Raw genomic sequence first — 144,179 nt, 5'->3', positions numbered from 1 at the left:
GACAACACGAGGTGAGGCGAGGCAGAAAGGGGGAGAAAGGGGGGAAGAACCTGCCCATGCACCCCACACACCCTTACCTAACGGTTGCACCTGCCATCCACGCAGAACAGCCTCGTGGCGGCAGCTCCTACAATCCTAGCCACCGTGCCCTTCTGTTTATGGCAGCCGCAAAAAGAGCGGAAGGCCCAGCGACGCACCTCATGCCCTCCTTACCGAATGGTGTGATGGTTGCAGCAGGCCAATCCACTGTCCAAGAAGCAGTTGCTTCACAGGTGTTGCTCAGGCCACTTTTGCAGTTGCATTTTGCAGCCACAAAAGCAGCAGGAGGCCAAGCGATTCGCCTCATGCATCACTTGGACTCCTGCCGCTTTTGCGGCTGCAAAAGCGGCCATCCTTGCTGGAGACAGCAGCCTGTGTGGCTCCCGCAAAGCAGCTGCTTCATGGATGGTGGGATGGCCGGCTGCAACCATCACACCATTAGGTAAGGAGGGTGTGAGGTGCGTCACTGGGTCTACAGCTCTTTTTGCAGCTGCCATTAACAGAAGAAGGGGCGCAGTGGCTAGGGTTGTTGGAGTGGCCGCCACAAGGCTGTTCCGTGTGGATGGCAGGTGCAACCATTAGGTAAGGGCATGTGGGGTGCGTGGGGCAAGTTCCTTCCCCTTTCCCCCCCCCCCTCCAGCCTCACCTCCTCACCTCGTGTTGGCTGCACAGCAAGCAACCAGAGGAAATGGCGGGGACCGGCTGCACAGGCACTTAAATAGGGCTTATTTTGGGGGTAGGGCTTATTTTAGCACATATGCTCAAAAGCATATTTTGGGGGAGTTCTTATTTTCGTGGAAACATGGTTTCCCTGAAACCATGGAATTAATAAGACTTCCTAAACTCTGGAAAGCTGTTATATAGAGAATCCTGAACACAATCCCATCAGGTTCTATCTCTATTTGTGAATATTCTCAAGTTAAATTGTTGTGTCTTGTCCGCTCTCACTGCAGCCGGGGTCTGCTTATCTGCTCCCGAACACGGAGGAATGTATGCCTCCCGGCCCCAGTTCTGGCTCCATGCCCAGACAAGCTGCAGAGGAGGGGGCACCTCCCGGTCCCAGCCCTGGCTCCATGCCCAAGCAGGCTGCAGAGGAGGGAGCATCCCCCGGCCCCAGCCCTGGCTCCATGCCCAGGCAAACGGAGCAGCTAGACCCCTCCCCCTCCTCCACAGCATGTGAGCCTGAGGAAAGTTTACTTCCAACAACAGCTGATTGGAGTGACCCTCGCATCAGAAGATTGGATAGGCGGAGGCAACAGAAGGAAGGGAGGGGCAGGCCTGGATAAGTGCTGAGTCATGGAGCCACACCCCATGGCCTATATAAAGGATCTGCTTTCTGGCAGTCTCTGAGTCAGGCAAAGTCGAACTTATCTTGCTGAAGTCACTTACTGGTCTCCTGCCTGCTCTGAGGACTTTGCTAGGACTTTGGGCAGAGCTGCAGAGGCAAGCCTGATTCGGATTTCCCTGACCCGGCCGTCAGCGGAGGAGTGGGACACGACATCAATATTCCTTTTCTGAAGAAACATTTCCTTTGTTCTGAGCCTCTGTTCAATCCAGGTCACCCAAGGGTTTAGGTGGACGTGCATATTAAAGAAATCTTCTATTTCCTGTCATTTTATAAACTTTTATCTTTTTTTGTTTTATCTCCACTGCCTTTCACCTCCCATTTTTGACTTGTTTCTCTTGTCCCTTTTTAAAGACCATCTGTAGCTTTCTGCTGTTTAGAAATAGAGAGTCCGAAGTTACCAATAGTTTCTGGTTTCCAACATATTTCATCACCGGAAGAATTTCAGAGATCCCTTTTGCTGAAAAACAAATTAAGCTATAAAGTGAATTACCTGTCAAGCCTTAAAAATCTCTTTGCTTTGGCAACTGTTCAAAATTAAGTAGCGAGGCTTCTCGGGAGGTGGGAGGCACTTGAAATTCCTTGTCGTTTTCTGTGTGCAAAAGGTTGCTAGCATTACCTCTATTTTATGTGCCTTCCAATGGATAAGTCAGGAAAAGTGTCAGTGAAAGTATGAATCAACCCTTCTGGAGAATGCTCCTGACCTCACCGAGTTTAATGGGGACATTTATTTGTTTCCTTTTTCCTACAAAGAACATCTCCCAGGCTTACAGTGCTATTGTCATCACTCCCCAAAGACTCTTAAAAATGTCACCAGAAAGGACCATTACATCATCAGAGCAGAAGTCGTAGTTTTCCATGTTACTCCCTGATGTTATCCTCCAAAGGGTGTCAGCCTGTCTGTGTGCACATAGATCAAAATGCAAAAAAGTTCATTACAAATGCTTAGGTTCAAATAACTCTAATGGTATTTGGGGGGGAAAAAACTTTTTTTGCCAGTCCCCTTTAGACTCAACAGTTTTTCTCTGTCCCTCCCTCCCTCCCTCCCTCCCTCCCTCCCTCCCAGCAACTAAAACTTTTTTATTCCTCCCCACCCCACCCACCAGAAACCTCTGTAGGGGAGTCAATGCTACCATTGAACAGATGGTAGGGGGCAGGGAGAAGTTAGGATTCGGGCGATGGAATTTTATGTACTGATAGAGTTTATAGTTTAGAATTAAACTATAATTATATTATTCTATATAAATATAGAATTATATAATTAAACTATAATTATATAATTCTATATAAATATAGAATTATATTTATAGTTCAGAATTAAAATAAGGGGTCCTTGGTTGCTTTTTTGCAGATGTTTCACTACCCAAACTAGGTAACATCATCAGTGCTTCTATGTGCCATGTTACTTGGAGACCAGAGGGTGGACCTTATGCCTCTGCCAGTCCAGCCAGCACCTCTATTTAGAAGGGGACAGTCCTGTCCTTTACCTTAGGAAATGTTGGCTCAATCCTCCTGGGGGGGCTCCTTATAGAATCAACCTTGTGAACTCTCAAGTTTCCTCTTTCCACTATGTATTCACAATTGACAGTGATTAATATGCATATATGTGTGTGTGTGTGTGTGTAAATATGTATGTATATATGTATGTATGTATGCATGTATGTGTATATATGTGTGTGTGTGTGTGTACAATATAAATACCGTATTTTTCAGACGATAAGATCCTCCTGACTATAAAATGAACTTAGCTTTTTGGATGAAAACAAGAAAAAAAAATCTGCCTCTGCCTCCCAGCAATTTGCCTCCTTGCAGCAAACAGCAAACAGCCTGGTCAGCTTCAGCACAGCCTGATTTAGCACCAGCAGCTGATGGGTGGTTGGATCGGCCTTCCAGAATACCAATGATCAGCTGTTCCAGGCTGCGGGGATCACAGCCTATATACACTTCACGACCGTCTCCAGGAGAGCTTTTTATCAGGTTCGCCTGATCTGCCAGTTGCGCCCCTTTCTTGACTGGGATTCCTTATGCACAGTCACTCATGCTCTTGTTACCTCTTGCCTGGACTATTGCAATGCTCTCTACATGGGGCTCCCCTTGAGGAGCACCCAGAGGCTTCAGCTAGTCCAGAATGCAGCTGCGTGGGTGATAGAGGGAGCTGGTCGGAGCTCCCATATAACACCAATCCTGCGCAGACTGCACTGGCTGCCTGTGGTCTTCCGGGTGCACTTCAAGGTGTTGGTTACCACCTTTAAAGCGCTCTATGGCTTAGGACCAGGTTACTTACGGGACCGCCTACTGCCACCGTTTGCCTCCCACCAACCCGTGCGCTGTCACAGAGAGGGACTCCTTAGGGTGCCGTCAGCCAAGCAATGTTGGCTGGCGGCCCCCAGGGGAAGGGCCTTCTCTGTGGGGGCTCCTACCCTATGGAACGAGCTTCCCTCTGGACTTCGCCAACTTCCGGACCTTCGGACCTTTCGCCGCGAGCTTAAGACCTATTTATTTACCCATGCAGGACTGGCATAGAACTTTTTAGTTGTTTTTAGGGTTTTAAATTTTTAAATTAGGTTTTTGGATTTTAAAGGTATTTAAATTCGGGCTAAATTTAATAAGTTTTTTAATTAATATTTTATTGTATGTATTTGATTGCTGTTTTTATTTTGCCTGTTCACCGCCCTGAGTCCTTCAGGAGAAGAGCGGTATACAAATTAAAATATTGTTATTGTTATTGTTATTGTTATTATTATCACTGTATCCGTGCTATCCATTTTTTGCCTTTGTGCATCCTGTTTTTGGCCTCCACGTACCCCATTTTTGGCCTCCACACATCCCGTTTTTGCCACTGAATGGGACACACAGAGGCCAAAAATGAAGCACACACAAGCCGAAAATGGGGTACACGGAGGCGGTGATAGGTGATGGTGATCCCCACAGCATTGAGCAGCTGATCGTCAGTATTCCAGGAGGCCAATCCAACTGCCAATCAGCTGCTCGTGCTAAATCAGGACATGCTGAAGCTGACCAGCTGTTTGCTGTTTGCTGCAAGGAGGCAAATTGCTGGGAGGCAGAAGCCGAAGGGAGGGGGCCAGTGGGTGGGCGTGGCTTTGGCAACATTTACTCTATAAGACATACAGACATTTCCACCCATTTTATGGGGAGGGAGAGTGTCTTATAGTCTGAAAAATACGGTATGTGTATATGTACACACACACACATATACACACATATACTTTTTTTGAAATCGAGCAACAGAACTTCATTTTTAATGTGTGCCAGTGATCTCACAGTAGCAAATGACAATAAAGCTTATCTATCTTTACCTTATCGTAACATTTATGCACAGCTGGTTGATGTTCTTCATTTTTTATCCTAAGTTTTAATATGGCTGTACTTCAAACTGAGCTAAATAGCCTGGCCTTCTTTTCCTGCTTATTTAGTCCTGCAGAAATTTAGAAGTAGGCCACAGTTCTCTGTTTTATACTAATGTAACTGCCTCCCACAGATAGGGCTTAAGTCACACAGGGAGAAGAAGGTTCAGGGGTGGGGGAGGGAGAGGAGATCTATACTGGATCACATAAGAAAAAGCTTCTTAAGAGTAAATGGCACTAAATGCTAGGTTGCCAACCTGGCTCACCTTCACCTATGCCGGTGTTGGCAAACCTTTTCAGCAATGAGTGCCAAAACAGAAGTGTGTGCACCTGTTACTGAAAACTGGAAGAGCAGATGATCTGGTTTCTGACACACATGCGTGCGTGAAGAACAGCTGTCAGGTGTGCATGTGCTGACTCCACCTGACCTTTCGGGGGTCCTCATGCCTTACTTCCTGCCGCCAGCCTCCTCTCCTGGTCCCCATCTGTGTAGCAGGACATTCCGATTCCACATTCCCAGACAGAGAGAGAAAGTTGGGCGGGGAATGCCACCTCCCTCCACTGGAAAGCCAGAGCCCCTTTCCATTCTCAGAGGGAAGGGAAGTCAACATTCCTGGGGCTCAGATTGGGGGACCAGCAGGTGGGAGAGCTTTGCCCCAAATCTGGCTGGGATGAAGCACCCCCCTCCAGCCCACCACCAATAACAAGCCAGTGCAGCCCGCCACTCCCACCACTTCTGCCAAGGGAGCATGACCACTTCCCAGCCCCCATGCCTCTTTCCTTGGCACCAGACAGACTTCCTCCCATGCAGATTCAAGTCCTGTGCAGCTCCACCGCCCCAGAAGCACTGCAGCAGGGCAAGGGGCAGGAGCAACCAGCTGGCCCCTGCAGCCACTCCCCCACTGGTAAGCCAGGCCCTCAGTGGTGTCTCCATGCATGAGGAGGTCCTCCTCCTCCTGGGTGGTCCAGCATCCCGGCATCGCCTCCTGGTGGCTGCAGGAACTGGTGAGGCAGCTGGCTGCCCAACCCACAAATGCAGCCACGCTGCCCAGTGTGCCCGAGCCAACCAGGCACTCTGGGCTGCAGACATGCATCGGTGCCGCAGGCTCAGGGAGGGAGCGAGGGAGGGAAGCCCCGGCCTGCCCATCCTGGCCAGCAGCTCTGCTCCCCTTGCTCTTCTGGGTTCCAGCGTGCCAGCCAGTTGGTCTTCATATGCACAGGAGTGCCAGAAACACATGCATGTGCTGGGAAGACAATCTTCTGGTTTCCGGCACGCACCAGCTGGTCTTTGCACATTCTTCTCTGGAAAACCAGAGTTGCCGATGCTCTTCTCTGGAAGACCAGGTGGTTGTCGACTGCTCTTCCGGTTTCTGGCATTCCTGCGCATGTGAAGACCAACTGGCTGGTGCGCCAGAACCCAGAAGTATAACAGGTGATGGCTCGCATGCCCGGAGAAATTGTTCTGCGTGCCACTTCCAGCACCCATGCCATAGGTTCACCATCATGGATCTATGCCATAGCATATAAATATAGTGTAACATTAAGTTTAATTAAAGCCTGTCTTGGATCTTCTTGATTGTTGCTTCTTCCTTGTTTGTATTCTATATAGTGGTTGGATGGTGTATTGGTCAGAGTGCCACCTTTAATGCAGGGGACCGAGGTTCGAATTCCTGCTGGTTCCTATATCATCAATATGGGTCCTTGGGCAAAACATTCCCTAACACTTCACTTGCCTAGTTCATAATATGAGAATTATATGAACTAGAAGAGTCATAATGCCTTGGATGTCATTCAGTATAACAAGAATTGTGCCAAATGTTGGGGAACCAGGACAACTGGCGATAAGTCTACTGGAACAAACCAAATTGCCTGAATGAGCCAATAACAGTCAGAGAAGAAGCTGAACTCAATCCATCACTTTTGGAGATCCCAGGTGAAATTCACCGATGAGATGAAATTGAAAGAGGGTGCAATCTGAAATGGGAGGAAAGGCTGCTGCGCTCCAAAACCTTATGAAAAGTATAGTAATTTTGATTTTAATAAACCTTACAGTGTGTATACTAAACAGAGGCTTACTATTCTTTTAGACAGAAAGATATCTTGAACTGGAAAAACAGGGTAAAGTTATAAAATATATTGCAGTTTTACCTTTAAACATTTAGAGCAGGGGTATCAAACTCAAGGCCTGCAGGCTGAATCTGCCCCATGGGGTGCTTAGATCAGTTAAAGATTGGCCCGAAGTGCCTCTGCCAGTGAAAAAGGAGCTCAGGAGGAGGGGGCACTTGCCCTCCACTGCCTAGGGCTCTGGACAGCCTGAGCTGCTGTCCGGAGATCCTCTGTGTGGCCTGAGAGGGACAGCAAGGCTCCTCTGAAGGACAAGAGTTTGGCACTCTCCCTGGTCTCACCTTCCTCTGCTGGAGACAATGGATCCTTCAACCCTGCCGGGACCACCATAGGTACCCCTGACACGAGTGATGTCGAGCTGGCCACACCCACCCTGGCCACACACACACACACACACACACACTGAGGTCAATCACAACTCTGATGTGGCCCTCAATGAAATCGAGTTTGACACCCCTGATTTAGAATAATGAAGTGGGGTAGGGACCATCAGACTTTTGACTATATAATTGAAGTTGGATAACTTGTTGATGGGAATCCTTGGGAATTTGGTATAAAAAAAGATTGAGCCCTTTAAAGAATCCCTTTTGGTAACATTTTCTGTTCAGAAATCCTGGCTGCAGTCATATAATTTCATTTTCATAAATCTTTATCTGGAGGAAATACCTAAGTTATAAACTGGCTTGTGAACATATAATTACTTTGCCATTGAGAACAGTATTCCTTTGACTTTCACAGGAGAAAAAGTCTTTGAACCAGAAGAGTTTAGATTCATATTACATCTTTCCCCTTTCCAAATTAATTCATAATTTACTGGCAGTATCTGAAAACACGAACCATTAGCAGAACATAATGATGTGCCGCTTATTCAAGAATATTCTGAAATTAGCATTATCATAGGTGGTTGAAACATTAAAATACTGCATGGCTCTGAATACATTCTGTTTCATAAATCTCACCGCTGGTAAAGAATTCAGTAACTCCTGCAGGAAAATGTAAGCACAATTTCCAAGATTTTGCTTTTTAAAGTAAGTTTCTAGACGTCAGGGCAAACCTACTTGGAGTGACCTTCGTAGAAGGATAAATTATGTCTTTCTTTCTCAAAGAGGAAAATGGGAGGGAAGGATGAGGTGGCAATGGGATAATGCTCAGCCAAAGTTTATGGGATCTGATTATCAGCATTAGATTCACTGGCATATTCCGGACACGCACATTTTAAAAAGAGACCTTGGAATGCATTCATAAATATATTAGCTGGCTTTTGAGCTGTTATCTAGCCATCTTCAGATGGTACGTGTATATTGGTACGTGTATTACTGAGCAATCCTCAGAGACGGATACCAACTTTTATGTTGGTGGTATATTCGCTGAGTGCCATCTGAAATAGATGGAAACTTGCAGCAATGTATGGAAGTTTGGCCTCAAGCCACAGGCTATATACAGAGATACGAATGCCAGGACTTCTATTCCTATTGTAAACAAAGAATATACTATTAAATAGAAAGATAGACTGGCCACATATTCATTTGGAGTGTGATTTGCGCTTTGGAACAAAGCCCATGTTGACTCTGACCATATCAGAAGCTCTGTGCTTCAGTATGGGCTCCATCGGGTCATTGACTGGGATAGCAGAAATGGATAGAATGGCTTTGTTTTTCAACAAAATGGATTGCAACTGACAGAATACAGGAAAATTCCATATCAGGGGTATGGGGATTGGCTGGTGTTTTTTTTGGTGCAGGGCGGGTGGTACAAGGGCTTGGATGCTAGGTTTGGTGGGGCAGGATATAGAAACTTGCCTGCCACTTTCTGATTGAGGAACAGAATTAGATAACATGTCATCACTTGTGGTAGGAGAAATCCCATCACATTTCAGACATGGTGCTGAGAGCAAAAGATTGATTCATCTGGATCCTATCCATGAGGATGGGAAGACAGTTATAAGCTTGGGAGAATACTAAGAGAAATGATTGGGATTGTGGCAACCTAGAGAAACCTAGAGGGACACAGTGGCTCGATGGCTAAGACGCTGAGCTTGTCGATCGAAAGGTCGGCAGTTCAGCGGTTCGAATCCCTAGTGCTGGGTAACAGGGTGAGCTCCCGTTACTTGTCACAGCTTCTGCCAACCTAGCAGTTTGAAAGCACATAAAAGAATGCAAGTAGAAAAATAGGGAACACCTTTGGTGGGAAGGTAACAGCGTTCTGTGTGCCTTTGGCGTTTAGTCATGCCAGCCACATGACTATAGGTGCCATGTAGGACAGTGTTTCACAACTTGGCAGCTTTAAGATGTGTGGACTTCAAGTCTCAGAATTCCTTAGCCAGCTGTTGTGGTCCGCCAGCAGCCTATGGACCTGGCAGCAGAGTCAGACAGTGAGGAGGCTGGGGAGGACAATGGGCCAGACCTGGAATCAGGGGAAGCCCCAGATGAGGGCTCTGCATCATAGGCAGAGATGGGGCCAAGGCCACCTGGGAGTGATGCGCAGACTCCAGAGCCTCCAGAGGCAGACAGCAAAGAGGCAGAGGAACAGGAGGAGCCTGTTCCTAGTGCACACATGAGAAGAGCTGCCAGAAGGCAAGAGTAGCTGAAACAAAAAGGACAACTCAGGAGTAAGGCCAGAAGATGATTGGCCCCTCCCATAAGGCTTAAAAGAGCAGCAATGAGCCATTGGGTTCTTTGTAGGAAAGCAATGTTGATTCCGTTGCTTCTTGTCAGCGTGTCTTGAACTTTGTGAGGGGTTTGCCAAGAAAAGCCTTTGGCAGTTTTGGCAGTTTGGTGATAAGGCCAAAGGACTGTTTATGAAGAATTTGTTTTGGACTAAGCTGGGAATGAATTAATTCTCAGCTGTTCTAATAAAATAAGTTTGTTCAGGACTGAATTGTGTTTGGTAATCACTACTTGGGCCTTGGTCACAACATCAGCATGACGGGTGATGGCACACTGGGTGCTACTTTCTCTGTTCTGCAGAGGTTCTTGGGGAAAAATTGAGAACTATCGCTGGATGGATCAGGCATTCATTTAGCCAGGGGACTTGATCTTTTATTACTTCCTCCCCTCTCAGTATTTGGATTCTGTACTGAATGGAGCAATGGAAACGGAGAAGCCTTTTTTACAGGTACAAGCAAGTGTAGGAAGACATGAGCCATTCACAAAGAAAGCTATGTCATTCAATGCAGGTTGCTTAATAAGGATTCCCTTTGCTCGCATATTTTGCCCAATGGAAATTCCTAGCATGGAGAGAGTTGTATTTTATTGTGAGAGTCGGGGGGGGGGGCTTCAGAAATTGCTATAGGAACTCCACCTCAGGGTTAAGTCATCTAGGCTCCCTACATTTGAGAGTAGGTCTTAAAAGTTTTGGAATATTGTTGCTGGGGGTGCATTTCTGATGAACATCAAAGGGATGACTTGATTATTTTTAGCAGAAATCTTTTAAGGTTAAGAAGTATTCCCAGCAGGGTTGAAATCCAGTAGGTTCTGACAGGTTTTGGAGAACCGGAAGCGGAAATTTTGAGCAGTTCGAAGAACCGGCAAATGCCACCTCTGGCTGGCCCCAGAGTGGGGTGGGAATGGAGATTTTGCAGTATCCTTCCCTTGCCACGCCCATCAAGCCATGCCCACAGAACCGGTATTAAAAAAATTCGATTTCACCACTGATTCATAGGGAATCACTTCAATACTGTTAAAAGAAAGCTATTCTTCATGAAGCGATCAGAAACTAAGCCTGACTCAAAGCAGAATTATCACTTCTGATAGACTGAAAATGTAACTACAGAATGGATTCAATGTAATATTATGTGGTCTGTAGGGATCCAGGGAAGGACTAATGTCAGTGCCAAAGCCCAGATAGCTTGAAATGGGTTTGGACTGGATGGTGTTTGTGATGTGGGATGACAGAAGATGAGAAGCAGCAACTGTTTTTTCTTCTTTTCTGGTAAAAGGGAAATGAAGAACTCCATCTTCAAGATATATTTGATTCTTCTGAGGAACATCTCAAGGAAATGAGGATGCTTCAGCAAATGCACACAAAAGATACCTTTCAAACATTATTTCTACTACCTATAGGAATACTGACATTGTATCTATGCCTGCAGAGCAGTGGTGAAATCCAAATTATTTTACTACCGGTTCTGTGGCTTGGTGGGTGGTGTGGCTTGGTGTGGTGTGGCTTGGTGGGTGTTGCTTGGTGGGCGTGGCAGGGGAAGGATACTGCAAAATCCCCATTCTCTTCCACTCCTGGGGGAAGGATATTGTAAAATTCCCATTCTCACCCCACTCTGGGGCCATCCAGAGGTGGTATTTGCCGGTTCTCCGTACTGCTCAAAATTTCCGCTACCAGTTCTCCAGAACCTGTCAGAACCTGCTGGATTTCACCCCTGCTGCAGAGTTTCTTTCAGGTGCGGGATGGGATAGAAATGTCCTTCTGTCAACAAAGCAGCACTTTTATTGCACCCACTGGCTTCTTAGCTGGGCTTTGGCTGGCATTAAGACTGCCTTGTCATTTTTGTTTTTGGATCCCCGGTGTACAGACTATGAGAAAGTAAGCTTTGTAAGAAAGGAAGAAAAAACACCCCAAAAACGCATGCCACAAAATCCTGCAAATCCATTACTCAGACTTAATATTTATTACAGTACTGGCATATGCAACATGAAACATATTATTTATTAAATGAAAATGTTTAACTCACACGGAGTAATTTAAAATGTGTTTCTTCCAGAGTAATGGTGCCATCTGGTGGTACAAGAGGAATTTTTAACCTGCCTTTAGATTTGTTACTACAGTAATGTATTCAACTTTTTAAAATGGACATAAGAAAAAATAGTCAGGAAACTAGGAAGAGAATACCTATCCACCCTGATTACAGTTTTCATCCAAGGGCTCAGAAGGAGCTGGCAGAAGTGATTTTGGACCGCTGAATGTAATCTCTCAAAGCTGCTGTTGCATGGAGGAACTACCACAAGTGTTGTGTCTTGTCCGCTCTCACCGCAGCCAGGGTCTGCTTATCTGCTCCCGAACACGGAGGAATGTATGCCTCCCGGCCCCAGTCCTGGCTCCATGCCCAGACAAGCTGCAGAGGAGGGGGCACCTCCCGGTCCCAGCCCTGGCTCCATGCCCAAGCAGGCTGCAGAGGAGGGAGCATCCCCCGGCCCCAGCCCTGGCTCCATGCCCAGGCAAACGGAGCAGCTAGACCCCTCCCCCTCCTCCACAGCATGTGAGCCTGAGGAAAGTTTACTTCCAACAGCTGATTGGAGTGACCCTCGCATCAGAAGATTGGATAGGCGGAGGCAACAGAAGGAAGGGAGGGGCAGGCCTGGATAAGTGCTGAGTCATGGAGCCACACCCCATGGCCTATATAAAGGATCTGCTTTCTGGCAGTCTCTGAGTCAGGCAAAGTCTAACTTATCTTGCTGAAGTCACTTTCTGGTCTCCTGCCTGCTCTGAGGACTTTGCTAGGACTTTGGGCAGAGCTGCAGAGGCAAGCCTGATTCGGATTTCCCTGACCCGGCCGTCAGCAGAGGAGTGGGACACGACAACAAGACTGGAAAAGAGCTAATGTGAATCCAAGCTACAAAAAGGGGGAAAAATGAATCCAGGAAAGTATAGGCTAATCAGCGTGACATCAATACCTGGGAAAACCTTGGAAAAGATAATACATCAGTGTATTTGTGAGGGACAGCATCAAAATCACAAGAAGTGATAATACGGTGCTGCTCTGTACTGCACTAGTGAGGCCACACTTGGAATACTGCGTCCAATTCTGATCACTACAATACAAAAAAATATGACACCCTAGAAAGTGTGCAGAGGAGAGCGACAAAGTTGATAAGAGGTCTGGATCCTAAATGATGAAATGTTAAAAGAATTAGGTAGGTATGTCTAGCCTATTGAAGCTAAGGATTAGGGGTGACACAAGAGCTACCTCTCAGTACTTGAGGGGAGGGGAACTCACTGAGATGAGGAAATGGTTATCCAAAGCACCTGAGCTGAGGTCATGAAGTAATGGGTAAAAGATAATTAAAGAAAGATCCAACCTAGAACTAAGGAGAAATTTCCTGACAGTGAAAACAATTAATTTTTAATTCGGCCATTATTGAATAGGTATTTTAAATTGATTTTTTAACTTTGTATACTTATTGCTTTTTATCTTGGCTGTACACCGCCCTGAGTCCTTCGGGAGAAGGGCGGTATAAAAGTTTAATTAATAAATAAATAAATAAAATAAATAAATCACTGGAATACACAGAGTCCGGTTTCAAAACCCATCACTACCGGTTTGCTCGTGGGCATGCATGTGCACGATGCTTCTGCACATGCTCAGAAGCATCTGGGCACATGGGCGGAGCCTCCCACCACTGCTGCTACCAGTTCACCCGATCTGGGACGAACCGGTAGCAACCCACCACTGATGGAATAGCTTGTTTTCTGGGGTTATGGGTATTCCATTGCTGGAGGTTTTCAAAAAAGGAACTGGACAACCATTTGCCCAGGATTATACAAGATCTCCTGCAGGAGGTTGGACTAGAAGATCTCAAAGGTCCCTTTCAGCCCTATGATTCTATGACTTCTAAGATTAATTGCACGATATAATTTTAAATTCGTCTGTCACATTCCATTCCATTGCATTCACATGTACTATGAACTATACGATTCTTTCATTTGCAGTATCATTTGAAATGTTTATTTCTGCATTGGGCTTCATTAAAAAGTCAAAGGCTTTGGTATGGGTAAACTAAGGGTATTCCCAGGTTCCCTTATAAAGAAAAGGAACCATGAATCATTATGGTGGATCAAGGACCTTTGATCATATTATGATCAAAGTATCAAAGACCATCAGTATTGATCTTTCCGGAACCATTCTTGTTCTTGGCATTGTAACTGATTATTTCATTTTATGTGAGCCCCATATTTTCTAACAGCTGCAATTTTATTTTTTCTGATGGAGAATGAGGGCCCGGGCCATTCTAGAAAAAAGCAGGTAGCAGCAGAGAAATCATAGCAACTCGAGAGAGCAGTTCTTATGACAAGTACAATCCAATGAAGAATTGAGTGGAATTCATAATGGTAATGAAATACCCCCTTCTGATGTCCATACAGTGTCCAGAAAAAAATTCTGGTGGAACAGGTGGGTAGTGGGTCTACCTATAAGCAGTTTGCTGCCACTCACATTGTTTGATTGCAAAACAAGACTGTGTGCTAAATCAGATGATTTTGGCTCCCAGACAAATGGCCAGGGAAGCAAATGTTCAATCTTAGCACAGAGCTAATCCATCCTCTTTCAAGAGCATTAGGAAATGAGGACTTTCAGTAAGAACTGTCCAGTTGAATATTGGTTTCCAGATTTGTGTAAGTGCTTGTCAAATAGCCTTAGTGATACTTTGACTAGATAAAGCAAACCTATAGCATGTAATTCCATTAGCAGTTCTTGTCTTGTTTTCCGTTCCAAGAAGTCAAAGTCTTGGGCATGGTCCAAGACTGATTTGAAAAAGAAAACCCAATTAAATGTGCGCCTTTAATTTTAAAACTAGATGTTTTGCTTCCAGTATCATAGGCCGTAATTTCTTATTTTGGTGTTACTTATCAACACCCAGTTCCTCACAGGCAGGGTCTCTGAGAAAATAATTTCCATTTAAAAAAAAAACAAACAGAAGCTGGAATAGTTTATGGAGGAACCAGTCTTTCAAGGACATTTCCTTTCCGAGTGCAGAATGCAAGCTCAGAGCAGGGGAAATAAATAAAAGCTTAATCCTTTGCATTCCCAGCTGGGAATTTCTTTTCTTTTCTCAGCTTTGAAAGCAAAGCTAAGGGAAACTCAGAAGAGGTCTAAAAAAGAAAACATTTCACTCTGATCTACAAAGGAAGTTATGCCCTGTCTCTTTCTCTCTCTTTTAGGAGCTTCAGATGAGGCTTAAATGTATTGCTGGCCCTCCTTTAAATTATTCTGCACATATGTTTTTGCAAAGATCTCTAGTATTTGAACCCATATCAGTTCCAAACATTAGAAAATGAAGTCTTGGGGAGGGCCTCAGCAAGGAGTACTAAAGGTTCTGCTGCCTTATTGGTTTAAGTCAGTCTTACCATGAAGATCAGACAAGAAACATGACCAGATGAGCTAATTCTACTTTATTGTAAAGCTACTGTCAGCTTTTCATTAATAGAACCTTGCAAGTCTGAAAGAGCAATTCTTCTGCTGTCTTCTTTACAGCCTAAGAAGATAGGGAGGGTCTCTTCTGATCCTCTCGCCCCATCCACTATCCAGCTATGGGTTATGCTGCCTCTTATCTGATTGTCCCCTAAGCAGTGTTTCTTGACCTATTTTCCCAAGGTTTTTCCTATGTACCACTATATAAGTCCGCACAAGTGTATGTGATAAGAATATTAATTGACCCTATCTATGGAAACATTGTAAGATGTTGGAATTGGCAAGATATATTTCCCTGTCCAAACGGCACCTGCAGATTCCTACCTATCATTTAGTTGAGGCTGGGTGGGGCATGGAATCTACAGGCTGCTGATACGTTTTTGTGGGTTGAGTCCAGGGCTGAAATCCAACAGGTTCTAACTGGTTCTGGAGAACCGGTAGTGGGAATTTTGAGAACTGGCAAATACCACCTCTGGCTGGCCCCAGAGTGGGGTGGGAATGGAGATTTTGCAGTATCCTTCCCCTGGAGTGGGGTGGGAATGGAGATTTTGCAGTATCCTTCCCCTGGAGTGGAGTGGGAATGAAGATTTTGCAGTATCCTTCCCCTGGAGTGGGGTTGGAATGGAGATTTTGCAGTATCCTTCCGCTGCCATGCCCACCAAACCACACCACGCCCACCAAGCCATGCTCACAAAACTGGTAGTAAAAAAAATTGGATTTTACCACTGGTTGAATCACTCATTTGCACAGAGTTGGACAAGTGAGGAGATTCAGGCAAGTCTCACAATATGATCTAGGATTTCTTTGAACTTAAGAGATGGAGAAGGCAGATTGAAAGTTCTGTGCTACAAGGTTCACCATTTGCAATGTGGACTCAACTAGGTTCCTTCAGTTAGCCAGGAAGGATAAGTGCGACTTGATTGGAGAAGTGTTTAATGTCTTTTTGTGGGTGGGTAAAATACTGCCTTCCTTGATAGATGCCTGATGTACCTTCTCTTGAAGAAAGATTATCTTGATCTTGTCATGTTCTATCAACTTTTTTTTATAGAGAAGGTTGTACAGAAGGTTCTGGTTTTGATCTATTTTATTTGAGGGTGTGGAAATATATTTTTGGGGTATTGTGATGGTTTTATCATTGATGGTTTTATTTTGTAAATTATCCAAAATCCATATAAGTGGGTTGGGAAAATATTTTGTAAATAAATAAAATAAATAGTTGGAGAAAGAACAATCTATTTTAATATACAGTAAATCTGGTATTTTGTTGGGTGATGCCAGATTCCTTATTTTTCCTTAATTAAATTATTATTTAAGAAATCAAAATCTGATAAGGCAGAGAGTCTGTTAGGCACAATGAGAGTTGTCTGATGGTGTATTGTCCCTATATGTGCTATGTTGTTTACCTTTATCTTGAAGTCTTGAAATGTGGCCAAGGGAGATTACCTTAGATCACAACAGCCTATTGCCCATCTAGTCCAGTAGCATCTTTCCCAAAGAGCAGCAATTCTCTGGGATTTCACACCAAGGAGGTTCTTTCTGATCATTTTACCAATTGAGGATGTCAAGTTCAGTATAGATTCAGCATACTTAACTTCTATAGAAGAAAACCTGAGAAGCTATAGAAAAAGATACAGTAAGAACCATCGTGGAGATAAGCAGGGAAAAAAAATCGGCAATATTTCAAAGAGAAGAAGGTCCAAGTAACTTTTAAACAAAGCTGCATTGTTAGCCAAGAGAAGATGGAAAGTGGAAGTGAAGCTACTGAACAATGCCAAGCAAAGACAAATTCAATGTCCACAAATAGAAAAAGTAATGAGAAAATGAAAATGAAGCATGTTTTTTTTAAATTTGAATTTATATCCCGCCCTTCTCCGAAGACTCAGGGCGGCTTACAATGTGTTAAGCAATAACACATTTTGGAGATCAAAGAATTGAGAAATTCTTTGAAATCAAAGAATCAACATTGAGCGCTAACGTAGGAAACCCAAAGAGTAATCATGGACAAAATTGAATATAGTGAATAAGGTTGAAGAAAAATGGAAGGAAGATCTAGTTCTTTACAAACACAATTACAGCAGTATTTGCAGAAAGGGGATATATTCATGAGCCAATTCTACAGAAAGTGAGGTGTGAGAAATGATGGACAAGTTGTCCTACAGAAAAGTACTGAGCAGATGAACTTCCTATGATTGAAGGCTTCAAGAAAAGAGGATCTTAAAGAGCTAGCAGTTCTGCTAATGTAGCTTAAAGTTAGGAAAAAGATTGATGTGCATTTTAGCCAAAGAAAGGAGAAGCAAAAGAACGTGCAATTTGCTGGGCATTGCCCTAAAGCTTTATTTAAAATCTTACAAAGAAGAATAAAGCCACACATTGGAGAAAGTAATGTCAAATAAACAGGCAACTTTTAGAAGAGGCAAAGGGACAGATAGGAGATAGATATCAGAGAAACGTAACATAGATAATGGGGACAGCAAGATAATCTAAGAATAAACTTTATCTTTGCTTTACAGATTCTGGCAAGGCTTTAGACCTGTAAGATCATGCCAGAATGAGAAATATAGGAAGATTAATGGATGTGTCAAGCTATCTGATTAAATGTTAGAAGAAGCTTTACACTGAACAAGAACTACTGTTAAGAATTAAGTTTGGAGAACTAGCAGGGCCATTGGGCTAGGTGGCTGACATAATGCAAGAAAATCTCCCTTGCCTGAATTTCAAGATATGTATATAGGAAAAGATAAAGGCAAAAATCCTATTTTCCCTATCTGCATAGAGCAGGGCTGTCAAACCTACGGCCCGGATGCGTCACACACGCTGGCCACGCCCCCACCCAGATTAGCAAAGGGGAAAAAAGATACATCGCGTGGCACTACCATGACGACACGAGTTTGACACCCCTGGTATACAGTGAATTTGAGAACCAGATCTGAAAGACAAACTGGGACCCTAGTGCAAGACTGAAAGATTTCCAATTTGACATATACAGACTACACAACTTTATTCCACAGATGTAAAGAAGCTGCAGACAAGTGATGGGAGCTGGTGGTGGAGAGAAAAAATGACTACTGAAGTCTGCTTGGCAAGTTGCGGAAAGTAGGAGGAAAAGAGAATGGATGAAGTGGATCAATAGGGATCAAAGACATTTCAGAATAGATTATGAGAGAACTATGGGCTATTATTGGAAATAGATTGAGATGGTAGGCACTTGCTTATATAATCAGCAGAAACTAAGCTGTGCCTGGAAGTTCTATTTCTGGAGGTACAGGAGGAAAATTCATCTAGACAGCATACTAAAAAGCTGAGATGTCACCCTGCCAGCAAAAGTGCATATAGTCAAGGCTATGGTTTTCCCAGTTGCAATGTATGGCTGTGAAAGTTGGACCATAAGGAAGGATGAGTGCCAAAGAATTGAGGCGTTTGAACTATGGTGCTGGAGAAGACTCCTGCGAGTCCCTTGGCTTGCAAGGCGATCAAACTGGACAGTCCTAGAGGAGAACAAACCTTACTTCTCTTTAGAAGGCCAGATCCTGAAGATGAAACTCAAATACTTTGGCCACCTAATGAGGAAGGAAGGACTCACTGGAGAAGAGCCTAATGCTGGGAACAATTGAGGGCAAAAGAAGAAGGGGATGGCAGAGAATGAGGTGGCTGGATGTAGTCAGTGAAGCAGTCAGTGTGAGCTTAAATGGACTCTGGGGGATGGCAGAGGACAGGAAGGCCTGGAGGAATGTTGTCCATGGGGTCGCGATGCGTCGGACATGACTTTGCGACTAATAACAGGAGGAAAATTGTGGGTTTTATTTTCTTGGCCTGCATTATATCATCATTTAAGAATTAGTTTAATATTTTACCGTTGCTGAAGGAAAAAGATGGCTATAGAATCTTAATGATGGAATCAACTTTCCAAGTCTTCATCCCAACACCAACTCCATTGATAGAGTTCTTGCCAACTCTTGAAAAGCACAGAGTCTTTTTACACAAGAATTGCAGCCTTTGGAAGGTAGTGTGTTACTTGAAAACAGCTATTGGAAAGAAACAGGTGGATGGAAAAGGAAACTCCTGTAAGATTTCCCAATAGGGTGGGATACCTCTGACTACCATAATCAAATCAACAATGGGATCCAGGAGGAAATCTGATCTCTTAAATGGATTACTAGAAGGCAGTGTCCATTGGTCAAACTCTGCATTTTACATCACGCTACTCATTTCCCAGTTTCAGGAGAGTCTCTATTAATCCTTGTTTGTGATATCAGTTAATATTGGGCCTTTTTCTATAGCTGAGAGAGTCAATGGATTAGACCTAGATGGTGAAAGATTTTAGAATAGAATAGAATAGAATAGAATTTTATTGGCCAAGTGTGATTGGACACACAAGGAATTTGTCTTGGTGCATATGCTCTCAGTGTACATAAAAGAAAAGATACGTTCATCAAGGTACAACATTTACAACACAATTGATGATCAATATATCAATATAAATCATAAGGATTGCCAGCAACAAGTTATAGTCATACAGTCATAAGTGGAAAGAGATTGGTGATGGGAACTATGAAACGATTAATAGTAGTGCAGATTCAGTAAATAGTCTGACAGTGTTGATGGAATTATTTGTTTAGCAGAGTGATGGCCTTCGGGAAAAAACTGTTCTTGTGTCTAGTTGTTCTGGTGTGCAGTGCTCTATAGCGTCGTTTTGAGGGTAGGAGTTGAAACAGTTTATGTCCAGGATGCGAGGGATCTGCAAATATTTTCACGGCCCTCTTCTTGATTCGTGCAGTATACAGGTCCTCAATGGAAGGCAGGTTGGTAGCAATTATTTTTTCTGCAGTTCTAATTATCCTCTGAAGTCTGTGTTTTTCTTGTTGGGTTGCAGAACCGAACCAGACAGTTATAGAGGTGCAAATGACAGACTCAATAATTCCTCTGTAGAATTGGATCAGCAGCTCCTTGGGCAGTTTGAGCTTACTGAGTTGGCAGAAAGAACATTCTTTGTTGTCCTTTTTAATGATGTTTTGATGTTAGCTGTCCATTTGAGATCTTGCGATATGATAGAACCCAGAAATTTGAAGGTTTCTACTGTTGATACTGTGTTGTCAAGTATTGTGAGAGGTGGAAGTATGGAAGGGTTTCTCCTAAAGTCTACCACCATTTCTACGGTTTTGAGTGTGTTCAGTTCCAGATTGTTTTGGTTGCACCACAAGGCTAGTCGTTCGACCTCTCATCTATATGCGGATTCGTCATTGTCTCGAATGAGACCAATCACTGTTGTGTCATCTGCGAACTTCAGTAGCTTAACAGATGGATCATTGGAGATGCAGTCATTGGTATACAGAGAGAAGTGGGGAGAGCACACAGCTTTGGGGGGCCCCTGTGCTAATTGTACAGGTATTTGATGTGATCTTGCTTAGCTTCACCTGCTGCTTCCTGTTTGTTAGGAAGCTTGTGATCCACTTACAAGTCTGTTCCGGTACCTGTAGCTGGTTTAGCTTAGTTAGAAGAATGTCTGGAATGATGGTATTGAATGCTGAACTAAAGTCTACAAAAAGGACCCTTGCATAGGTCTTTGGAGACTCAAGATGTTGTAGGATGTAGTGCAGAGCCATATTAACAGCATCATCTGTTGATCTATTTGCTCAGTATGCAAATTGCAAGGGGTCTAACAGCGGATCTGTGATGGTTTTCAGGTAGGAAAGCACTAGCCTTTCAAAGGTTTTCATGACTACAGATGTTAAACAACTGGTCTGTAGTCATTCAGTTCCTTGATGGTGGGCTTCTTTGGCACTGGGATGATGGTAGAGCGTTTGAAGCAAGAAGGAACATAACACATCTCTAGTGGTTTATTGAAAATATGGGTGAAGATGGGGGCCAATTGGTCAGCACAGACTTTTAAGCAAGAAGGAGTTATCTTGTCTTAGATTCCAAGCCAGATTTTGAGAAGATTTGCTTGCTGATTTTTATTACTGCTTCCTTTAAAACGTTGTACAATCTACATTTTGCTTGTTTGATCCTGCCATTTCTTCAAGTAGAGTATATAACCATTGCTCAATTTTGTACAGTACTAATTATCTTATTATTATAGAAATGGATGATTCTGGAAGCAGAAATATGGTCATTTTCAGTTCCGTTTTCTCGTTAATCCCACCAACCTTCCCACACCTCTTTCCCCTATTTGTATCATGATCTACCTTATAATTGTCAGAAATTAGATCCTAGCAGATCCCTTGACATATTTTACCCTTTAATTTCCTGAACTCAACGTGCATGTCGTATTTTTATTTATTTATTTATTTATTATTTTAATTTATATACCGCCCTTCTCCCGAAGGACTCAGGGCGGTTTACAGCCTAGTAAAAACAAAGATCACAAAAATTAAAAAACATTATTAAAAAACTAATTCAATTAGGCCAAGGAAGACTAAAACTCGAGTAAAACCCCTATTAAAACTAAATTAAGACTAAAGTATTTACTGCTGAATTATATTTTCTGAATGCATTTGTCTCCAGAGACTAAGCTATATCAGGGATAGGCCAAACAATTTAGTCAGCCTACTGTCTACTATGGTAGCTGCCATTTCTGCTGCAAATTAGAACTATGCCACACTTAGCCATTGGCCCAGAAGTATGATCGACCCAGCAGAACTAATTAGGATTGGGAGTTCCATAGTGAATTGTCAAATCACGGTACTGTGCTTTTAGTAAATTATGTTTTGTGTATATATTATTTTTTTAAAACAGGTTGATAAAGCATCGGTCCTCTGCTGCCTCCCCCTCCCCACCCCAGTAAAACGATGATTGTTCAAAGCCACTTCACTCTCATTTTGATAAGAAGCTATAACATGATGGCTTCCTCTAACAAGAAAGCCTCCAGAATGCCCTGAAACTCAGAGAAAATATTTTGGAGAATTCTGGAGATTCCAAAGGAGTGAGTTCAGAAGACAGGAAGCTAATGGGTAACAAAGGCATTTTATGAGTTCCTGCCCTACAGTCCTTATTCTACTATAGACTGAGTATCTATACAGTTACCTTTAATTAAGCACATTCAGTGCAATACTGGGAGGCATCAAAACAAATCATGCTCCATCCATTGCTGCCGTTTAGGTTTTTGATTGTCTACTCTGTCCCTGCTGTTTTGTGTCATTCTCCCAGTCCATAACACTCAGACTTCCACTAACATGCTATTTTTTTTCCTTTCACAGTTTTGAAAAGTCACCCCCAAAGTTATTCTGCCTTCCTGTACTTCTAAATGTGCATCTACCTCCTTTCTGTGCAGAACTGGTGCTGTTCTGGCCAAATAATCTTTTTTCTGTGTGCTTATATTTGCTAAACTGCTTAGGATTGCAATTTTTAGCCACAATTCCTCAACTATAAAATGGGAAATATATTGACTTCCTTCTCAGGGTTGAGAAGATAAACAATTACAATACACATTGTATGGAAAACCATCAGATTGTAATTAGATACAATACTGAGAAGTTATATTGATTCCTTTTAAATTAATTCTGCTTAGGACAGCTGAATAAAAATGCTGCAAACTGTAAAGCATCGTTATTAAAGTTGTAGATACCTCTGGAGTTTTATAATAGTGAGGCAGCTCTAATATTTAAAACTAGGAAAATTAGAATAAATTTAATCGCTTCAGGTATTTTTTTTATACATTCATCTTGCTAGTTGCCTCTCAATTTTCTTCTTAATCTCATAATGCTTTCCAAGTCCTAGTGACTTCTCTAATGCCTCAGGGCATCTCACAACAAACAGATTTCTTCCTAAAGTTGTTTGGCCAGCAACCTGGAGGCATATTTAAAATAATCTGTGAGCACCTTCACAAAATGGCTTGCATTGTGAGAGTATCCATCCTCCAGAAGGAAAACTAGTGAAGCTAAGATTAAAGTAGTTGGTCCATAAATCAAAGCTGAGTTCAAAAATAAAACTACTCTTTTAAACTCATAATTCTCTTAAGTGGGAAAAAAAAACATTCTCCGTTGGACTTCAAATGACTGACCTTGCCCGGTTTTCACATAAGTGATAAGTTATCAAAAGAATGAATCATTTAGGAGTACATACGTAAAGTATCAGGCATTCACTGTGTGTCCTTTGAGGACACAGAAAACTGTATAACAGGGACAAAAGAATCTAGATAAGCCATACTATTTTCTACTGAATATGTTAATTTCATAAAAAAGCACAATAAATTGCAGATAACTCCAATTGTAATTTGAAATGGGAAAGCCAATACAGAAGTTCGTTTTCTTCACACCATAAAACAAGAAGTCAAAACACACAAGGGTAGCATTATTTTGTCCTACTTGTCTATGTTTGCAGTCAAGAATGAATATCGGCTGTGCCCCACCCCCCCTTTTTTTTTGAAACATTAAGAAACTGAAGTGGTTTCTTAATCACTCAAGATTCAACTGGATCAGGCAGTCCAGTTTAGGTGTGTTTTTCTGCAATGAAACAATGGGCAAGTGGACATCTGCCATTTATCTGAACAAGTCATGAGAATGCCTAACCTGGCAGAACAAATGTAACATGCCATTAAGGCAGGATGATAGGACAGGAAACTATCAAGAAGAACTATGTGAGAACATTCCCATCTTCCTAGAATGGTCCAATCATGATGACAGTTTACTGGAAGGCAAGTCTGTTGGTAGCATGTTCCTCTCAGGTCTATTGCGTTTATTTATTAAGAAAATTTCTCTATGAAGAAAAACAATCAAATGTAAAAAAAAAATTCAAATGTTTATTAGGACATACAGTTATTATGTCTGTCAGTCTACACACAAGTTTGCTACTAAAAATAAAGTGTCTACGATTCACAAAACAAAAACCAAAAAAGATCCACACTTTTTGAGTGCCAAGCCTAATGTATAAATAAGTGACTCGTTCCTTTTCATATCAAAATTCACATTAAAAAATTGCCAGCTCCCATCCCACCCCCACTTCTACCTAAAAAGCCATGATGAATGTAAAAATTTAAATACACACACAATCTTGTCAAGGGAGAAAGGGAAGGGAGAAATAGGCGAAGATCCTATTAAGAGCCTTAGGATTGGCATTTGCGGCATTTGATCATACAATTTATGTACTCATTCCCAAAGGTGCAAATATTGCCAGTAGATTAATACTGCTTTACTTCAGCTGCAAGAAATTATATAAGTGTATATACATATATATGTGTGTGTATGTGTGTGTGTGTGTATGTATGTATGTATGTATGTATGTATGTATATGTGTGTGTGTGTATAACTGAACAGCACTGAGAAGGCTTCAATCCGCAGTCTAAAACTCCTCACGTCACTCTCCTGAACTCACTGGTGGAGTTGAGAGAGAGGTCACTGGAGTTTTAATTTACTTCATACTGCCTGTACTGTCCAAAATGTCTTTTTTAATGAAAAAAAGACTAAACATTTAAGTGTTGAATACTCCAGCATAAAAAAAAATCAAGATTGCTATAGATTACATGAATGTAAATGCCCTATCTGACATGCCCAAAGCATTACCCCCCACATACTGGAGCACTGCTCTAGCCCAACACAGTCCTCCATATTGGCATTGGTTGAACTCCAGGCCTCTACATGATTTTGGTCAGTATTCTTAACCAATCTCCATTCGCTGCAAAATGATGAGGCCAAGGAGACATACATACTACTTTTGTCCTTCTGTTTAATTTTCTCATTTCAATACGAGCAATACTGACTTTTGTTTCACTAGTCTCTCTGTCTCTGTGTCTGACTGTCTGTCTGTCTCTCTTCACCCTCTTCTTGTGTTCCTTCCCTTGAGATTCTCAGCCCCAAACATTCAACTCAGATTCCCAGATTCTGCCTTTTTGTAATACAGAGGCAGATTCTGAAAGCAGTTTCCAGTGGAACGCTCTGGCAGCCCCGTAAACCAAGCAGCTCACAGAAATCAGCATGGGATATTATAAATACATTTTGGCCAGCATTCTGAGAATTACACTTGCTCACAACAAGAAAAAGGAGAAGACTCCGTCTGCTGAGCCCTGGAATAGGTATTTTTGCACCAGTCTTTGCTAGTTCAATTCTGGATGCCTCCTCTTAGATCTTGTGTTATCACCTCTTCCTGTTCTTCAGCCAATCCTTCCGAGGCAGTTGTTACCTGACTGGCTTCACTGGAAGATGCATTGTCCAAAGTGTTGTAATCTTCCTTGACATCAACAGAGTCCTGCCCTATGACAGCTTGTCCATCGCCCACAGGCTCAACTCCATTCCCTTCCTGGTGTTGAATATTGGGGGCTCCAGTAGCTTCTTGCTGAACAGTATGTTGCTCTGCTCCAAGATTTACTTGTGGCACTGGCTCTGGTCCAAGCCCAGGGGGCTGAGTTGTGTTTTTAAGTTGGCAATGGCACAAGGGACAGGTTTCTTGCACATACAGCCATTTCTTAAGGCAGCCCGCATGAAAAAAATGACCGCAGGGTGTGATGATAGCTGATTTCATGTCCTGAAAGGAAGAGGCACCATTATGACATTAGTAATTAACCACAAATACATTTCCCATGTCTAATATTCCCATTTCCCATGTCTAATATTTATCATTACATCTAGCCTCTGTTGACATTTTTATTTGTCATTATTTACACATAGCCTGACTTCGTCATTTGGTGCAATCTGTATATATTGGATTTTAACTCCCGTTATTTTCAGTCACCAATGGGAATTGAAATTCAGTAAATTTGGAGGGCACCATGCTGAGACTGATTATTTTATATTCTCTGCCTGAGTAAAATGTAATATCAAAAAACATGAAGCTTAACATTCCGTTCTGGGTAGGCAAAAGGTCAATGTACTAACAGTTGCAGTCTACATTGGTAAAGTTATCAAGATGCTGCAATTCTATGCAGAAAGGGCACAAAATGAAATTGTAGGTATATCTTATTTGGCTTCTTAAATTTACATCCAGTCAAAAGCAAAACATGGTTCATCCTACTTCTAGATCCCTTCACAGATAAAGATGGAATGAAGAATCTTATATTGGGTCCAATCTGTGCTCCATCAAGCTGATTTCAGTTCTCCACAAACTGATTCTATTACTCAAAAGTAGGGTCTATAGTTACACGTGCCTTGCTGGGTGTTCCAGAATTTTTCTACATGCATCGTGAGGAGAACCACTACTGTCATCTAGAGCTAGAGGAAAGAGAGAGATCACTACTGTAATGTGCTGAACTTCTGAGGCCATTTCAAGAATCTTCAGAATGCAAAACACTGTAAGATCATCCTTATTTATCCTTCAACTGCACATCAAATTGTTGCTTTGGGTTGCATCTGCAACCAAAACCTGAAGTGCTGCTGTTGCAGAAGTGCAGTATGAATCTTCCTCCAAAAGGAAGATTTGTGAGATCTTTGTGATCTCACAAAGCTGCAGGAATAATCATGACCCAGATTTTAAACTTTTTATTTAGCCAGGTTCTATGGTCTGTTGCCTAAAATTCTTTGGAAACACCATGAAGCCTGGATTCCCAAACACTCAAACACAACTATTGCTATCCACTTGTGACTTGGATTTGTTTTCTTTAGAATTCCAGTTAGAAAATACCAACACATTTTGCTTCTGAAGAACCAGAATGCTGGTATTCAAAACCAATCCAAAGCTATAAAGAGTTTTCTAAAAGGAAAAAACTAAGTGATAACCAGAACGTGTGAGGAATTTAAAGCATGCTACAGAAGTGCTACCTCTGTGCTTATTTTAGTTCCATTGCACAGATTGCTTAAATGGCACAATCTAATGGAGATAATTGGCCTTTTAATTTCTGGTCAACTTGGTCTCTCAAGAGGGCAGGAATAGGCCTGATTGGATGGATTCTGCGACTGTTATTGCCAAGAGAGGTAGCAATTAATAAGATTATATAGCAAATATATAAACAAACAAATAACCCATCATAAATGACAGACTTCAATTATAGGAGGCTATGGAAAAAAGGTGATGCTGGGACCCATCTATCAACATCTAATTTCTAGGTAAGTATCCTATAACTCGTTTCAATTGCCAGTATCTAAGTGAAGTTACTATTTTTTAAATATCATATATTATATTGTTAGATTTACACCCCACTTTTGCCTTCCTCTTTTCCTGGGAGCTTAAGATAAATATTGCATTAGCTCCTCCTATTTCTCCCTCTATTACCACTCTGCTTGAGCTGAGAGAAAGAGTGATGGATTCAAAATCAGTGTGGTGGTGTTTCCAAAGAAAATTTCAGCCCATTACACAACAGTAGTCTTTAAATCAATACGGTTACTCAGCTGCCATGGTGGAGCAGTGGTTAAGAGTGCAATGCTGCAGGTACTTCTGCTGTCTGCCTGCAATTTGGCAGTTCAAAATTCACCAGGGTCAAGGTTGACTCAGCCTTCCATCCTTCCGACGTGGGTAAAACGAGGAGCCAAAATTGTTGGGTACTCTATAAACCACTTAGAGAGGGCTGTAAAGCACTGTAAAGCGCTATATAAGTCTAAGTGCTGTTGCTATTGCTACTTCTCTGTAAAATGAAAGATGTGGACACCACCTCAGCAGCAGGCTTTTCTTTATTTTTTTATGCCAAGAGGTGACAAGGCTGGCTCAGTTAGCACTTTATGGGGCAGCTGAGCTGTAGTTTGCAAGCAATGCACTTCTCTGCTCCTTAAACTTTGCAGGTAACAAGGTGATGGTTGTGTGGCATATGGAAATGTAGGGTCCCTATGCATATAATTGTCCACCTTTTCCTTTCCTTTCCTGGTTCAGCAGCTGGAGAAGCTGATCCTACATTCTGGCACGCAACCTGCTTCTGCCTGTCACACAGCTCTGTCCCTTCCCATTTCTGTCAGCAGACAATTTCCCAGCTCGGCTCATTTAGAATTTAATCAAACCTGAAGCTTCAGCCTTTTTATAAAATACCACAAGGAGGAGCCAGAACTGCTGAAGTTCGGCTTAATCACTGCATTTACCTGATAGCAGATGGCACAGATATCGTTATGCTGTTCCAACTGGTCTTTGGTGGCAGTGGGCAGCGATTTGATCTTATTGACAGCATCTCTGCGGAGAAGAAAGCTTTTCCATCCCAACTGAGCCCGAAGCCACACATTATAGTACGAATGAATAAAAATGATCATCGAGCCCATCACAGTCCATTCTCCAAAGATAGTCTCTGATACGCCATAGGCCACAACACAAAGAGCCACGAGAAACTCCAGCAGCCGATAGGTGCCATTCACGTAGTAAATAACATCATCCATGTTTTCTACCGGCTCTTTTCTGAACTCTTCCACCATAAATAAGACATAAATGAAAAGAGTCCCCAGGACCTGAAGGAGGAAAGAAACAGAGCTTTTGATTAAAGCAGGCAAGTCACAAGGTTGCAGCTTTTCAGCATTAGCCTATATAGTTTTTATAAATTACTAATGTTATAAATCAGCTGCTGTTATTGCCAAATGCTAAATGAAATCTTGCTTAAGAAAGTTCAAATCTGGGGCTTGCAAGTATGCTTGTGAAAAAAAGAGTGAGAGAAAGATTGTGTGCAGGGGGTTGAGAGCTGCTCTACCCCTGCATAAAACAGACTTCTGATCACATGCTCAACACATGCTCTGATCACACGCCTGAGATAGCGAGGGGGGGGCTGTAAGTTTAATAAACAAACAAATATTGCAGTTGAAATGCAAATGCTTCCATGTTTCGACACCCACATTTTAGACAGTGTTTATATCTCCTTGGCAATGGATATTTTATATACTGATATAAATTTATTATGACATAGTTTAGCAATCTCTACAAAATAAGCCAATGTGTTGTGTTTGGCCAGGAACAGAAAGGGCTGTAAGCAAGAAGGTGCAACATTTATTAGCTCAAAAGCTGTAACAGGGTTTGTCTAGAATAGGAGTGTCAAACTCAAGGCCCAGGGGCTGGATCTGGCCCGTGAGGTGCTTAGATAGGCCTGCCCTAGAAACAGCAAAGGACTGGCCCACAGTGCTTCTGCCAGTGAAAATGGAGCTCGGGAGGGCCATGTGTGGTCCTCCCAGGCTCCATTTGCAGCTGTGATGGCCTCCTGCCGCCCTCTGCCAGTGAAAAATGAAGCTCGGGGGTCGTCACAGCTGCAAATGGAGCCTGGGAGGACTGGCAGGAGGCCAGCGCAGTTGAAAATGGAGCTCTGGAACCTGTTTTCGCTCGCAGATCATTTGGGCCACCACAGACGCTCCCTATACAAGTGATGTCAAGCTGGCCACGGCCACCCCGGCCCCCAAAGTCAAACACAATCCTGATGCGGCCCTCAATGAAATCAAGTTTGACACCTCTGGTCTACAATGTCAAGGGCCATACTCCAAAAATGGGGAAGACTTGGGCACAAGCCAATGAGAACTCTTAAGGAGTTCTAAGGACAAAAAGGATGCCTTAAGAACCATAAAGCTTATGAGGCCCATTTTGCCCTTTCAAAATCCTCAAAGATCCCTCCAATATAAAAAAAAGTTTATTGGTCTTACTCATTCAAAAGGAAAAAGGAAAACTATTGTTGTAGATTTATATCATCCATCCATCCATCCATCCATCCATCCATCCATCATCCATCCATCCATCCATCCATCCATCCATCCATCCATCCATCCATCCATCCATCTATCTATCTATCTATCTATCTATCTATCTATCTATCTATCTATCTATCTATCTATCTATCTATCAGATAAGAGTAAAAAATAATCTATCTATCTATCTATCTATCTATCTATCTATCTATCTATCTATCTATCTATCTATCTATCTATCTATCTATCTATCAGATAAGAGTAAAAAATAATTGGATGCCACATTGTCAATATAGGCAATCGTTGGGCTGCATATTTTGCACATCTCCTTTAAGAGAAGAGCTGGAAAATGATCCTTTACTTATTGCCATTCTGCTTTTTCCAACAGCTTGCCCAATGCTGCGCCTGACTGGCTCTCTATTGATCACAGGAATAAAGAGGCCCTTACAACTTACCTGGAGAGAAGTGAGAATGCTGCTAGAAATGATGATCAACAGCCAAAAGTCCATGTGGAAAAACTGACAGATCATGTAGGCCATGTAAGCCGGGAAAACCAGCAAGAACAAACACAGACTCACGGCACGAAAATGCTTCCAAAGGCTCCTATAAAAAGAAATTTCCCTTTAGAGCTGCACAGACTTTAATACAATCACAGAAATGACTGGCTAGATTGCATGGGAGCCCGTGATATGGTTTTATTTATTTATATCCCGCCTTTATTTTATTTTATTTTACAAATAACTCAAGGTGGTGAACATATCCAATGCACCTTCTTCCACCTATTTCCCTGCAGTAACAACCTTGTGAGGTGGGTTGGGCTGAAACAGAGTGAATGGCTCGAAGTCACCCAGCTGGCTTTCATGACTAAGGTGGGACTTGAACTCATAGTGTCCCACTTTCAAACATGGTGCCTTTCTTCCTTTATCCTGAAAGTATGTAAGTAGCATTCAGCTGTGCCTCATAATTCCCTTTGGATACAGCTTAACAATTTGGTGACTCTATCTGGAGGAATCTGGAAGATACCTGAACCATGGGCCTTTGACAGAGAATATTATATTGCAACAAAAACATTCCTTTAGAAATGCATTTATGCTGACATGGTCCAATTGTCAGTTTATTTGCAGAGTACAATTTCTTACAACCCCGCTGTCTTAAATTAAATCGCCACTCAATGGAACTGAACAGAATTTTCTGAGGATATATGCCCATTCAACCCTCAATAATACTTCCTGATTTGGCTACTATTAGCTTTCTGCCCCAGAACGTCCAGATTTGTATTTGTCCCAGCTCATACAGATGAAAACAAATATATGTCTTCCACAAAACCTTTCAGATCTGCTCAACAGGCATGGCTTTAACATCATGGATAGTTTATTCCTGACCTCCCTTTTAACTGACAACAACCAAAACGTCCAATTTGCCTGATACGGATTTCTTGAAACATAATACTTGCATGCTATTTTGTAATCTTAAACTGCTCACATAACCAGCATTGCCTCAAATAGATTTGTTGGAATTTCTGACTCGGTCTTGATTTCTAAAAAAATATATATTAAAAACTAAAAACTAATGCTCAGCATCGTCAGCAGAGCAGGTAAAAGATGTGACAGGACAGCAAAAATAACAAAAGCCTGCCACCGAGACTACCCCAGGTTAAACTCTGTTTAACACAGTTCAGAGGCCATCCAGTTATTTCACTTGAATGATGTGTGGCATGCTTTGCCTTGGTTGAGCACAGAGAAGCATGGCTGACTAGCCTGACTGACTGCTTTTCTATTTTTCTATTAAAAAAAAAAAGTGAGGTTCTCACTTTTGGGGAGAGCAAAGTGCGGACAGCACATTATTGCTGTCTGTAGAAATGAATGTGGAAGGAACAGAAGACAAAACTGCTTTTACAAAACTTTGTGTAAACACACAGGACCGACATGCATATTCATGCTGTCTTTGCATATATCCTCTTCTATTGGAATGGTATTTTTTGGAATGCAAACTGCATTGGAATTCTAACTGCATTATCGTATTACACTTGGGATGGCCGAAGTTATACAATCATCTGGCTTCCTTCCACATGCGTGTGGATGAAGGAAATCAAGTCCCAAAGTAATAGAATAAGACAAATTGCCTCGAAGAGTAGGTGGTAGGGAATGCAAACACAGACCGCAAAATTAACACCAACAGCTTAGCTCCTTTTATCTACCCACGAGCTTCAACAAATGAAACGCCGAACATTTTGTGATACAATTTGAATGTGGTCAGCCTTCCATTTCATAGGATCAATCATTATTATGCAACGGCAGAATCACATTGTCATTGCTTCTTACTTCATGACCCAATTCAATTGATCTAAGCTAATTACATGCTTCTGCAAAGCTCATCTCTGTGTTATGAGGGCCTGAATACTGTACTATCAATCATTCATGGTAATTTCAAGATGTAAGATTCAGAGCTGAATATTTAAGTACATTAATCCACTATATTTCCCCCACTCCCCCCGATCTTCTTCCCACTATCTGTTTTGAAACCGGCTGATCAAAATTCCCATGGGACAGCATCAACATGCAGAATTAAGCCAGCTACTCTCCTGTAGCTCTGCTGTCCTCGTTTCCCTTTGCTAAAAAATTTAATGACAACATGGTGCAAGCAACAGATGCCGCTAACAGGTGACCTCCAGCATTATAGGCCCACTGGATAAAAATAAACCTCCTCTTTTATATACAGTCCTTTCTGGCTATGCTGGAGAGGAAAAGTGAAGTGGAGAGGAAACGTAAAAGAGGAAAAATAGCACTAACCCAATTTTAGAACCAATTTCTGATAAAAGCACAATTCTTTTACTCTATCCAGTCACTCGCCATCCTTCCCTGGATTTTATATGCATCCCATGTATTCTTCTTGCTACTGGATCAGTTTGTTCCACCTTCACTGTGGAGCCTGAGAATTCTTTCCGTACAACACACATAAGGCCAGAAGAGAGACTGCCCAACTTATCTGCACACCATTGTATCTCATCTCTGCAGATGCAAAGAACAGAAATCAGCCAGGTAGTGGCTGAGCTTTCAAAGGCTCATAGGCTCAGCTGCTTCCTTCTCCCTTCACTATATAGCACATAGTAAGGCATGGCTTGTCTTAACCTGGATTTATTTTAAAGTCATACTGGCCTTGACCTACATGAATCTAAGACATGAACCACACCTTGTGGAACATACATGTTGTACAACGTGTTAAACCATATGATCCATATTATCCCCTATCAAAATGGGCTCCCCCTATCAGACAGCAGTTTGTCCACATCAGTTAAGCTATGGTTTGCGCTTGCTCTGTAAACTATAGCAGAGAAAAAAAATGTAGCTTGTCTTTTGAATTGTCCCAAAACAGTGCATGAAGGAAAAGTATGTGAGCCTCAGAATTCTGGAAGCCTAGCCTTTTGTTGTGCTAAATTATCAGCCCTGAATCAAGACATAAAATATTTACATCCAGAACAAGAACAATCAAATGATGGCTGCCTATATTGAATGCTATTGACTTACTTATCTCTTGAAGCTCCCAGAGCCAAGACAATGGGGTCTGCGATCTCCAGCATGGACTGCAGGATGGATGCCACCACAATGAAGAGAATAATACTGAGCAGGAAGGCCCGATGCACCACTTGTAACTCAATGAGTCCAGTCTGCACAGCCAGGATCAAAAGTGTGACTCCTTCTGTCATCCCCCTTTGTGGAATATATTTTTAAAGGCAATGAAAAAAGATCAAAAACAAAACTGTAGTTCTCTGTGGTCTGAGGCAGTTTTAAAAGCACACGACTACAACTGTCTTCCTAAGCCTTCTGATGTGGCCAAATATCTCCCTTATCAGATGATCCCAGCCAAAAGATTTTTGCTCAACAACTCTCAGAGGGAGATTTTATCTTGACTTTAAGCTATTTGTGAATTTGCTGGATAGACAGGCAAAGCACCATCCTTCAATGTTAGCCGTTCATCAATAACTCAAATGAATAAATGTTGCCTGTCCCTGCATCCCTAAACTACAGCTCTCTGATCTATAGATCAGTAATCTATGGTGAGTTTGTACAGTTGTGTGTCATATAAATATACTTTATCTTGTATTGTTTGAATACATTTCACATTTGCTGCACATTTCTGAACATTATCCACATAATTTAAATATGGCAAGAAATAATGTACATATTACAGTAATTATAACGACAATGATATGAACCAGGATGGTTTTGTTCATGCCATCTCCACTTGAAATCGTCCCAAATCACTTTTGATTTCTTCCATCTTTGGCTCATTTTCAAGTCCAAATTCTCTATAGATTAATAAGTTTTTCTAGAGCAGAGTTCCCCAACCTTTCAGGGTTGGCAGCCCAGAGGGGGAGAGGGGTAGGTACTTTTACATGCATATGCACTAGCGTGAATGGGGCTGTGAGTGCTCATGTAGCGCTCGCGGCAACACTAGCGTGTGTGTGTGTGTGTGCAATGCTTACAGCGACACTTGAGCGAATGGGGATGCACATGCACAAGTGCACGCACTGGCCAGCCAGTCATGCAGCCTGGTCGCTAAGAGGCCACGGACCGGTAATCTGCCACACCCCACAGGTTGGGGACCCCGTTCTAGAGGACACCTGACTAATGTTTGCTATTCTATGTTTTCTGGTGAAAGGAAAAAGCTTCATCTGTTGCTGAATACACCTGAAAACAGTTTTTTAGGTTGAAATAAAGAGAAATGGTGATAGAAAGAAGTTTACAAGTCCGTGTTTCTCAACCTTGGTGACTTCTAACCTTCTGACTAGGGCATTCTGAGAGTTGAAGTCCACATAACCTTAAAGCTGCTAATGCTGAGAAACACTGCTATAGGTTCTGAAAATTGCAGTGTTATTAACATGTTTTGATACACACTGTGAAGCTAAGAAACTGGAGGAATAATGCAAAGAATGCTGTACGTCAAGTATTTAGTATTTATTAAATTTCTATACCGCCCTTCTCCCGAAGGACTCAGGGTGTCCTGAGGGTGTCCTCAAGCAAATGCCAATTCCACCTGAGGTAGCAAAGATGCTGTTCTTTAGAAAGTAAGGTCAGAAGAAGAGGATTCAGTGACCCTTCTAGTCCATCTTGAGTCCAGAGATTCCAAACGATTTAAAGAAGCCTTCCCCAATCCAGCAGTATAAGCATACGGGTGGGACAAAAGGAGAGTTGTACTTCTATTAATAAACAGTAAGCTTCTTAGAAAATATATATTGCACCTAAATAGTATCTGAAGGTATTTGGGGGGTGTTTGTTTTAAAGAGATTACACTGTGCAATATGTCTAATTTGCTTTGGGATAATAAACATGGAGTAAGCCCTTAAAGGGTTAGAGGCACTCTTATTTGGGCACATACCGATTCATCGCTGGATCATTCATGAATGCCCGATAGCCTTGCAGGTAAAACTTGCAGAGTGTTAGAACGCCAAGTGCCACAAAAGAGACAGTGAACACCAATCCCAGCAAGGAGTAAGGAGTGCTACAGCATTCTGCAATGCTACGGAAAAGAGCATACAGCAACATTAGAATCCATAAAGTTCTTAACACAAAGGAGAACCAGGTGTACTACATGCTGTTGGATAAGATGCATTCAAAGAGAAGACCATGTGCGGAAGAGAAGTTTAATGAAAAAAATCGTTGTTTGGTCACTCCAAAATGTATTCTGTTTTCTTCAACAATACTTCAATTCAGAATTATTTCTAAAGATGCAAAATTCAACAGATGAAATTTCTAGCATCATTTCCTGCTTAGCCAAGCATTTAAAACAAGTAGATAATAGTTGTCAGGCAAACTATATAATGGATATAGTTCCTAGAACTATTCAATAGGTATTTTTTCTATACAATTACAGGATTTTTGGGGGCCAAGGATCACCTTCTATAAACTACATATGACTATAAGGGAAGAAATTAGATTGTCACATAAAGTCTAAATCTCTTTTTGATGGGTGACACCCCCCTCCCGATAATCAGAATCATCAACAGAATAAATTCTGGTATTCAAACTATTTCATCTGGCTTATTATAATAAAAGCAAACTGAGTATCTTCAGGGGAGGAAATTCATGGGAATCACGCCTATTTCTTTTCCAGCATTTCATTTCATTTCTATGTTGCTCACTAACACTTTATTCAATTACACTAAGAATTTTGAGGACAGTCTTTAAAAAGAGCAATTTTTCAAATCCTCTAATCGTGAAGATTGGTTTATCTAATATACTTTCTAGAGAGAGCTCAGAACACACAAAATTGTATAATGTATGGTCCTAAGGGACTGTAATGCTGAGATCAAATAAATTAGAGTACAAAATAAACTCTTCCATTGGGAAAGATTACACCTAAACTGAGCAGTTCCTAGGTTGAAAAAATACCAAAGCCACCCATTTATTGTCATTTTGGCTCCTAAACCCCCCCTCCACTTCTCACAACCCTGTTTTCTGATAAACATTTTATTTTATGAGGAAATAAATATTACAAAAGACCATCACAATTCTTTGATCTAGAAACAATACAAGGAGTTGGGGAGGGAGGGAGAGAGAGAGAGAGAAAGACAGAGAGAGAAACAGATGCTTGTGAGGTGAATGTGGTTATCTGTAAGTGCTTCATCTCATTTGTAGAACAGCGCTTTCATCCCTTTCAGATAGATTAACTAAAGCCAAGAGTTGACAATTGCTAATTACCTTGTTAGGAACAGAAAGAGAAGCCTCTCCCTAGAGGCTGGCTGATCCCGAGTGCTGAAATAGGAGTAGATCTGGAGAGCAAACAGTAGAAGCCAGAAGACCATGAAGAGAACAGGGACCACCAGCTGGTTCCATAGAGTCATCCCCAGGGCCAGCAAACCATAAACTTCTACTATCTGGAAGAGAAGATATGGATTTCTTATTCAGTTAGAATGCTTACCTCAAATGAATGAATGTTTGCAATGAGATAGCTTTCCCTACCCACTATCTTCCACATCTACAATCCTTTGCCATCTGGCTTTAGTTCATGAGTGGTGTACAGCACAAGTGTTATCTGAATGGTATATGAGCATTATTGAATAGTATTGAGTTAGATAAATGGTATATAACACATGTACAAGGCATTCGGTTGGAATTTGTATATATTCATTGAATTTATGCCCTGCCCAGCAATCAAGACAGTTTACCATTATAAAGTATAAATCAAAACAAAATTAACAGTTAAAATTGGAACAAAAATAATCTAGTCATTAAAAATAATTAATAACTAGATGCTTAGCAAACACTCCCAAGAACTGAAAGCAAATGGTTCAGTTTAGGGAGTGCATTCCATAGCTTTGCAGCCATGGAGGAGAAACTAATCAAGGAGGGAACCAACCTAGAACTAAGGAAAAATTGCCTGGCAGTTAGAACAATTAATCAGTGGAACAACTTGTCTCCACAAGTTGTGGTTGCTCCATCACTGGAAGATTTTAAAAAGAGATTGGACCACCATTTGTTTGAAATGGGATCAGGGTTCCTGCTTGAGCAGGTGGTTGGACGAGAAGACCTCCAAGATCCTTTCCAACTCTGTTATTCTGTATTATATTTTATAGTCCAGTTCCTGACAGTGGGAGCAGAAGGTCCAATCCTCATTGCCCTGAAACACAACCATCCTAAATTTTGTCCATTGACAACTAGTGGCCACTGCAAATCTTTCAGTGCCAGCATCACACGATTAATGTACCTTCCACCAGTCAGCAACTTGGCTACTGCTGAGCTACGTACCAACTAACATTTTATTTATTTGCCAAATTTATATCGCCCTTTAAGTAGTCAAAATTACCAGAAAATACGGATTCTTTTAGCTGCTGACAAGATTTTAGGAGATTAGAAGACAGGAAATTGCAGAGCTTGTTGTCATTAGCATTAGTCATGAGCTGAGGTATTCCCCTCTGAATGACCTCTGTCACCATTTTCAGCATCATAAAAGACAAGACCAACAACCTCTGTGGGATATCATAGGTCAAAGACCTTCAATAGCTCCCAGATCTATTTTGTTGACATGTACTGAGATGAAGGACCATAGCAGTACATCCAAGGCCTAACTCACTAGATGACTTAGAACATACAGGATCACAAGCTCCCAAGAAATTCAAGAGGATCAGTAAGGTTGCACAGCCTACCAATTTCTGGTGATGGGTTATCTATCAAGGAGGTCAAAGGAATCTTAGTACCAAGTAAACTAAATCACAACTGAAACGGTTCCAGAAAATCAGTTTCATCTCACTACATGCATAGTGAGAGTCAGTGTGGTCTGGTAATTAATGCACCAGGCTAGAGACCAGGAGACTATGAGTTCAAATCCACCTTAGGCATGAAAACCTGGATACCTTTGGGCCAGTCACTCTCTCTCAAGTCAATCCACCTCACAGGGTTATTGCTGTGGGGTGGGGAGGAGGAGGAAGGTGCATTGGATATGTTCACCATTTTGGATTATTTATAAAAATAATAAAGGCAAGATAAAAATAAATAAAAATGAATTAGAAGCCAAAGCATGCACACAGACTTACACCGACTATTTTTTGCTACATTTCTGCTGACAAATCATATAACTCAAGTTTAAAAGAAGCCGGTGACGTAAATATGAATCACTACACCCCCTCCCCACTCTTTTATGTTATATTGCTGCTACTGCTCTTTAATTCACAGTTCATAGTGCAGACACCAATGCGTGCATGACAATTCTGTTTATTATTAAGACCCATGTGATGACTTGGCACCTCACAGCTCTAAATAAAGTGCAACTCTCACCTAGCTGCAGCAGAGACATGTTTTATTATACTGCCTCTTCTACGGAGATATTAGTCAGGAACATTGCCCCTCTTTTTGTAGATTTCCCAGAATATAGGATTTATTTTGGTATTTAACTACTGCTGGCAAACCAATACCATCTCACATCTCCTGCCTCTAAGATCAGAAGCCAAATTCTGATCCAACAAGAGAAACATTCCGCCTCTTTTGTTTTGTTTTTCCTTGTTGGCTTTTAAAGAATAACATTTTTTTCCTTTCTTTCCTTTTTCCCCCCTTTCTGCATTTCGGACAGCAAATTGAATGAAATGAAATGAAAATGAAGCTTTCCTAAAGGACAGCATGTCCAGGCAGACACTGCTGGGGATTGATTTTTCTCAAAGGAAGAATCACTGCAGAGGATTAATGTGGGATAGAAAAGCAAACAAGGGGAAAAGTGAAGTGTGAGCCCAATGACTAATTGAGCTGGGGAGGAGATGCTTTCCCCTAAAATCTGTGTGGCTTCCAGTTTAATTACAGCAATGCTGAGCACACAAGAGTCTGCTTGGCTCCTAGAAAATCCTCTGGGAGCAGGCATTGTGGCTCTAGCACTTGAACATCCAACATCCAAAAATGACTAAAAAGCATTCGGTTGCTATTGCTATTTGATTACAGTTTGGGGTAAGGATTTTTTGAGGAGGGAATTTAAAATGGAAAGTTTTCTTTCTAAAATTCACAGAATTCTACCAATGCTCTAGCTCAGGGGTGTCCAAACTTGGCCCCTTGAAGAGTGGTGGACTTCATCTCCCAGACTTCCCCAGCCAGCATGAGCTAGAAATATAAGCAAGTTGCTGGCTCAGGAATTCTGGGAGTTGAAGTCCATCACTCTTCAAGGGGCCAAGTTTGGACATCCCTGCTCTAGCTAATCCTGCCCCGGGCCGTTTTTTAAAAATAGTGTGGAAGATATTTGTAGCGTCTTTTCCTTGAGACTTCCTGACAAAGGGACAGCTTAAGAAATCCAGGACGCTTATCAAAGAGAACAGCAAGGAATGCAATTTGCGTCCAGAAATGGGCTAAGCTTTGTAACTAGTTCTGCCTTTACTTTTCCCTCCACCAAGAAATGTGGTTTTCGAACTGACATGCCCTGGAGAGGTACCTGCAAAACGAAATTGACTCTGCTGCACATTTTCATCTACTGATGGCCCTTTCAAGTTCAAGCTGAACCAACTTTTGTGTAAGATGAGTCAATTGTCAGGCTGGCTTTGTGTAATAAAAACCTTCAATTTCAGTAGGAAGTTTTAGATATTTTTTTTAAGCATCAGAAAGCATGCACTTTCTTTTTTTAGGAGAAATAAGATTGTGATTACAATGTGCTATGAACAAAAGTTGCTATTCCTAACTAGTGATTATGCAAGATTAGAATCTTAACACAAAATCACTGAGCTATAATTATATTAGATTGCTTATCAATTGCTTGAAATGCAATTGGGGGGCAATTAACTCTGTGGCAATTATGTTACTTTATATAATACTCTTCCTTTGTTCTGTTCTGCACTATACACTGTTATTTTCAAACACTGTTTTATTTTTTATTAGCACCTCTCCTACAAAAACTGCAGGACATGAGTATTTTCTAAATAGCTTAAATATTCTGAGTAATTTACAAAAGAAGTTGGTAAAATGATAGTATGATCCTCAAGTGTAACACAGTTGGCATTTCTCAATGGCTGCAAAGTTCCCTCCCTAGGGAACGCTGTCTTTTTTGGGGTTCTGGAAATCAGCTATTTTCGGGGATGGGATGGAGAAAGTATGCCACATACTTTACCTTCAGATCTTCATAAGAAAGGCGAAAAAATGAAATAGATCCAATTTACAGATGCAATAACTATTTTGTAAAATGCTGACGTAAGTTGCCTTCGTGCCCTAACTGGCTGTGCATGCGACAATGAGGACATAATCAGATAGCTTCTTAATCAAAGGATGACACTTAAGGAACAAACTCTAAGGAGGCAATGACATACACAGAAAAGGAAAACAAGAAATCTGTATACAGAAAACCCTTGGATGTTGTTTCTTCTCTTAGGCTATTTGGAAGAATTCCAGTGGAGCTGCTTCTTATTAAGGATCCTGTCCTGTGGGCAGCCCAGTCTGCATGCACAGAAGTTGGAAAAAGTTGCCCACAGAATGAAAAGCATACATCAATGCCCCAATTAAGTGGCATCTAATTCTTACACAGCATGGTGGTTTTGGTTAGGATTCAGGTAATTTATATACATCCTCACGGTACCCATAGCAGATCTAGCTATAGTCGTTCAGTTTGTCCTTAAAAGATCTGTAAGGGAGACTTTCCAACTTTTATGTCAGCAGAGAGAGAAAATGGATGCACAGGCAAACCAAGAACTCATATTCCAATTTTTCTTTTATGCAGTTTCCTTAGCTTCAAGCGACACAGATGAATTGTTTTGGTTAACAATTGTAGATCCAGCCTCACATCTCCATCCAGCCAATTATTTGGGACTAGTTGCCAAATTGTGGCCAAACCTAACTCAGAAGATTTCTAATGTGAATAAAAGGAAAGATGGACCACCATAAATGTCCCTTTGAGCTTCACAGAAAGGGAAATACGCTGCAGCTTCATATTACTTTATGCAAAAAAAATATTAAAAACGCAAAATAAAACACTCCTATTCTTCCATCCTTCCACCAGTGTTACTGGTTCCCAATGTAGCACTAGTTACATGTTTAACACCCCATTAATTGGTATTAATTGTCCTTTAGGTCAGCCTTTTTCTTTTCTAGAGATGATAGGAATTTTAGTTGCAAAGATTCTAGGGGCACCTGGCTTGCATGGGCTGTTCTTCATGGAATAAACTAGCCAGTTGAAACAACTTTTATAACTGCTGCCCACTGAATTTTCCCTAAGCGACATAGGAAGAAAATGGAATTACAAGATTGCTATTTTAAAAGAGAGCAGACCATCTTGTTAATTAACAAGCTGATGGTTATTTATATGTCTTCAATTCTACAGCTGCATTTGAGATTGCAACAGCATAATTAGCAATTTCAGTGGTTCATTAACTTCACAATTTAAGGAGTCATAGTATTTTTTAATCCAAAGGATTTATTACAAACACACAAGAGGCAATGTTTAGAAAAGAGAAAGACTATCCTGATTTAGCATCCTGGAATGGTGTCAAAATGTACTGATTGTAGATGAGATTTTACAGGATAAATCAACAAATGTCAGGAGGGGAGTAAAGTTTGGTCTAGTGGTTAGGGAACAAAGCTAGAAACCAGGAAACTAAGTTCTAGTCCCAATTTAAGCACCAATGATGGGTGGATGATTGTGGACCAATCATTCTCTTAACTCATTGAGTTGTTGTAGGGAAAATAGAAAGAGGAAGGAGTATTACATACGTTTGCCACCTTGAGTTATTTATAAAACTAATAAAGATGTGATTAAAAAATCTTTTAAAAAGAGTTGCAGGCACTTATATTACTTTAGAACAGTCCAATCTAAAATCCATAACACTTTGCTCATGATTTAATAACAAATTATACCAATAAATAAGGCTTAGTAGAGAGCTTGATACTGGATGTAGCTGCAATGCATTTGCCAAATGATTATTAACCCTTTTAGACCTGTCTCACACTCATATTTCATCACTTAAAAAAACAAAATCAAAACATGAAAAATTTTAATTTATTCCAAAATATTTCCATTCTTCTGCATCAGTAATTGTTTTCACACATTCAGCTATAAACCAGTGTTGAAAGTCTAATGAGAAATCAAGAGATTTATTAAATAATATTCAAAATATACGTAACTGGCAGCAATAAGTAAAAAATCCTGCTTTAAAATGTCTTACACTATCCATGGACAAGACAGAATTTTCTAACATTTTTTCTTTAAAATTCCCAGCTACCCATTGAATAATATTACCAAGGTTCTTTTTCACTCATTACCTAAAATGTCATATGAAATAAAGGTAATCCTCAACTTTCAACCATTCATTTAGTAACCATTTGAAGTTACAATGGCACTGACAGAAATGACTTACAACTGGTCCTCTACTTATGACTGTAGCAGCAGCCCCACAGTCATGTGATCAAACTTTGGGTGCCTGGCATGTATTTATCACCATTGCAACAATTTGGTGTCATGTGATCACCATTTGCAATCTTTCCAGCTGGCTTCTGATAAGCAAAGTCCAAGGGGGGGTGGGGGAAGAGTTGGATTTGCTTAACAACCATGACTTACTTAACAACTGCAGTGATTCACTTAACAACAGTCATGAATCACAAAAATGGTAAAATTTTTGCTACCCATTTGCTAACCACCTTGCTTAGCAATGAAAATTCCAGTCCCAATTTTGGTCATAAACTGAGGACAACCTATATTTATCTTGTATCCACAGAAGACAAATGAGTAATTTGCACTGGCCAGTTTCCCCCCCCCCCAAATATTTATCATCAGTACTGTTTATAGAATAGCTCTTACCTGGACAAGTTCTCTATAGGCAGACTTTGCTAAATTGTATGGCACCAAAAGATTCGACGCCAGGAAATAGAGGACTTCTAAGCCAGTGAACACCATTGCAAATTTGTTGATGATGACAATAGTTTCCAAAGGAACTAAGCAGAGCCGGGCCAGCAGAGGGAGCATGTGAGCAGAAAAAAGCCAGATCTGCTTGGTTTTCATGACACAAGAACAAAGGGTACAGACCACCAGCTGACCTGCAAAAGATTAAGAACACTAAGCAGTTAAATCCTGTCACTTTATTTAAGGAAAAAAAAAAGTGGGGAAAAAAGTTTCTCATTATAACTTTTTTTCCTCTCTATTTCTGAAAATCCCAACCACATCTTTATTTTGATTGCCCCTCTCATTTAGCAATGACATGTAACTGGTATGAGTAATTTTATGGGTTTGGCCATTCATTTTTTGAAAAGGGGAATATCATTTATATATCCTTGAAGAAGGCAATGGCAAACTGTCTTCTTACTCTTGCTGCGAAAATTACATGGCACTTCTGTGAAATCACCAGGAATCAAGTTTGACTCAAAGGAGACTTCCTTTTATGCCACTGAAATAAAGGTCTCATACGTATTTTTAAAAACCATGCAAGTTTCTATTTTATAAAATAATCATGGGAAAACATGCAGCTGTCAGTTGACTCTTTACCGCCCAATTTCAATAGCCCAATCTCAGAAACAGGGAATTCACTTTCAGATTTTCAAAAGATGCATATAAATATTAAAAAATGAACTAAATTAAAAAAACAAATCTTGACAATGAAACATAAACCTATATGTGCCTTTTTTTTAAAAAAAATAGTAATATTTAAGCTCTGTTCCTTTTGAATTAATGTGGTCCAAAAATTTGAAGACAATTAGTCCCTCATACACTTGGCTTGGCTCATCATTTGTAACAACTTGTGGAAAAACAGTGTTGCAATATTGCAAAAGTTGAGATGAAAAAGACCAGACTGAAACAATGTATCTACTACTCATGCATTTATGTAGAGTATTTCAAATAAAATCTTCAATAACTTCCAAGATCATGGTGGGTATACCGCAGAAGAGAATGTGAACATTGTCTTGAAAATTACATGATGAAGTTGCAAGTACCCTGCATTCTTGATAAATTTCATACTACAACCCATAATTGCTAAGGACCCCTTATACTGCACTAGTAACTCTTGCTCTAAGATGTGATACTTAGGAGTAGTGAAAAGTACACTTGAGATCCAAATTGCCTAATATAGTATAAAACAACCATTGTTTTTTTTTCTTTTAAAATATGTATATTTCCTTACCAGTCATTGGCTGCATATTAGCTCTTCAGCAAGTTTTGACCATCAAAGAAACTTTTTAACCGATGATTCAGTTTGACTTCATCTTTCCAGTGTTTAAGAGTAGCAAATGACATGCTTGCAAAAAATGCAGTGAGGCTTAATAACAGACACACACCCTTCTTAGGGCAGGTTCAAACTTAACCATATTCGTTCAGTAATCAAGGTTATTAAAACAAAGACAATTCTGCCTTTACCAGTGCAAAAATCAGGTTATTTGCAACCATAATTTCCATGTAATAATCTTGAATTTAAATAAAATCAATTTTGAATATTGATAATGGACTTCCCTGATGAAAATGTAAATGCTTGCTTCTGATATCTAAAGCAAAAGTTGATCCTGTAAGGTAGTTAAGACATCAGGCTAGAAACTGGGAGACCATGAGTTCAAGTCCCACCTTAGCCATAAAAGCCATCTGGATGATCTTGGACTAATTGCTGTCTCTCACCTCAACCCACCTTACAAGGTTGTTGATGTGATGAGAACAGGAGTAATAGATATGTTCACTGCTTTGAATTGTTTATAAAAAATAATAAAGGTGGGATATAATTAAATAAATGAATTGATGAACAAGACCAGCTGTTATGTAGACAAAGAGTTGAAATTCTGTAAATACAGTAATACAAAAAGCCAAACATGAAAACCAAGCCAGTATTTGGTACTTTCATCAATGAACAAGTCTTATGATAATGTTATCACCTCTGTTACTTCAGTTTTTATCTTACACTGTATTTGGTAATGAACTTATTTATATCATTCTTTTATATTGCTGTTAAATTTACATTCTGCTTTCTTTCCAGCAGCTCAAGGCAATGTACAGTATACGGCAAGCCTTCCTCCAATGTATCTCAGCAACTTCCCTTTCAGGTAATTTGAGACAGAGTGTGTATGCTAAAAGTCACTTTTAGTGAGTGGTGGGTATGTTTCTACTTTAGGGATGGACAAACTGGTTCATGTACAGAAGAGCCGTAGATGGTTTAGATGATTCATACCTGAACCGAAGGAAGGTCTGAATATGGAATGAAATGAAACTGCTTTGTTCCAACCAAAATGAGGTTGTTCCAAAGAGAAGTGCAGAGGAGGAAAAGACCAGGAGGATCGGTGAGACTGGTAACAGTTGGGAGAAGATCTGGGAAGATCAAGTGGGTGAGTGGCTCATAGAGATATCACAACAGGATGGGCTAAGGAGAAGAGAGCGGTTAAGACATTGAAGCCTTTCCCTAACTGCCCTATAAAATCTCACAGATCAGATTGGCAAAACTTCTGGAGTTTAATAAATTCAATAACTTGTTTGTTTTGGATTCAAAACAAAACACACTTTCTCTTTCAGGCATACTTATAACTGACTTGAAATTGGGCTTTCCCAGATCCAATCATAACTTTGACTAGCTGTAACCTTAACTACTATATCACAGTGTTTCTCTCGTTCAATCGTTGCTCAAGCTTTCAGTATTCTGAGGAAAACTGTATGCAAATGGAGAATTTGTGCATCTTTTCGATGAAGTGTTTGGTTTTATAAATGGAGAAAGAACATGTAGCACTTTGAGTACTATTCCAGAATTATGAACTGGTACAATAGCCAGAGGCACAAAGTTTTGGCGAACATGTGTCTATAATGTGGCTGCAATTGTTTTGGAAATGATCTAGAGAAATAATTCTATTATGAGCACAGTACCTTTCTATTAAGCACGAACAAAGCTGCAGCTCCTTTGAGGCATTGAATTGCTGAAGCCAACTATGCTTAAAGCAAAGTCTGAAAAAGGGGGCTGCTTTAGTAAAAAACAGAGAATACTATCTGCTTACGCATAAGTCACGTCCAAAGTACTTACTTCAAACTATTTCTGAACCATGCACAATCCCATTATATATTCAAAACAGTTGAAAATTGAAAGCTCATTGAAAGTAGCTGCATGGATTGAAATGGTTACTACATCGGCTTACTCATAAACATCTATCATCTTATTAAATATTATATTGGTTGTTGAATTAGAAGTCAGCTTCTATACTGGCTGCCTCCATTCTGACAAATCTCCCAGTTAGCTTATTAATCTTATTCAATGTATCTCTGGATTCTGGATAACTTTCAAGTACCCAACCCCCATTTCACAGTGAGATAAGTAATAATTAAAATGCATTTTTAAATTCTCTATTCTTCTCCGGCATTAATTGTACAAGTTATGATTAATTTCACAATCATGAGATGTGCTTGGGCTCATAATGCTAAAAAGGTTAAAAATCAATGGGCTTTAAAGAAAGACTATAGCTTAACAATTCAGGATGGGAATGAACAGTGCGATTGTGCCTGGATGCTAAGCGTATACTTTTGTGTTGTAATTTCTTCCCTTCTGGTCTCCTATTAGAACCTGATAGATTCCATCATTTTGGGATTTCTCCTACTTCCTTTTCAAAACTTATTACTTTACATACAAAATTTCTTGGAAATCCCAAGAAATTTAACAAAACACTATAGATTCTTTCTTCTGAATATTACTGATGTTTTACAACAAATGTAACAAGTTAAATCAGGGCTGTCAAACTCACGGGCCACGGGCCGGATGCGTCACATGCTGGCCACGGCCACACCCGGTTTAGCGAAGGGGGAAAAAGTTGCGATACATCATGTGACGATGCGTGTTTGACACCCCTGCCCTAAATGGAATTTTGCAGTGGGATCAGGATCTTTAATAAATCTTCCATCATATTCACGCTGTTCTTAAATTGGGAGAGGAAGTTGCACACCATACTGTCCTGTGATCTGGTTCCTACTTTCCCTGTGCCTTCCCCATCTCTTTCTTTTTCTAGTGTTTCTTCCAAGCAGAGAGGCTCTGTCTGGTTATCTATATACCGTATTTTTTGGAGTATAAGACACACCATTTCCCCCCCCCAAAAGAGGGTGAAAATCTGGGTGCGTTTTATACTCCGAATGTACCCCCCCGCCCGATTCTCAAACTGAGGTTTCAGAGGCTGAAAAAAGCATCAGAAACAGAGATTCAGAAAAAAAGCCTCAAATGGAGCTTAACAGAGCTTCAGAAAAAAAGCCCCAAACAGAACTTCAGAGGCTTTTTTTCTGAAGCTCTGTTTCAGAGGCTTTCAGAGGCAGAAAAAAGCAAAAAAAAGCAAGGCACAGAGCTCACAACCAAGGAACCTGTTGCTATAATTCATGTCTGGGAGCAGCTGATTGGGGGTATTCCAGGAGGCCAATCCACCTGCCAATCAGCTTTTTTCTTATTTTCCTACCCAAAAACTAAGGTGCGTCTTATACTCTGGTCGTCTTATACTCCAAAAAATACAGTATTATATCCGGGGGGGGGGGGGATTAGTTTCTAAACTAGCAGAGGGACTAAAAAAAATAAAAAAAAATGTACATGTCTTCATCGAAATTAAATATAGGAATACTCCCAAAAGAATTAACAACTGTAAAATATGGACTGGCAGGATATATGAAAGATAGAAGAGACATCAATATTTTAAAGTTGCAATAAACTCGTGTTTCTTCCTCTCTTTGAACAAATAAATCATGCTTATAATGAATGGCAGAAAATTAGCCCAAAAGGGAAGATGGAAAAGTGGTCCATAGAACAAACTTTTTCCAAAACCATTATCCATTCATCAACACAAAATAAATGAAAAACCAAGACTAGGTCACACACCATAGTTTCAGTAAGCAAGCTGTTTAGATTTCATTATTAAAAGGCAAACTGATTTCCTGTCAGACCAGCTGTAATCTTTCTATGGGTGACATATCTTTTGAGCTACAGGGCTGGAATGTTTTTCACTTCGAAAGAATCTATCAATCTTTTACTGTAAATCTTAAAAACAAAACCAGACAAAATCACAAAGCCATCATGAAAACCAAAAGCCCATCCTTCTTCAAGCTTGAGTACTGTATCAAGTTCCTAAATCAGTAAATTGGTTGACTCATTTTCTTTGTTGATAGTTGGGAAGCTCTGCTTCCATCCTCTGTGTTGATCAAAGAGGACTGGACAGCTGTTGTGAGAACAGTTGTTTAGATGTTGGGATTCCACAGTCTGGACATCTGGTATCCCAGAAAGAAGCAATCTGAGAGCTCTGTGAAAGAATCTCTCATGGCAGCTTGCAGTACATTTACGAAGCTCTGTTTAGATCAAATACGTTAAACACCATTTGATGCAATGTAAAACTGGATTCAGTTCATATGCTTCCCAGCATCTTTTCACATATAGGTGGTTTAGGTTTTAAAGAAGCCATTAAACCATAAACGTTGAATTTGAATTGAAGGAATTATGGCTTCTTTAAAAAAAAACAAAAAACCAGCAAATCAAAGCTTGAGTTGATCTTATTTACTGAACTATCTACTCTGCAGAATTCTTCACACGCGGTCGCAAAAGAAGGAAAATAGGACAACCGTAGATTTGTGCAGGTACTTTTTGTACAATGGGAAATAATAGTTTTCCAATGTCTTAAGTGGATCTTGGTGCCAACACGGTAGACTACTATTCTGAATTATACAGGTAATCCTCGACTTACAACAGTTCATTTAGTGACTGTTCAAAGTTACAACGGCATTGAAAATAGTGATTTATGACAGTTTTTCACACTTATGACCATTGCAGCATCCTCATGGTCACGTGATTTACATTCAGATGTTTGACAACTGACCTCACGTTTATGTCCTGGAGCCATGTCATCGACTTTTGCGACCTTCTGACAAGCAAAGTCAATGGGGAAGCCAGATTCACATAACCAGCCACGTTACTAATTTAAGAACTGCAGTGATTCACTTAACAAATATGGCGAGGAAAGTCATAAAATGGGGCAAAACTCACTTAACAAATTTTTCACTTAACAACCTAAGTTTTGGGCTCAATTGTGGTCGTAAGTTGAGGAAAGGCACCCTCCTTTTTTGTTTAATTCAAAGAATTAAAAAGATAAGTATATTATTGCTGAAGTGACACAATGCTAATTAAGACCTATTTTCATACCCTAGCCTAGTATATGAGAATAGGAATTGTTATTAATATTGTTTTTCTACTGTTATAAAGGATCACATGGAGGCACAAGGCATGCAACAACATGACATAAAATGTTATTGGATTACTCAGAGGATGTTACTGGTGGCGTAAGATCTATTTTATTAATTGCAATCCTGAGCAAATCTTGCTATTCTATAGAAGGCAATGATGTTTGATGTACTCACCGATTAAAGCTGTCACAAAACGATTCATGGAAAGAGGCTCTAAGTACATTGGCCCTTCGTAACCGGATTCTAGCTCACTTCTTACATAATCCCTAAAAGAAAATGAGCTACATTAAAGAACTTTTAACATGAAGCGATATTTGCAAAATGGGGGTAGTTTAAGACCAGAATCATGTAAAATACAAAGTTATGGCATTTAACCATGATTTATTCAATACACCCTGATCAGCTTGTTAAATTATCAATCATAATATATTAAACCAATGTCACAAAGCGTAATGGTTTAGTGCAATGTGAAAGCCCAGTCTAACATTTAAACATTACTTTTTTTAAAAAAAAACAGCTGCCTATTCCATATGGTTCTCACTGGTGACCAATCTTGATGATGTATATTTATTGATTTTATTAGGCGACAAAAAAGCTCTAAGAGAAATTTAGCTATCAATCTCTCTCCCCACTAATATATGCTTTCCCAAGAAAGATCATGCTCTTATCTCCCCCTCCCTGGTAACTCAGCCTTGTTATTAAACAGACATGACTGAATTATTCCAAGTATTCATTAATTAATTTGAATTTCATGCCTGAAGTTACCAAACCTCCCTAACAATGTTTGCTTTGTGAAACCTTCCTTTGGATACAAAGCAATTGACAAAAGGCCAAAATTTTGGCATACCACAAAATCTCTGCTAGATAGATGACCTTGCCTGTATTTGAGAGATAAAAGGACCAATCTTTTGCCAAAGGTATAAAAAGATAAGCATTCCAGCTTATCCGAGAGTCATCAGTTGTCAAGGTTCATAGTAGCTCTATTGCTGAAATAGGCCCATACTGTTCTGATCTTTAAAGATAATCCCTTAACTATTGCATCAGTTGCAATTTCTTTCTAAGTTTATATTGATTCATTTCATTTAGATCATGGGTGTCAAACTCGATTTCATTGAGGGTTGCATCAGGGTAATGTTTGACCTTGGGGGGGGGACAGGGGGGGCATGTCACTCGTGCCCGAGTTTTTATCCGTATCCGTTTTTATAACTGGAATGAATAAAATGGTTCTTCCTAGAAGAAGTGAGATATATTGAAAGATGCAGCAGATATAACTCAAAGAAAACAGTAACTTGATATAATTGCATCTTACCTTCCCCTGACTTATAACAAATTCTACTATACTGTCATTGCAAATTAGCTGGGAACAGAAAATAAAAATGCAATTTTGGCCAAAAAAAAAAAAGGCAAGGGGAGAAATACAACTTCCAGTTCTTACAGCTTATACAGTGGATAACTAAGTCCCAAAATGCCTATGGCAGGGGTGTCAAACTCGATTTCATTGAGGGCCACATCAGGGTTATATTTTATCTTGGGGTGTGTCGGGGGTGTGTGTCGGGGAGGCATGGTTAGTGGGGGCGTGGCCAGCTCAACATCACTCATGTTTAGGGCACTTGTGGTGGCCCGAGCGCTCTGCTAGAGAAAACGGGCTCCCGAGCTCCGTTTTCGGCTATGACTGCCTCCTGCAGAAGGCTGCATGCGGACCTTCTGAATTCCATTTTCGCTGGCAGAGGCACCGGGGGCCAGTTCTTCACTGTTTCTATGGCGTTCCTACGGGCCAGATCTAAGCACCAAGCGGGCCAGATTCGGCCCCTGGCCCTTGAGTTTGACAGCTCTGGTTTAGATAGATACAGATAAATGTTATACATACACCAGACCAGCCACATAACTGACCTCTGCCCATCCCAAATTACACACCTACTTATTCCTTCTTTGCTTGCCCCAATCTTTCCTTTTGTTCCTTCCTTTATTAAAGCTACAATTTCTCTATAGTACCTTAAAGGCATAAAAAGATATAGGTAGGTGTTTTTTTTTAGCGACCACAATTTGGAGCGGCAACTTAATTGTTAAGCATAGTGGTCACTGAATGAAACTATGACTCTGCTTACAATCTTATTTCAGCTTCTCTTTCCTTCATGGATCTGCAAAAGTCATAACTGGAAGGATTGCTCACAAATTTACTTTTTCATCACTCAACAGTTGCTTAAGCATAGCAATTACCAGAAGAGGACTTCCTATAAACACAACAAAACCTAAGCAGTTGTATACCTATCTCCTTGAACTAGATTATGTTCACTTGGATAATTGTACTCTCTTAGGTTATCAGCTGATAAACACTTATTTTTTTTAAAAAAAACAATGAGATCTGTTCATTAAAGAAATTCAATCCAAAACAATAAAACGTAATACAGTACAAGTAGTCCTCAGTTAATAAATAATCTGTTCAAAATAGCAAGGGCATTGAACAAGTGGTACTTCTAACCGGTCCTTGAAGTTCCAGCCATCGTACCTCCGCCGTACCATCAGTCACATGGTTGCAGTTCAGGCACTTGGGTGGGTGACTGGATCACATCTACAAGAATTGCAGCATCCCAGTCATGCGATCATTAGTCACAACTTTCCCTGCTGACTTCTCACATGCCAGGTCAATGGCAAAGCCAGCTGGAAAGATTGCAAATTGCTTCACTGCTTTTTCTCCAGAGGAGCCCTGCTATGGGGTACAGGTAGTCTTCAGCTTATAACAATTCATTTAGTGACCCTTTCGAAGTTACAACGGCACTGAAAAGAGTGACTTATGGCCGGTTTTTCATACTGATGACCGTTGCAGCAAACCCCCTTGGTCACATGATCAAAATTTGGCCACTTGGTAGCTGACTCATATTTATAACAGTTGCAGTGTCCCGGGGTCATGCGATCCCCTTTTGCGACCTTCTGACAAGCGATGTCAGTGGGGAAGCCAGATTCACTTAACAACTGTGTTACTAACTTAACAACTGCAGTGATTCATTTAACAACTGTGGCAAGAAAGATCATAAAATGGGGCATAACTTGCTGAACAAGTATCTCACTTAGCTGAAACATTTTTGGGGGGCTCTATTGCGGGTCGTAAGTCAAGGACTATTTGCATGAGATCTCAGAGATCTTGTAGTCCATAGCCTTACATGCACTGTAGTCCTCCCTCCCTAGCCTGCATGCACTTGGGTGGCACAGCAGCAATCCTTGTCTTGTTCCATAGTATTCATCTGCCCTCCAGCCTGCTTGCAAGCAAGCTATGCTGGACTTGCAACTTCCAGCCACCTTATCTCATGGACTTCGCTTGTGGGAAGCCAGCAGGAGGTTGCAAGTCATAGTCATGTGTGGGCCTCGCTTCACAAACTGCAACTTTCATTTAATAATGGCAACAGGGACTGTCAGGATCGCGATCATTAAGCAATGTGGCCTTGGGACGTCACACTACGCAACTGCATTGCTTAGCAATTAAAGTCTAGTCCAATTATTGTTGTTAACCGAGGACTGTCTCCGCTACTGGCAATCACAACTGAGCCCGGAGTGTCCGCTAAGCAAGACAGTTGTTAAGTGAGCCACTGCAGGCCTTAAGTTAGGAACATGTTGTTATCTGGATCTGGCTTCCTCATTGACTTTGCTCGTCAAAAGGTTGCAAAAGGTGACCGCATGACCCCAAGACAATGTCATAAATTGTCTTAATGTCATAAATAAATACCAGTAGTCCAGCGTCCAAATTTAGAACACATGATCATGGAGATTTTGCAATGGCTGTAAATGTGAAAAATGGTCATCGGTCATGTTTTTTCCATGCCATTGTAATTTTGAACGTTCACTAAATGAATGGTTGTAAGTTGAAGACACATTTGCAAAACACAGCTGAGTTACTGTCTTTATTACAAAAAATTCACATATCTGTCTGCTCAGTTTCCCTGCTCCAAAAGTTATTGTAAGAATAAGTAAGTGTTTCCAAAGATGAATTCCAGAAACCATAAAGCATATTGTAAAATTATTGTTCAAATTATGGATGAGACTTTTTTCTTAATAGGTATGTTAAGAGAGAGCTGCTTAAGAGAGCTGCTCTATTATATGAACTGACACTTGTGCTTTATCTGTTTTTATAACTGAAAGAACATGGTTGTTCCTAGAAGAAGCGAGATATATTAAAAGGTGCAGCAGATATAACTCAAAGAAAAAAAAACCTTGATATAGTTGCATCTTATCTTCCCCTGAAGTATAACAGATTCTACTACACTGCCATTGCAAATTAGCTGGCAACAGAAAATAAAAATTCAATTGTGGGAAGAAGAAAAAAAAAAGGTGAGGGGAGAATACAACTTCCAGTTCTTACAGCTTACACAGTGGATAACTAAGTCTCAAAATGCCTATGGCAGGGGTGTCAAACTCGATTTCATTGAGGGTTGTATTTTACCTCAGGGGGTCGGGTGGCCAGGGTAGGCGTGGCCAGTTCAACATCACTCGTGTTGAGGGCACTTGTGGTGGCCCAAGCACTCTGCCAGCGAAAACAGGCTCCCAAACTTCATTTTCGGCTGTGACGGCTTCCTGCAACCCTCTACCAGCAAAAACGAACCTCAGGAGAGCTACTGCAGCCCTTGCGAGATCCATTTTCAGCTGCGACGGACTCCTGCAGCCCCCTGCAGGAGCTCCATTTTCTCTGGCAGAGGTGCCATGGGCTGGTCCTTTGTTGTTTCCAGGGCGGCCCTGCAGGCCAGATCTAAGCACCCCACAGGCTGGACCTTGAGTTTGACACTCCTGGCTTAGGAAGATTCTCAGTCATCCAGGTCATGGTTGTCCCAAAGGTGCTTTCTCAAGAGGCAAATGGACCTTCTGGTTTTTCTCTGAAGACGTTTCACTTCTCATCCAAGAGGCTTCTTCAGCTCTGGCTGGATGGTGGGGAATGGAAGGATTTATACTCCTTGCAGATAGCTGGTCATTTGCATTCTTTTAGAGAGTTGTTGAGGCAACCTGGAAGTTTATCTGTGTCATCAGGTTCTTAGCCAACACAACATATATGCACACTTCAAATCCAAGAATACACTAAGGCAGAAACTTGTCTGCCCCAAGGGTACACCCAGAAACAAACTGAGCAATGTGGTTGGTATATGCAATACAGTTCAGTGAGCCACGTGCAGATCTGTACATTGGAAAACAAAACCACCACTTCATAAACACATGGCATAACATTGGAGAACAAGATTCAGCAGTCTATCTATATTTAAAAGACAAAGTCCACTCTTTTGAAGATAGCAAAGTCCACATTCTGGACAGAGAGGACCGTTGGTTTGAAAGAGAGGTCAAAGAGTCCATCTATGTCAAAACTGAACAGCCCTCTCTCAACAGAGGGAAAGGGATATGACATCATCTGTATCTCCAGTCTACAACACAGTCCTTTCAACAGTTCCAAGAAGGCTCCACACCCATTTGCACTTTTCAGGTGACCCTGAAGACACAGATAAACCTCCAGATGACTTCAACTACGCTCTAAAAGAATGCAAATGACCAGCTGTCTGGAAGGAATATAAATCCTCCCATTCCCCATCATCCAACCAGAGCTGAAGAAGCTTCTTGGATGAGAAGTAAAAAGAAAAACCAGAAAGTCCAGTTGACTCTGAACAAAGCACCTTTGGGATGAAGGCTCAAAACTTCCCCTCTACTGCCAATCAGTTACACACAATTCAATGGCCTTTTTGCTGCTGAAGCGGCTTAATCTTTTCCATGCCACTTCCCCTCCTTTCCCTCCTATTAGCTCCAGGAAGTTGTATTAGGCTGGCAAGGAAAGTACTGTATACATTTCCCCCATTACTCGGTAACTCCCTCTCCTGTAATAATAATATTACAGTTTTCTGCACTCTTTTTCTTGAGCAAAAAGTGAAGAAAAAAAATGAACAGTGTGATTCAGCTCTCATTCCTAGTGAAAGAAAGTGAAGTTCATAACCCTGGCAGGGAAGGATTATAACTGCTAATGCAAACAAGAGACAGCATAGTCATTCATAAAGCTGAAGTGAGAGACTAGTCCATTATTTGCTGTTAAGCTGAGAGACACAACAGTAATTTACAATTTGTAAATGAGGGCATGCATTGCTGCTGTGCTTTATAGAGTGGCCACTAAAAATCGGTGGGGGGGGGGAAATAAAAATATTGTCCAAGAAAATATTTTTCCCAATTTACATATATGCTTAAGTTAATCTAGAACCATGATGGTGAACCTATGGCACGCATGCCCATAGTGGCAGGCGGAAGCCATGTTGCCTGGCACGGGCAGCGTTGCCTGTTCCTCTTCTGGGTTTCAGGATAGATTCCAAAGACAGCTTTCCTTCCCGATTCCAAAGAAAAGTGTTTTTGGGCAGCAGACCATTTCAAAAATGGAGTGTGCAGAGGCAAAAAAAGTACATCGTCTTTAAGGTGGCAGATCTGGCCAGAAGGAAAGAGAAGGTGAGTCTGCTGAGAAGGAGGACGAAGGCGTGCGGCTCTGCAATGTGCAATAGGAAGGAAAGCATTTTCAGGCGGCAGTGCTGTGATCCCCTCCCCAAATACAAAACGGTTCCCGGTTCCCCGCTGCACATTGCAGGGGAACTGGCCTCCGCCTGAAACGCGGCTCTGAGAATTGCTGGCCAACGGGAATCTGGCCAACGGGCAATGGTGGCTGGAAAGGAGGGACGTTTCATTTTAGGGGCTCCCACTCAGCTCTTGTGCGTGGAGAGGGCTTAGGCGATGGCGGCTCCTCACATTTATGGGGAGTGAAGTCATCGCGGCCACTGTCTGTCCTGACCTACCCGCTGGGCGACCAGAGGGGTGATCAGCCATGAACCGTGGGACCTGCCTTGTTTGCCAGACAGATTTCCCACCCTCAGACCATCCTGAAGAGGTTTGTCCCGCAGGCTGTGCTCCAACCCTCCCCACAGAGCATGTGAGGGGTCTCTTTGGGGGAAAGCGAGTAGTCCCTGCGGATCGCAGGAGCACCCTGATAAGTTTTCTGGAAAAGAATTTCTCAGTACCAGTAATCAATGCCCTCTTTCCCCAGCTGAGTCTCTGAGGCATCTCTCGCTTGCAGAAGGAGGAGGAGGGTGGCGTAAAGCAGTGCCACCTTAAATCAAAACCTCTGAGTAACTGGGAAAGAAAGCCACGCTTCCTACAAAATAGAAAGGTACCGTAATCCAGGCCAAAGAAGGAAGAAAGCCAGGCTTTCAATGTTTATGGCTATAGGTAGGAAGATGGTGGCATCTTGGGAGCGGAGCCTTCGGTGCCAAGTCCCTCTTCTACCCCCATGAAAATCATCCCCCATCCCATTCATTCCAGTTAAATGTGCGTAGAGTGATAGGTGATCCATTGTTTTAAATGGATAAAAAGATCTGTGCTGCTCATTATCAAAATTGAGTGGAAGTAAGGACGTGGCTCATCTTGATGCTGGTAGACAGAGGCAGAATTCTTTTTTTCTTGTTTTCCTCCCTCAAAATTAAGGTGCGTCTTATACTCTGAAAACTACGGTAGCCTGCAATACTGCATTCTAACCACAGCATAGCTCATGCATAGGTATTCTTATGATTTGTTTTAAAATTGGCTATTCTACCACTTCCTTCATTTAAAAGAAGTATTTTACCCCTTTGGCTACACTAGAGAACTACAGTATGAAAGACAGCTGATGATATTCTGTTATTACCTAGAACTGCTTTTGGAAAAATTCAGAAAACTTTACATAAACTGTACTGAGTGCTAACCTTCTGTAGTAGAATCTTTTGCTTAGCTGATCAAAAATACATCAGATAACCATTAAATTACCGTTCGCAATCAGTCAATGGAAACCTGTCATGCCTATTCTGACACAGTTAGCTTTTAATCCCCTTCTGAATACAATTTAAGAGAATGGTGCTTACTTTTAAAGGCCACGTGATGTGGAACTTCAAATACTATCTCCCAGACACCAAGGCAATCTTTACATATCTTCAGTTGAGAGCCTCTGCCTCCTTAAATTAAGGAAAAGGACCCCTCCAAGGCCACTGTTTTATATCTACCACAGGGTTTCCCAGTTTAAGCAAAGTTTTTAGTCCCTTTCCAAATCATCAGTGGCAGATCTTCAATGACTACAGCCCCCCACTGTCCACAACCAGATCAGTAAATGAGATTGGGAATGAGCACATCAACAGATCAACAAACCAATAAATTCTTGTTGATTCTTATACAAGGCTCACTGGTCTTATTTTTACTTTCACTTATTTTATTTTTAGAGTGCTTTAATGGAACATGTAATCCTACTATTTTATCAGTCTTATTTATAATATTGTACTTTATTTGTGATAACCAACACTTTAACCACTATTTATTTATTTATTTATTTTATTAGATTTTTATACCGCCCTTCTCCCGAGGGACTATGGTGTAACAACCAACCAGGGAGTAACAATACTGAATTATTTGGATATTTAATTATGCTTGGGGTTATTTCTTGTTTAGCATAAAGCAATGTGTGTATACATGAGCCACTATATCTCAAACAAAGAGTAATTTTAGAAGCATTTAAAGCTTCATCTATGCATCTTTTTGTTAATGCAGGGGGAAAAAATCTCTGCAAATTAACAAAGATACATTGTACTCATTGTGGTCAAAAGGATCTATAGCTCCAAAGTGGAATGCTCAGAAGGTTTTAAAAAGGTAATTCACTTTCAAATAACAATTGCAACAGTAATACGCATGAATTTTCAGTAGAGTAGAAGCTAGACTATAATTAAAAATTAGCCAATAATTGGACTTCTGTTAAGAAACACTTGGACACTTCCTGTGACTCTGCTGGTCGTTGAGGACGGCCTTTTTAGACCACCAGCCCTGGATCGCATAGAGCCGCTAAGTCGGCGAAAATCAGCTGTCTAGCGGCTTGGAAACCTTTCCCTCGGGTGAAGAGGGAAAGGTGAGCGATCGGGTGGAGGAAGAGCTCCCCCAAAAGTACCAGGAATGATTCTGGAGGCTTGAAGGGGAGAGCTCCCTTGGGAACCCGAAGAGCTCCGGATCCAGGATGCTTCTGTCTTTTTTGGCAGAACAAAACACCGCAACCACATCTGCGATCAATATTGAGTTTAAATGGATTTTTGACTTAACCAGACAGAGCAATGTCAGGAGGCAAGGTAGATGTAAGTACTAGACCTCAACCCCGTGTGTGGATTCCGTTTGAGAAGAAAGGAAATGGCATCTGAGTATAATGGGTGTAAAAGTGAAAGTCAAAGAGGTGTTTATTAACACTGTTACAGTTTATAACTTTGCTTAAACCTGCTGGATTTACGCTCATATGGAGAAACTATAAAGTGAAAGCTGGAAGGATTATACAACTGACCTACTTTATCTTAAATACTGTGTTTATGGAAAGTCTTTGACTTTGTTTCAAATTATAAAATTAAAGTAAGATGGCTTCTGTACAAATACAGCCTGCTGTCTTCAAGGAAGTTGGAGCGCCGTTAGTTCAACTATATGAATTACAAGAGGAGCTGAAGGAATTTCTGAAGGCTCAAATTTCTGTTCGGGATAAAAAAAATTAAGGAAATTGAAGAGAAAATATTGAAAATTAAAGACTTTATTGCAGCTGAGGACAAAGAGATAAGAGAAGTAGTGCTGGCAGCATTTAAGACTTTGGTTGAATACACAAAACAATTGGGTGAAAAAGTAGAAGAGATGGATCAAGTTAATTCAAGCTTAAAAAGCAAAATAGAGGAGTTTCAGACCAAGGTGGAGAATATAAAGCAGTTGGATGATAGAGTTGAAGAAATTAATCAAGTTAATTTGGACTTAAAAAATAAAATAGAGGTGCTCCAGATCAAGGCGGAGAGAACAGAAGAAGAGCGGGTTCTACTGCAATACAGAGTTATGGAATTTGCATTGAGAGTAAGAGGTTTGAAAGAAAATAAACGAGAGGACTTAAAAAAGATTTTTGCAGAGGCTTTTGCATAGCTGATTGGACAGAAACCAGTGGACTTTGAAATCAAAATTGAAAAAAATTACCGTGTTAATTCATGGGTTGCAAAGCAGAGACATTTGCGAAGAGATGTAATAATTTATTTTACATCTAGGAAGATTAGGAATGAAATTTCACAAGTTTCTTATAAACATAAAATTCAAATATTGGGAGAAGAGGTATTGGTATTGAAAGAAATTCCTCCTAAAATGTTAAGAAATGGAAAAGAATATGCTTTTTTGGTGGATCAGCTTAGAAGTCTCCAGATACAGTACTGATGGAATGTACCAGCTGGATTAACAGTAAACTATAAGGGAGAGAGATATTGTCTTAATACAGTTTTTAAAGCAAGAGATTTTTATACTAACGTATTGAAGGTTGGAAGTTTGCCATTGTTAGAAGTTAAGATGAAAGGAGAGGTGGGAATGCTAAAAAAAGGGGGGAAAGGAAGCAAAGCAAATACAATCTAAAATTGAGGCTGTAAATTTGGGAGAAGAAACACAGAAAGCTGTAGGGAAGGATCAAAGTATGATTGTAACTATTAAACGTAAACAGCAAGGCGTAAAGAAGTAATATTTTCAAATGAAGGGACTTTCCTTTCATGGGATAAGGTAAATTATAAGCGCTATTTCTGAATATAAAAAGTAGAAAGAAGTTATTGATTGTATGATAAATGGGGTGTAAATTGTTTAGAAAGTTATAGTATGGGGAACATGGGGAAGAATATGAGGTAAATGTTAAATTTATATAAGGAAATATTATGTTTATTATTATGTATGATGGATATATAAATATGCCATAGATCCGCCATCACAGATATAAACTATTCCATCCATCAATCTGTAAGCTTATCTGGAAACAAGATCTTTGAGCACTGACATTGGACTATTGCAATGTACTATACATGGGGCTGCCCTTGATGACTATTCAGAAGCTGCTGTGGTATAGGCAGTAATGGAAGTGCCTTGGCAGGCTTGTGTGTCACTATTCCTCTATTAGTTGTACTGGGGTTTCCAGCTGCAGTTTAAGGTGCTGGTTACTACCTTCCTGGCATAGAGCTAGGTTTTGCAAAATGAATACCTATCTCTTATTGTTTCTGCCCATCTAGTAAGATCAGGCAGAGTTGATGTGCTGTGTGTCTTGTACTATGAAGTATGGGTGGGCTGGTAGGGACCGCTGCAGAGCATGAATGGGCAGGTGCAGATGCTACAAAGTATGAGATCCAGAACAGTTATTTTCTTTGATTCTTTAGTCTCAACTATCTAATACTAAACTTTTTAACAGCAGACTTTGCAGTCTTTAAAATAATCATCCATATGGCTGACTTCTAAAGTAATACATATAAACAATTACTAGTACAGAAATGGTACCTTTCCAGTCCTCTATTCCATATTTTGTAGGTGCACTGAACTACATCGTTAGAGAAAACTGGAGATCAGGCTGGTATTTAAACTTATTGCAATTTTCTGTGAATTTGGACCTGAACTATGACTCTGTGGGATTTTGGGCGGGTTTGGAATGAAGAATTGGCAATTTTGATCTTGATGGCGGGCATGAAATAGGCTGACTGTGATGACAAGTTCACTGGGTACCTTAAATGTCACAAAGTACCAGATTACCACTAATCACTTCTGTAAATCCATGGAGATTCTCAATCATCCAGATCATGGTTATCCCAAAGGTGCTTTTCAAAAGGCAACTGGACTTTATTGGTTTTTTTTCTATTGAAAATGTTTTGCTTCTCATCCAAGAACTTGAATGGAAAAAGATTCTTGGATGAGAAGCGAAATATTTTCAAGAAAAAACCCAAGAAAACCCAGTTGCCTTTTTAAAAATGCCTTTGGGTCTTCTGTCAGTGATTGCTGGGGACTGCCCAAGTGAGAGATGAAGCAGGAGATTGGTGGGCCCTGTCGCTGGTGAAAGACAGTCTGGGGATAAAACCCAACCAACCAGACATTAGGAGCAAGAGAATGTAACATTGCAGTATAGGAAAGGTATATAAATTAATAAGTATGCATTATACAGTTGGATTAAGGGACTCAGGATGAAAGGCTGTTATTCCAGGATCAGGTCTGGATTACTGGGCTGGTTGAGGTACAAGGAAGTTCCTTTGTAGTTGCAAAAGGAGAGAAAGAAAGATTGGTCAACTCTGCTATGAAGACAGCGGGGCAGACACAGCTCTGTAAGGAGATGTAGCAGGAGGCTGTTGAAGTGGAAGGCAGAGCTCCAAACTGATTTCCAGCCTCAAGGCTACATCTTGGGAGCCAGGTGATAGACAGCTGAAGATCTCAGTCCCAAAGTATTAATAATTAATGTCAGAACTGTTTCAAATAAAAATCACCTTCATTTATAATTTGTTAGTGGACAAGAAGGCATGCCCATATAAAGGAAATGTCAATATGATTAAACAGGCAGGTAAGGAAATCAATTCTGTTATTCTTACCTGGAGATCTGATGCCCAGCATACAGCAGCAGTCCAGTTAGAAAATACAGATAGAGTTGAACCAGGTGTTGTCTGGGCAAGGTTAGGAGCACAACACTTAAGATATAACCTGAATAAGAAATTGAAATAATACAGGGTTAACTATAGAAATCCTTACTGAATGATTTTCAGTCATTTGTGTGAGGATGTCATGACGTCTACTATGAATCTCCATGCCTTCCCTGTCTCATTATTGATACTTAGCCTCTACACACGAAGACCCAAGCATTACCCAAGCTTTTGGATGAACAGCACCTCCATCTTGCTAGGATTAAGTTTAGCCTTTTCGCTCCTATCCAGTCCCTCAAAACTTTAAGAAACTGAATTAAGGCCTCAATTGTATCTTTAATTAGACTCACACCTAGGATTCATGTCTCCCAGTAGTTTTAAATAGATATTGAAGAGTTTAATATGGACTTTTTAAAAAAACCCAAATGTCACCAATTTCACCTCTCCCATTTCCAGCATTATTGATTGGAACTGCCTGTTCAAAAAGGAGTGGAACCATGCCCTCTCAGTGTTTGCATGCAATGCTATCCTTCCCAAACCTTGTAGTGGTCCAGTTGATACCAGGAATGTGGGTCTCAAAGTCCAGAAGGAGTGTACTATAGTTTACTATTGCATATCATCCACCAGAGTGACCAATGAAATTCAGATTCATGCCTATGTTTGAACCATGACTGAAAGGGATGATGCATTTTGCACTCAGATCCTTGAAATTCTGCAACTCATGCCCCACTAGTTTCTCTAAGACTTTCCCTAAAAACAGAAGGTTGGATATTGGGCAGAAATCATCAAGTATGGTTGAACCCAGAGATGGCTTCTTTAGAAACCATCGAACCATTGCCTCCTTCAAGACAGCTGAGACAAAGAAAGAGAAGATTCTCCTAGGGTCACAAGAAACAGTCTACTTGAGAGTGGTGATATCCAATATTTGGGGTGGACATTCATAACTGCTCCACCACCCTTTCTTCCCTTGCTGTGCAGCCTGTTAAAAAGTAGAATTTACAAGTCTATTGTTTCAGTGGGCATATTTTTCTTTTCAATAAACTATGTTGTCTATTTTGGAAAACAGTCTGTGTTCTAGAAAAATAAGTACACCAAGACCCAACTTCTGAATAGGAAGTTTATTTCCAGCCCTAGTTCCTGTAATAATTGCTGATGGGAAACAAAACACAACATTATTTTTTCCTTCCCACATCAGTCAAAAGCCTTAAAATATGATCTTGTATCTTTCAACAAAGAAGACAATGAACAGAGTTAATTTTGCAATCATATGCATCTTTTCTTTCTACAAGTTGAGTCTTCTAGTCACCTATATGAGCCGCAATGGCACAGTGGTTAGAGTGCAGTACTGCAGGCTACTTCTGCTGATCACCGGCTGCCAGCAGTTTGGCAGATCAAATCTCACCAGGCTCAAGGTTGACTCAGCCTTCCATCCTTCTGAAATTGGTAAAATGAAGACCCAGATTGTTGGGGGCAATATGCTGACTCTGTAAACCGCTTAGAGAGGGCTGTAAAGCACTGTGAAGTGGTAAATAAATCTAAGTGCTACATACAATGGCGGGAGTAGCAGGAGGCAGTGACTGCCTGGAATGAATCATAAAAAGTACTGTATTTTTCAGAGTATAAGATGCATCCCCGTCCCAAAAAAAGGGTGAAAATTTGGGTGCATCTTATACCCTAGAAAATGGGGTGTGTGAAGGCGGCAATAGGCTATGGCAATCCCTGCAGCCTGATCTTTGGGAGGCCAATCCAACCGACAATCAGCTGCTTGTACTAATCAGGCTGTGCTGAAGCTGAAGCGGGCTGTTTGCTGCAAGGAGGCAAATTGCTGGGAGGCAGAGGCAGATTTTTCTTCTTCTTGTTTTCCTCCCCAAAAAAGGTAAGTGCGTCTTATATGCTGAAAAATACGGTACCTTTTCTTTTGCCAAAAATTCATTTTAAAAATCAAGATTTGAAACATACCTATAGTAAAGCCTAGCAGCCACTTCAGATAGTAAACAAAGTTCCTGAATAGATGTTAGCAAATGGCAATGATATTATAATAGTGCATATACAACACAAGTCACAATCAGGATCAGAGTTTCAAGTCAGTGTTTAAAAACCCAATGTTCAGATTTAAATCTGTGCATGATCAACCAAAACCAGAATAAAGGCAGGCCAACTGCCTTTCATTTAGGCCAGATATTGTAGCTTTGCTTCTGATATAGCTAAAGGGTGGAGAACTGGATCTGATCTATTCACAGGAAAAAAGGAAAGCCCATTCATTTTTAAAAGTATCATTAAACCTTGACAAAGTGGAATAATATTGATTACACTCTCCATTATACTGTTCAGTAGCTGAAACATAAAAAGAAACTGTAAATCTGGTGTTACGCCGTCTTTTCAATATTAATCTTTTTTGCAGTGTCCTATGTTAAACAAATCCATAATTGTTCATATAATGAAATGTCAGTATCTAATTAAAAAGTACATTCATTTTTTAAAACCATATTGATCTGTGTAATATCAAAAGCGCCATTCATAAGCAAATATAAATTTAAATGAGTAAATTTTCTATTTGTAACATAAACTGAATGCTAATCCTTTTTAAGTATTCTTTACCATGTCTAATATGAAAACAAATCTTTTGCTAAATTAGCCAACTTTTAACTTTTTTAAATTTTAAATTCTTCAAAATCTTTAGTGAGGAAGGAAATTTTTTGAATTTGAAAATATTAAGTAAACCTTGATGTTATTTTATGCAACAAATGCAATAAAATCTATAAATATTAAAGATGTTAATATGCTATTGAATTATATTCCAAAACTGGAATCTGACTCCTTCAGAGGAATTCTGGTTGTATCAGGGATTGAAGATTACAAAAAGAATTATTCTGAGAAATTGAAAAAGTGATGTTTTTCTAGACATTAAGGATTTGTTTCGGGAAATATGTAAACCCACAATAGCAAAAAATAAATAAATAGAAATAGAAATATGCTGAGCAACTCCCTTGGCTTTTTCCTTTGCCATACAAATCTAGATGTCTTTCTGCCATTGCTTCAATAGTACATCAGTTGTCAATAGATAACTGTTTGAAACAAAAACATAATTCTAGGCAATGTTCACATCTCTTTAATATGACAGCGTGTTGAATTTCGATGCCACACTGTGAATGCAGACACCAGCTTTCCCTAGGCTAGAATACAGATGTGTTAATGTCTAATACATATAAAAGTCAAAAGACTGAAGTGGGTTGCCTACTGAAATTCTGAACTACCTAGAGTGATGAGCAAGACTGTTTCTTCCAAATGAGTGATCCTGACAAGTGGACATGGGAGTTCTAGGAATTAATTCCTCTTTCTCAGCTTCTCTGATGAAGACAGCTCCTAAATTGGGGACGGGGGGGAAACAGACAAATTCAAAAAATTCTCTGTACACTTTAGTAATACAACGAGGGTGGGATTAAACAATGACATAAGGAAAAGATTTCATATTCCCATCCAACCTTTATGTGTTGTGTTCATCCTTTCTTTTTAGTTATTTTTTCTTCAGAAATCTAATTTCTTTTAATGATCAAGGAAGCCTTGATTAGACCTCCTGGGTAGGTCAGCCCAACAAAATAAAACAAGACTTACAAAATATAACTGATCTTTTTGGAACTATTAGCCTAAACTGTCATTCATCATTACTTCAATTTTCTAACTCCAACAATAGTAAAACTAATTGAGAAAGCAGCTGATTATGTACCCTTGAGAACATTTTACAGACAAAAAATCCCACTTAATATGTCACTCAGTCTCAGTATACATGCTTTGCTTCAAGTGTGAAGTATTCAGTCACCAATCAAATAAAGCTCTTTACTTTAAAATGGAGAATACTATTTCAATTAAGGATATTAGGAATCTTAAAAATAGAATAGCCACAGAAGGACATTTGAAAAAAAGAAGATACCCAAAAGACTTTCTTTGCTTTTCCTTAAAGACATTTCACTTCTCATTAAAGAAGCTTCTTCAGTTCTGACTGCATGTTGGGTAATTGAAGGATTTAAACCATTCAGTCAGAACTGAAGAAGCTTCTTGGATGAGAAGCGAAACATTTTCAAGAAAAAACAAAGAAAGTCCAGTTGCCTCTTGAAAATGCACCTTTGGGAAAACCATGACCTGGATGGCTGACATTCTCCATAGACAAGATACTAAAAGTCCACTACCTGACTCAAGTAGTGGATGGCCCCACTCACATCGGGGGTGGCACACTGGACCTGATTTTTGTCTCTGGTCAGTGGTTGAGAGATCTGGACTTAAAGGAAATAGTCATTGAACCTTTGTCATGGTCGGATCACTCTCTCCTTCGCCTGGACTTTCTGACCGCTACCCAACACCGCAGGGAGACGGAACCACTACGTTGGTACCGTCCCAGGCGCCTGATGGACCCAGAGAGGTTCCAGACGGAGCTTGGGCCATTTCCTGAGGGTCTGGCTCACGGCACGGCAGAGGAACTAGCTGCAGCCTGGGAACGGGCTGCGGCTGGGGCTTTAGACCGTGTCGTGCCTTTGCGGCCTCTGACCCGCGAGATCCCAACCGCCCTTGGTTCTCCGAGGAGCTGAGGGGATGAAACGCCGGAGAAGACGCCTAGAGAGTTCCTGGAGGTCCAGCCGCTCAGAGGTTGATCGGACACTAGTTAGATCCTATACTAGACCTACCTAGTGGCACTGAGGGAAGCGAGGCGCTACGCCTCCCTCATTGCGCCGGCAGATAACCGCCCAGCTGCCCTGTTTGGGTGACCCGCCTCCTCCTTCACCAGGGGAGCGGGATGACCCGCTGCAGGGACGCATGAGGAGTTTAACGGTTATCTATACGATAAAATCGCTCAGCTGAAGGACGGTCTGGACCAAAATTGTGGCGATTCGGACGGGACGCCTGACTTTTATCAGTGGATCCCCAAACACTGCAGTTCACTGACCCCATAATCAAGTTTCAGATTGTTCATTCAACCACCAAATGTTTATCATATGAAAATAATTTAATAAATACTTTAACTAATAGTACTACAAATAACCAAGTCCTATTAAACTTTGGGGATTGATACTGGGCTAGACTGATGTTCAATGTATTATATATATACTATAGTATATACCAGTGATGGTGAACCGTTTTTCCCTCGGGTGCCAAAAGCACATGCACGAGTCCACATCTATAATTCAATGCCCCCCGCACCCCTCTGATGCACACGTGACACACACACACCGCACATGAACCCCGGCGCTTCGTTTTGGGCCTAGCAGGCCTCCCTGAAGCCTCTGGAGGCTGGAAATGGCCCATTTTGGTAGGCCCGTTTTTTGCTCTCCCCAGGCTCCAGAGGCTTTCCTGGAGTCTGGGGAGGACAAAAATGGCCTCCCCCCGCAGAGGCCAGAAACAGTACGTTTTCCAACTTCCGTGGGCCCAGAAGGCCCGTTTTTTGCCTTCCCCAGGCTCCAGAGGTTTTCTTGGAACCTGGGGAAGGCAAAAACAGCTGAAAACGCCCTCCCAGAGCCTCCATGTGAGCCCTGTACTAACATGGCATCCAAAACGGGCCACGTGGAGACTCCTGGGAGTGGAAAATCGCTGGCTGGCATGCGAATACGTGCTGTAGCTGAACTAGGGGAACAGCTTGTGTGCCCACAGATACGGTGCCACTTGTGGCACAGATGCCATAGATCCGCCATCACAGATATAAACTATTCCATCCATCAATCTGTAAGCTTATCTGGAAACAAGATCTTTGAGCACTGACATTGGACTACTGCAATGTACTATACATGGGGCTGCCCTGGATGACTATTCAGAAGCTGCTGTGGTATAGGCAGTAATGGAAGTGCCTTGGCAGGCTTGTGTGTCACTATTCCTCTATTAGTTGTACTGGGGTTTCCAGCTGCAGTTTAAGCTGCTGGTTACTACCTTCCTGGCATAGAGCTAGGTTTTGCAAAATGAATACCTATCTCTTATTGTTTCTGCCCATCTAGTAAGATCAGGCAGAGTTGATGTGCTGTGTGTCTTGTACTATGAAGTGTGGGTGGGCTGGTAGGGACCGCTGCAGAGCATGAATGGGCAGGTGCAGATGCTACAAAGTATGAGATCCAGAACAGTTATTTTCTTTGATTCTTTAGTCTCAACTATCTAATACTAAAGTTTTTAACAGCAGACTTTGCAGTCTTTAAAATAATCATCCATATGGCTGACTTCTAAAGTAATACATATAAACAATTACTAGTACAGAAATGGTACCTTTCCAGTCCTCTATCCCATATTTTGTAGGCGCACTGAACCACAACGTTAGAGAAAACTGGAGATCAGGCTGGTATTTAAACTTATTGCAATTTTTTGTGAATTTGGACCTGAACTATGACTCTGTGGGATTTTGGGCGGGTTTGGAATGAAGAATTGGCAATTTTGATCTTGATGGTGGGCATGAAATAGGCTGACTGTGATGACGAGTTCACTGGGTACCTTAAATGTCACAAAGTACCAGATTACCACTAATCACTTCTGTAAATCCATGGAGATTCTCAATCATCCAGATCATGGTTATCCCAAAGGTGCTTTTCAAAAGGCAACTGGACTTTATTGGTTTTTTTTCTATTGAAAATGTTTTGCTTCTCATCCAAGAACTTGAATAGAAGAAGATTCTTGGATGAGAAGCTAAATATTTTCAAGAAAAAACCCAAGAAAACCCAGTTGCCTTTTTAAAAATGCCTTTGGATCTTCTGTCAGTGATTGCTGGGGACTGCCCAAGTGAGAGATGAAGCAGGAGATTGGTGGGCCCTGTCACTGGTGAAAGACAGTCTGGGGATAAAACCCAACCAACCAGACATTAGGAGCAAGAGAATGTAACACTGCAGTATAGGAAAGGTATATAAATTAGTAAGTATGCATTATACAGTTGGATGTAAGGGACTCAGGATGAAAGGCTGTTATTCCGAGATCACATCTGGATTATTGAGCTGGTTGAGGTACAAGGAAGTTCCTTTATAGTTGCAAAGGGAGAGAAGGAAAGATTGGTCAACTCTGCTATGAAGCGGGGTAGACACAGCTCTGTAAGGAGATGTAGTGGGAGACTGTTGAAGTGGAAGGCAGAGCTCCAAACTGATTTCCAGCCTCAAGGCTACATCTTGGGAGCCAGGTGATAGACAGTTGGAGATTTCAGTCCCAAAGTATTAATAATTAATGTCAGAACTATTTCAAATAAAAATCACCTTCATTTATAATTTGTTAGTGGACAAGAAGGCATGCCCATATAAAGGAAATGTCAATATAATTAAACAGGCAGATAAGGAAATCAATTCTGTTATTCTTACCTGGAGATCTGATGCCCAGCATACAGCAGCAGTCCAGTTAGAAAATACAGATAGAGTTGAACCAGGTGTTGTCTGGGCAAGGTTAGGAGCACAACACTTAAGATATAACCTGAATAAGAAATTGAAATAATACAGGGTTAACTATAGAAATCCTTACTGAATGATTTTCAGTCATTTGTGTGAGGATGTCATGACATCTACTATGAACCTCCATGCCTCCCCTGTCTCATTATTGATACTTAGCCTCTACACACGAAGACCCAAGCATTACCCAAGCTTTTGGATGAACAGCACCTCCACCTTGCTAGGATTAAGTTTAGCCTTTTTGTTCCTATCCAGTCCCTCACAACTTTCAGAAACTGAATTAAGGCCTCAATTGTATCTTTAATTAGACTCACACCTAGGATTCATGTCTCCCAGTAGTTTTAAATAGATATTGAAAAGTTTACTATGGATTTTTTTAAAAAAAACCAAATGACCTCTCTATCACCAATTTCACCTCTCCCATTTCCAGCATTATTGATTGGAACTGCCTGTTCAAAAAGGAATGGAACCACACCCTCTCAATATTTGCATGCAATGCTATCCTTCCCAAATCTTGTAGTGGTCCAGTTGATACCAGGAATGTGGGTCTCAAATGCTGCTAAGAAGTGCAGAAGGAGTGTACTGTAGTTTACTATTGCATATCATCTGCCAGAGTGACCAATGAAATTCAGATTCATGACTATGTTTGAACCATGACTGAAAGGGGCCCAGATCATGCATTTTGCACTCAGATCCTTGAAATTCTGCAACTCATGCCCCACTAGTTTCTCTAAGACTTTCCCTAAAAACAGAAAGTTGGATATTGGGCAGAAGTCATCAAGTATGGTTGAACCCAGAGTTGGCTTCTTTAGAAACCATCAAACCATTACCTCCTTCAAGACAGCTGAGACAAAGGAAGAGAGATTCTCCTAGGGTCACAAGAAACAGTTTACTTGAGAGTGGTAATATCCAATATTTGGGGTGGACATTCATAACTGCTCCTCCACCCTTCCTTCCATCTTTACCACAAATGTGATAAAAGTGAACTCTTATCCATTAAAAGTTTAGGCTATTCGGTTCAATGCTTAATTTCAACGTCAGTCTAAGATACCAACAAGTTCTATTTGAGGGATAACAGTTTTCCCTTGCTGTGCAACCTGTTAAAAAGTACAGATAGAGTTGAACCAGGTGTTGTCTGGGCAAGGTTAGGAGCACAACACTTAAGATATAACCTGAATAAGAAATTGAAATAATACAGGGTTAACTATAGAAATCCTTACTGAATGATTTTCAGTCATTTGTGTGAGGATGTCATGACATCTACTATGAACCTCCATGCCTCCCCTGTCTCATTATTGATACTTAGCCTCTACACACGAAGACCCAAGCATTACCCAAGCTTTTGGATGAACAGCACCTCCACCTTGCTAGGATTAAGTTTAGCCTTTTTGTTCCTATCCAGTCCCTCACAACTTTCAGAAACTGAATTAAGGCCTCAATTGTATCTTTAATTAGACTCACACCTAGGATTCATGTCTCCCAGTAGTTTTAAATAGATATTGAAAAGTTTACTATGGATTTTTTTAAAAAAAACCAAATGACCTCTCTATCACCAATTTCACCTCTCCCATTTCCAGCATTATTGATTGGAACTGCCTGTTCAAAAAGGAATGGAACCACACCCTCTCAATATTTGCATGCAATGCTATCCTTCCCAAATCTTGTAGTGGTCCAGTTGATACCAGGAATGTGGGTCTCAAATGCTGCTAAGAAGTGCAGAAGGAGTGTACTGTAGTTTACTATTGCATATCATCTGCCAGAGTGACCAATGAAATTCAGATTCATGACTATGTTTGAACCATGACTGAAAGGGGCCCAGATCATGCATTTTGCACTCAGATCCTTGAAATTCTGCAACTCATGCCCCACTAGTTTCTCTAAGACTTTCCCTAAAAACAGAAAGTTGGATATTGGGCAGAAGTCATCAAGTATGGTTGAACCCAGAGTTGGCTTCTTTAGAAACCATCAAACCATTACCTCCTTCAAGACAGCTGAGACAAAGGAAGAGAGATTCTCCTAGGGTCACAAGAAACAGTTTACTTGAGAGTGGTAATATCCAATATTTGGGGTGGACATTCATAACTGCTCCTCCACCCTTCCTTCCATCTTTACCACAAATGTGATAAAAGTGAACTCTTATCCATTAAAAGTTTAGGCTATTCGGTTCAATGCTTAATTACAACGTCAGTCTAAGATACCAACAAGTTCTATTTGAGGATAACAGTTTTCCTTGCTGTGCAACCTGTTAAAAAGTACAGATAGAGTTGAACCAGGTGTTGTCTGGGCAAGGTTAGGAGCACAACACTTAAGATATAACCTGAATAAGAAATTGAAATAATACAGGGTTAACTATAGAAATCCTTACTGAATGATTTTCAGTCATTTGTGTGAGGATGTCATGACATCTACTATGAACCTCCATGCCTCCCCTGTCTCATTATTGATACTTAGCCTCTACACACGAAGACCCAAGCATTACCCAAGCTTTTGGATGAACAGCACCTCCACCTTGCTAGGATTAAGTTTAGCCTTTTTGTTCCTATCCAGTCCCTCACAACTTTCAGAAACTGAATTAAGGCCTCAATTGTATCTTTAATTAGACTCACACCTAGGATTCATGTCTCCCAGTAGTTTTAAATAGATATTGAAAAGTTTACTATGGATTTTTTTAAAAAAAACCAAATGACCTCTCTATCACCAATTTCACCTCTCCCATTTCCAGCATTATTGATTGGAACTGCCTGTTCAAAAAGGAATGGAACCACACCCTCTCAATATTTGCATGCAATGCTATCCTTCCCAAATCTTGTAGTGGTCCAGTTGATACCAGGAATGTGGGTCTCAAATGCTGCTAAGAAGTGCAGAAGGAGTGTACTGTAGTTTACTATTGCATATCATCTGCCAGAGTGACCAATGAAATTCAGATTCATGACTATGTTTGAACCATGACTGAAAGGGGCCCAGATCATGCATTTTGCACTCAGATCCTTGAAATTCTGCAACTCATGCCCCACTAGTTTCTCTAAGACTTTCCCTAAAAACAGAAAGTTGGATATTGGGCAGAAGTCATCAAGTATGGTTGAACCCAGAGTTGGCTTCTTTAGAAACCATCAAACCATTACCTCCTTCAAGACAGCTGAGACAAAGGAAGAGAGATTCTCCTAGGGTCACAAGAAACAGTTTACTTGAGAGTGGTAATATCCAATATTTGGGGTGGACATTCATAACTGCTCCTCCACCCTTCCTTCCATCTTTACCACAAATGTGATAAAAGTGAACTCTTATCCATTAAAAGTTTAGGCTATTCGGTTCAATGCTTAATTTCAACGTCAGTCTAAGATACCAACAAGTTCTATTTGAGGGATAACAGTTTTCCCTTGCTGTGCAACCTGTTAAAAAGTACAGATAGAGTTGAACCAGGTGTTGTCTGGGCAAGGTTAGGAGCACAACACTTAAGATATAACCTGAATAAGAAATTGAAATAATACAGGGTTAACTATAGAAATCCTTACTGAATGATTTTCAGTCATTTGTGTGAGGATGTCATGACATCTACTATGAACCTCCATGCCTCCTGTCTCATTATTGATACTTAGCCTCTACACACGAAGACCCAAGCATTACCCAAGCTTTTGGATGAACAGCACCTCCACCTTGCTAGGATTAAGTTTAGCCTTTTTGTTCCTATCCAGTCCCTCACAACTTTCAGAAACTGAATTAAGGCCTCAATTGTATCTTTAATTAGACTCACACCTAGGATTCATGTCTCCCAGTAGTTTTAAATAGATATTGAAAAGTTTACTATGGATTTTTTTAAAAAAAACCAAATGACCTCTCTATCACCAATTTCACCTCTCCCATTTCCAGCATTATTGATTGGAACTGCCTGTTCAAAAAGGAATGGAACCACACCCTCTCAATATTTGCATGCAATGCTATCCTTCCCAAATCTTGTAGTGGTCCAGTTGATACCAGGAATGTGGGTCTCAAATGCTGCTAAGAAGTGCAGAAGGAGTGTACTGTAGTTTACTATTGCATATCATCTGCCAGAGTGACCAATGAAATTCAGATTCATGACTATGTTTGAACCATGACTGAAAGGGGCCCAGATCATGCATTTTGCACTCAGATCCTTGAAATTCTGCAACTCATGCCCCACTAGTTTCTCTAAGACTTTCCCTAAAAACAGAAAGTTGGATATTGGGCAGAAGTCATCAAGTATGGTTGAACCCAGAGTTGGCTTCTTTAGAAACCATCAAACCATTACCTCCTTCAAGACAGCTGAGACAAAGGAAGAGAGATTCTCCTAGGGTCACAAGAAACAGTTTACTTGAGAGTGGTAATATCCAATATTTGGGGTGGACATTCATAACTGCTCCTCCACCCTTCCTTCCATCTTTACCACAAATGTGATAAAAGTGAACTCTTATCCATTAAAAGTTTAGGCTATTCGGTTCAATGCTTAATTTCAACGTCAGTCTAAGATACCAACAAGTTCTATTTGAGGATAACAGTTTTCCTTGCTGTGCAACCTGTTAAAAAGTACAGATAGAGTTGAACCAGGTGTTGTCTGGGCAAGGTTAGGAGCACAACACTTAAGATATAACCTGAATAAGAAATTGAAATAATACAGGGTTAACTATAGAAATCCTTACTGAATGATTTTCAGTCATTTGTGTGAGGATGTCATGACATCTACTATGAACCTCCATGCCTCCCCTGTCTCATTATTGATACTTAGCCTCTACACACGAAGACCCAAGCATTACCCAAGCTTTTGGATGAACAGCACCTCCACCTTGCTAGGATTAAGTTTAGCCTTTTTGTTCCTATCCAGTCCCTCACAACTTTCAGAAACTGAATTAAGGCCTCAATTGTATCTTTAATTAGACTCACACCTAGGATTCATGTCTCCCAGTAGTTTTAAATAGATATTGAAAAGTTTACTATGGATTTTTAAAACCATATTGATCTGTGTAATATCAAAAGCGCCATTCATAAGCAAATATAAATTTTAAATGAGTAAATTTTCTATTTGTAACATAAAAGTACTGTATTTTTCAGAGTATAAGATGCATCCCCGTCCCAAAAAGAGGGTGAAAATTTGGGTGCATCTTATACCCTGGAAAATGGGGTGTGTGGAGGCAGCAATAGGCTATGGCAATTCCTGCAGCCTGATCTTTGGGAGGCCAATCCAACCGACAATCAGCTGCTTGTACTAATCAGGCTGTGCTGAAGCTGAAGCGGGCTGTTTGCTGCAAGGAGGCAAATTGCTGGGAGGCAGAGGCAGATTTTTTTTCTTCTTGTTTTCCTCCCCCAAAAAGGTAGGTGTGTCTTATAGTCCGGAGCGTCTTATATGCTGAAAAATACGGTACCTTTTCTTTTGCCAAAAATTCATTTTTAAAAGTATCATTAAACCTTGACAAAGTGGAATAATATTGATTACACTCTCCATTACACTGTTCAGTAGCTGAAACATAAACCTATATGTGCCTTTTTTAAAAAACCAAATGACCTCTCTATCACCAATTTCACCTCTCCCATTTCCAGCATTATTGATTGAACTGCCTGTTCAAAAGGAATGGAACCACACCCTCTCAATATTTGCATGCAATGCTATCCTTCCCAAATCTTGTAGTGGTCCAGTTGATACCAGGAATGTGGGTCTCAAATGCTGCTAAGAAGTGCAGAAGGAGTGTACTGTAGTTTACTATTGCATATCATCTGCCAGAGTGACCAATGAAATTCAGATTCATGACTATGTTTGAACCATGACTGAAAGGGGCCCAGATCATGCATTTTGCACTCAGATCCTTGAAATTCTGCAACTCATGCCCCACTAGTTTCTCTAAGACTTTCCCTAAAAACAGAAAGTTGGATATTGGGCAGAAGTCATCAAGTATGGTTGAACCCAGAGTTGGCTTCTTTAGAAACCATCAAACCATTACCTCCTTCAAGACAGCTGAGACAAAGGAAGAGAGATTCTCCTAGGGTCACAAGAAACAGTTTACTTGAGAGTGGTAATATCCAATATTTGGGTGGACATTCATAACTGCTCCTCCACCCTTCCTTCCATCTTTACCACAAATGTGATAAAAGTGAACTCTTATCCATTAAAAGTTTAAGCTATTCGGTTCAATGCTTAATTTCAACGTCAGTCTAAGATACCAACAAGTTCTATTTGAGGGATAACAGTTTTCCCTTGCTGTGCAACCTGTTAAAAAGTACATTCATTTTTAAAAGTATCATTAAACCTTGACAAAGTGGAATAATATTGATTACACTCTCCATTACACTGTTCAGTAGCTGAAACATAAACCTATATGTGCCTTTTTTAAAAAACCAAATGACCTCTCTATCACCAATTTCACCTCTCCCATTTCCAGCATTATTGATTGAACTGCCTGTTCAAAAGGAATGGAACCACACCTCTCAATATTTGCATGCAATGCTATCCTTCCCAAATCTTGTAGTGGTCCAGTTGATACCAGGAATGTGGGTCTCAAATGCTGCTAAGAAGTGCAGAAGGAGTGTACTGTAGTTTACTATTGCATATCATCTGCCAGAGTGACCAATGAAATTCAGATTCATGACTATGTTTGAACCATGACTGAAAGGGGCCCAGATCATGCATTTTGCACTCAGATCCTTGAAATTCTGCAACTCATGCCCCACTAGTTTCTCTAAGACTTTCCCTAAAAACAGAAAGTTGGATATTGGGCAGAAGTCATCAAGTATGGTTGAACCCAGAGTTGGCTTCTTTAGAAACCATCAAACCATTACCTCCTTCAAGACAGCTGAGACAAAGGAAGAGAGATTCTCCTAGGGTCACAAGAAACAGTTTACTTGAGAGTGGTAATATCCAATATTTGGGGTGGACATTCATAACTGCTCCTCCACCCTTCCTTCCATCTTTACCACAAATGTGATAAAAGTGAACTCTTATCCATTAAAAGTTTAGGCTATTCGGTTCAATGCTTAATTTCAACGTCAGTCTAAGATACCAACAAGTTCTATTTGAGGGATAACAGTTTTCCCTTGCTGTGCAACCTGTTAAAAAGTAGAATTTACAAGTCTATTGTTTCAGTGGGCACATTTTTCTTTTCAATAAACTATGTTATCTATTTTGGAAAACAGTCTGAGTTCTAGAAAAATAAGTGCACCAAGACCCAACTTCTGAATAGGAAGTTTATTTCCAGCCCTAGTTCCTGTAATAATTGCTGATGGGAAACAAAACACAATGTTATTTTTTCTTCAGAAATCTAATTTCTTTTAATGATCAAGGAAGCCTTGATTAGACCTCCTGGGTAGGTCAGCCCAACAAAATAAAACAAGACTTACAAAATATAACTGATCTTTTTTGAACTATTAGCCTAAACTGTCATTCATCATTACTTCAATTTTCTAACTCCAACAATAGTAAAACTAATTGAGAAAGCAGCTGATTATGTACCCTTGAGAACATTTTACAGACAAAAAATCCCACTTAATATGTCACTCAGTCTCAGTATACATGCTTTGCTTCAAGTGTGAAGTATTCAGTCACCAATCAAATAAAGCTCTTTACTTTAAAATGGCGAACACTATTTCAACTAAGGATATTAGGGATCTTAAAAATAGAATAGCCACAGAAGGACATTTGTAAAAAAAGAAGATACCCAAAAGACTTTCTTTGCTTTTCCTTAAAGACATTTCACTTCTCATTAAAGAAGCTTCTTCAGTTCTGACTGCATGTTGGGTAATTGAAGGATTTATACAATTCAGTCAGAACTGAAGAAGCTTCTTGGATGAGAAGCGAAACATTTTCAAGAAAAAACAAAGAAAGTCCAGTTGCCTCTTGAAAATGCACCTTTGGGAAAACCATGACCTGGATGGCTGACATTCTCCATAGACAAGATACTAAAAAAGCCACATATTTGGGGGCTAGATGGTGAAATGCAATCTATAGGAGTCAAATAACTTTTGGGCATATTTTCTTAGTTTAATTCTTAGTTTAGATGCCCAAGAGTAAATAAAATACCACAAACTCCAGAGCAGAATAGGAAAAGCTAGTATTAGACCTGCCTCATTCTGCATCCCTCCTTAAAATAAATGATTTAGACGGATTCAAATGAGGGGTGAAATGCTCCTGGTTCGAACCAGTTCGGCCGATCCAGTAGCGATGGTGGTGGGTGGTTTGGAGAACTAGTAGCAAAAATCCCTGCCCCCCTCCCCGCCCATGCCCTGCTAGGCCAGGTGATCGTCAAAGCCTTTTTTTTATTTTTAAAAGCATTTTTTACAACCTCTTCAGCCTAAGAGATTGTAAAAAATGCTTTTAAAAGGTAAAAAAAAGATTGTGCGCCACAGCTGATCACACACACCCCGTGCGCTGCTCTACTTACCCCACGCCTCCTTTTGGCGTGCACTGAGCATGCGCACCTCGCATTTGGTGCGTGGTTCACATGCACAGCCAGCGAACCGATAGTAAACCAGTTCTGATTTCACCACTGATTCAAATTTGGGCTACAGGGTCCATCAAGGATTTTGGACCAATATGTTAGAAGAACAAGAAGTTTATTTTTGCCTGCATTATCTCTGACCATTATTTTTTTATGGTTATAATTCATAGATGCTTTCTTTTACTGAATTGATAAAGCATTCTGTATCTACCGGAAAAGAAACTGTGTGGTCAGTTATGTGTGCTTCAACATCACATCTTTGTTCCACGAATTTTATTGGCTATCACTTTGCTTCCAGGTTCAATTTAAGGTGCTGGTTTTAACTTTTAAGCCCCTCATGGCATGGAACCAGGTTATCTGAGGGAATTATCCCTCAGATAACCTGGTTCCTAATTATATCAGCCTGGCCTATTAGATCTGGCAGAGACAGTCTGCTGCAAGAAGTGGACTTTTTCTGCTGTAGCGCCCTGACTTATGGAACATTCCCTTTTCCAAAGTGAGGTTAGTTCCATCCCTCTTAATGTTCCAGAAGTCCCTCAAGATCTGGCTATGTGAACAGAATATGTGTGGTTGACTTTAGGGAACAAGGGGAAGAGATTTGCCTGCAACATAATCAGACAAGTCAAGGAGGAACCCTTGGAGCCTTAGACACTCAGAAAAAAAAACTTAGGAAGGGCACACCCTAATTGAAGTTTGGATCTTTAGACTTGCAAGAGTCAGTTAATGTAGCTTTATTTGTAAAGAATTAGCTCGTCCAATTGTGTTTCCTGTTTAGTTTACCAGGCAGGGCTGATATTATTATCATCAGGTCTAGGGGTCCAAGGGGCTGGTGACATTTTAAGATTGTACTTAATATTTAATTTCCCCTATTCCTTTGGGTTTTAAAAATATTTTAACACTGATTGCTTTATGTTTTTAATAAATCATTTTTATATGTTCATTGTTGTATACCACCCACAGTCACTTTTTGTGAAATGGGTGACCATACAAATTTGATGATTGGTTGGACTGAAGCAAAGCAAAATCTGAACGACAAATTCATTATCTTAACATTTTAATAGTTCGATTGGACCCATTTTAACTGGAAATATTCATTAACTAAACGTAAAGGTAAAGCTAAAGCTAAAGGTGGTTTCCCTATCCAGTCATGTCTGACTGTAGGAGGCAGAGCTCATCTCTGTTTCTTAGTGGAAGAAACTGAGGAAGCTAGTGTTGTCTGAAGACATTACCATAGTCATATGGCCAGGATGACTATATACCAAAGTGCATGGAACGCTGTTATCTTCCAAATGAAGTGGTACCTATTTGTCTACTCGTATTTGCATGCTTTCAAACTGCAAGATGGGCAGGAGTGGGAGCTCACTGTTGCACAGCACTGAGGTCTCAGATCTGGGCTGTCAGTTTTCCAGCTGACAAGCTCAGTGTCTTTGTGCCCTCATCAATTCACTAACTACGTAACTGGATTTACTTTCTGGCAATTAATCTTGGAAAAATCTGAAGGCCCTTCAACTTCATTATGGACCCAATGTCAGCTGAGAAATCTGAACTTCCCTTTCTTTAAAGCACAAAAAGGTAGCAAGCCTATCATAGTCACTAAGTGTGTGGGAACCGTTCAGTAAATATTTCCCATTATGGGCTCACCTTCTGTGCTTGAAACAGCAGTGCCTGCATTTTAACAACCAGCCACAATGGAAAGAGAACAGAAATAGATTGTACAGTGAGTTCCAAGCACCAGAGAAGCACATTAGATCTCATGTGCCTTCTCATTGTGTTAAATAACTAATTTTCTAAAAGGAACTCAAGATAGAGATTGATCATCACATACCAGAGGAGTTCATTCCTCCATGTCATCAGAAAAGAGATGCAAAACCAAATCATAAGATTGGGTGTTCACTTAAAAATAGTTGTACCCTAAAATAAAGCATCCAAAAACTAGATCTGTCATTCAGCCTAATGTTTGCTTAAGCATAAAGCTCACTTGGAGATGTCATTAATCAAGGCTACAATCCTCTGAGAATTTCATGCAGACACAGGCATAGAGCATTTGCTCCTGTGATTGTATTTATATGAGAGAGGTATGTATGTGCAAACATATGCCCATTTGAGGGAATATGACAATCATATCTTTGAACATTGGCAACCAGTGTCACGTGGTATTTATCTTCTCGGTTCTACTCATTTAGAAGGAGGCAATAGAAGAGGTGAACCAGGGATGAAAAGCTTTTAGTTCGTACCGGATCAGCCGATCCAGTAGTGATGGTGGCGGGAGAACCAGTAGCAAAAATCCCTGGCCCCACCCCCGCCTACCCAATGCCCGGTCGCCCGCTTCCCTGCTTGCTATTTCTTTTAAAAAATGCTTTTAAAAGGTAAAAAAGGGCTTTGACGATCCCATCTGTGCTGCCTAATCATTTTTTACTTTTAAAAACATTTTTTTAATAAACTATTCGGCCGAATGGGTTGTAAAAAATGCTTTTAAAAGTAAAAGAAAAGATTGCGCGCCACAGCTGATCACACACACCCGCGCAGTTTCTACTTACTCCATGCCTCCTGTTGGCATGCACTGTGCATGCACGCGCACCTTGCATTTGGTACGTGCATGAGTGTGCGCAGTATGCATGCATAGCCAGCATACTGGTAGTAAACCGGTTCAGATTTCACCACTGAGGTTAACTGGCCATCTTTATCAAGATTCAACTTAGACCCTGAACAATGATTATGTCACTTGCAAAGAATATTCCATTTAAACTGATAATATGGAGAAGTTCAGTTTCTAGAAAATAACAATGCTTTCACCCACTCCTACCTCCTACCTCTATATATCTTTATTACAGCAGGTTATACTACATCTTTTCATACCTCTACAAATGCACAGAGGAGTCCCATGGGCACAAATGATGGAAAAGGGTATCTTGCAGCAGACAGACAAAAGCTGGGAAACAGGGTGTGAGAAAATTGGAAACTGGTTGAGTTGTGATAAGCCAGGACTCGGTTCTTTCAGCTGAAATGTAATAATCCTTTTTGTGCAAGGAAGTTGTTCCCATATCTTAATCACCCCTGAAATTAGAAGACATCTACAGACATTCTTGAATCGAGTTCCACTCTTGCTGACTACACAGGCACAAGTATGCTGTTTTCTTGGCAACAACATGTAAGTGTCTTGCCACTGCCTTCTTCCAGGATGTTTTTCTAATTTCCCAGTCTAGCCTACAGCCCTGGAATTCACTGACAGGCTTCTCATTCACTCAACCAGGGCTGAACCTGCTCAGACAAGGACATTCAAGGGCTTCAAAACTCTGCACTTCTATTCCAATTTAAGAAGGCAGATAGGAGGTTCTAATATAATTTTGATCAAAAGGTTCTTGATATTTAAAATTTATTTAATTATACCAATTTTAATTTTTTTAAAGCAAAAGTAGTCCGAAAGTGGCCTCCCCCAACCAACCAATCAAAAAAGATAAGCAAATATCAACACTCAAAACCATAAAACAAGATTATTACAATAATGGTGGAAACACTTTAATGACATAGCAACACAGGTTGGACAAATATGTCTTTAGCTCATATCAAAAGTCAATCCTAGAGACATTTGATAGCAGACATAAATAAACAAGAAGGGAATCACAACACTGAGAACATTTGTGTCAGTAAGGCTTCCAAATAGTTGCAGAGTAAGTATACAATAATTGAAACATCTGTTGTTAACATCCAAGGTTGTGTGTCGTAAGATGGGTGGCCCAATAATCTTTTAAAATAAATGAATGGCATCTCCACTTCAACTTAACTGCTGAACAAATATATAAAGATGATGATCCAATAGACATCCAGTGTTGTGCCTTGTCCTCCCTCCTCTCCTCAGCCGGCCCCTCCCGTCTACACCCCTGTTATCAGACTCCGAGTCTGATAATGAAGATGAACAGTCTGTCATGCCTCCAGCTCCCGGCCCTGGCCCCATGCCCAGAGAGGATTCCAGGAATGAACAAACAAACCTGATAAACCTCACTCCTACAGCGTGTGAGCAGGAAGCCAGCCATGTGCTAGAATTACTGACAACTGATCCAGCTGAAGAGAATTCAAAGTGGGAGGATCCTCGCTTCCGGAGATCTGAGAGGCGACGCCAGCAGAAGGAAGGGAAGGGCAGGCCTGGATAAATGCTGAGTCATGGAGCCACACCCCACAGCCTATATAAAGGACCTGCTTTTGGCATTCCAACCTTGAGTCAAGCAAAGTCTCATCTAGTTTGCTGCTATCGCTGAAGTCACAACTTGGACTCCTGCCTGCCCTGAGAAACCTCGAAAGAATTTGACAAGCTGCAGAGGCTTCGTTGCCACGCTTGATACGGACACTTCCTAGACCCAGATGTCGGAGGGGGACGACATCCAGGTTACAATTGTACTAACAGGAAACATATGAATTCATAGTTATGAAACCACAAATACTTTCTTGTGAACAACAACTGAATTTGGCTTTGATTATTCATTCATACATTCAATTATACAACCACCCATCCCAAACACATAACATTGAATTTGGCTTTATGCTTCCAATCCTGAAAAAGGCTGTGTTTAAACATATATTCCTTTACTAATGGAAACACTTTGCTCTGGGCTTCCTTTAAACCAGTGGTAGTCAACCTGATCCCTACCGCCCACTAGTGGGCATTTCAGCTTTCATGGTGGGCGGTAGGGGTTTTGACCGATACTGAAGTAGTTTCCTTTTTTAAAAAATTTAATTGACTTTAAAAAAAAATCATAGCATTATTTAAAAACATTTTCATTAGGTTTTCATAAAATTTCCCGTGACAATTTAAATTTCTGAAAATATACTATTTGTATCACCCGCACATAAGTTTAGTTCACGTTACGTAAGTGAAACTAAATGGCACTATAGTGCGACTGCAAACAAAAGAGCCTCGTCTCAGAATAGCTTGCGCATCTCCCCCCACACCACCTAGCTGTAACAGACAAGCAGAGCTGGTAGCTGGCGCCCCCCCACCCAAGCCCAAACCACGATGCGCGAGAGGCATGCTCAGACGACGATACACTTTATAAATCACCATTACTATGGAACGATGGGCGGTTAGAAAATTTTACTACTAACAGAGATACAAAAGTAGGTATAAAAAGGTTGACTACCCCTGCTTTAAACCAAAAAAATTGAAAAGGGAAATTGATATGGATACTTTACTTGATTTAATTTTAAAAATATTAATAGTAATCACCAAATTATTGAAATCAATTTCTGCAGTTTTGAAAAGAATAGGTCACTCAGTCTTCTTGAAATATCCACATCTCCTTCTGTCTCCTTTTCAAGCAGGAGGATCCTCACATTACTGTCAAAATATTTTCCCCAAATCGCTCTTCACAAATTCAGAAAGGGGTGAGTATCCAGAATATGTGCAGTGCCACACACAATAATCACAGCAGTAAATGTTTTCCCATATTTAAACACAAAGTACTGCAGGTGATTAATTACAGACAGCAAGAGGAAAACACAGAGCGAATACATGCACTCTCGCAAATCCCTTAGATATAAAAATATTTACATGCATTTATTTATGAGGTCTATTTTTAGCTCATGCTGTAAAATCCTGTGTATCTTCATGGAATTCTAAAACTAAAATTGTTTGAGTATGTTTAGCAGGAAAAGCAAAATTTTCACATTCTTCCCTATCTTAGGGCAGTGTGTGTGTGTGTGTGTCTGCTTAGTTTGGTAAAATCTTCCCTAATCAGGAACTGGAAGAACTGAAAAGTGTGCATGCTCATCTTGATTGAGTAACGGATTTCTACACCATCAAAACAGATACATGTGAATGAAGTTTATCTAATAGAAAAGATATCCATTTGCCACAAGATTCAACTTTTGGGATGCGTTATTTACCAGTAAGTCTTAGTTAAAAAAGCAGAATATTTTGAATGTTTTAATAAAGCTCTTTTGGAGGGTAAACTTTATGCCAAGTTTAAAGGTGCTACAAAAGTTAAATATCTACAGGTAATCTTCACCTAATGAGCCTAATTGGGACTAGAAATTCCATTGCTAATTGAAGTGGTTTTTAGATGAAACATCACATGATTACATTGCTTAGTGATGGCAGTTCTAGTCCTCCCAGTTGCAGTTGTTAGGCAAGGACCGTGCTGTCATTAGGCAAAGTCCTCAGTTTTGCCCTGCCAGGATCGCCTTGCTAACATTTCCCCCACTAACATTATGTCTTGCTCCCCCACCCCCACTTATCTGTTAACAGTTAACTGGAGAAATAAATTTCACTGTCTTTTGGATTCTTGAGGGGATTCTTTTTATAGTTTAATATATTTTTTAAAATATGTTTTTAGTTCTATAAAAATGGATGGTGTAAGCCAAGAAAACAGTAAGTAAAACATAAACACAATCACAGTTTCACTTAGTGATCACTCCTTTTAATAACTGAGTTTTAAAAAATTGGGATAGTTAACTCCGCGGTGGCTCAGTGGCTAAGACACAAAAAAAATAGTAGACACACAGAGTATATATGCTAGAAAAATAATGAAACCGGAAATACATTTCTACACAGGGATTCTTAAGAAAAGCTGTCATGAACGTTGATGAAAATAAACATTGAAGAGTATTTTTTTAAATAGAGCCATGCTCTAATTGAGATGTGAGCTTACCCCAATATGCTAAACAGTGGATTTATCCAAGAGAGCTGTGCTGGTGAAGAAGGTGAAAGAAAGTCAGCAATAATGCAAATTGGAGGTATGCTTTCCACCCACATCCAGCACAACTCCCACTAAATCCTGCTCCATCATTCATCCTGGCACCATGGAGCCAAGCAGTCAGGAAGCCAAAAAAATGACATTGCCTTTATCTTCAATCTGACTTCACTTTGAAATCTGTATTATGTCCAGCAACAATAGTACAACACTAGCTGAGAAAAAGAAAAATGCTTCCCTGTTCCTCTGCCACCCTGCTTTGCTTCCCTGCTAATTCTGGAGGGTAATTTTTCCTTCTATGACCAACATGGAATGCAGCAAGACAGTCAAGGTAGAATTGGTTGTTCCACCCCTTCTTCATAGAAGGTCTTGACAGAAAGCCTTATAAATACTAGCCTGGCACAAAGAATGGTCTTCTACTCTCTTTAGTTGACAGGGAAACACTATGCTAACATTCTTCTTCCCTTCCCTCCCCATTCACTATAACTCATTATTTCATGCCACAAGAATATTCCTGGTAACTTTTCAAAGCTGCTTTCTAGAGCTCTAGCATTAATGTCATCTTCTACTTGCATCTATTTTGTTCTACCATGCTCTTCCTGGTATCCCATAATATGGGGCCTGGGTACTTACGGGACCGCCTACTGTTACCCGATGCCTCCCACCGACCCGTACGCCCACAGTGAGAGGGACTTCTCAGGGTGCCGTCCGCCAAGCAATGCCGGCTGGCGGCCCCCAGGGGAAGATCCTTCTCTGTGGGGCTCCTACCCTCTGGAACGAACTTCCCCCTAGCTTGCGCCAAGTACCTGATCTCCGGACCTTTCGCCGCGAGTTGAAAACATATTTATTTACTCGCGCGGGACTGGCTTAAATTTCAAATTTTAAATTTTTAAATTTTAAATTTCTAGACGAATTTTAATGGGTTTTTTAGATTTTAAATGTTTTTATATTTTCGGCCAATTATATAATAAGTTTTTTAATTTTGTTTTAATTGTATATTGCTTGTGTTCTTATTCTGGCTGTAAACCGCCCTGAGTCCTTCGGGAGAAGGGCGGTATAAAAATCTAATAAATAATAATAATAATAATAATAATAATAATAATAATAATAATAATAATAATAATAATAATAATAATGCTGCCTTTTGTTTCTTTAGATTTAGACTCTTCTTTCTTTCCAAAGTTTGGGATGTCATATAACTTCATCTCCCACCCTTTCACGTTTTCTCTTCCAAAGAATTCAGTGATATAGATTAAGCTGAGCAAAAAAGGATGAATACATCTTAAGATAATAAGCAAAAACATTAGCATAATTTTTGGTTGCTCAGATGTTCCTTCTATATATGAATGAATCAGTAAACCAGGAAAACTTCCAAACTTGACTTTATCTGAATAGGAATATTAACCAAATTCAAAGTAGAGAATCAAAGACTGCCTTGTTCCAGAGACATTTAGTCAGTTCCCTGACTCAGGAAAACTGGGAAACTGTAACACATGGAAGATTTCTGGTTTCAATAGAAGAGAATATATGTAGCTCAGAGTTGAACTATGAAGTCATTGGTGCTCTCTGAGCATGGCACCAGATTCAGAAAGCACTGAGGACTCCACTTTCTGGTTTGACAGTTCATTCATGCACAAAGACAGAAATCTGACTACTGACTGGCCCAAAGTTATTCATAAGACACATAACTTTTATTTTAACACTGTAATCACACCATTTGACTGTAACTGCAACATGCAATTAACTTATGAATCTTGACTCATTTTTTATATTGAGCAAGAGATTTTCCATCCTCTGAGCCAATCATTAAAGAGGTATTCTCAATTAAAACAGAATCATCTAGATCTGTGATGGCTAATCTTTTTGCCATCGTGTGCCAAAAGCGGGGGGAGCACAGGGGGGGTTGCGCGCACAAGTGTCCACACCCATAATTTAATGTGCCCTGCCCCCGTGCACGAGTGAACCCCCATGCTCCCCCTACTTTTGGCACATGATGGCACGGTGGGCTTGGCAGGCCAGTTTTTCGCCCTCTCCAGGCTCCGGAGGCTTTCTTGGAGCCTGAGGAGGGCGAAACAGCCTTCTCCACTCCCCCCCTGGAGGCCCTCCAGAGGCCAGAAATGGCCCGTTTCCTGACTTCTGGTGGGACCAGAAGCTTCTGGAGCGAAAACGGCCTTCCCCACCCCCTCAGAGGCCAGAAACAGCCCGTTTCCCAACTTCCTGTGGGCCCGGAAGGCCAAAAATCAGTTGGCTGGCACGCACATGCATGCTGGAGCTGAGCTAGGGCAACTCTCGCGTGCCCACAGATATAGCTCCGGGGGCCACCTATGGCACACGTGCCATAGATTCACCATCATGGATCTAGATATTTGAGTCGAAGAAAAGAGAAAAACTAGGTTCTTCTGAATAAGCAGATAGCTCTGCTATTTCTGCAAGGCATAAATTAACTGTGGCGGTGAGCAACAGATAACATGTAATCTGCAAAGGAAAACAAGATGCTGCAGGCAATAGGCAGGTAAGCAGATACTAATCCTACACCTACAGTAACAGGTTTAAAACTGAGTTACTGAACCACGCCAAGCAAAAACAATATTGCTTAGACCAACATTTTGGAGACAAAGAGAAGCACTTAGCATTATTTTCCAGGGATGGGTTTGGAGGTATTTTAACTTCTTAAATATCCCATCTCAAAATGGCAGGAAACTCTTTGAAGTGGACATGACCTCCAAGGTCCCTTCCAACTCTGTTACTGTGGAAGATCCCAGTGTTTGGGGAAATAGAAAGATAGCTCTACTATTCTGAGCACTTGGGTCTTTTCAGATATTCCTGTGTGGAAATTTAAAAAAAAAAAAAAGGAAAAGCCTTCCGAAGAGGACTCTTCAGCCTTCCTCCAGAGAACCATAACTCCCAACAGTTCCACTCACTTTAAGGGTGAGAGATCTAGAGCACCACACATTTGCACCATGCTTTAAGGCTAAAGTGCAACAATGAGACGCTTATCTATTGGACCAGTTGAATATCAGAAATAGTTTTCATTAGTTGAAAACCTCTGAATACAGGAGGGCTTCTCAAGCCCCATACTATATGACCAAGGAATAAAAAAATCATACCGACTTCAATAGGGAGTTTTAAAGCAAAATGAGGGATATGATATAGAACCGTGATGGTGAACCTATGGCATGCAGAGCCCTCTCTGTTGGCACATGCGCTGTCACCCCAGGTCAGATCTCCGTGGCGTTTCTTTCGCGAGCTTTTGTTTCCCTGCAAACGACGAAACAGAAACTCATGAAAGAAAAAGATCTTACCTCTTGCCGCGCTGCTGGTGTTGGGATGCCCTGACTCCCGCCAGTCAGCTGGTCTTCGGGTCTCTGCTGTGCATGCGTGCATGTCCATGCATGCACACGTTTGCACTTTCGTGCGCACGTGCATCTTTCAGTTTGGGCATGCATGCACATGTAGTTTGGGCACTCACATGCCTAAAAAGGCTTGCTATCACTGATATAGCATCTAGGGAACCGTGACGGGAACCGCAGCCTTCTTTTATAAGGGAGTTTTTTAAAGCGTAGTCCTTGAATGTTTTTAATCTGATTCTTAATTGTTTCTACAGTTGACAACTGGGACATTCCTACAGACTATTGCTCATCTTCCCAAATCCATAGCTATCTTACTATTATAAAATCCATGTTATGTCACACATATTGCTAAACTAGGATTTAAATAATGGTTTATTTAATAAGACACAAAACCCCAGTTCATATGAACACTATACAACAAAGGTAAGTTCATATATCACACCAATCTCCAAACTAATCAACTTCATTATGGCTTAGTAAGAGAGGTGATGTGAATCGTTTCCAATGCACAAAGCTTTCATAAGCCTGACCATATTCTTCCAAATCTCAGATATTTGCAAATAATAGTGCCAGTTTCTGTATGCCCTGACAAATATGCTAATAATATATAGAGATTGAATTCAAATACCAATGATAAAAATATGCAGTAGTAAGTCTTACTGGTATTTTAACATTCCTGTTATTGTATATAGATCTATTTTATTGATTTCATCCTGCCCCAAGATCCATTTATAAATGTACAGCAGTTGCAAATATTTTTATTAAAAATTGCTTCAGATTTAAAGGACTATCTCACTAATGTGGTTGGAATAGGGTAGATATGACTGTGAAATTCAAGAGGCGCTGAGAAAGCCTCTGACTATCTACTTGATAGTCTTGACTTAAAACTTTACACTTTTGGATCCAAGTTAAAGCATGAAACTACTTAAACCAACAGCCTCCTCCACATATACAAGAAATACAATTAATTCTTGTTCCAACTGCTTTTCTTCCTGAAGGAAACTGCTTTGCTTTGAAGAGCTTCAAAGGGATGAACAATAAGCCATAATTTAGTGCTATGATAGAGCCTAGGACAACATGGTCCAGCCAGCATGAAAAAAGAGATTACACGCTATTGTATTTGTTTCCAACCACCCCATATTGTTCTTATGAACCAACCACTGCATGAATCAGTTTTAACATTGCCTTTCCTGGAAGAATCAAGACAATAAATGACTGATTCAATCTGGTTTCTTCAAATAAACCATAATTAAAAATAAACACATTTACCCTAGCAGAACTGTTAATGACAAATTACTGTTCACTGAAATTGAAAGCAAAAGCCTCAATTTTCCTTTTGTTACTGCTTTGAAGAAACATGGCAAGATAAACTGAACACTTTTTCTAACAAGGTACCAATATATCTGAATGCAATTTTCTTATCTGCCCAAGCAAGCACAGTATAATCTCTGCTTTTTTTCACTTCCTAGTGTCTACTGAGGAAATGATTCCTCATTCATATCAGAAATAAAAAGGAGGGGGAGTTGAGTCCAGCATGGCTGAGTTCATCTTAAAGAGAGAAAGCAGTGTTGAATATTGTGTTTTAAGCACGGCACAAGGGCTTTTTAAAACAGAATTTCCTGACTAGAAAACACCACCTTAGAACAGAATGTGTTTCTCAGTAACTTCCTAGTGAAAAGTCTCTGGAATATTTGCATGTCTTTTTAAAGTGTGAACAGACGATTGCAATTCTGACTCCTTTAGTTCCTAGGATCAATTACGACATACCGTATTTTTCAGAGTATAAGATGCACCTTAGTTTTTGGGGAAGTTTCCTTGGTTGTGAGCTCTGTGCCTTGCTTTTTTTTCTGCCTCTGAAACTTCATTTCAGAAAAAACTTTTTTTTGTGTCTGAAAGCCTCCGAAACAAAGCTTCAGAAAAAAAAGCCTCTGAAGCTCTGTTTGGGAGCTTCTTTTCTGAAGCTCCATTTCTGATGCTTTTTTCAAGCCTCTGAAATCTCCATTTGAAAAGCTGGGCGGAACTACATTCAGAGTATAAGATGCACCCAGATTTTCAGCCTCTTTTTTATACTCTGAAAAATACAATAATTGGATGCTCTGAATCTAGTTAGAAAGGGGTTTTACTTCAGCGGGAATGTAACAACTGCCTACAAGTGCTCAATCTCCACAACTTTAAGCTATATGGACTTGAACTCCAAAAATTCCCCACTAACATGTTCCCAGTCAAGAAATACTGGTCTGTGTTCATCTCTCCACAGGCCACATACATATATACTCACCCACGTAATGCATATTAAAGGCCAAATACTTGTACTGGAAGAGGGGATTGTTGTTTAGGCTACTTCTTTGGATCTGTTGGAAGAAGGAACTGACATCCCATCGGTATAAGACATCCAAAAGCATGATGCTTGGCACCCGTAAGGCCACATTCAACATTGCTTCCAATTTTTCCTTTGCAGCCATGCTGTTTCTTTGTTGTGATGTGGGGCAGACTGTAAAGAACCAAAAGCAGTAAGTTAGTTTAACAGTTGACGTAGATGTATTACTGATGAACATTGCATTTATTTAGTTTAAGATTTATAAGGCTATCCAATTTGCTGTGTGACTCTGGGCAATGTATCTAGCAACGAATATACAAATACGAAAGTGTAAAATAGTAACCAAGCACACAACAAAACAACTTGGGGGAGGAGGTGCTCCCACTCAATCAGCCGCTAATACCAGGGGGAAGGGCCAAGCCTTAAGGGCTTTCCTAAAGGCAAGGAAAATTGGGGACAACTATATATTGGTGAGAGATCATTCCAGAAAGCAAGGGCAATCACAGAAAAGCTTCCTAAATATCATAAGATGCCAAAACCCCTAGGGCAGTGATGGCTAACCTTTTTGCGTGCCAGGAGGGGGTGAGGGTGTGGATCATGTGTGTCCACACCCATAATTCTATGTATCCGGCCCCCGCGCATGCGCATGTGACACTCTCCGGGCCCCCGCTCCTGGCACACGATGGCCTGGTAGGCCCGTTTTTCTCTCACACCTGGCTCCAGAACCTTTCTAGGAGTCTGGGGAGGGCGAAAATGGGCTCCCCCTCCCACTGGAGGTCCTCTGGATGCCAGAAACGGCCCGTTTGCCAAATTCCAGTGGGACCAGAAGTTGGCAAATAGGCTATATTCGGCCTCCGGAGGACCTCCGGGGCAGGGAAGGCCATTTTCGCCATCCCAATACCTAGAGAGGCTCTGGAGCCTGGTAAGAAAAACAGGCCTTCCCCACACACACCCTGAGGCCCTCTAGAGGCAGGAAACAGCCTGTTTCCCTATTTCTGGTGGGCCCAGAAAACCCAAAAATCAGTTGGCCGGGGCGCACATATGTGAGCCAGAGCTGAGCTCGCATGCCCACTGATATGGCTATGTGTGCCACCTGTGGCAGGTATGCCATAGGTTCGCCATCACAGCCCTAGGGGAACATGTGGGGCTGGCAAATGTTCTTGAGAGGAGATCTATCAAGTAACCCAGTCCTATCTCCAGTGTTAGTGTTATCTTGAATCATACCCAGAAACCTACTAGGAACCAGTACAGCTCACAGGGTTGCAGTATTTTGTAGTATAACAAGTTGAACCTGTAACTACCCACAATGCTGCAGTAGTCCAATTGGGAGGTGACTAAGGTGTGAGTGACCATGAACAGGGCGTTCAAGTTCCGGAATGAGTGTGACCGGTGCAAAGACCCATAGTCATAGCTGCCTTCTGCTCTTTCAGTACATATTGTTCACCAAGTCTGAATGGGGTAGTGCCATCCCATCCAGAACCAAAGATGGAAACTCTGCAACTTCCAAATCCAGGAGACTCAAAACCCATAACCACTTAATCTTAACAGAGTTGAACCTATTCTTCCCCATCCAGATGCTCCTAGCTTCCAGATATTGGGAACAGACTTAGCATTTCACCTGGACAGCTGGGAACAGAGACATACAGCTGAGTATCATCAGCACATAATCCTGAACTAATTTATGATCACCCCCAATTGCTGTACATGGATATTAAAAAGGAGAGGGATAAGGCAGAGTCCTGCGGCACATGGCATATCATGGTCAATGGTACCAAAAGCTGCTGAGAGATCAAGGAGAGCCACCACCCCACCTTGAGCTTGCCATAGGTCACTAACAAGCACAACCATACCATACCCAAGTTTGAATTCATTCAAAACTCTGGGTACATCCAATGAATATTCACATATACAGTAGTGGCCAAAACTGTGGAAACCTTTTGGGAAAATTGTATTTTTTTAGGTTTAAAGGCTAATAACACCACTTTTTTTGCAGTAGTACCATAAAATTATATATCAATGGAAAGATAATTTAATCAAGAATGTAATGCAACAAAGTTTGTTCAATTATCTATATTCTATGAAAAGTTATAGCCAAATAACCAGAAAAAGGAAGCATAACTTGCTTAGGTTGATATCAGATAGCTTTTCTTCATCTGATTGTAGCCAATGAGCATGAGTGTCTAGAGAGCCAATCAGGTGTCATCTTGATTTTGGCAATGAGCCACTCAGATCACAGTAGGATTCAGTTATTGATGTCATGTATTGAAGCTGAGAGGAGGACATTTGACAGTGTGTTATGTGATCGCTATCAAGTTGGTTGGGTTTTTATGTGTTCTTTCATTTCGTGAGCTTCTAAAATGTAATAAAATTAAAGTAATGGTGCAAAGAGTTGACTGGTCACCCAGAAAGCAATGTAAAATAGTATTATTAAGTGAACAAGGCTACAGTTATAAAGAAATTAGAAGAAAAATGGGTGGAAACTTAACCAAAGGTGGCATTTCTAAGTTTTTGAAGAGGTATAAGGAGACTCATTCACTACAAAACCACACTGGTAAAGACAGGAAAAGGTGCACAACAGCAAGTGATGATAGAAGAATTAAAGAGACTATGCCTACGTAACAGAAGAAAATCATCTGGGTGTATACAAGTTAAAATGCCGCAATGCAATGTGAAGTTGAGAGCAAGGACTATTTGGCACAGATTGTAGGAATTTGGCCTAAAATCTAGAATTCCATGAAAAAAGTCACTTTTATGTCTCAAACAAAGGTTGAAAAGCATTACATTCTTGATTAAATTATCTTTCCATTGATATGTAATTTTATGGTACTACTGCAAAAAAAAAAAAAAAGAAGTGGTGTTATTAGCCATCAAATTTCAAAAATACTTTTCCCAAAAAGCTTCCACAGTTTTGGCCACTACTGTAGCCTTTGAATTTCTCATGCTAAACTAGTCTTCAAAAGGAAGCAGAAAAGCTGAGCTTCTAGTTTAATAGAGCACAGCTTGAATGAACAGTAGGTAAATAAATTGAGTCGCAGCATGATAGAAGACAAATACTACTATAGTATAAATCCCGTAAGTATGGATGGAGATATAGTCCAAGTTATCTTTTCAGTCCTGAAAATAGAATAAAAACATCACTAAAATAACAGAATGGAAACATTAAATTGCCTCTCATCACTACTGAGTTTCCCTCAAGATATGAAAATAAATGACTACCTTTTAGATTAAAAAAAGCCTACAGATCATAGTCTTTACCATATGATACAGCTTAAACTCACTTGCAAACTTTGAATGTTGTGGGGATTCTCATCAAGCTTTGTCTTTATTCTAACAATCATTAAGAAATGCATTTTCCTTTAGCTAAGGCACAAGTTTCTGTTCCAATAATTTGCTAATGATGTTCAGCACTCTATAAGTTGTTTCCCTCATGACTAAAAGAATAATAAATGAATATGTCTAACCTTTACCTGCCACAGTCAAATTGATTTCTGGAGGAGTGGGCACTGGAATAGAGAAAATGTAGGGGCTCCACAACTTCAGGTTGTTCAATTAAGCAAATTTAATGGGAACCGAACAGTGGGAGTTCAATTCATGCTAGCATGTTCAACTGCATATTGCAGTTTTTTGAACCCAGAAATGTAATATAATTCAGAGGTAAAAGGACTGTCAAATAGCTCCATAATAAAAAGCAGTAGTTCGCATGGAAGCCTCCTTACAAAAGACACGCCTTATGAAGCAAAACTAACTTATGTCTTATAAGTTATAAGAAAGTGGGTTAGTCATAAGAAAGTGTCCAACATATTTATTTTATAAATGCATAAGGCTTCATGATGACATCAATAATAGGGTGAATAAAAATCAATTATCTTTTTTAAAAAGGGTGTTTCTTCTATTTAAATAAGATATTAAATTTTTTCTGTATCATAAAAATGAATATAATCAGGAACATAACTAATAGATATTCTGTATTATTTTCTTAAATTGAGATTTTTCTTTTAAAAAAAATCATTATAAAATGGGAGGAAGAGAACAGCGTCCTGCAGTCACATGACCACAATTTGTGACATTTTTTTCCAGTTTCCAGCATTTTCTGTATGACATAAAATGGTTGGCACTTACAGATATGAACCAATTCACTCATGTATATGCAAAGGTACCTTAGTTTACAGGCATTTAATTTTAACCAAGTTATTACTTCAATCATTGTTTCTTTTGTCCTGACTTCCCCTTTATTGGGAATGTGGCTTTTGACAGGTATATACATCCACACATATATGCACAATATAAATGTGCTCATTTATTCAGCCAGGAAAAGTCTCCAAAATTAGTTTCAGCCAGAGCTGAGAACTATAGGATGACAAACAGGAGAAGTTGAATGTTCAGCAGGATTTTTGTCTCTGTTATATTGCTATTTCTGTCTATTCTTGGGGAGGGTGAGAGAGATCTTACATTCTGCTTGATAACTGATCTCTTTCTAAAAGTAAATGATAAAGAAGGTCAATGAATACAGGGATTTTGGAATAATGGAGAAAATTTTGGGAAGGACTATGGCTTTTGAACATATACTGTATATTCAAGGTCAGGGGAAAGGCATTGAAAGCAAAATACAAAGTGAATTCCTACAGTCCTGATCCTGAAGATTTGAGGGATAAGCTTCTGGTATATCAATCAATTTTCAACATGATAGCAGGCCATAAAACAGATCCTATTTGGGGCATATTTTTATAAACAGGCTATAATTAGGGGTAAGAAACATTGCCCGTTAAAATTAAATTTATCTGGGAAAACATCTGATTAATTTAGTTTATATAATAATATGTAGCTTCTAAAAACCAAATCTGCAAGTACTGCTGAATCCTGAAGAATATAAATTTGTGTTACTCCAAACAAAAATGCATTTTATTAAAAATTATAGCGCCTTCCGGACTTGAGAATAATGGGTGGTTTAAACTGGAAAATGAAATCTTCCCAATTAGTGATTTAAACTATTATTTATATGAATCTGACGTAAATGTACCCTAATTTACAGGGCAGTTTGCCCATATTCTGGGATCTTCTAAGGTCATAGAAAATGACTGAGCAAAAAGCCCTTCATTGATTCCTTACTGGGAACACTAAAAAAAGTCCCCAATGTTTTTATTTAATTTAATTTTTATTCTGTGGAACACTCAGGAAAAGTGCACTTGGAGTTCCAATGTTGAAGCTCAATGCTGTAATTTTAAAATCTCCTTTTTGTGACATCACCTCCATCTCTCTCCCACCCTCCCCTCCAGCACACAGTTGGAAAAGGATCTGATTACTTTGGCAAAAAGTTTGAATTGTTTGCAAAAAGCTTTTGAAATTAGGTCAAGAAACCCATATATTTCCCATCTGTTGTACTGCAAACAGATCTATGCCAGCAATAAATGAATAACAAACTACATGCTAATAAATTACAGCGAGAGAGAAAGGTTCTGGGAATTCCACTTCCAATTTACCTATAGATGATATTAGTTCTTAATGAATTGTTTGTTTGTTTTATTTTTTTAGCTGCCCACCTCAACAAGTGATTTTGAGTGGTAGCTCTCGGCAACTGTATCATAATGGAGAAAAGGAACATCACACTGTCCCTTATATAAAACGTGCAATTTCTTATTTTGTATCATTTTCACCTATTACAGGCTTGTGAAATTTACACATACACAAACTTACATGCTTCAAAAGACATTGTTACAACCAAAATCTCTGCCCATAGCCAGATAACAATAGCAATAGCAATTGCACTTAGCCTTTTATATAGTGCTTTACAGCCCGCTCTAAGCAGTTTACTGAGTCAGCATATTGCCGCCAACAATCTGAGTCCTCATTTTACTTCCATGATCTCGGAAGGATAGAATGCTGAGTTCAACCTTGAGCCGCTCAGAATTGAACTCCTGGAGTGAGCAGTGAATTAGCCCAGCAGTACTGCATTCTAACCAGTGTACCATCACAGCTCAGATACATTGTTATGCCAGTTTTGAGAAGAATAAATGGATGGAATAGTTAAAATATTTTCATTTAGCTATAGATAGGAGCCTGCTGTTCCAAGTCACCAAAGAATACAGATTATGCTTTTACCGTGTGCTCCAACCAGCCAATCATCTCCAGGCAAGAATTTTCATGCTTGCAGCAGTCCACTTCAGTTGGGCAGTCAGTCACATTATATTTACACCCTTAAATTGTTTATTGTTAATGCACACCCACTTAAAATCTGTACAATTCTAATGCTACTCTTATACACTACACCTAGCACCTAAATTGAAGTCAATGAATCCTTCTTCCAAGCAGACCTTGGGCTGAATTCAATATTGACCACAACCAGGGGAAAGAATTCACAGAAATGCTAAAAGCATCAACTTATTCTCAGCTGCTATTAGACAACGTACAAAGGACACGAGCAAGAAAACTGATTACGTGAGCAGAAGTCTACTGCCCTAAAGTAGGGTGTAGCCCACATTTAGATATCAGCTCTTGACTGGAAGGCATTAGGTAATAGATATTAACCTCTCCAAATATAATTTGGCATTTGCTTGCCTTCACACTTATATTATTCATCTCATCACTGGGAGAGAAATGAGCTGTTACAGCAGGTTAAACTTTTATCCAAACCTGAAGTTCTAATGTCTAGGGCAGGGGTCTCCAACCGTGGCAACTTTAAGACTTGTGGACTTCAACTCCCAGAGTTCCTCAGCCAGCAAACTTGAAGTCCACAAGTCTTAAAGTTGCCAAGGTTGGAGACCCCTAGTCTAGGGGAACCCAAATGTCTAAGATAAATTAGTATGCATGTCATTTTAAAGTTCTCAAAAGATAATCGTGGATTTGTAAAGTGTTAACTTTCCAAAACAAAACAAATATTTCATTAAATGTTTTATATTTCATGTTGGTTTTATGTCAAACTGATCAAATACATTTTATATGTACAAAAACCTTGTTCACATGCTCAAATAGGACAGCCGCTTCTCTTTTCAAACACTGGAATATAAGAACCTAAGTAGTGCTCTACTGGATTTGATATTTGGCCCATCTAGTCCAGCAGCTGTTCTCATAGCGGCCGACCAACTGCACAAGTAAGGCCACCATGCTCTCAGAGAATGGCCTTCAGAGGAAGCCACGCTGCCATCAAGGCTAAGATACATCGATCCCCCTGACTTACATGAATTGATCTGATCCTTTTTTTGAAGCCAGCCAAACTGGAAGCCACCACACATCTTGTGGTAGCAAAGTTAATTTCATGGTGCAGTAAATGTATATCGATTTGTTTTATCCACCCTGAATACTCCTTCAGCAAAACATACTGGTGGGACTGCATCTTTTCTCTTTGTGCCTTTTAACCACTATTGCAAATGGTGAGAGAGAAAGAAAGGTCTTAACACACTGTTCCTGTATCCCTCTCTCACAGGGCCCATTGTTTGTTAAATATGTCTTCATGTTTAAGAGAAAAAGGGAAATTTTTCCCTCTCTTCTTTCTCTGTCTTCAATATTTAATTTAAAAAGAAGTCGGGATTTCCTATCTTACGCATTTCTTCATAAATCTTACTTCTCTTCAAATATAATGTATGTTTATTAATATTTATTGCCAGCTATTCTAGCATCCAAGACAAGATTTTTGTGTTCTTGCCTGAAAATGCTTGAGAAAACAAAACTATGCAGCACTACATGGGTAATGCTGAAATGTGCAAACCAGGGGTGAAATGCTACCGGTTCAGGCAAATTGGCGCCGGTGGCAGGTGGTTTGGTGAACTGGTAGCGGTGGCAGCATGAAGCTCCGCCCACCAGCCTGGACATCATTAGTTCTTGGTTTTAACCAGGAAGTAACCTGTTTTTGACCCTCTGTGTATGTGCAGAAGGCTTTGCACATGGGGTCCAATATTGCAAATGACACACACGTGCACTTCCGAACCGGTAGGAAGGTAAGTAGATTTTACCCCGGTACAAACTGTTTTAAATATCGTAAATAACAACGCTACTAAACTGGTTCTCAACTTATTTCAGAGCAGGTTTTTTTCTGACAACAGAACTAACAGAGCTCAAAAGCTAATTCTAGTGAACTTCTGCAGAGCAAATGAGAAAATGCCTGCTGAAACAGTTCAGATTCTGCCCCAAGTTACAGCATGCATTTACTAACTTTTGCCAGGTGTGGCTACTATGGTTCACTGAACTGATTCAAATAAAATAGAAACATGTAAAAGAGTAAGGTTATTCTGAGCAGCTGCCACATCTTAAAGAGAAACCAGTACAAAAGAAACAAGCTATAATACAATGTTTAACTACTAAAGAATCCTTAGTAAACAAACTAAACTCTGCACAGTTCACAGAATAATGCATAACTGCTTCCTGACAGAAGCATTTATAGGCAGCTATTTGGCACAATGCCTTTAACAGTAAGGGATCCTTTTCTCACTAAACTAAAATGGATAACTGTTTGCCAAGACTCTTTTGCTAGACTATTGCTTACAGTGATTCCAAAAGCAGGCACACCCTACCAGTGCTCAGATCCAGAAGAATGTAATGAATTATTTCAGCAAATATAGGTGAGTGTGTGTGAGAGAGGGGGCCTCCATTGCGGGAGGGTGTTTGATGTTTAAGCTCCAACTAACTCTGTCCAACCTTTTTGCCACATGCTGGAATCTACTTCAAAGCAACCCTAAGTAAATAAATGGACTTGGGAAATGTACAGGCTAACCAGAAATCCACAGAAGATGCTATCACTTATCAGATTAAGTGAAAAGCTACTGCAGCATTTCACCCTGCTTGTTAAATAACTGAAGTAGTTTGGATCCCCAGGGATTCTAGTCAGGCAGCCTCTGTCCAGTTACAGAAAGCTGGTCAGGACATTTTCCCACATTAGATTTGGAAAGTGTCAATGAATAAGGAGAGAAAAAATTAACATGAGAAAAGCGATATCCAGTTTTCTTGATTGGTCTGGGGAATTAAACAACTTCTTCCATATTTGGTTGTTAGTATGTTAAGAGCCAGCCTAATAAAATCTATTGGCTGAAGCAACGGTTAATGATTTCCTCCTCCCAATCAGAAAATTAAATCAATAGAAGAGAACAGAACAGAACAGAATAGAATAGAATTCTTTATTGACCAAGTGTGATTAGACACACAAGGAATTTGTCTCACAGCAAATAAGCTATCAATCAAACAATTAAGTGATAGGTCATAGGTCATAAATCATAGTTATGATTATTAATCTTAAAATAGAAGCAACAAGTGATAAATCACAAGATTACCAATAGGAGACAGATAGTAGGAAAGATGAGCTGATGAGAAATGAGAAGGATAATAGCAATACAGCCTACTGCATGGGTAAATATATTTATGACTCAAATTGGAGAGGCATATTTCAATATATGGTAAAGTAGCCTAGAATATGGGGCCAGGCTCTCTGAGGGATCACCTCTCCCTGATTACATCTACCTATCCCATTAGGATCTGGCAGAGAAAATACGTTGCTGGTACCTTGTGCTTGGGGGTTACACTTGGATGTGAGATTTTCCTACCGTAGCAGCCATCTTATGGAACATTCTCCCCCACCCTAAAGCCATCCTTGTTAACATTCTGGACATCCCCGAAGACCTGGTTATGTCACTAGGCCTCAGGGTCCCAGGGAACCAGAGATGTTCTAAATCGCTCCAATGTAGTTGATACCGGTACATTCACTCTCTGTGTATGATTTGTACGTTTGAAACTTTTAATATTCTAATTTCTAATAATGTTTTTTATATTTTTATAATGACTTTTTATATATTTGTTGTTTTAAAATGTTTTATTATATGATTGTACACTGTCTAGAGCAGGGGTCACCAACCTTTAGTACCTTAGGGACCACTAAATTCATAATTTTAAATCCCACGGACCACTAATATGATCTGCTTAATGACCAGCTGGGTGGGCATGGCTAGGTGGTCATGTGACTGGGTGAGTGTGGCCAACTCAATGTCACTCCCATTGAGGGGCGCCTTGACTACTCGCCCCTCTTCTCACTGAGAACTACACTGAGTACCTCACTGAGGACTACAAGCATAGGCTTTCCAAGCAGAGGGAAGACCTGTGGGAGTGCAAGGCCAGCTACCGGAGCCTGAAGGCTCAGTGAGCGGAGTTGGTCAGCCAGTTCCAGGTCATGATGCTGTCCCACTGGAACAAGGCCATCTGGCTCTTCATCACCAGCAGCAGTTCCCTCCAGCCTTCACCCAAAGCCCCACACCAGGAGGCTGAAGCAGACCCCAAGTCGGAATTTCTGCCCCCCTCTGACCCACACAAAAAGACCCCGAAGGGGGAGACTCTTTGCAGTAACACAAATGTTCATTGCATGTATCTGGCCCAGGGGGCGTAGTTTGAGAACCCTTGATTTAGTGCAATATAAAAAATGCAAATAATTTTTCCGTGGACCACCAAAATTTTCTCACGGATCACCAGTGGTCCACGGACCACCAGTTGGTGACCACTGGCCTAGAGTAGCTTCTTCATAAAGAAACAAACATGATTCCTCAAGCTGAATGCCCTTCGGCTATTTATTTAGTACAGTAAAACATGTGAACTTCAACTTCCAGTGTTTTCCATTCATCATGAATTCTGAAGCCTCCAGATTCAGGAAAAGTAACATAAAAAATGCAGATGCAGCCCTGTCATATATCAGTTTTTCCTCTAATCATATAAACAGCTCTGCAGCAAATATCTATGGAGATTCTCAGTCATCAGGTCATGGTTATCCCAAAGGTGTTTTTTTTCAAGAGGCAACTGGACTTTCTGGTTTTTCTCTGAAGACGTTTCACTTATCATTTAAGAATCTCCTTCAACTCTGGATGAGAAGCAAAACGTCTTTAAAGAAAAACTAGAAACCTTGAAAAAGCACCTTTTGGACTCTCAATAAATCCATATCCATATTTATTTCACAGCAGAAAATTTTGTTTAGCAACGATTATCAGTTTCTATGGGTAGGAAAAGAAGTTACTACTCACCAATTAGTAAGACCAAACTGCTGTTTTAAAAGGGTAGACCTTGGCTTACAACCAATCACTTAATGTCTGTTCAAAATTATGACAAGCCCAGAATGGCTGTTTATGGCACATAAAGCACTTCTGGCCATCATAAAATGCTGTGCCACACCTCTTCCCACATTCATCTGATTGCATTTTGGGTACCTTGCAGCCTTCTTGCTTTTACCACTGGTTGCAGCATCCCATGGTCACATGGTTGTGATTTGCAAAAGATTTGCAAAAAATGCTCATTCAGAAAAATGGGTTCACACTTATGACCATAGTATTTGCTTAACAATCCTGGTGATTCACTTAAAGACCACTAAAATAATGTCCTAAAATGGGTGTGGTCACATGAGTGCCTGAATTTATGATATAATAGCTTATAACTAGAAATCCCATTCCAATGGTGGTCACAAGTCAAGGATTTACCTGTAGTACAAAATATGAAATAGTTCAAAGAACTGAACCAGGTTCTTTTTTTTACATACCCAAAATTATAGCACAGCTATAAAAAAAGTTATATAAAAGTTAAAATTCAAGTTGATAATACTGGTCGCATAAATAAATAAGTTTATGGACTTTCAGTAGCAAAATACTGTATTTTGCTACTGAAACTCCATAAACTTAAGTTCAAACTTAAGTTTGAATGATAGTTTTGATCCGGGGGAAAAAAAACTTTACAGAATTCCAGAGAAGTCACTTGAATTCATTCATCCCAGAGATTTGAAAATTGTATAGCAACCTTAGTATGTTTTGATCAGTGATTTTTGAGATCACTGGACACTTGATAACCATTCATGATTCTGCAGCTTTAAAAAAATTAAGCATTTAAATTCAAATGATGCACAACAGTACCAATCAATAGATTAGTTCCAAGGAAAGCCAGAATTTAAAACATGAATTGCACTTCCAGTATCTGAACTACCAAAAGAGTAACTGAAAGGCAATGAAAAGTGTGCTTAAAGTTTTCTTAAAGCAGACTGGAAGGCATAAGAAAGGGTGTTCAATGTTTCCTCAGCACAAAGGAGGACATCCTTTCTCAAGATCTCCAGAAGCTGGATAACTACGTGAAAAAAAGGTGCCTCCAACCAAGCCTTACAAATACAGAAGTAGCCACATTACATGTCAGCAATAGAAATGCAAATTATCAGCCTTCAGCGAAATTCTGGAACTGTATTTTACAATGTAATAACTCTTTGGAAGTACTTACAGATTACACTGGACAGATCACTAACTTTCTGACAATATCTACAAAAAAACAGCTGCAAAATTGAAAAGCCACCATAACTTACTGAACAGACTAGCTTGAACATCTTGGGGTGCTAATGCTAATACCCTACAAACAACAACCTTGGCTTTGGTTTATTCCACAGCTAAATATTGTATCAGTGTGTGGCTTAATAGCACTCACACACAAATGGTCGACGTGCAACTCCACCAGACAATGCTTATCAACTCCGGCACACTGCATCTCACTTCTGTGCACTGGTTACCAGTCCTTAGTAATATCATACCACCCCACATAAGAAGACAACAAGCTCTTGTTCAACTGTGGTCAAGGATGCCAAATAACAAGGCCCTCCCTATTCACCAGGACAATGCGCAGTCCATCACAAGATTGAAGTCCTGTAGGTCAGCATGGAAAATAGTTAGTCACTTAATAAGTATTCAGTTTAACCCAGAGAAATCCTGGAGAGAAAACTGGCCCAACCTGACCATTAGTGATCCCTCTACCAAACCACCTGGTTTTGACCTACTTTTCTCTATCTGAACAAAACTGAACAGAATTAGGTCTGATACTGGAAGAATTGCCTCTGCCCTGTATCAGTGGGGATGGAAAGTTTCCCTTTGTTGTGATTGTGGTCCTGACATGCAAACTATTAAACATATTGTGTCGGATTGCCCACGATATACGTTCTCTGATTTCCTACAAGACCTACAGGAAGCAATGGAAGAGGTAATTGCCTGGATAGCTGAACTGGACATTCAGTTATGAGGCCACTGCCATACCCCGATAAAAGTTGTACTTATAAAATGTGGACTGTGAATATGTTTACTTCTCTACTGTCATGTTCTCTTCATATGCAAGATAGATAGATAGATAGATAGATAGATAGATAGATAGATAGATAGATAGATAGATAGATAGATAGATAGATAGATAGCACCAATTCTGCCTAGGACTTTATATAGTTTAACTACAGTTCATACAGTTCACTTTCCCAGAGATATCAGAAATTGAGGGAAATTGAAGTAAGATTTTTGTCCAATAGAGTTCCTTTGGAGTGGAGATGGACAAAGTGGACTTTCTTATTGTTATTCAAATTATGTCCATGGTTCATCTGACTTCTCATATTATTTTCAGCAATTGAATACCAATCCAGTGCCCTCCAACGTTCAGAACATCAGTTACTGTTAACATTGGAAAACATGGGTAATGACAAAGGATGATGATAATTTAGACCAAAACAGACTAAGGTGATCTGCTTGCTTTTCAAACGATTCACCAATTGTGCTAAATAGTCAATCTGTGAGAAATCAGCCCCTATGATTTCTAAAACATGGTCTCTGGCTCAGCACAAAGAGCCAACTCAACCAATTACAATTTATTCAGCAAACCACAGATTAGTATGGTATGTGAACTAAGCCCTTATTTTGAAAATATACATTGTTATAACTCACAGAAGCCTGTTTTTCCTTAACAAACAGAATTTTATTTCCTCCTTAGATCACAGTCAAATTGGGTTACTAACCTTTTCTCCAGCAAGATTGTTATGCCTCAAACAGCTATAAAAGAAGTAGAATTGTAGCAAATAAGGAGCTTTCACACTATTTTAAGAAGAGCTACAGCTGAAAAATTTCTGCTTGGTATAACACAGGCCCTTTGGAAGTTACCATTCCCATAAGAAAATCAACAACTATAGTAAAACTATCAGAGCTGTTTGCTTTTGAGACTGAAGCAAACTAGAGGTCATATCACCAGACACAATTACAAACACAAATTAGTGTTTTAATTTATTAAAGAATATTACACTTGAGAAGAGAAAACCTAGATTCACATTTCTACTCTACCACTGGGCTCATTTGACTTCAGGCTAGTCATTGTCTATTTCAGCCTATTTTACAGGATCGCTGATATGAAATAAATTTAGAAAAGGCCCCTTATACACTGACCTAGAGATTTCAGAGAAAAAGCTAGAGTATAAATGCAATAAAAAAAATTCAAGCAATTAAATAATTAGCAATTGTTGCCCTATTACACTTTTGATCGCAGTCTGCAAATTGAAATAGCAACTTACTTCCAATGGTTACTTCCAAGTTAATATCACCTGCAACTCAAACATTTGTACCCTGCTGTTTCCAAGATAGTAAACCTAAGATTGCAATTTTGCATACCTAAAGTTAAAAAGGGGGAACTTAACACATATTAACTGTTGTATATTTAGAAGAGAAAATGGAGAAAAATATCTCCATGCTAACAGTATCAAATATAATCAGTAAAATAAAAAAACCAAATTACATCTAGAATAATCACAGATCACTATTTTAAATTATGTTCCGAAGTTTACTTCAATTAAAACAACTATGAATGACAGCAAAACACTACTTAGCATTTCTTTGTGTTTTCTAATACAGAAACAGCCCATGGAATTACTGTACCTTTAACATCACACTTTCCTTCAAACCAGTTCAACTCACTCATTAACACATGACTCCTGGGTTCTTGCCAGGAGAAAAGGTAATACCTAATTTGAGGAAAGCTTTCCAGTAACTATCTGCCTCTCAGCACAACCTCAGTGAATTGAGTTGATAAATAGTCTCAAATGGATTTTTTTTAAAAAAAGAAAAGATAATTAGAGGTTTCAATTTTGGAAAAGAAAAAGTGCTTAACAGAATTTGATCTGATAAGCAAGAGCAGCAAGGCAGAGGCCCTCCAACAAAGCATTTTTCCCCATAAGCATTTGCTTTCTAAAATAATTGTCCTTCTCCACTTCCTTGTAGACTTTCTGCACATAATAGGAAAGTTTTAAAAGGAAGGGAATTTACTGATCATAAAACCCCAACGATGTTAACAAATTGAAGCCTTGAAGCCTTTTGTCCTAGTCGCATGATCTGGAACCTTGGATATGGCTTTTATTTCCTTCACCAACTTTCAGATTTCAGAGCTAGTGGTTTTATCATTTATCTCTTGCTCTGGGCAAAACCAGATAGCCATCAGACCAAAACTCTTGAAGGAAGCAGAGTACCCTAAGTGATGCATAATAAAAATCACAACCAGGGTCAAACATCCACCTCCCCACCGCCTCATCAACCTAGCGGATGGCTGGCATCACACGAATCCAATCTGTTCCTTAGAAACCGAAGTCTTCCCAGCTCCCCCCTCCTCACTTCCGTGCAAAATCAGGGGATTTCCCTGTTCTCTGCCTCGGACGCTGAATGCAATGTCAAAAGTCCCCAATATTTACCAATGTGTTGCAGAACACCCCCCTCGTCTCGGGCCCCCCGGGTAAAAAGCTCCGCCGCGTTTGAACTCTAGTAACCCCGGCACAGCTAGCTGCCAATCGAAGGCGGTCGACGCCGCCTGCCTAGCAGGAAAAGGACCGACGGGGGTTCCCGACACCAATCGGCGTTCCTTGGGGAGGGTGGGAGACAACGTTAAAAGGGTTTCCTGGCGTCATTAAGCGGGGGAGGGGCGGAATTGGGGGCGTTGCAACATTCCAAGAGTGATAGAGGATTTTTTTTTTCCTGGGGCCTTTTAGAGACCATCGATTTTAATGGTCAAGGAGGGAGTTTGGCGGGGAGGGGGCGGAGAAGGCCTTGGCTGCACGGGGTGGAGCTGGTGGTGGGTTGCGATCTGCGGGCCGGGGAGCGGAAAAAGTCAGCCAACTTGCCAGGCAGCGGGGTTATGGGGGTGGGTGGGTTTGGGGTGGGATAGATAGAAGAAGGATAACGCCGAGATGGAGCAAAAGCAGGGAAGGGTACAGAAGAAGAAGGGGGGGAAAAGGAGAGGCAACGGGCCGTAGGAAAGAATCGCCCGCGAGAGAGGCGAGGGGGACGCGGCTCCAAAAAAGGATCCGGACCCGGGTGGCTCGTGCGAATCTCTCACCTGGCCGTGCGATTGATCTTCACCCCAGCCGGGGCTGGAGAAGGGGGTCCTTGGTTGCTTTGCCCGTCGGCTCCCGTCTTCCTTCCTTCCTCCCTCCTCCGCCTCGGCGCAGTTCCTCCAACAGCCGCTACGGCACCATGCCTGGCCTGCGCTGGCGTGGCTGCAACCGATCGCGCCTCCAGGGCAGCATCGCCGCTGCCGCCGCGGTTGTCTACCCGCTGAGGGCCACAAAGCCGACCCCAAGCGAGCTCTCCTTCCCCATTAACGGGCGGCCGGGGCCCACGCGAGCTCCTGCGTTGCGCGCTTCCAGCTTCGCCAACAAACCGCCAGGATCAGGCAGCCTCCTCCGCCCCCTACCCTATCGGTGAAGAGCGCATGCGCTCCGGGGGTATCGAGACAAAGTGGCTGGCTGCGCCGTGGCGGGAGGCGAGTGGAAGAGGGCCGCCCTCTCCTGGGGAGCGCGGCGTTTGCGCCTCTCGTTTCAGTCCCCAACGCTGCCCCGGGCAGCCATGTTCCCGCCAAAGCCGTTCGGAGCTGCAGGTCCGGTAATCTCATCTTTACGTGGCCAGGCATAACCCTTTGATCCCCGCCGGGGTTTCCAAGAGCGTCACATTCCAGTTTTCCTTTACTAAAGAAGTAAGCGCGCTATTTAATGGTGCCGTCGCTCGCGTAAGGATGGAGGATGGTATAACTTGTGCGTGGAAGAAGCAAACTAGGAATGGGCACGATCTCGGAACGAAGCCCGGTTGGCTTTACGAGACCTTGCTCCATTTAAGTGACTTTGAAGGTAATGAGGTTGGGTCGGGTGCCATCGGATGGCATGACTCTTGGCGACCGCATAGATTTTCTCCAGGACGGAGAAGATTTTCTCTATCCCAGACTTGGTCTTCTCAACCGCGGACCCATCGCTGCTGCTATCAGGTCCATCCACCTTGCTGCTGCTTGTCCTCTTATTTTTTCTACCACTTTCCCCAGCATTTAGAGATCTAATTCTTTGCCTTCCATATCCAAAGTATGAACAATTGAGTCTGGTCATTTATGCTTAAGTGGGAACTCTGGGTTGATTTGTTGCCTTATCCTTTTGTTTGGTTTCTTGGCTATCCATGGTATCCTCAGGGGTCTTCTTCAACACCAACGTTCAAGAGACTCAACACTTTTCATGTTGATTTGGAAGTGAACATAAATGGGAGTAAAAACGTGCCTGAAGAGAAAGGAATCTTCCCTCATGTCTAACCATAATCTGGGCAAGGTAGACTCCCTGGAGTGGAGTTGGGTTTCTTCATAGTGTGTATTTGCTGGGGAAGGGAGGGGAAGGCAAGGCAAGTGACAAAACATATATGTCACATTCTAGTACACATAATTATCTTCCAGGACATCCAGTATGATAAAAATTATAATGCTACATTACAAATTGGTGCTTTCTGTTTTAAAGCAATCCACTCTCTATATGGTAACTACTGTATGATGAGATGTGCAGAGAATTTAACATTAAAGTATGTATCATTCCACATAACTTGCTCTGATTTAAGTTATCTCGCATGTAAATAGCAAAAAATGCTTTCAGATTTCAAGAAGCACATTTGACTGGACACATATGAAAATTTGGATTATCATTAGAGATTTATTGACCCATTGATGTCAGTTCCTTCCATCTATGAATCAACATATAGCCTGTTCATAATGAACATAGTCTGTTCATTATACTTAGCTAATTTGGCAATGCAGTCCTATAAATGCTACTCAGGTCTGATGAGTTCAGTGAACCTTACTTCCAAGAAAATTTGTTAAATGTTGCAATTTCAGAAGGATAAAGAGTTATAAAGATAGTCTTTTGGTTGTTCCAACAAAAATAGTTTTCAGATCTCAGTTTTATTTTTAATGACTATATTTGCAAATATTATTTTGGAATTTATTTTTATTTAGTTCTTTTTCTTTGCTTTAGGTACAAATCACAGCTGTCACTGTGATTCATTTTTGAACATCTGAAATGATATATTATATTATTATTATTATTTATTAGATTTCTATACCGCCCTTCTCCCGAAGGACTCAGGGTGGTTTACAGCCAAATAAAACACAAACAATATACAATTAAGAACAAAATTAAAAAACTTATTATACAATTGGCCGAAATTATAAAAACATTTAAAATCTAAAAACCCATTAAAATTCATCTAGAAATTTAGAAATTTAAAAAATTTAACAAAAAACTTAGGCCAGCCCTTATACTCTTCCCACAACCTGGGGCTCAAGGTTGACTCAGCCTTCCATCCTTCTGAGGTTGGTAAAATGAGGAACCAGATTGTTGGCGGCAATATGCAAATAGTGCTTACATTGTAAACTACCCAGAGAGTGCTGTAAAGTGCTGTGAGGTAGTATACAAGCCTAAATGTTTACGGAGATTCTCAGTCATCCATGTTATGGTTGTACTAAAAGTGCTTTTTCAAAAGACAGCTGAACTTTGCTTTTCCTTGAAGACGTTTTGCTTCTCATTCAAGAAGCTTTATATCTTTTGGTGTTAAACCTAAACGCTATTGGTCTGTTAAGATTAATTATTACTAATCTGGCAGGTTTGTAGGTTGTTCCTAATAAAGTTGTTGACATCAGATAGTATCAAGCATTTTGTTCCAGGATAAGCATTTACCTGTGGAATAATGAACCCACTTAACACTAAGTACCATAAGTATTATCTCACCAGATAAACCTTAATAGTTTTAGCCACACACAATTCTAATTGTGTAGAATTACCTGAAGAGAGAGGAATTTTAGTGCTTTTAAGTCAGTCTTTTCTCCTGTTACATGGGACAAGTTCACATAGTTTTCTAAGTAATGTATTTGAAAATTGTTTGCTATTGCCTACTTCTTCCTAGAGCTGACTGTGCCTGGTACAAAGTCACTCAGATGACTTCCTAACCTATGGCAGGACTAGAACTACTTGGTTTCCCATTCCTGGTACATTGGTCCAATGCCTTAACCACTAACTAAACTGTCGTTGGATATGGATATATATATAGTATTTGAATATGGGGGGAAGAGAATTTTGTGGCTTTTCATTTCCCATGCTCTCTGTTTTTTGACATAGCATTGTACAGCTTTGTTATTACAAATATCTTTTTCTTGTTTTTTTGCAAGGACAGTTCATATTATTCCAACCACAGATAACTTGGATAGAATTTCTTTCTGGAAAGCATTATGACTCAGAAATACATAAATCTTCCAATGGGACAACCAGGCAGATGTTTTTTTTAAAAAAAACACATCAAGCATTTCAAAGAGTCATTTGTTGCTCCAAAATCTGCAATTATAATTTACAAAGCTTTACTGAATAGAAAATGTATTTTTCAACATTCCAAGTCAACTTGAAAAAGTTGGGAGCTTTTGTTTCGTAGAGGAAAAGACACTTCTCTCAGAAACAAAAGCTCTGTTGAGATGTGAAAATAAAAGTTTGCAGGAAAAGTTCATTAAATGTTTAAACAGTTTTTCTGAGATCTGAAAGGTAATATTGAAGTCTGATATCAGTGGCTGAAATATAGCTGTCATCTTCAATGTGATCTGCAATGGTTGCCAGTTTGTTCCCTGATTCAAGGTGCTGGTTTTAACTTTTAAAGCCCTTCCTGGCATAGGGCTGAGGTATCTGAGGGAGTACCTCTTCCAAATTATATCAGCCTGCCCAATAAGATCTGGCATTGGTGAGAGACTTGGAGAGACTCACTTGGTGAGTCCCAAAAGACATGCCTTCTCTGCATAGCATCCATCTTATGGAACATTTTCCTCCCTCAAATTAGATTAGCTCCATCCCTTTTGATATTCCAGAAGGCCCTCAAGACTTGGCTATATTGTCAGGCCTGGGTCTCCCAGGCAACCAGAGACTTGCTGAGATGATTCCATTGTTGAGGGAGCTATTTTCCTCTTCTATTTTTTCTCACTTTTATGATATTAATATCGATTTTTGTAGTTTATATTTTTGTTTTTATCTGATAGTTGGGTGCTGCCCAGAGTTGCTTTTGGTGAGAGGGATGATTATACAATTTTGATTGATAATCAAAAGATGATTAGTTTCAGGGAGATTTTGAGCACTGTAGGGAAAAATCGTCATGGGACAAAGCAAACCACATGGCCTAAAGTAGCAGCAAGTTGTATTCTCTCTTCAGAATTATTCCAGGAAGAATAAGAAATTGCTGCTTCATGAAATCAATTGCCTAGGCATTTCAAGTCATTTTTAAGGATGTATATATGAGTAAATGGTAGTATCTTCAGTGATCCCACAAAGTCTTAGTAGACTTTGGTTAGTACCTGGAGAGTAGAGGGTTATAGGTGAGCCAAAGGCTATAGGTATAAAACAATTTCCAAGAGGCAGAATTCCTGCATTGTGGTGAATGCATGAATGTGTAGTCATTAAGAACTAAATTTGACTTATCGGATACAAGGAAGTGGGATTTATTGGTATGCATCCTACTGTGAAGGAAGCCATCTGAAATATCATATGAGTCAGCATTTGAAATGATCTGATGGATTTAAATTCAATTTAGTAGCATTAATTTCCCCTCAGATTCCTACTTCCTTGGCCAATCAATGAATATCAATGAAAAAAAAAGCAGCATAGGATACTGTGAAGTGTGGGGTGGGGGTGGAGGTAGTCAAATGAACATTCTGCCTTGAGGTCTTCAAAATGGTATTAAATGTTCATTTAGACACAGAAGCTACAGTCTGAAGGATTAATTCAAATTATTCCACTGACTGGGTTAATTCAATGGCTATAAAGTCATGATCTCCATGGGAACCTTTCACAGTTTCACTAATTGCACATTTCAGATGCTGCAGTTAAAATCTCTTAGAACAAAAGCCTTCTGCTTCATTGGCTTTTTTGAGTAAAATTATTCTCTAGCACAGAGAAATTTGAAAAATGTTAAGATTTTTGCACTAAGAATAGAATAGAATAGAATTTTTTATTGGCCAAGTGTGATTGGACACACAAGGAATTTGTCTTGGTGCATATGCTCTCAGTGTACATAAAACAAAAGATACGTTCATCAAGGTACAACATTTACAACACAATTGATGATCAATATATCAATATAAATCATAAGGATTGCCAGCAACAAGTTATAGTCATACAGTCATAAGTGGAAAGAGATTGGTGATGGGAACTATGAAACGATTAATAGTAGTGCAGATTCAGTAAATAGTCTGACAGTGTTGAGGGAATTATTTGTTTAGCAGAGTGATGGCCTTCGGGAAAAAACTGTTCTTGCGTCTAGTTGTTCTGGTGTGCAGTGCTCTATAGCGTCGTTTTGAGGGTAGGAGTTGAAACAGTTTATGTCCAGGATGCAAGGGATCTGCAAATATTTTCACGGCTCTCTTCTTGATTCGTGCAGTATACAGGTCCTCAATGGAAGGCAAGTTGGTAGCAATTATTTTTTCTGCAGTTCTAATTATCCTCTGAAGTCTGTGTTTTTCTTGTTGGGTTGCAGAACCGAACCAGACAGTTATAGAGGTGCAAATGACAGACTCAATAATTCCTCTGTAGAACATTAGCTTCCAAATGTTCAAATTTAGAAAGAAACCTTGTTTCAAATAGCGAACCAGTAGACACACTTGAACATAGTGGGAGTTGTTTTTCAGATGTGGTATGTGGAAGTCGTAAAGATTCCTAAAAATTTTGGGATGCCTCACTAGAGGGGATTACCAGCAGGGAAAAGGAGGTCCAAATTCCACTTACAGTGTATAGGATTTAGTCAGACCCCATTTCAAATATTGTGTCTAGTTCTGGAGACCTCACTTTAAAAATATATAAGTTTGAGCAAGTTCAGAGATGGGCAACAAAAATGGTGCAAGGTCTGAGGGATAAAACGTATCAGGAGACATTGGGTGATCTGAATATGTAGAGTCTGGAGGACTCAAGGGAAAGAGGTGACTATTGAAACCTTTAAATATATTAAGGGTATAAATAAGGCTCTGGAAGACAGTATTTTCAATATTAAGCAAAAATCAAGAACATGGAGGCATAATGTCAAACTGACAGGAGGGAAGTTCAAAAGTAATGTTAGAAAGCATTACTTCACAGAAAGAATAGTGAAAGCTTGGAACCATCTTCCAGTTTAAACATGCTTGGGATAAAACACCTGTCCATCATCTGTCAAAAATTAAAAGATGAAATAAATAATATATATATATATATATAAATTAAAAAATATTTCAAAGTGCAGACTTGAGGACCACTAGTCTTTTTCTGCCATCAGTTTTCTATGGTCCTATGACACTACTGAACAGGAATTCACCACAAAATTGCCTGTACCTTTGTTCCTAAGGAGATGTGCTTATTTATGTAAGACTTTTATAGTATTTAGGAGAGAGCCAGTACTCTTACCTTAGTCAGGAAAGCCAGCTGGGTGATTTTAGACACGTAACATTCTTTTTGGGCCAACCACCCACAGAGTAAGTCCACTCTGAAGGCATATAACATTTCTACTATTTATTCTCAAATTAACTAATAGGGTCCAGACTTCAGCATAGAATATGGGAAGCAAATGCAGACAAATATACCAATATTGCCAATAAATTTGCAACTGCTTGTTTTGTCATCTTAAACTCCAGAATGCATGCTTTCAACTTGCTACAAGCACCATACTGTACCAAGCTATCTGACCAATTAAAAGACAGTCTTTAATTTTGTTAGAAATGAAACAACCCTGCAAAAAAGTATCAACCAATTTGTTAGCAAAAAATATTTACGAATCCCAGCAATCTCTTTGCTGGTTTACTTATTCATGAAATCCTTGATTAACATTTCAAAAACAAGTACTTGAAAGCTTCATTATTGCCTCATTCATTGCTAAAGCAAAGAAGAAACTTGTTACTCTGAAATTAATATTTCATGCTTTGCAAAAGCCCATTTTTGCTTGAGTTCACCTTGAAAAATAATTGGAGGTGGGAAGTGACAAAAACAGCATGGTGCCATCACAATGAATTAAAGGAGTGGATGTAGTTTCATGATGGCACAACCCTGCTATTGCCATTTTGATGAGTCTGATCATGCCAATGCCTCCGCACCTTTCACAATTGGCATATTCAGGGACAAGACTGCATTCACAAGAATAGAATTTTTATTGGCCAAGTGTGATGGGACACACAAGGAATTTGTCTTGGTGCGTATGCTCTCAGTGTACATAAAAGAAAAAAGACTGCATTCACAATTATTCCTACGCAGAATGTATGTCTTGCCCTATATACAGTTTTTGATTCATAAAATGTTTTTAAGATCTCCCTATTCATACTGAAATTCTTTCAAGGTGACTGCATACAAGGAGCCAAGGTGAAACCTTTTGTTTCCTCATACTTTCAGTGCTAGGTTTAAGATTATGCATTGTTGTATAAATTGGTATAGATTGAAGGTTATACTTTTGAATTTAGGAATTCTACATAACCAGGAAACTCTCTCTTGGAGAAAAAGTCCAGTACCAAACAAGGTTGTACCAACAGTACCAAACAGACAGGCTGAAAAATCTGTTGATCTTGCTGTAGATTAATAAACTGTTCATTGTATTTTCCAAGTAGATATGGTATACTAGCTGACTATTCATTCCTTACTCCTGTCAGGAACCATAAAGTTGCTTTTGAAGATTATTTAGAATCCGTTCCCAGAACACAGCAATTAATCTTCCAAATACTGGTCAAAAAGCAATTTCATATCTGTTCTTATGGAGTAAACTTTCATATGTAAAGATGATTTGGAAAAGCACTAAATATTAATCTCCTGAAGAAAAATCTCTTTTATATCATGATTTTCCTGCCCTTGTGGATAGGAAGCACTGTTCTCCAAACCTAAAATTGGTTTATTGTAATCCCAAATCTCAACGAAAACCAAACCAAATTTCCACCCCAAAAAACTCAGGAAAATACAAGGCATTCTCAAACTTCTCATATAAGGACATTCTTATATTACTCCTATTCTTTGGAGTGTTGTATGCAAATCATCGCTATCTACTTTCATACCACCTCGGACAATTTAAGTCACAGCAATTCATACGATCGTACCCTTTTGTTCATAATTAAATTTACACCTTGGTTTCTCTCTTTCTCTCTCTCTCTCTCTCTTTCTGTGAATGATAGCTCCAGTATAATTTTATTTATTTATTTATTTTATTTGTCACAACAGTATATATAAGCATAAGCATGAAAATAACTATATAGTATATAAGCATATATATGAGCGTAAGTATGAGATAAGTATATTAATTGAATATAATGAAAGGAAACAATAGGACAGGAATGGTAGGCACGTTTGTGCTCTTATGCACCTCTTATAGGCCTCTTAGGAATGTGGTGAGGTCAATAGTAGAGAGTTTTTGGTTAAAGCTTTGAGGATTTTGAGAAGAGACCACAGAGTCAGGTAGTGTGTTCCAAGCACTAATAACTCTGTTACAGAAGTCATATTTTCTGCAATCAAGATTGAAATGGTTAACATTGAGTTTAAATCTATTGTTTGCTCTTGTATTGTTATGATTGAAGCTGAAGTAGTTTTCAACAGGAAGGACATTACAATAGATGATTCTATGAGTTAAACACAGGTCCTGTCAAAGGCGGCGGAGTTCTAAGTTTTCTAAATTTAAGATTTTAAATCTGGTGGCATAAGGTATTTTGTTGTATTCAGAGGAGTGGAGAACTCTTCTTGTAAAATATTTCTGGACACGTTCAATTGTATTGATGTCTGAAATGTGGTAAGGGTTCCAGACAGGTGAGCTGTATTCAAGAATTGGTCTAGCAAATGTTTTATAAGCTCTGGTTAGCAGTGTAGTGTTTCTGGAGAAGAAGCTATGTAAGATTAGGTTTACAACTCTTAAAGCCTTTTTTGCAATGTAGTTGCAGTGGGCTTTGGCACTTAGATCATTGGATATGAAAATTCCAAGGTCTTTAATAGGGTTGGGGTCATCTGTAAGGTAATGTCCATCGAGTTTGTATTTAGTGTTTAGATTCTTTTTTACAATGTGTAAGACAGAGCATTTGCTGGTTGAGATTTGGAGTTGCCAAGTTTTTGACCATTCTGACACAAAGTCAAGGTCTTTTTGACATCGTCAGCGAAGAGAACACAACTACTTTGAATATGGTCACAGAGATCATTAATGTATAATATAAAGAGTGTTGGTCCAAGAACAGTGCCTTGGGGAACGCCGCTATTGACAGGAACAGGATTTGATACGGCACTGCCTATTTTGACTACTTGTTGTCTGTTTGACAGGAACGCTGTTATCCAGTTGTGGAGGGGTCCGGAGATGCCATAGGATTTTAGCTTTAGGAGAAGTTTGTCATGTACCACTGAGTCAAAAGCTTTACAGAAGTCTATGTAAATTGCATCTATTGTTTTGCCTTGATCAAGATTTGTAGTCCATATGTTTTTGCAGTGAAAAAGTTGTAAGTTACATGATAGTTTTTTTCTGAATCCAAATTGCTTATTAGAGAGTAGATTGTTTGTTTCTAGGTGGAGGGTAATGGATTGGTTGATGATAGATTCTATAACTTTACAGGTGACACAGCATAGAGAGATAGGTCTGTAATTTTCAACTAAGCTGGGGTCTCCTTTTTTGAAGACAGGGTGGCTAGTGACCAAAGTTTGGGAAGGGAACCGGTCGTGAAGGCTTTTCCAAAGATTATGCTTAGGGGTTCTGCTATATTAGAGGAAAGTTTTTTTAAGAAGTATGCACATAGTCCATCAGATCCTATAGAATGGGATGGTTTCAGTTTGTGAAGAGCTTTTTCAACATTTTCTTCAGTGAAATCTATATGTGTTAGGATGTTGTTGGTGCGGTTAGGGAATGTCGGGTATGAGCCATTACTGTTAACAAATAAATACATATGTCAAAATAAACATATCCACATCCACATACATATCCATAAAGACAAAATGCTTCACACAAAATGAAATCTGAAAGCTGCCCTCTTTTTCTCTGTCTTCACAGAGAGACTTCTTTCCTAACTTCTCTGGAGCTGCGCTGGCTCCTTGAAAGGAAAAAAGGGAGTTCCGAAAACCGAAACTCGGAAGCCCCACGTGCCAGCCTCCGACGGCCCCCTCTTCTTTTCTTGTCTCTGCGCTTCCCCGACCCGGCCGTTGCAGCCTAATGCTTCAGAAACTGCTTCCGGTTCGTGAGGGCCCTGGCTGCCGAGGCGGGCGGGGGGGGGTCTGTTGTCGGGGCAGTCTCTTAGAAGTGAGGTAGGATCGCCGGGGCTTTTTGTCCTTTCTTTGGGTGCGCGGGTGCCCGATGCAGCTGCCTCGGCTAATAAGCCATTCCTGAAGGGAAGGGATTCCCCCCACCCTCCCGATTTACGAAAGGGGAGACAGCGCGCCCGAGGATCTGCATCCTACATGCTCGCGATCTGCAGGTGGATTTGCTCCCTCCGCGCAGATCCCGAAGGGCGTCTGAAGCTCCCGGATAGCTTTGGGGAGAGAGACACTCGCTGCAGTTCGGTTTCTGGCTGATTTTAACGTGCCAGCCTGTCTCGGCTGACAGGATCTGTCTCGTAAACTTCTACGCCGCGGGGTGCGCTTTCCGCTTGCAAAGAAAATGGGACAAAAGCCTCGCGCGGGTTCGGTTTAAAAGAGAATTGCTACTATCTTTCTTGACGGTGATGTCCACTGCATAGGCAGACCGATAAGAGAAGCAGCTTTCTGTAAAACCACCACGTTGGAATCAACAGCTCAAACAGGGATAATTTACTGAAGGGACAATAGGGTTCAATTGAGAAAATTCTCTCCTGTGCCGTTGTATTTATTGGAGGTTTGAAATAGATAAAAGTAGATACTTTGCTTCGAGTAGGGTTCTCTCTTATAAATGGTTGAGTGTTCACTTGCTTGAATCGGATTCCAGTGGTTATTTAGGCAAGGGGTGTCTGGTCTGTCTGAGATATATTATTGTTCGTTAAAAGGATTGTTAAACGGAGAGTAAATTTTCTGCATGGTGCTCATGTGTGTAAATATAATGCATATATATAAACATGCAATGCATTCAAATCTCTAAAAAAGATTATCTTTTTTAGAGATTTGAATGCATTGCATGTTTTGCTGATCTGTTGATCTGTATACAAGCAATGTGGTTATGATGTTATTTTCTCTGACACTTTTTGCCCTTCGATTTCTAAATACCTCTATTATATATATTTTCCTAGGAGTCTGTTTTATTAAAGTTATTAGAACAATATTGTGTAAAAGAGAATATAGAAGCTTGTAAGATGTTGCAAAAATAATGTCCTGGATTTTTTACAGTGCAATCAGATACATATGTATTGAGAAGTAAATCCCATTAAGTGTGTTGAGGATGACACACAAGATTAAGTATCTAGGTTGTTTTTCTTATTATATATAAAAAAGGTTAGATATCTGGGATTGTCTGAACATTTTTCTGTTTATTTATTTATTTATTTTGCTTTTTCATAGGATTGTTTTAAACATATGTTAGAAATATGGCCGTGTCTCTCATTATAAAATGGGGCGGGCAAGAATTTTTAATAACCACCTTGTCAGAAGAGGACACAGTGTTGGATCTCAAGCAATCACTCAAAGGACTTACAGGAGTGCTACCAGAACGCCAAAAACTTCTGGGACTTAAAGTAAAAGGTAATCTTCTCCTTGACTTTCTTCGTTAAGTGAGATAGCTGTGATAGTGCTGGTTGTTTAAATGACAAAATGTTAAAGCACTTCTTAAAAAATAATATAACATAAATAAACCCTAGTCTCGTGATGGCAAACTTATGGCACGCGTCCCAAAGGTGGCACATGAGCCATTGCCCTGCTCAGCTCCACTGCGCATGCCCGTGCACCTCCCACTGGCCAGCTGATTTTCGGATCTCTGGGGCGGGGCACATACGGGAAATGCATGTGCATGCACAGGGGTCTCGCATGCATGTGTTTTTTTTTATTTATTTGAATTTATATCCCGCCCTTCTCCGAAGACTCAGGGCGGCTTACATTGTGTTAAGCAATAGTCTCATCCATTTGTATATTATATACAAAGTCAACTTTTATTGCCCCCAACAATCTGGGTCCTCATTTTACCTACCTTATAAAGGATGGAAGGCTGAGTCAACCTTGGGCCTGGTGGGACTTTAACTTGCAGTAATTGCAAGCAGCTGTGTTAATAACAGACTACATTAGTCTGTTGAGCCACCAGAGGCCCTGTGGCTCAACAGACACGTGTGGGGGGTGGACAGAATGCAGGGGGAGCGGTGCACCCCCATGCTGAAACAGGCCACAGGGGTGCGGCACCACCACCCCCACAGCCCGTTTTTGGTCCCAGGAGGCTTCAGGGAGGCTTGCCAGGCCCAAAACAGGCCACAGGGGAACATGTGCGGGGGAGCGTGGGGAGGGTCGTGCGCGGGGAGCGTGGAGGGTCATGTGTGCATGCGTGGGGGGGTCACGCACGGGGTGGGGTGTGCGGGGGCATTGCATTATGCCCACGCACACGCGCGTGACCCCTCCCTGTACTCCCCCCTCTTTTGGCACGCGACGGCAAAAAGGTTAGCCATCACTGCCCTAGTCTAAGGTTTATCCCTCATACCCTGTACAAGAAGCAGACTGATGCTTGTGCAATCAACAATAGTCCATCCTCTTTAACAGAATATTCTGGTGATGTATTAATACATAGAGAGCTGTACAGCTAATTTTATGTGTGCTGTGTGTGTTCGTGTTTTTTATTTATTTATTTATTTATAATTACATTTCTATACCGCACCATCTCCCGAAGGACTCAGGGCGGTGTACAGCCAATATTAAAATACATATACCACTATAATATAAATATAATAAATAAACACTATTTAAAAACAATTTAAAAGCAAATATTTAATGGCCGAATCACTAAAACGGTCAAAGACCGATTAATACCCGTTAAAATTTCGCTAAAATACGTTCTTAGGCTAGTCCTGCTTGGTGAAATAATAAAGTCTTCACGTTTGAAGCCTCGAGGTCGGGGAGTTGGCGTAACCCTGGAGGAAGCTCGTTCCATAGGGCTGGTGCCGCCACAGAGAAGGCCCTCTCCCTGGGGGCCACCAACCTACATTGTTTGGTCGACGGCACCCTGAGGAGGCCCGGTCTGTGGGAGCGCACAGGTCGTTGGGAGGCAATCGGTGGCAGAAGGCGATCTCGCAAATACCCCGGTCCTAAGCCATGGAGCGCTTTAAAGGTGGTAACCAGCACCTTGAATTGCACCCGGAAGGCTACCGGCAGCCAGTGCAGGCCGCGCAGGATAGGTGTTATATGGGAGCAACACGGTGCCCCCTCTATCACCCGCGCGGCCGCATTCTGGACTAGCTGGAGCCTCCTGGTGCTCATCAAGGGGAGCCCCATGTAGAGAGCATTGCAATAGTCCAGGCGGGAAGTGACGAGGGCATGAATGACCGTGCGTAAGGTGTCCCGATCAAGGAAGGGGCGCAACTGGCGAATCAGGTGAACCTGATAAAATGCTCCCCTGGCGACGGCCGTCAAGTGTTCTTCTAAGGACAGCCGATTGTCCAGGAGAACGCCTAAGTTGCGCACCCTTTCCCTGGGGGTCAGAATCCCCCCCCCTCCACAGTCAGCGATGGCGTAAGCTGACTGTACCGGGACGCCGGGCCCCACAGCCACTCAGTCTTGGAAGGGTTGAGCTGGAGCCTGTTCCTCCCCATCCAGACCCGCACGGCCTCAAGACACCGACCCATCACCTCGACGGCTTCGTTGGGGTGGTTCAGGGTGGAAATGTACAGCTGCGTATCATCAGCGTACAGATGATAATACACCCCGAAACCACGGATAACCTCGCCCAGCGGCTTCATATAGATGTTGAACAGGAGAGGCGAGAGAACCGACCCCTGTGGTACCCCACAAGTGAGGCGCCTCGGGGTCGACCTCTGCCCCCCTGCCAACACCATCTGCGAACGGCCAGAGATATACATGTGTGTGATATACATGTATATGTGATACATACTGTATATCTCTCCGTTTGTTTTCAAGGGAGCTTCCTTTCTAATGCAAGCATATTCATTTATGAAAAAAAATTAATACAGTTGTAGCATGTTAAAGGGTTAGAAACAATGTATCTATCCAACAAATTAAAGGCAAAGACTATAGCTTTAGGCATACTTGTCTTTGTTCATTCCACCTTGGGATTTTCCAATAGTATATTGGCTGAATGGATTAAAATGATTTATTTATATATTTGTTTGTTAGAGTGGCATCCCTTTTTTACTTCATGAATTTAAGGCAGTGTACATAGCATACTTAATGTATTTTCCCCAATCCTCTGAAGCAGATTGGACTGAGAGACATTGACTAGCTCATCGTTTACTCGATGAGTTTTCATGGTTAAATTTGAACCTGGGTTTCCGTGATTCTTGTCAAACACTTAATCACTATACAACAATTCAAATACTCTTTTCAGAGTATTATTTATACTTGGAATCCTAATAGGATTTGGAAATGAGATAGATGGAACAGGGCCATACTTGAGCACACAGTACAAATGAGACACAAGTTGAGCTAGTGTCTCCAAGCATGGCAGATCAGAGTCAGCAAACTGCTAAGTCACTGTTGGGACATGGTGGTAGCTAATTTACCTCCACACCACTGTTATGCTTGTGAATTGGGCAGTCATTCCAGTTGAATGAATAAATTGCTTTTAACATCCAAACAAACTAGAATGTGTAAAACAGCCAAAATTCACAGTTTAGCTGTAACAGTCAGGATTGGAGTTGAAAATTATAAACACATAATTTCTAGATTATTTAGTTATCTGCATTAGCAGGAAAAGCTGAAAAAGATATTTTGCTTCCAGTAATGTACAGCTTGTTCTTAATTTTCTACAATGTTTATATTAGTTGTGATTGCAGTAGTTTTAATATCATTAAACGAAGGACTAAAGTGCAAGTTAACAGGGATTTTAGCTACCTAGGAAAAACAAGTGAAACTGCTCAGGATGTAAGCCCCAGCAGTTCTTCAGACCAGCTGTTCTTATTTGAAAGAAAGAGAAATATTTGTCTAAATAAAGCAAAGTAAATACCAAGTTGTGTTAGAGAAACAGCCAAGAGAATTCTACAGATTTATTGAAGCCTTTCCAGCATGCATAGCAGAAAAGTAAATAGCAATAGCACTTAGACTTATATACCACTTCACAGTGCTTTATTTATTTATTTATTTTATTTTTTAGATTTTTATACCGCCCTTCTCCCGAAGGACTCAGGGCGGTGTACAGCCAATATAAAACAATAACAGAGTACAATTAAAACAGAGAATTAAAAAACTTATTATATAATTGGCCAAAATTTAAAATGTTTAAAGCTAAAAAACCCTTAAAATTCATATAAATTACAACCCCAGTTAAAATTAATATTTAAAATTAAAAAATTAAAAAAGTTTAAGCCAGTCCCGCTCAAATAAATAAATGCGTTTTCAGCTCATGGCGGAAGGTCCGAAGGTCAGACAATTGACGCAAACTAGGGGGGAGTTCGTTCCAGAGGTAGGAGCCCCCACAGAGAAGGATCTTCCCCTGGGGGCCGCCAGCCGACATTGCTTGGCGGACGGCACCCTGAGAAGTCCCTCTCTGTGCGAGCGTACGGGTCGGTGGGAGGCGTGAGGTAACAGCAGGCTGTTACAGCCCCCTCTAAGCAGTATACAGACTTAGCATATTGCCTCCAACAATCTGCGTCCTCATTTTACTAACCTTGGAAAGATGGAAGGCTGAGTCAACCTTGAGCCAGGTTGCATGCATGCATAAATAAATAAATAAATAAATTTAAATAAACAATATTTTTTTAAAAAAATGACATCTTACCTCAGGGTAACTCTGAGCATCTTTCAATCATAAAAAAAGTTATACAGAAAGAAGTTTGTCAACATTTATTTGTTTTATGTGGTTAAAGGGATATTTTGCTTTGTTGACCTTAATGTGTCAGTGATTCAAAAATGTCATGCAGAATAAACAAGAGGAAATTGCACACAGTTACTTAAGATGTCTAATCTGTTTATTTTGCAGGCAAGCCAGCAGAAAATGATGTGAAGCTTGGATCGTTAAAATTGAAACCAAATACTAAAATCATGATGATGGGGACTCGTGAGGAAAGTTTGGTAAAATATCTTCTTGTTCTATTAAAGCACAGATACTAATTTCTAATGGCTATAAAACTCAGTAAAATGTAACCATCAAAATCATGTTAAAATGATGTAAAGAGTCTGCTTTTATGAAAACTTTGTGTGGTCCTTTGTGTAAGTATTTGCCTTGGCACAATACATATTAATGGACTAAATTTATTATTCCAAATGTAGGATTCCTATATATCATGTGAACTTATGGAAACAGTATCATTTTATTTATTTCCATGCTCTTTTTGTTGTTGGCAGTAGCCTTTAATTAAATGGTAGCTGCTGATTTCCTGTGCGTGTCTATCAATTCATTCAACCATGTTTACTCTGTTAATTCCTATAATATAAATAGCGATCAAGAAATCATTGGGCTGAGTTGCAGTCCTTTGATTCTTAAGATAATGTCATGAAGGCCATTGGACAAATCAGATTCTCTTTTTCAAGGCCTGTGAGAATGTTCCAACTTGGAAAAAAAAGAGATTCAGAATTTGTTTCCTGTCTTGGTTTCTGAACAAACATTCCCATTTCTCCTGTCCCAGTAGCACTCTTAAAATAGGAGAGCAAAAGAGAGAGAGGATTGAGATATGTAACATGTCACAAGATAGGAACAATAGAAGTTCCACCAAGCACTTCTACAGCTCCATGATACTTCTAGAAAGAAATTTAGTACACTTGACTTGGACTGTATTTTTTCTCCCATTGATTGAAGTGGAAAAGATGGGAAAAAAGGAGCCTTTAATATTAAAAGTGTAGACTGGATTTACCATTTTCTTCCCATATGGACCAAGATCCAAGTTCTGTGTGGGTTCCAGAAGTTTGAATGGTAATCTGAGTTTATTCTTTGCTTACAAATCCCAGAATTTTTAAACGTTAACAAGACTGCAGCTGATTTATTTGCAGGAATAATCAAGTAAGAATGAAGGGATGCTATGCTGCAGCAGACAAATTATTTCATAGTAAGCCAAGACTCTGTGGCTGTGTGGCTGCTGCTTGCTTTCTTTTTTCGTTTTTGGGTAATCCACCAAATTAGGCAAACACATGACTATTTCTGTGCTAATTTGTTTAAAAAAATTACCTTCATTATAGGAAGATGTCCTCGGGCCACCTCCTGATAATGAAGATGTAGTCAATGATTTTGATATTGAAGAGGAAGTTGTTGAAGTAGAAAATCGGTGAGTCACAGAGTTATAAGTGAATGACTAGCTAAAGAAGCTGCAACTATATGATGCTTATATTGTTTGTGTTTAGGGAGGAAAATCTGTTGAAAATCTCCCGCAGAGTTAAGGAGTACAAAATAGAAATACTGAATCCTCCAAGAGAAGGGAAGAAATTGTTGGTCCTTGATGTTGACTACACATTGTTTGGTAAGTCATTAACCTTAGATTGAAACTGTTACTCGCTGTTTAATGTTGCATATCTTGATTTTTTATTACTTTTATTGTATACTTTACAGCTCTTACAGTATGGTTTACAACAGGGTGTCAAATTCAATTTCATTGAAGGCTGCATGAGGGTTGTGTTTGACCTTGCGGGGCTGGGTGGGCTTGGCCGGGGTGGGCATGACTAGGTCTACGTCACTCATGTCACGAGCACCTGTGGAGGCCCAAGTGCCAGCGAAAACAGGTTCCCAAGCAACATTTTTGGTTGCGACGGCCTCCTGCAACCCTCTGCCCATGAAAACAGGGCTCGCCAGGGCTGCCTGCGGTCCTCCCGAGCTCAGTTTTCACTGCCAAAGGCACCGCGGGGTGGTCTTCCACTGTTTCCAGGGCGGCCCCATGGGCCAGAACTAAGCACCCCATGGACCGAATCCAGCCCTTGGGCTTTGAGTTTGACATCTCTGGTTTACAACAATAATTACTATATTTCAAATAGTAATCGTTTGAATAGTAGCAAGCAGATCATGGTGACAACGTAAAACCATAAGACAGTAAGCAGCATGAAAAAAACATTTTAAGCATCTTTTGAAAAACCACCAGTGAGGGGAATATAAACATATTTAAGTGAAATAATTTCAGTAAGTCAAGTTGATTATGCAAATATTTCATTTCCTGTTACCTGCTAATCCAATGGCCCTTAGTCCCCAGCTTTAAAATATGTTCTCTAAGGCTAATTGTATATATATGGTTAGTTCTTTGGTAAACATACGAGTCAAGGCTTTAAAGATAAAATGAACATGAAAGTAAGCAGGCAGTCAATTGGTTCCAGGCATGTTTTTTAAATGTATGCTTACTCTTTTTAACGCAGTGGGAAAACATTGATAACAGTAATTTAATATAAAACATTTCATATCACAGTAAACATTATAATTTTCTGTGACATAGCTTTGATTAAGTAATATTTAAATTCAGATGTAAACAAAAATCTGAAATCAATAGATCATTTGAAACAATGTGTACAGATTGTGGTTCCAGGTAATCAAAGTTTAGCTCCCCGTTTTAGATGTAACAGAGATAGAATCTAAGCTAACAAGAATCTGTGCTGACAATAGTATATGTAAAAAAAGGTGAAAAATTGATGTTCACTTAGGCCTAATGTTGATCCCCAGCTTATTGAAATCTGATTTAGCAACTTGGGAGTGTCACGTTCACAGGGTAGTAGTTGTGATCTTGAATTGTATATTGTGGAATCATTATCTTATTTTTTTAATTAAAAGTTTTACAAGGAAAATTAAAACGAAAAGTAAGAGAAAGAAAAAATGTAGTACAAAAACAAATATAACTAAAATTACAAAATAATCTTTTATTCTATGATTACAAAAAATGCTCATTCTTTTCCATTATCCAGGTTTTTTTCCTAATCACCCAAACCACAAGTACACTTTTTCATTTTGTGCAATACGTTTCTAGGGGGTTTCCAGTCAGCCATAAATATGTTTTCTCTCTAAGTAAAGAAGTTAATTTAGCCATCTCTGTAAGGATTTTTTAAAGATTTTTTTTAATTCCACCTTTATTATTTTTATAAATAACTCAAAAGTGGTGAAGATACCTAATATTCCTTCCTTCTTCTATTATCCCTACAACAACAACCTTAAGAGGTGAGTTAGGCTGCAAGAGAGCGCAACTGGCCCAAAGTCACCCAGCTGGCTTTCATGCCTAAATTAGGGCTGGAACTCACAGTCTCCTGATTTCTAGTCTGATGCATTAACTGCCAGATCAGTTCCAATATGTTCCCCAACCATTACTCCATTGTAGTACTTTTCCACTTTTAAGCTTACAGTAGTCTCACTGCAGTTATCATATATTTTTTAAAAATCATTATTAGGTTGGTATAAAATAATTTAGTTTCACTCTGTGGGGATAGTGATTCTTTATGTTGGTAAGTAGGCAGTGTTTTGCCTTAAACTACTTCAGGTCTGGTACTGCAGGAGAAGACTCCGCTTATTGGTCTCCCACAAACTAGCTGAAATGGAACCAAGGCTGTTTGGCATTGGCAAGTACTATAGGGATTGTCTACACGGGGGGGGTGTGTGTGTGTGTCAAACTGACATCGTCATGGCGATGTGCCGTGTAGGGACTTTGGTCCCTTTCGCTAAATTGGCTGTGGCTACCACATGACACATCTAGCCTGCGGGCCGGGAGTTTGACAGCCTTGGTCCACACTGTGTTCCAGTAAACCTCCAAGGCACACTGTAAAATTGTTTATGGGATTCACTAAAACTACCCTTGGAAGACTTTTTTGGTGCTTTTACTCCAAGCTGTCCAGCTTTAGCTCATAGTGGGGAACTGCATGTAGTATGGCTTTAAGTAGTCAACATGGGAAACCTTGGTCACAGTGAGAGCAATTCAGGTTTGGTGCCATAGCACATGCTGCAGGATCCATGGAATTGATGGTTTCTATGCATACAGTTCCACATTTTGGTGCAATATTTGTAGCAGTACACCTTTCAGATAAATTAAAATTCTACCTATCAGCTGGTATGGAGGTAAGAGATTGGAATTTTTCCTCCTTTCCCTTCTCTACAAAGCTCTGATTTGTAGTATTTTAGGCGTTAGAAAAAAACTGCAATTAGCTTAGGTCAGAATGTCAATCTATGGGGATGAAAATTTGAACAGAGTCAAATGAACCAGACAACTTTCTTTTCAGATCACAGGTCATGTGCAGAAACGGGAATTGAGCTGATGAGGCCCTACCTTCATGAGTTTCTGACCTCTGCTTATGAAGATTATGATATTGTAATTTGGTGTAAGTCATTTATTTTACAAAGAGAAATGATTTTATTACTTGCCATTTTTATTTGCAATGCATGAGTCTGATGATACGTATTGAACTTTATGTTTCCATCTTTTTTGGTTTTCAGTCTTTCTGTTACATTTAATACTGTTAAATTTTGGGCAGTTGGGCAAACTATGTTGATGAAAAATACACCTATTCCTGGGTGGGGAAGGGGAAGAAATTAGAAATCCCTTTGGAAAGTAAACCAGAAATACTGCATTTTGCCCAAGATGTTTGGAATGATAAATTATTCTTAATTGGCAGATTCCCTGTACCTTATCATTCCTTATTACAAACTGCTTTGAAAGCTTTACTTGATCTTCAAGAAGTATAGTTGCTCCGGTGGAAGAGCGAGAAAGAGGTGACCGTGTGAATCCAATTTTTTCTAAAGATGTGCAGTTTTTGATGATTCTATGAATCTAGACCATGAGACATCATTCTCAGCACTAGTTATTGTGTCATTTATCTATTAATCTCTTATGTATTAATGCTTCCTCCTGATTTATATTAAAGTGAATGTTATTAAAGTGAATGGGCAATAGAATAAGTCTATACTTCACGTATACACTTTGGATTGTTTCTATATTTATTAATATATCCATACCTTCATTTATTCATATATGGTGGTATTATATGTTTTCTATCTCTATCGACAATCAAATGGCTTCTAGCTAGGAGTTTTTATACTTCTTCCAATACATCTGAGTAGTACTAGGTTGAGGAAAGCTTTCTTAGAAATATCCAGAATCATCAAATAAGTAGAACTTTAGCTACAGGGATGCACAGCTCCTTCTTAATAATTGGTGGGCAAACCCATTGAGCTTGAATAGGTAGGGTGATTTCTTAATAATAAGAGAGTGAAAGCTAAATTAAAAAATATCAAAATAATTACCCTTATTTTAAAAACAGAACAACTTTTCATTTTATAATCTCTCTTTCTACTTTAGCTGCAACTAATATGAAATGGATTGAAGCCAAAATGAAAGTAAGTATTCCATATGCCTTTCTCTTTCTAATATTCTATTTAGATTGTTTAGAATTTGCATGGTTTTTAAAATGATCTATTCACAAAATTCTAAATCTACTTTAAATTAGAATACCGAATTCTGGTGTTGATAAACTGGAGTAAATAAATCCATTTGCTTGGATCCTTACATTTCCACGAATAAAGTATTTAATTCTGCAGATGGGAAATTCCTGCAAATAAATGGACAAGGAGTTCATTTTTCACCAATTCTTCATTTATGCCTTAGAAATATCTTTGTTGTTTGAACTATTTGGAAGATGGTCATGAGCTGTAGAGAAGCAAAGAAATTGACAAAAATGAACCCTCTTTTTAACCACAGGGCCTCAATTCAGTCAGATTATTTTCTGAATAAAAAGGAACTTCTTTCTGAGGTGTTAAATTCTGAATACAGGTCATTGGGGAACTTTTCTTAGGAGAATTCATGGGATTGTTACTTCTTATATATTACCTAATAAAGATTAGCAGTCGATGTACTCTCATATGTTGGCCTATGGTTAAATGCCAAAATAGCAGCAGACTCTGAGTTAAATCTGTAGGAATCTAATAACCGCTCACCACCAGTTCCTGAAATCATCCCATATTTTTTCCTTCTGGACCAGACATTTCCCAATAAATAGCCTGTAGACATAGTTCCCAGAGAAACGTTCCCATACATACATCTGAAAAATGGGGAAAATAACAAGAATGTCCTTTTCTTTGTTGTGCCCATTTTTCAGCCCAGTTGGCTTCTCACCATATTAGATAATGTATTTGGTAGGACTTCATGTAATGGGCCTCTGGTGGCTCAGCAGACTAAATCTGTCTGTTATTAACACAGCTGCTTGCAATTACGGCAAGTTCAAGTCCCACCAGGCCCAAGGTTGACTCAGCCTTCCATCCTTTATAAGGTAGGTAAAATGAGGACCCAGATTGTTGGGGGCAATAAAAGTTGACTTTGTATATAATATACAAATGGATGAAGACTATTGCTTAACACCATGTAAGCCGCCCTGAGTCTTCGGAGAAGGGCAGGATATAAATTCAAATTAAAAAAAAAAATCACCGCATAATTTTGCAGAGGTCCTAATTCAGATAAAGCCATGCTAAATCACTCTAGTTTGTCACTTACTCAGCTCCTCACAGACTATATCTAAAAAGCCTAAACCTATTTCTATTCCTGCAGCCTTTTTGGAACTACAGCAATAATGCAGCTGTGTTTGCAGACCATAATCAATGGCTATGGGTTGCTGCATTGGAAGTTGTGGAGACAGGATGTATGGCCAGCTTTAGACGCTGCCAATAAAAATAGGAGAATGTTGTTTTATTTGAAATATCTTTTCTTTTTTTTCTTTTTTTTCTTTTTTTTACATTTTTACATTTATATCCCGCCCTTCTCCGAAGACTCAGGGCGGCTTACAGTGTATAAGGCAATAGTCTCATTCTATTTGTATATTTTTTTTACAAAGTCAACTTATTGCCCCCCCAACAATCTGGGTCCTCATTTTACCTACCTTATAAAGGATGGAAGGCTGAGTCAACCTTGGGCCGGGCTTGAACCTGCAGTAATTGCAGGCTCTGTGTTCTAATAACAGGCTTCTTAACGGCCTGAGCTATACTCTTAATCACTTTCACAAATTGTGCTGGGATACCTGCATATAGCTGTGATAGAAAATGCATCCTATTTTTAATCTTAACAATTAACAGTTTGTTGATGTATAATTAGGAACAAAAGAAAGTATTTTACTTAAATGAGATCAGTCCACTATAGAGTCTCTCTGTGAAAGAGATGGGTAATTCTTAAATATGACAGTTTAGGTGTTAATAGTAGTTGCAGAAGAATCCAACGCTACCATTAAGCAGTTTTTCTTACTGTAAAACTACCATAACTTTGACTTCCAGTTGAACTTCCAGCACTTTCGGTGCTAGATCTGCGACCTCTGCAGGTCCATTCCAAGCTCTCCCTGTTGGGGGGCTTCACTAGAAGCCATAGCCACCTTGGAGGGGTGGTGAAGCAAAGGGGAACCGCTTTGCAGGTCGAGGGGAGCCGCATCTCCCCTCCCTGACTCGGAAAACCCCCTCATCTGAAGACTAGGAACAGCGGCAGTCAAAATGGCTGCCATGAAGCCAGGGAACAGCCAGAACCATAAGTTTGTGCAGAGAAATGCTGAATGGTGTGTCGTCTGGGTATGAAAAGATTACAAAACCCCACAAAAAATTTAAGGGGAATACCTTTTAGAACAATTTGCTACAGCGGCATGCAATTATTGTGGAAAAAAAGCATATTGGAAATTTAAAGAAGTAACTATCTGTTTAAAAAGAAAATGAAGTGGGAAATGGAATACCCAAAATAAAAGGCATGATATTAAGACAGCATATTAAGATGCTAGAACTATAAACCTACCTTTTCTTCAAATTATGGAGCTATAAGATAAACTAAGCAAGAGAAATAAACTGTGTGTGTCAAAATAAAAGTACACCAACAGCAGAGTCACAATAAAAGAGAGGAAACAAAGTGAAAAAGAGCGCCATCTTCTGATGATAGTAAATTTTTGTGACTCGGGAGCAAATATTGAAATGGAGGGAAATAACTGTTGAACGATGTATATTTACTTTCTAACCACTGGAGATTGGAATATTTAAAAAAAAAAGGTGTCTGGACCCTTAAATACTATTGAATATACAAAAACAACTTGAGTGGAGGATCCCTGAAGTGACTAGCTGATTAGATTGGACAATGATGAGACATTTAAACTTGATTAGGAGGTCTAGTTTCTGAATGGATGATTGAAGAGACTTAAACAAAATGGAGTTAATAACTCAAAATAACAAAGGCATTAAGAACCTTATCCTGGAATTGCACAAAGACATGGTGGCAATATTGGATTGTATAGATAGAGGACTGGAAAACTGTATACAAGAGACGAAGAGCAAAGATCAGGAAAGGAAGGAAAAAATGGAATAATCAACTGGAATAAAAGGAGAATTAGAACTGAGAAACCAGCAAACAGAAGATAACAAGGAGGAGACGCTATTAAAATTAATAAAAATTGAGGGATTAAAACAGGGAAAACATTTTAAAACAGGGGTCTCCAACCTTGGCAGCTTTCCTTGCTGGGGAATCCTGGGAGTTGAAGTCCTCCAGGCTTAAAGTTACCAAGGTTGGAGACCCCTGTTTAAAAGATTTAAAAAAGAAATGGGAGGAACAAGAAGAGGCTTGGGGAGAAATGATAGGATTTAGAACAGAAAGCTCTCAAACAGTGGGGAAAGGCAGGGCAAGGAGGAAAAATTAAATTATGGATTCAGAATATAAACCTCGAAGTAGATGGAATGAAAGACTTAAGAGGAAAACAGGGGAGACAAGTTTAGAAAAAGGTAGGATTAAAGGAAGGGATGTGAATAAGAAATAATGGTTAAGGGGAGAAAAAGAGTTAAAGATATGTCATGATTATATGGTAATAATTGTATTAATATTAGAATGATATGGTTGAATGATGGTATTATTAAAAGTGTATAAAATATGATTATTGTGTAGGTAAAGGGAAAGTGGATATATTTATGTGTATTAAATTTTAAAATAAATAGAGTTAGAGAATGGGAATATGAATCATAAAATAGAGTAACATGTCTGAATATAATAATATGGGGGGGAGAAAAATATTAGTGAAAGTTTAGAATGGAAGGGTGTAAAGCAATGTATCACAAAGTCAAATAAGTTAGAATAGAATTTTTATAGAATAGAATAGAATTTTATTGGCCAAGTGTGATTGGACACACAAGGAATTTGTCTTGGTGCATATGCTCTCAGTGTACATAAAAGAAAAGATACATTCATCAAGGTACAACATTTACAACACAATTGATGGTCAATATATCAATATAAATCATAAGGATTGCCAGCAACAAGTTATAGTCATACAGTCATAAGTGGAAAGAGATTGGTGATGGGAACTATGAAACGATTAATAGTAGTGCAGATTCAGTAAATAGTTGTTGATGGAATTATTTGTTTAGCAGAGTGATGGCCTTCGGGAAAAAACTGTTCTTTTGTCTAGTTGTTCTGGTGTGCAGTGCTCTATAGCGTCGTTTTGAGGGTAGGAGTTGAAACAGTTTATGTCCAGGATGCGAGTGATCTGCAAATATTTTCACGGCCCTCTTCTTGATTCGTGCAGTATACAGGTCCTTAATGGAAGGCAGGTTGGTAGCAATTATTTTTTCTGCAGTTCTAATTATCCTCTGAAGTCTGTGTTTTTCTTGTTGGGTTGCAGAACCGAACCAGACAGTTATAGAGGTGCAAATGACAGACTCAATAATTCCTCTGTAGAATTGGATCAGCAGCTCCTTGGGCTTAAGCTTACTGAGTTGGCACAGAAAGAACATTCTTTGTTGTCCTTTTTAATGATGTTTTTGATGTTAGCTGTCCATTTGACATCTTGCGATATGGTAGAACCTAGAAATTTGAAGGTTTCTACTGTTGATACTGTGTTGTCAAGTATTGTGAGAGGTGGAAGTATGGAAGGGTTTCTCCTAAAGTCTACCACCATTTCTACAGTTTTGAGTGTGTTCAATTCCAGATTGTTTTGGTTGCACCACAAGGCTAGTCGTTCGACGTCTCGTCTATATGCGGATTCGTCATTGTCTCGAATGAGACCAATCACTGTTGTGTCATCTGCGAACTTCAGTAGCTTAAAAGATGGATCATTGGAGATGCAGTCATTGGTATACAGAGAGAAGAGAAGTGGGGAGAGCACACAGCCTTGGGGGGCCCCTGTGCTAATTGTACAGGTATTTGATGTGATCTTGCTTAGCTTCACCTGCTGCTTCCTGTTTGTTAGGAAGCTTGTGATCCACTTACAAGTCTGTTCCGGTACCTGTTAGAAAACTTTAGGAAACGAAATATGAAAAATAGACACAAAGAATGAAAATAGTGATAAGCTTGAAATGTGAGGATGTAAGAAACTGATATGCTGTTTGATTAATGAAGTGATGTTAGTAATAAAAGAATAATATTGCAGTTGCATATATATATATATATGTGACTAGAATGATGATGTGTGTAAAATTATTAACATGAAGATTAATTAATAATATGATAGTATAATTATGATTATTATCATTAACAATATATGTGTAAGTGATTAAATCTGTTTCTTTTATTTTTGAATGTAATTTAAAGAAGCTGTATGGTTATAGTTGAAAGATTTAATTGGAAAATACACCATATTCTATATGTATTGGGAATATTATATGCAATAATGAAAAGAGAGAGGGAAATGGAGTGGAGTGGAAGGGAGTAGGAGAGGAGGGGAGAAGAGTAAGGGTAGAGAGGGGAAAGGAGGAGAGGGGAGGAGAAGAGTAGAAAGGGAAGGAGATAGAAGCAGAGAAAAAGAGAGTGGAAATAGAGAGGGTACAGAAGAAGAGAAGGAGAAAGGGAAGGAGGGGGAAAGCAAGGAGGGAAGTAGAGAGGAGAAGAGGGGAGGAGAAAGGAGAGGGATGTTGTAAAAATGGGTGAAATATGGTATACAGGAGAAAAGAAAACAGACAGACGATTGTATATTTTTTCTTGAGGGTTATATTATTGAAACTATAACGGAAGATAATATGGAAGCTAAAGCACATCGGTTTAGATGTTATTGTATATAGTTAATATTCATATGAAAATTAAAATTTTGTATAAAAGGTAGGAGTAAATAATATGAAATAAGAAAAATGGATTGTAATAATTAGGAATATGTTTATATGTATTGAAATGTATGATACTCAAACATCGCGCCATTCACACAATGATATGTATAAATTTTAAAATAATAATAAAAACTTGATTAAAAAAACTACCATAATTTTGTGTAATACTTATTGAACTTGTTCATAAGATTTGTGCTTTTACATGACATCGTTGAAAATAAAAGAAAAATAAAATGAAGAGTGTCTTGTATTGACTATGATAACTTAGTAAAACTGCCAATTCTGTTCCTTTCATTGACTGCAATGCCACAATTTGTAGGTACAAATTGGGCAGCCTATAAATTTTTATAAACAAACAAGGCCTGCCTTCCAACCGTAACCCTTCACAGTCTCTTTCAAGAGAGGAATGGGCATTTATTTTAACATGTTTTAGCTAGTGTTTTTATATCTCTCTTATTCGTTAGGCAAATTGTTTCTGGTTTCTAAATTACAGCAGAGAGGTAGTTAGCGCACGAAAATTCAATCATTGTTCTTTTTGCATTTCAGGAGCTGGGAGTAAGCACCAATGCAAACTACAAGATAACCTTCATGTTGGATAGTGCTGCCATGATAACTGTGCACACTCCAAGGCGAGGCTTAATTGATGTATGAGCAATTACTTCTCTATAGAGGGGATATTTTCTCAATTTTTAGAAGTCTATTTTAGAAGTCTAAAATGTGGATTAAGCACCCAATGACTCCCAATCAAACCTTTTCCATCAGCAGTATGACTGAAAGATTATTGTATGCAATCCTCAGGGATTAAAGTATATAGTTCAGTTATTAGTATCTCCAAAGTGGGAACTCCACAGTAAAATAATCTAAGGAGCAAAAGTTTTAGGTGATTGAAGTATCCAATACAAATGTACACTTTTAAGGACTGTGCAATTTGTCTTGTCTGCTTGAGGCATCTGGATTGCAGTATATATCTTGTAGAAAGGGAGGGAAGTGCTTGAACAACTTCAAAAAGTGAGACAAGCTGCAGTTAATTCTCAATTTTCCCAAATTAATGCTGTGATGAATTACAGAGTTGGAGATCTTACCATCACATAATTCATTTTAAAGATCGCTTTGGGATAAATTCTATTAAATTCAGTGATGTATTCCGAGATAGTGAGTAGATCATTGTAAGCTTAAGGTTCCTAAAATTGTTTAAGTCAGGAATTTTAACTTGATTTTCTTCTAACTTTGCTTCTATAGGTGAAACCTCTAGGGGTTATATGGGGCAAATTTTCAGAGTTTTACAACAAGAAAAATACTATTATGTTTGATGACATTGGTCGAAATTTTCTGATGAACCCACAGAATGGACTAAAGGTAATTTTTTATTTAGGAAAAAATATCAGCTGACTAAAAAAGGTAAACTCGGGTAGATTTACATTTGAACAGTTTTGAGGCTTTCATTGGAACCAGTCTTTGATCCTGTCAGCATTGTTGCTACTAGGAGGGCTGCTTCCTTTTTTTTCATGCCACTATCTACATAAATCCCTCTACTATGTTAAAACAACAGTATGGATTCTGTTCTGAGCCTTAGTGGCTAAGTATATCCCAGTGATGGCTAACCTTTTCTGGAATGTGTGCCCAAAGCACACACGTGCACATCACCCAAAATGTAATATGCGCGCACCCCCTGCAATGCACTCCCTGCATGCATGCATGCACCCTACCCCTCACACATGCGCACATGGCCCACGCATACACCCCGCCCCACGCATGCATCCCCACGCATGCGTGCATGGCCCCCCCGCATGTGCAGCACAGACATGAAGATCAGTTGGCCAGCGGGAGACATGCGCGCATGCGCGGCAGAACTGACCTTGGGTGACAGCTCGCATGCAGAGAGGGCACTGTGTGGCATCTCTGGCACGTGTACCATAGGTTCGCCATCACGGGTATATCCAATCTGATATTGGAAAGAAAGACTTGAGTGAACTGGGATTTCCATGATCCTATTGTAGCACCTCACCCACTGACATCACACTGTCTTTCCACTTACAATAATTTCACCAAGTTCTTTTAGGATTTGTGCAACTACTTCTGAGTAAGGCCACCTTTTACTTAACTACTAACTTTTGGGTACAGAATGTGGTAAAAACCGTTTTGGTGCTAGCACCGATGCAATTTTTTAAAGTGCTCTTTTTTTTCCAGCTATGGAAAATATGGCAGGTACCCCAGTGGGCAGTAGCTAGTTTGGAGGAAGGCATGTGGGATTTTAACAAAACACTATGTTAGGTATGTTAAACCTATTTAATACAAATAACAACAAGAAAAATCACACAATTTTTCCAAAAGCTGCTACTTTTTTGGTGGCTATGGGTTGCCTTTTCCTGATTCAGAGTGGGAAAGCATTTCAAATCATCCTACAAACCTGTCCAAACCTGGTATATTATGCGCACATTAAAAAATGGGGAGCTGAAAGGCTTACATAACACTTTTTGTTAGTTGATAGTAAATAAGGAGTTGAAACATGTAAATAAATAATACAATATAGGACTGTAGCTTTAGCTTCTGTACAACATCTATTCTCTGATTTATGTAAAATATAAATGTAATGGCAATTTGATATCACTGAATAATTCAACAGCAATATTTTGCGACTTTTGTGAATAACTAGTAGAAGTTTCTACCTGCTGGTGAGGTATCTGAGCATGATATAAGTGTGTGGCATACATGTTCTGAAATGACTAGTAAAATTACAGATCTGTTTCTTCCCATCCTCAAATTTGATTTTAGGAAGATGTTTTACTTGGCTGTCATGATGCAAGCTAGTATTGCCTTCCTAATCTCTCTAGTTTTGGGAAAATATAGCCAATGAATGGATATAACCTTAAAACCAGTGATTGTATGGAGGGAAACTTGACAGAGCGCAATACTGACAGAATAATATCAGTGTTTTCTTCTGGGGGAAAAAACAAGCAGTGTTCAGATTTTATTGACAGCAAGACAAATTGTGGGTGACTGCTTATGGGAATGTTGCTGTAGGAGGAATTGAGACCAGATGTTTTACTAGATACAGCAAATTTTAATTAGCTGTTCCATAGAGCATTAATTTATTGTCATGAAGGCCTAGTAAACATGACAAGTAGCTGGGATAAGTTTTATAATCCTCTGAGAAAGATTATAGAACCTGGTGGAAACTATTGCAAGAAAGGTAATAATAGTTGCTGTTCCAGTTAATTTTGTTCTTTGCAATTAAACATACATGGTGTACTTCCCCCCCCCCCCAAGTCACAGACTGTCTGGTTCCTAGAGAAGCCAAACCTGCATTTATTTAATTTGGTAGAGCAAGTACTTTGAATACACAATTCTGTCCCATGTCAAGCTGCCCCTGAGGATTATCCAGAAGCTACGGCTAGTCCAGAATGTGGCAGCACAGGCAGTGTTGGGTTTCTCACATTATACTCATGTGACCCCACTGTTTTGCAAGCTATATTGGTTACCAGTCAGCTTCCAGGTAAATTCAAGGTACTTCAGGGCTCTCATAACATAAGGCCAGGCTGGTTGAGGGATTTCCAATCTCCAGTTGTTGGTGTGTCCATCCAATATGATCAAGTAGAATGGGTGTGCTCTTGATCTCATCAATTAAATGGCATCATCTTGTGTCATCTTCTCTGTTCCAATGCCTGCCTGCTGAAACAACATACCCCCTCCCAAAGTTTATATGATTCCCATCATAATAACATTTAAATTGGGACAAGTTGACTTGAGGTTATTTTCCTCATTATAATAGAAGAGCATATACATAGCTCACAGTTAAGCTATTAGGAGTCTTTGGTGCTCTCTGAGCTTCATTCAGAAGGGGGAAACCTCACGCTCACTAGCACTGGTGAAGTTAACCTAATCATGTAACCAAACATCTACAACAAACAACCAAGCTCAGAGAGCACCAAAGACTTCATTCTGTCATGGAGGCTTGCATATACTTGATTGGAAGGAAAATAGTGTATTAAAGCTCTGCTACAATCTGATGACTGTACACTGGAGGGCAGTCTTACTCTCTAGCAACAAGTCAGAGTAGCCAATGTTCCCTGTGAGAATGATGCAAAATGAAAAGCTGGTAAAATTAAAAAGTAAGTTTATTTCTGGAATGAGCTTGCAGTAAGTGATTACATTTGAATAATAGTCCATGCAGTACTGTTTTTGTGTTCCTTTTCTGATATGCAATTGTATTTTCTGTCCAATACATAGAGGCAATTATTTACACTAGTTTAGTTGGTTTGAATATTATGGCCGTTGTTCAACATATCTAGCTGATGTAAGTTCTCAAATGTAGAATGCCAGGCTTCTGTACTCACATATGCAAGACCTAGTGGCAAAACCTTTTTACGACAAATACAGTTTTTGTTAGAAAGATTCAATCAAAGTCCCATGCGAAAGGAAATTATTCTTGCTCTCAAGTTCAGTTGCAATATCCTGCGTCATGGCTAATTTAAGTGTGTGTATAGTATTAGTAAAAAATAATAATATTATGCATCTGCCTGGATCTTTGAGTTGCTGCATGGCTATGACTAGTACACAGGAGCATATCCAAGGTCCTTTGTGCACGATGCTCAGGATTTGTTGATCATAGTGAGAGCGTAAGAGATCATTATGATCTGAGTTGGGAGGTTGGAGATTGGCTGAATTCAAACTGTGCCACTGATCAGCTAAAGCTGATATAAAAGATTAGGGTGCAAATAGACCATCCACCATGTTAGTATGCTCTTTATGTAATTAACCCCCATTTTATTTTTTGGTCAACAGATAAAACCCTTCATGAAGGCACATTTAAACAGAGATAAAGATAAAGAGCTTTTAAAACTTACTCAGTATCTCAAGGAAATAGCAAAATTAGATGACTTTTTGGAGTTGAACCACAAACACTGGGAAAGGTAAAGATTATGTAATTTGATATATAAGTGAATTAGGATTGGTCATGAGATGTGTGTTGCCTTAAAATGGTTAGAGGAGTTGCATCTTTGGCCATGAAGTAAAGTGCACTTGTGTTTGTTTTTTAGAATTCACATTCAAATGTTTAGGGAAATGGGAAAAAAAGGCAGTCACATGTTCTGCAACCAAATCCATATCTTTTTCTTTCCCTGGTTGAATGGAACGATTTGAAGGGAAGTTGTAGGTATGCTGAGTTGAACTTAGTTTCAGTTCTTCCTAAGATCTGGCTCCTCAGTGCAATAGACCAGGGGTCTTCAATCTTGGTCCCTTTAAGACTTGTGGACTTCAACTCTCAGAGTTCCTCAGCCAGCAAAGCTGGCTGAGGGATTCTGGGAGTTGAAGTCCACAAGTCTTAAAGGGACCAAGGTTGGAGACCCCTGCAATAGACCATACTTACAGCACCTCTTCAGATCTTCCTTCTCAGTGCCAAGAGGTTGGGGAAAAGTGTGTTCACTGCACATTGCCTTGCAAGCTCTCTACAAATACACTTTTGAGTGTCTAAATAGGGCCAATTTCATAATTGGAGGGTTGAAATGAAGCTTTCATTGGCAATCTGCCAATCAGCAGAATGTCTTCAGTGACCTTGGTGGAATCTGGTGTCTGTTCTTTTCTTTGTTGGCTTTGGTTGAGAAAATGGAGCCTCTCAAAATTCTGTTCATGACTTGGCAGTACATGAGATTGAAGTGTAGTTGACTCAAGTGAAAAGCTATACCAAGCCTTTTACTGAAACTGCGAAGGAACATTACCCACAAGTGATGTGCTATTTCCCTTCCCATTATGGTTCTGAAGACTACATGGTACCCAATCTGAAATGAATACATACATTAATCCAATATATATGTTTCCAGAATGTCAATCAGCTCAGTAGCAGTTGTATCTGTTTGAAGTGCCCAGGGTTTCTGATTATGTACATCATGTTAATGGGGATTATATTTCATGTTATAAATACACCATGTTTTGATTTCTTTCAGGTACCTCTCAAAGAAACAAGGACAGTAATTTTAATTTTGTGATGCTGAAACCAAACAGAAGATAGAGATCCTTTGATCTTGTATAAGCTAGAATAAAGTAGTGCTGGACACTGACTTAATCCACCTGAGTGACTCTTATACCTGGCCTTTTGGTTTGTGCTGGTCTCTTTCCTGAAGATCAGTGCTGACAAAATAAAGGAAAAGTAAACTCAGAGATAACCTTATCTCTGAAGCTATGTAGAACAATCTCCTTCTTACTGCTATTGTAGTATTGCCAAAAGTTTGAAGATTGTATTGTTTTTCAGGGGGTGGGGGATAGAAAATAATTATTCAGTCTATCAGTACTGTAAATCGATTTCCAAATTCTGATCTTGACCATGGAGCCAGTTTTTTTGTAATCTCAGTTTGAGAAACAAGTATATTTCATGTTATGGTATTTAAGTTTATGAATTATAAATTATCTGATTATGTAATGGTTTGTTAAGTGTTCCTTTTGTGCAGGAAAGCACTATCAAGAGGGAAATATACTGTCATGCGCAGATCTGAATGACAAGATCCTTTATACAAAATGTTTCAAATAAGAGAAAAGATTTAAACCTGAAGAGAACCAGGATAAACTTCTTAAAAGACGAACATTTGTTGTTCTGTTCTAAATCAATCTTCTTCAGGATACAAGTGCTGTCAGTGACAACATTCAGCAAGAATTGTTCTAAAGCATTGCATAATTTGTGCTGCTTTGGCCCACACTGCGGAAGTATGATAAATATCGACCGATAGTCCCTCACTGTGCCGTTCTTATGCTCAAAAGCAGGTTGCCTGTTTCAAATTAAGATAACAAAATAGTTCTGAAGAAAGTAGAACAGGCATGCTAATATGAAAAATGATAATAAATGCATTTCTTAAAATTGGTGTCCTGTCATTTTTTATTTTATTATAGCAACACAACATTAAGGATGTAGGTAATATTTGATTTTAATGGCCAGTAGTAGTTCAGTCTTTGCGACATGTTCTTGCTTGAATCTAAGAAACTCTTGAGGGAGATATGAAACATACAGCAGTCATTCAGAGACTCAAATGCTAAGATGTGTTTTTTTTTTTTTCATTTTGTCACAACAGTATATACAAACATCGACATAAAAAAAATAACACATCGTAAAAGAAAAATATATATATAAGCAAAAGTATGCAACAGCTATGTTAATTTGATATAATGAAGGGAACAATAGGACAGGAACGGTAGGCACTTTTGTGCTCTTCTGGTGGATTGCTTTGCCACTGAACTATGCTTTGCCAGAAAGTCAGAACTGGAGTTTAGCTAAATTCCATTGAAACATGGATTGTTTCTTGAGATCAGCAGAAGTAAAACCTCTAGGGCAGGGATGCAACCCATGTATATAGTGTTATATAAATTGGAATATGTTTGATTGATCATGAGAGAGCGGATTCTGTGAAGTAAGGTGGTTGGAACGATGAAAACAATGATACATTGAGAAAACAAAGGCAATGTTTATAAGCTTGGTTACTTTTATGAGCTTAAACACATAAACTTTATCTCATATTGACTTTGCTTACCAGAGCCTTTGTTTGCCTCTAGTATCGTCCAGCATTATCAATGTTCTTTAGCCTTCCAACTGTTTTATTGGTGAGCGGAACAGGTTTTATGGTTTATCAAGTCCTTGAAAAGATTCTTTAGGGAGTGGCTTGGTTTGCTTTTCCTAACAAATGCCACATTTCCCATGCACATTAAAGAACCCTTAATTTTTCTTCTCTTCAGAATGTATTGCAAAGCATCCTATATTTTAAAAAACAGTAGTTTCTAATTAATTATCAGCTTTTCCAAAATTCATTCAACTTGTTTTTCTATGAATTCTCACCAATCAGCAAATTGTAGGTGGGACCATAAGCTGTTGTCTTAGATGTACTGTATGAATGAATCATGCAGCATTGGTGTGGCTAAACAATCTCCAGCTGTAAAAAGAAGCTGTCCTACATTGAGTCATTCAGACTGTTGTAATGCAATGTTGGATGTCTGGCTTCATAGGATTATAATTTATAGTATTCTCAGCCACTATGAATTAGAATCCAATTCAACTAAAAGGCACAGATTTGTTGTTAACAGTGTTAAGTTTTCTGGATGATCCTCTCTGGAATGATTCCAGTCATTATTTGCTATGGTGCAGCCAAGGGCAAAAGTCCTTTTTGAAATACAAAGTTATTAGCAGTTTTCCAGTAATTAGTAAACTTCAAAGCTGACTAAGGAGTTCTCAGGGAATATTTAATAGCCCTACATATGTTACCCAGTGGGTTGTAAATGTGTATTTAGAGAAGTATTTCTTAACCTTGGTGACTTGTGGACTTTAACTCCCAGAATTTCCAGCCAGCTTCCTAGGAGTGAATGACACTCAAGTTTTATACTGATTGGCGTATAGTAAAAGAAGATTTAAACCTACAACTTCCTTTTGTTTGGCAAGCCTGTTTTTTTTTTAAGGAACTGACTCTTCCCTTCCAAACAATACAGCCTATACTCATTTTTCCATAATACTTAATGAAATCCATTTTACATTCTGCACTTATGGTATTATGAACTATTCTTCTTAATAGATTTCCTTGAATGTGGGAACAAGAAGACTGGGAGATGTGAGGAAATTAGTATTATATGAAAAATGATATTGTTTGTAAAATTCTGCAACCAAATAAGAGTGGGTCCATGAGAAAGTATCTTGTCAAGTTTAGAAATATATGTTAAGAATACAGTAGTAATTTTGTACATTGTGCCATTTATTTTTTTGAAAATTTCAGAATGTTCTGAAAGAGATCCATCCTTTCATCCAAGAACTGTTGCACTGGACATTTAAAGATCAACAAATGTGAAATAGTTTATCTCTTTGATTCAGTAACTGAATCTGTATATATGATAGGTACACATACATACTTTAAACTCTATAATATACTGCACATCTCTTTCAAGGTGCGCTACTTCTGTTTGTAGTGAAAAATGAGAAGAATTTCTCCCAGTCTCTAACAATCAGCAAATAAACACTGAGGTTCAGTGAATAGAAGCAGAAGTGTCTTATGATAATAAAATATTGACAAAAGTTGCTGAAGAAATTGGCAAAAAACAAAAGAACAGGTATCTTCAATTTTACCGTTGTAACAACCCTTAAAGAAGGTTAAGCTGAGGTAATTACTGGCCCAAGGTTAACCAGTGAGTTTCCACAGTTCAATGAGAATTTGAGCTTGGTTTATAAAAATTCTGTGTGCGCAATTCCACACCATCAGGAAACCAGATATGCTTTTGTGCCCTTTCTCTGAACAAAGATTAGTAATATTAAGGCAATGATGAGTCCACATTCCTAATGATGGGTGTTCTTCCATTTGTGATGGTAGTCAAAGTAGCTATAATTTAATTAGATCCTTTGTTTGTTTTGTTTTCTGACCCCAAGCAAATGCCCACTTTTAATATAAATATTAGAAGGAGAACAACTGATACAATGCATTAGTTTGCTAGCTATCATTTTGCACCCAGTCAACCTTCTGTAGGCAATCCCAAGTACTTCAACAATACTTTGAAAAATTGTCTAATGTTAATGGGGAAGGAATTCCTAAATTCTGACCTAGATCAAAAGTGGATTTAGCTGGATAGATACCTTTTAGGACAGAGAAGTATTTTTGTTTGTTAATTTTTCCTGCTTGGAAGAAAGCCATTCTCACAGCAAATGACATCTATTACCCAGGAAAAACATGTGGACATAGTAGCATAACTATGGTATTATGGAATTGAAATAATTTATGCTGGTGTTCACAATTGCACCTTTTGTTCATGTGGAAAGTAAGGGGACAGACCACTGCATGTGACCACTGCAGATGTGCTGTTTGTTTTTGTACAATGCAGTGGCATATAAACATTCTCACTTTTCCCACCTGCAGTAAGGACTAATACAACCTGACTTGATTTTGGTGATGAATGTTTGCAGCTGGTATCATTATTACAGTATTTTAATAAATTTAAAAATGGATCATTGTATTCCTGTAGGATGGCGACTCTCCTTAACTGGGGATAATTTATTTGATTTTAGCTGCTTGTCTTAAGTTGTCTGCCAGTTTGCTCAAAGCCAGAAAATGCTGCAGGGATGGATACACGAAGTCAGGCTTACACATGTCCTTTACCCAAAAAAACAATGCAAGTTCTTTCTTCAGCTTGTCATCTGCAGCTCTGTCACAGAGCACTTCATAAATGGATTGTGGTTGTGATTGTGGTGCCTTTGCTGTATTCCCAGCTCCACTCTGATTGGGTAGCTGAGCCAGGCAAAAATTTTCCTTAGCTATTCACTTTAATCTACCTCTTTGTCCAAGGTGGCAGTGCAGTTCTAAACTATAAACATGTTTGCCACTCTTAAAATGAAGATGGCAACTGGGTCTGGTGAGAGTAGTTCAATTCCTAGACTTCAACTTCTCCCTTCTTCTGCCTGGTGATTTCCTATTATGCCGGTTGTGATGTAATGATACAGGATCATTAATACTCATACAAAAATATATTCTTATTTGGAAGCTCTATACCACCACAGTGCAATTTCCTTAAGTCTCAATTTTAGCATCCCACAGCACAAAACATGAGGTAACTGTGTGCATATAACTGGCATGATGTGTGTGTGAGAGAGAGACAGAGATAGAGACAGACAGGCAGAGACAGAGATATCTGTACAGATTATTTATTTCCTGGGTTCAATCTGCCTTTGCCAAGGATGACCTAGCTAGGCTGACCATATATGAGTGCAAAAATCCACATAACTGAGTGGCAGAAAAGAGTTAGAGCTTTTTATATCTCTTTGCTAATATCTAGCCATCCCCTGGATTTTGGCAGCTCAGATATGGTATGCCTAAGATCTGCCATGAAAGCCATCTTGATGTAGTGGTTAAAGGCACCGGGCTAGAAAATGGGAGTTATAATGCCAATTAGACGGGAAGTCATGTGGGTAAATTTGGAACAACTAATTTATCTTCACTGTAGGGAAAAAGCAATGGCAACCATTTCTGAAAGACACTGCTGAGAAAACTTCAGGGATGTATCCAGGCAGTTGCCAGGAGTCAAGGTGATTTGGAGGCAATTATTTTTAAAAAAGAAAAGTCTAATACAGTAGCACCCAGACCTGTTATCTACTTAAGAAATCAAGCGCTAAGCACAGTCCAGGTCATAGAACATCTGGGAAGGAAACAGGTGGCTTGTTAGACAAGGCCAACAAAAAAAAGTCATGCTCCAACTTATCAGAGATTCCCTGAGGTAACTCAAATGGGTTAATTTGCAGACAGCTGGGACCCCTAATTCCAGTGGGAATGAAATTTGGGCAAGTTCTGGCTGCTTCACACTGCTGTGTAACTGCTGCTTTATCAATTCCACCATG

The 144,179-nt window shown here is 39.8% G+C and overlaps 2 protein-coding genes across 9 annotated transcripts; one reads left to right on the top strand and one right to left on the bottom strand.

Moving 5' to 3' along the window:
• Nucleotides 1-23,726: 23,726 nt before the first annotated feature.
• Nucleotides 23,727-106,184, bottom strand: RNF145 (ring finger protein 145). Of its 3 annotated transcripts, XM_058166596.1 has the most exons (11): nucleotides 105,843-106,184; nucleotides 89,694-89,906; nucleotides 64,808-64,916; nucleotides 61,506-61,614; nucleotides 42,754-42,989; nucleotides 36,204-36,379; nucleotides 34,882-35,022; nucleotides 33,030-33,212; nucleotides 29,961-30,108; nucleotides 27,937-28,293; nucleotides 23,727-25,462 (listed from the first exon to the last, which is right to left on the bottom strand). In XM_058166596.1, the coding sequence occupies exons 4-11, from the start codon at nucleotides 61,525-61,527 to the stop codon at nucleotides 25,040-25,042; spliced, it is 1,686 nt and encodes a 561-aa protein (XP_058022579.1). In that variant the 5' UTR covers nucleotides 61,528-61,614; nucleotides 64,808-64,916; nucleotides 89,694-89,906; nucleotides 105,843-106,184; the 3' UTR covers nucleotides 23,727-25,039. The 3 variants fall into 3 exon arrangements, with proteins under 3 accessions (XP_058022579.1, XP_058022580.1, XP_058022578.1); XM_058166597.1 differs by lacking the exons at nucleotides 61,506-61,614; nucleotides 64,808-64,916; nucleotides 105,843-106,184 and adding exons at nucleotides 49,282-49,373; nucleotides 68,861-68,969 and having other exon boundaries at nucleotides 89,694-89,903; XM_058166595.1 differs by lacking the exons at nucleotides 89,694-89,906; nucleotides 105,843-106,184 and adding an exon at nucleotides 49,282-49,373 and having other exon boundaries at nucleotides 64,808-64,826.
• An 88-nt stretch (nucleotides 106,185-106,272) lies between these two features.
• UBLCP1 (ubiquitin like domain containing CTD phosphatase 1) lies at nucleotides 106,273-139,679 on the top strand. 6 transcript variants are annotated; one of them, XM_058166601.1, is made up of 11 exons: nucleotides 106,273-106,382; nucleotides 117,268-117,447; nucleotides 121,835-121,926; nucleotides 123,028-123,113; nucleotides 123,190-123,305; nucleotides 126,025-126,123; nucleotides 127,101-127,138; nucleotides 133,388-133,486; nucleotides 134,081-134,197; nucleotides 137,624-137,751; nucleotides 139,282-139,679. In XM_058166601.1, the coding sequence occupies exons 2-11, from the start codon at nucleotides 117,294-117,296 to the stop codon at nucleotides 139,328-139,330; spliced, it is 978 nt and encodes a 325-aa protein (XP_058022584.1). In that variant the 5' UTR covers nucleotides 106,273-106,382; nucleotides 117,268-117,293; the 3' UTR covers nucleotides 139,331-139,679. The 6 variants fall into 6 exon arrangements, with proteins under 6 accessions (XP_058022584.1, XP_058022583.1, XP_058022582.1 ...); XM_058166600.1 differs by having other exon boundaries at nucleotides 106,359-106,478; XM_058166599.1 differs by lacking the exon at nucleotides 106,273-106,382 and adding an exon at nucleotides 115,973-116,046.
• Nucleotides 139,680-144,179: the final 4,500 nt, after the last annotated feature.

The sequence above is a fragment of the Ahaetulla prasina genome, chromosome 2 (genome assembly GCF_028640845.1).
Source record: "Ahaetulla prasina isolate Xishuangbanna chromosome 2, ASM2864084v1, whole genome shotgun sequence".
NCBI lineage: Eukaryota > Metazoa > Chordata > Lepidosauria > Squamata > Colubridae > Ahaetulla > Ahaetulla prasina.
The sequence above is the reverse complement of the archived record's forward strand: the minus strand, read 5'-3'. Positions and strand labels throughout refer to the sequence as shown.

What these genes read in the sequence shown, in the direction of transcription:
- UBLCP1 (XM_058166601.1), top strand. Translation starts at nt 117,294, where the DNA reads ATGGCCGTGTCTCTCATTATAAAATGGGGCGGGCAAGAATTTTTAATA. An exon ending in GTTGTTGAAGTAGAAAATCG is followed by an intron (nt 123,114 to 123,189) that starts GTGAGTCACAGA and finishes GTTTGTGTTTAG; the next exon opens with GGAGGAAAATCTGTTGAAAA. An exon ending in GGATTGAAGCCAAAATGAAA is followed by an intron (nt 127,139 to 133,387) that starts GTAAGTATTCCA and finishes TTTGCATTTCAG; the next exon opens with GAGCTGGGAGTAAGCACCAA.
- RNF145 (XM_058166597.1), bottom strand. Translation starts at nt 89,877, where the DNA reads ATGGCTGCAAAGGAAAAATTGGAAGCAATGTTGAATGTGGCCTTACGG. An exon ending in CTTTAATATGCATTACGTGG is followed by an intron (nt 68,970 to 89,693) that starts GTGAGTATATAT and finishes TTTCTTATTCAG; the next exon opens with GTTATATCTTAAGTGTTGTG. An exon ending in TCTGTGCCATCTGCTATCAG is followed by an intron (nt 25,463 to 27,936) that starts GTAAATGCAGTG and finishes TCTTCCTTTCAG; the next exon opens with GACATGAAATCAGCTATCAT.